Here is a 144,179-nt window from a genome sequence, read left to right on the forward strand (position 1 = left end):
GAAGCTTGGTTCTTCGATTATAGTATCTTTCAATTCGCTGCTTTTGGGCGGCCAATTGGACGAGATCAGCTTCTCGTTTTTCATCTGATAATTCGAGGCTAGTGTTCATAGCCTCGTTATTTGATTCTTCTGATGTATATCGAAACCTAGCACTGGGTTCCCCGACTTCGATTGGAATCAAGGCTTCGGAGCCATATACTAAGGAGAACGGGGTTGCCCCATACTAGATTTTGATGTTGTTCGATATGCCCAAAGGACTTCGAGTAGGATTTCTCTCCATTTTCCTTTAGCGTCGTTCAGCCTCTTCTTTAGGTTTTAAATGATAGTTTTGTTCATTGATTCGGCCTGTCCGTTCCCACTGGGTGATACAATGTTGATAATATCCTTTTTATTTTGTGATCTTCGAAGAATTTCGTCACTTTGCTGCCGACAAACTGTTTCCTATTGTCACACACTATTTCGGTGGGTATCCCGAATCGACATACGATATGATCCCAGATAAAGTCTATAACCTCTTTCTCTCTTACTTTCACGAACTCATATGCTTCAACCCATTTAGAGAAATAGTCAGTCAAAAATAAAATGAACCTAGCTTTACCTGGGGCCGATGGTAGAGGGCCGACGATATCCATTCCCCATTTCATGAATGGCCATGGGGATAGGACTGAGTGAAGTTTCTCCGGGCTGATGGATCATTGGTGCAAACCTTTGACATTTGTTATATTTTCGAACAAACTCCTTTGCATCTTTGACCATATCGATCCAATAATACCTTGCCCTGATTATTTTTCGGACTAATGAATCGGCACCAGAGTGATTTCCACAAGTGCCCTCGTGCACCTCACGTAGGATGTAATCGGTGTCTCCTGGACCTAAGCATATTGCCAATGGTCCATCGAATGTCCTTCGGTATAGCATTCCATCTGCAGTTAATGTGAATCGAGCAGCTTTGGTTTGTAGGGCCCTCGAATTTTTAGGGTCCGATGGGAGCTTTCCATTCTTTAAGTATTCAATATACTTATTCCTCCAATCCCAGGTTAAGCTCATCGAATTTATCTCGGCATGACCTTCTTCGATCACAGATCTCGAGAGTTGAACGACAGTCCCCGAGCTTATCTCGCCTTCCTCGACCGATGATCCTAAATTTGCAAGTGCATCAGCCTCACTGTTTTGCTCTCGTGGAACATACTGTAAAGGCCATTCTTTGAAATGGTGCAAAGTGACCTGCAGTTTGCCCAAATATCTTTGCATTCTATCTTCTCGAACACTTGATTTACCACCAGCAAAGAGTCGCACATGGCCTCAATGACTTCTGCTCTCAAGCTTTTAGCTAGCTCGAGACCTGCAATCATGGTCTCATACTCGGCCTCGTTGTTAGTCAACCTAGTAGTATTGATAGATTGTCTAATAGTGTTACCCGTGGGTGGCTTTAAATGATGCCTAGTCCGGACCCCTTCACGTTCGAAGCCCCATCCGTAAAAAGGGTCCATACCCCCGATGACGTACCCGATTTCAATAAGAGTTCTTTTTCGACTTCGGATACGAGGGTCGGCGTGAAATCGGCCACGAAGTCCGCTAAAATTTGAGACTTGATGGTCGTACGGGGTTCATATTCGATATCGTACCCACTAAGTTTGACGGCCTATTTGGCCAATCGGCCTGATAGTTCGGGCTTGTGCAAAATATTATGAAGCGGGTAAGTGGTTAATACGCATATGGGGTGACATTGAAAGTACGGTCTTAACTTTCTAGAGGCGCTTATCAGTGCAAGTGCCAATTTTTCTAGGTACGGATATCTAGTTTCTGCTTCTCCTAAGGTTCGACTTACATAATAAACAAAAAATTGTGTACCTTGTTCTTCTCGAACTAGGACACCGCTTACCACGATTTCCGATACTTCCAAGTACAAGCAAAAATTTTTGTCTGTTTTTAGAGTATGAAGCAGTGGTGGGATCGATAGATATCGTTTTAATTCCTCTAATGCCTATTGGCATTCCGGGGTCCAAGTGAAATCGTTCTTCTTTTTGAGTAGAGAGAAAAATTTATGACTTCGATCTGACGACCTCGAAATGAATCGGCCTAAGGCTACAATCCGTCCTGTTAGCCTCTGTACGGCTTTCACACTGTCCACGATGGCGATGTCTTCGATGGCCTTAATTTTATTGGGGTTAATCCCGATTTGATACCATAAAGCCGAGGAACTTGCCCGAACCGACCCCGAAAGCACATTTCTCGGAGTTGAGCTTCATGTTGTATTTCCTTAAAATCTCGAATGTTTCCTGCAAATGGGTCAAATGGTCCTCTGCATGCAGGTACTTAACTAGCATGTCATCAATATAAACTTCCATTGATTTACCTATTTGTTCCTCGAACATTTTATTTACTAGGCATTGGTAAGTAGCTCCTGCATTTTTTAGCCCGAAGGGCATCACATTATAACAATATGTTCCATACTTGGTGACAAATGAAGTCTTTTCCTGGTCTTACGGGGGCATCGAGAAAAGTGAGAATCTCGTGGCCGGCTGTGGCATCGATCATGCGATCGATGTTGGGCAGTGAAAAAGAATCTTTGGGGCATGCTTTGTTCAAATCCTTATAGTCCGCACACATTCTAAGTTTGTTTCCTTTTTTAGGCACTACAACTACATTGGCTAACCATTCAGGATATTTCACCTCCCGAATGGACCCTATCTTGAGAAGTTTGGTTACCTCGTCCTTTATGAATGTGTGCTTTACCTCGGACTGGGGTCTTCTCTTTTGCTTCACCGGTCTGAACTTAGGGTCCAAGCTTAGACGATGCGTTGTTATATCCGGTGGGATCCCTGTTATATCTAAATGGGACCAGGCAAAACAATATACGTTATTGATAAGAAATTGAATAAGTTTTTTCCTGAGTTCGGGGGTCAACCCCGTTCCCAGGTATACCTTCCGTTCGGGCCAGTGCTCGATTAGTGTGACTTGATCCAATTCCTCGATCGTTGATTTGGTAGCGTTGGAATCATCGGGAACCACGAAGGATCGAGGGATCCTTTGATCATCATCTTCATCGATCTTCTGATTATCTGGCCGGGTTAAAGCTGATGTTTGTGATTGCTATTAGGTATCTCGTTCCCTTTTTGAGCCCGATCCCTTTATTGGCGAAGGCGAGGATATTGGATTCACTTCCTCGACGGAAAACATTTCTCTTACGGTCAGTTGTTATCTGTACATTGTTTTGACTCTCCTTGATGTTGGGAATTTAAGGACCTGGTGTAGGGTCGAAGGTACAGCTCTCATGTTATGGATCCATGGCCTTCCAAAAAGGGCGTTGTACCTCACGTCGCCTTCGATTACGTGGAACTTCATTTCCTGGATAGTCCCGGCCACGTTTATCGGTATAATTATCTCGCCTTTGGTAGTTTCACATTCCATATTGAATCCGTTTAGAGCCAGGGTTGCAGGTACGACCTGGTCCTGTAGGCTGAGCTGTTCTACGACCTTCAATCTAATGATGTTGGTCGAGCTACCTGGATCAATTGACACACGGATGTCTTAGTGAGTTTAATCACCGGTCCCTGAGGGGTATCGGCGCCGCCGATGATCATGTGAATGACGTGTTGTGGTTCTTCTTGTTTGTTTTGCTTGCCGAAATCCCTGTTTTTAAAATGGTTCTTCGCCCCATAGCTTAAAAATTCTCGAAGGTGCCCTTTGTTGAATAACCGGGCTACCTCCTCTCTTAGTTGCCTGCAATCTTCCGTTCTGTGGTCATGGGTGACATGATATTCGCACATTTGATTGGGATTCCTCTGGGCAGGATCGGACTGCATGGGTCGAGGCCATTTAGAGTCTTTGATGCGTCCGATAGCCGACACGATGGTGGATGCATCGATGCTGAAGTTATACTCCGATAACTGAGGTGCTTCCTTAGATCCGGCAGGCCTGTCGAACTTACTTCTGTTCATCAGCCCCCCAGGACCCTTGACCTCGATCACTTCTTTTGTTATTTTGTCCAGGGTTATGTCTCGATTCACCGATTCTGTGGTTTCCGTTATACGGTCGGTATCGATCCCTGATCGAACCTTGTTCTCGATTAATATCCCTTCGAGCAGCAGGTTCAGACCCCAAATGATCATCTTCGACCCTAATTTTTGATTGGTACTGATTGTGCACGTCGGCCCACGTGATCGTTGGGTATTCGATCAGGTTATGCTTCAACAGCCGTGAAGCCGTCAAACTTCGTTCGTTCAAACCTTGAGTGAAAGCCTGAACAGCCCAATCGTCTGTGACTGGTGGCAGATCCATTCGTTCCATTTGAAAACGAGATACGAACTCCCTTAGCATCTCGTTATCCTTTTGTCTTACCTTGAAAAGATCCGATTTCCTTGTTGCAACTTTTATGGCGCTGGCGTGTGCTTTTAAAAAAGAATCTGCTAACATGGCAAACGAGTCGATGGAATTCGGTGGTAGGTTGTGATACCAAATCATTGCTCCCTTCGAAAGGGTCTCTCTGAATATTTTTAACAACACAGATTCGATTCATCGTCTTCTAAATCATTTCCCTTGATGGCACATGTGTAAGAAGTGACGTGTTCATTGGGGTCGGTCGTTCCGTTATATTTGGGAATTTTGGGCATACGAAATTTTTTGGGAATTGGTTTTGGGGCTGCGCTCGAGGGAAGAGGTTTTTGCACGAACTTTTTGGAACCCAACCCTTTTATCATTGGTGGAGCTCCTGGGATCTGATCGACCCTAGAGTTATATGTTTTTACTTTTTTATCGTTGGCTTCGACTCGCTTGGTGAGCTCCTCGAGTATTTTAGCAATTTCGGGAGTAGTTCCCAATTCTTGCTCATTTGACCTCACTATGGCTGGCTCCGTTCTGTGGGCGATTTCTCGAGGTAGACTGGGCTCCGGCCTATTCGGTAGCTGGGTTTGGCTCTGCAATTGAGCTATTGCTGCCTGTTGAGCTTGCAACATTTCGAAATTCATACGCAAGCTGACGCCGTTTTCCTCGACGTTATGGGTATCTCGAGCTGCAGACCGAGTGCCACCATGAATGTTATTTTCAGGTTCAGAATGTAGGTTCGCCTCAATGGCCACATGCGAATTGATATCTATCGGCACTTCGATTCGAACTCCAACGGTGTTGACAAGTGATCTTTCGGTACTGGGTGACAAGTTGTTGTTCTCATCTTGAAGACCGACTTCGTTGTCGATAGGTGAGGCCATTTGATTGGTAGTTAGTCGTTGCTAATCCGAAATCCAAGACACTTTCGGAAACAAGCGCAAAACGGTGTGTTTTTGGAGATTCGTAGCAAATAACCACTGTTATCCTTAGCCCCACGGTGGGCGCTAAACTGTTTACCCGAAAAATGGATAGAGTTGAACTTGTACGTAGTTCTAAGGATATGTGGTATAGCTTGATACAAATCGTAGGGATAAATAGAAATATCAAATATAGATTGCAAAGAATGCAAAATAAACAAGATTGGAGAAAAGATGATTCTTAGAACTAAGCACAATGAATCAATTAATGAAGCTTAAAAAGAATAATCCTTGAATATAGGAGAATATGGTGTTTGAATTACAATGCAAGCAAAAATAACCCTCTACAGAAATGTAGCCATCTTCTTTATAGTGGAGGATCCTACTTTAGATATAATTAAAAATACATAGTGGAGAACCCATGATAAATCAGTTTTTCCCTATTTTTCGCCGAGATTCTCTCCCCTAGTGTGTTTGCAACGGCTGTTCTATGTGAGCTCGAGCTCGATCGGCCTCGGTGCTGGTCGGTATTGCTTCTAGAACTCGATATGGACTCGGGATCAGGTGATGATTCGGACTCGGTCCCGGTTGGCCTCTGCCCCTTAAGCTCGAAATCATCTCATCATAGTTCGATTAGGACCCGAGCTCGATAATGACTTCGAACTCGGTGTTTGACCTATACCCGAAATCTGAAACTTGTTTATACCATCTTCGGAACCCATCTCGATATTACGAAGTCTTTCTTCGATCCATTATGTTTCGACTTCGATCAATCGTATGAAGACCGAAATCTATTTCGACTGTATACATGATGGCGTAAAACTTATTTCCAATATCAATTTCTCATGGTACGCAGACTAAATTATTCCGGGATTATAGTCCCGGAATTATAATCCTTAGACTAATTGTCCCAATTAAGATGTGGGATAAAATAATACCAAGTTTGATAAAATAAGATGAGATACACAGGATTACAATCAACCAAATATAGTATAAATTTAGTACCATATTTTATCCTACCTTATCTCGCGTACCAAACGATAAGGTCCTTCAGCAATCGTCTTTATATAGGTCAAGGTAATAATTTTCCTCATTTCTCTACACAATAATTGGACACACCTCTACAGTGTTTTTTTACTTTTTACAGTTCTAATAATTAATGTGAAGCTTTTTAGTTTGACTGACCCATATAGCCATATGTATATATATATCCCCTCTAATTAAGTGGTTTACAATAAAATAGGCACGGAGTTAAAAAGGCTGGGAAAATGTTTGAGATACATGCAGATTTCATTGTCAAGAAGAGACAAAAGCAAAACAAAAAGAAGCTGCGACAACGTACTGACTGAAAATAAAACCAATATTATTGATGTCGTTACTCCCTTCCACTTGGAAAATGGCAGGTCCTTCACTTTGCACCTGAGCGACGGAGATAGAAAATAAAACCAATATTATTAAGAAATTCACCATATATATATTAAATTCAGATCTGATTACTAACACCTAATATATATGATTGTTATAATTTAGAATCAATAAAATTTAAAATTCTAACTCCTTCTCTATACACGTCCCAGATCTCTTTACCTTTACCTTTCCGTATAATTGTCCGGCAACTATAATAACAACAGTGCCTGCAGCTCAATCAAGCATTATTCATAGCATCAACAACAACAAGGAAAGTTGAAAAGCGAATGACTGTGAGCTTATCATTGTGCCAAAAGGGGTTTAACTTATGCGTCAATATAATATTAGAGTTCTCAAGGGGCCATACAATTAATTAGCAGCTTAATTAAGAAACTTATGTTCTGTTCTTACGATGAATTTAATATGGAGTAACTACTACTCCATAGTTAGAAAATAAGGCAAAAGAAAAAAGAACGCACTAAAATTACACGTACCTAATATTTGTTTTAAATCGATAGATATAAAATAAGTTTCTTAAATAAATAATTTTATAATTTAACCATGGTTAAGTACATATTCTTACTTTAATTTAGGAGTAGATAGGTAATACTAGTTTGATTGAATGAAAAACTCAAAATGTAAATAAGTGTTTCCCAATTAGTGCATGTCGAAATGGGACTAGGGACATGAAACAACCCATGGATGTTTTGGCTACGTCCATACAATGATTGTGTTCCCATGAAGCTTTTATGTGTCTTTTTCTCCTGCAATTTGCAGCATATAATATATATGTTCACGTTTAAATACAACTTTTCTTCTTATCCAAAACAAATCTGCCCTAAAAGAGATTGCATTTTTTTGGCTTTTGGCCTTCCACCTTGTTCAACTCAATAGGTGACACTTTGTATTGTAGGGGCAGAGAGTTGCACATATAATTGCATTTTCAAGCTGAAGAAAAGTAACGCATAGCTTTAACGTGAAGATGGTCCAAGAAAAAGTAGGTCTACAACTTTAACTTTTCAATTTTCATGCCGTGTTGGAAGAGTGTAACTTCTATAAAGTAACAATGTAAAAGAAGTGTTACATTATCCTAATAAGTAAAATTAATTACCTTAAAATTAAGACAAGTTTACACGAATAACTTGGGTAAAAATTATCTAAACTACGTACTAGCTATGAGTTTACATGAGTTAATTAGAAACCTCTTTAATTTATTGCATCCCAACAAATGGAAAAAACACTCTTGTAGGAGTTGGGCAAGGTATTCATGGTTTTGGTTTTGGTTTTGGTTTTGGTTTTGGATTTATCAGGCAGACTGAAACCAAGGCCAAGTCTTGTAGTCTTATATCCACAACAATTAATTAAAGTCTAGCAAGAATAGGGTTTTTTCATAGACTCTATCTCAATTGGTCTATCCTCATTGCACATGAATCATTACTTACAAATGAAGAATTAAAAGACTTTTTAGCAGCCAATTGGGATCTTCAACGAAGAAATTTTGAGTCCCCAAGCATCATAATAATTGTGGTGATGACTTCAATGTCATGGCCAAAACTTAATGCAACTCCTCTTTCATTTTGTTTTTTTTTTTTTATCTTTTCTCATCATCAAATTTTAGTTTAAATTACAATAATTAAACGTGAATTTTAAAATACACCATGACAACAAGATTCCAATAAATGCGAACCTTTGATTTCTCTGCTACCTAAAAAGGAGACTGAAATTAACTTTTGCCGTTCCTAAAAGTCAAACTCTTGACCAATTAACAATTTCTTCCGGACGGACTACTTGATTGCTGTGATTAAACTGAAAATTGAACTTTCATATTTTTTTAAACTTAGTTAAGGGGTGTTGATTTAGGTTGATTAACCTTCGCTTTGAAGTTCAAGGCGTTGGAAATAGCAAAAGGAGCATCAATTTCTGTGATGTTCATTCCAATTGCAAATTACTCCCTCCTTTCATTTTTACTTGGCATCTGTACTAAAAATAGATTTTTATTTTTACTTGTCACTTTACGCATATCAAAAAAATAATTTTTTTTTTATGTTATAACCACAATATTTATTACTCATTTCAAATCATTTTCTCAAATCCAATAAAATATACATCAATTAATATGGGTATCATGATAAATTATGCACTTCATTTATTATTTCTTAAGGGGCGTAAAAAGTCAAAACGTGCCAAGTAAAAGTGAACGGAAGGAGTAAGTTGAAGCCATAGGCTCGTAGATCCTCACGACTAACAGCATGTTTGGCCAAGCTTCTCAAGAGGCTAGAAGTGCTTTTTTTTCCCAAAAGCACTTTTTTTCCTAACTTGAGTTGTTTGGCCAAGCTTTTTTGGGGGGAAAAAGTATTTTTGGGAAGAAGCAGAAGCGAAAAAAATAGCTTCTTCCCAAAAGCAGAAGCAGTTTTGACTTTTCTTCTTACCAAGAATACCCTTAACAAAATATAGTATATACCAAAATAATCGTTAAACCTAATACTTAAGATATTAATGTATACATATTTCTTATTATTTTTAGGATAGCTTTCTAATATACAGTGACTTTAGGGTTGAATGCTTTTATATTTGTTGAATGATTTTTAATATATTTAACTTATATTAAAAGAATTAAGTACTTTTAAATTTTATTTTCATATTTTACTTAAATAAAATGAAAAGATTTAATTATTGCCTGTAATAACAAATTTTTTGAGTTTATTTATTTACTTATAATATTAACTATTAAGTAAATATATTCATGTCCTTATTCGTAATTTGATACTTAAAAGCACTTTATGAAAAGCATGGCCAAATACAAATTATTGCTCAAAAGTATTTTTCAGAGTAATTAGCCAAACACAAATTGCTTCTGTCCAAAAGAATTTTTTCAAAAGCATTTTTGATAAAAACACTACTCAAAATAATCAAGCTTGGCCAAATAGGCCGAAGAAAGAAGCCGAAAACCCTTTAAATTTATGTAAAGGGCGCACATGCATATTCACACTGTAATGTTCTCAAATGCAATGGAAATCTGCATCTTACAGGAGCATACACGAATATAAACTTACATATATGATAGTTTACAGCTGAACTTTAGTTTCAAATGCTCAACCTTGATCATCTAGAATCTAGTCTAGAATAAAGCCAAATTTCAATTAGATTAAGATATAGGTACTGCATTTTATAACTCTTAGCCCATGAATGGGGCAACTGGATTTCAAATAAGATTACAACCAGGTTTGTTAACAAGCCAAAATTAACAACTCAATTTATTCCATTATACATTTCACAACTAAGAAACTAGCCAACCTTCAAAAGTCACATCATCCTCAACATTTCAGCTCAAATAAAAAAGAATCGAACAGCTCAGTCAAAATGCTCGCTACTTATATTGAGCAGATTGCATCCCCACGTTGAAAGGAATTACCTTAGTCAGGGATAATAACACAAAGTGCAAGAAAACAACTATCATTGAGGCCAACTAACAATTTCTTCCGGATGTGTTGAGAAGAAGAAATCTGTTTAGCAACGAATGCATTCGGGTAGGAAAATGCAGGGACAGACAACTGAGAAGAAGAATGCTAAGCGAAGGCCGAAAAGCAATGTAACTTTTATTTCATAATTTTCTGAACCAACAATATACAAACTATTGCTCTCTTAGGGTGGCTGTTACCATAGATCAAATCTAGACTTGTTTGCAGCCTCTTCAATGGTTATAACTTGAGGGAGAAAAAAAAAGGAAACTGGGACCTTGACAGCTATAACTATCGAAAGAATGATACAGATCAAAACAAAAGCTACATGTTGTAAAGTGTAAACCATCAAAGACTTCCTCCAGAATGCTCGAGGGGCCAGTGCTTCAATAAGCTGCATGTTTGGAGAGAATAAGATGCAAGTCAAAGTCATAAACAAACACAAGGAGACTGAACTACTATAAGAAAAATATCTTTACAATAGCTTATGTAATGATTAAGAGCTTTACTTTTCAGGGAAAAAAGATTTCTTCATGTTGTTCCCTCATTTCCCTCTTCTTTCCCAGGTTTAGCACCTTGCACACAATTTCAGTTTATGCAATTTTTTAGCAATGGGAGGCTCAAGTTTGGACCATCAACCATGACGATAGCTTCACAGGACGTTAAAGAGGCTCGATAACTGACAGGTTAATGGAGGTAAGCGCAAGTTCGTGGAAAGCTTTCAGCCAGAGGAGTTCAGCACACTTACAGCACTCCCCCGTCCCCAATAACGCCTTAAATTTCCTTTTATGATGTCCTATAAACGAATCACTTACAGCCAAAAGGGGAAAAAACTAAAGTACAATCTTCAAAACACTTTCTTTTTACAAGGACAACCTTCAAGATACTTCCAATATCTTTTATTAGAAAAGTTAGATGGGAGCCACTTTTTTGGGGAAGGTAACAGCGATGAGAGCCACTTTTATAGCACAAGTAGTTCAAATTCTCCAAGATAATTGACTATCTCGGTTTAAACGTACCCAATTAGAATAACATGATCTGTCAATCCAAAAGTGAACATCGTTGACTCCACTCATTGATTAGATTTATGCTCTATTTAAACGGAAAAGGGCCAAAAACACCCTTCAACTATTCGAAATATACCAGTTTTACTTTCCGTTAGATTTTGATACCAATTAAGTCTTTGCCGTCTAAATTTTGGACCACATTTGCCCTAAAACTAACAGCTGTCTACATAAGCTGCCTGGGTGGGAAGAAAAAACCACTAACCTATTTAACCCGACCCAACTAACAGATTAACCGACCCAACAAACCGATTAACCCACAGAATTGAGAGTTACACTATACTAATTACACTTAAATAGTTGTATGCCCTTTTATTATCCTTTTCTTTCTTTTTTCTCCATCTCTCTCTTTCTTCGTTCTCCTTCCTCAACCCTCTCTTTCCTGAAAGACCCATTTCAAGACCTTCCTTTTCAGCAAAAGCCAAAATATCATCATACAAAATTGATCCAAAATGCACTGTTATGAATCAAATTCCAAAAACCAAGAAGTGTAAAACACCAATTAAGTTTTTGATTAAGAAAATTGGGCTTAGATAAAAATGAAGGATCTTGACCGAAATCCATGGAGGACACCAGAGAAGTTTTTCGACAAGTTTTCGGAAGCCAATTTCTTGTTTTTCCACAAAACCAGTTTATCGATTAAGAAAATTGGGCTCTGATTCGTTTTTTGGCTTTTTGTTTTGTGAGGTTTGCAGATTCCTAATTTTTTTCCAAATGTTACTCGCTCATGCTTCTGGAAGCTTTTTAATTCTTTCATTTTTGCTTCATGATGTTTGTAGATTTTTTCCAAATTTTTCTTGCTGATACTCGTGGAAGCTTTTTGAGTCTTTCATGGTAGAAGAGTGACAAGGGAAACGTGGGGTGGAGAAGAAAGAAAAGTAGGGTGGGGAGGGAAGAAGGGTGGGGTAGGATTATTATGTTTCCACCTGGTTGTCTAACTCAACAAAAGAAATATTATTTTATGTGGGTTTATGTATAGGACGTGGAATCCGTTAGTTTTAAGGGGTAGAAGTGGTCTAAAATTTAGATGGCAACGACTTGATTGGTACCAAAATGTAACGGAGGGTAAACATGGTCTATATCGAATAGTTGAAGGGTAATTTTGGCCATTTACCGTTATTTAAGTGTGAAAGAAGTTGCAGCATCCAGTAAATGAGACAATAGACAAACTCTGGGAAAGAGTAACATAAAAGTTCATATGCACGACACTAAAATGGAAGCAAATAAGTAATACTACCTTATAAGTGAAAGAGAAAAGATTGCTACAGCTGAAACAAGTGACCGAGTGAAAGATAGATGAAAATAACACCTAGTTGGAATAAATCAAATATGAAAAGCAAAAAAACAATATAGTCAGGTGGAGACCATTTTTTTTCATTGAAAATGAATGGAGAAGATACAAGTATCCAAAATAAGCCTTAATTGTACGGAAGTAGTTTCCAATTATTTGAAGTTACTTATTTTTTGTCACACAAAAGGAATGATGTATGTTAAAATTGAGGCAGAAACCAAACTTCCAATTCAGAAATGGCATTGAGCTTTATTACTTGATAAAACAAAATGGAAGTGAGGTTTAACCCCACTTCATTGAGCCCACACAAGCACCAATAAAAGGAGGTTGTAGAAAAGCAGAAGGGGGATAATGACACACTACTAACATTCTGAACAGATTAAAAGAGCTAGGAACTCAGAAATGGATCTGTACCTAATCAGAGAGAAGAGCCAAGAAACAGTGGCAACATACAGAAGATCGCCATCTAACCCTAAATCAACAGGAAACGTCACGGAATAGCCCTTTCGATTCATCATAAATCCATCTGCATCAATAAATTTTGATTAAATTACTTACCAAAAAAGGGGGGAAATCAGCAACGTAAACTGAAATTTAGAGCTATTAATGTGAAAGCTGGGATCCCCAATTTGTCTCTGCATTTAGCTAATCAATTGTACACAAGTCACAAGAGGATAAAAGTAAGTTCCTTGAACTATTTTGTCTCTGCATTTAGAAGAACATGTCTCTATTTTTGATGTTTTAGATTCCTTGTGAGAAGACCAAGGATTAGGAGTCTTTTTCCTTCCTATATGTAATTAAGGGTGACTCCACAGTTTTTGTGTAGTCTTTATATTAATATTCAATATGTTACCATCTCAACAAAAAAAAAATCATGTTCCAGCATTTTAAGGGGATCTCTTCTGCATCACCATTAATCAGCATTGAATATGAATTTTTACTGAATCATCACCAAGTGAAACCATGAATTAGAGTTAAGTTTGCCCATGCTCCATTTAGAGTTTAGACTAAACAACGTACAGTGACTCCTGCCAGATCAAAGTAAAAGCAAAAAGGAGAATCATCTATATCATGCACTATCCATAATGAATTGTTCCATATCAACCAACAAGAGGTGCAAAAGCAGATCTAATCAACATACTTGCATATGTAGAGAGGCCGTAATCCACCATTAGACCTTGTTTCTAGGCGAGATACCCTCTCTCTTTCTTCATTAAACTTGCTCGAAGGAAGTACTTCGCACGGACCTTCTATCTGGCCAGCCATCACAGTGCTACTACAATTAGACAAATAAACCTGTGGAAGAAAAAGCAATGATGTAAAGGAATCTTATTATCTTATAGCATGCAACTCTATCGGTACATGCTAAAGTAGAAAATAGATAGCTTTTTTCTTTTTGCGGGGTGGGTAAGCAAATATGCGATCCATTTTCCACAAGATCTTATAGCTCTATCAACAAATTAATTGGAGTCTAAAGGAAGATCCTCTGCTACCAATTAAACAGCTGCTTTAAATAGTGTAACATGAAATATAGGACTAACGTTTTTCTTTTATGGAATGACAAACATAAAAGTAATCCACCAGGTGAGATTATAACTTCAAACGAAATAACTTCAATCTAACCCAAATTGCAACTTCACCCATAAGGAAGAACGAAATACTGTCTATATGACGTTTTGGAATGTGCTAAACCTCACAGATACATTACTTGATAAAAAGTTCACAACTTTCAAGATATCAAATTCATTTACGTATTTAAATTTTAAAATTTTGATGGGACTTTTTCCCCCAAACTAACTTTTCAACCAGTACTTCATTATTTTCTTCCACACAATAATAAATATAATTCAAATTAAATTTCAAGCTAAGTATCCAATCAAACACCGTCATATAAAATGTAACGAGGAGAGTACTAAGCTTTATTCTATGAGATTAACTCACTTTCCCAAATAATAGAACCCAAAAGCTCAAGTGTTTTAGCATCTTAGCATTGCCACTTACAACACTAGATTCTTGATAGGAAAAAGTCTAAAGCACAAGGATAGGTTAGAAATATCAATTTGGACCCTAAATGAGACTTTCCTAGATGACAAAACCCAAAAGCGCAATTATTTTAGTAGCTCGGCATCTTAACATTGTCACTTAGGCATGGTTCCTTGATAAAACACAAGATTCTTGAAAGGAAGATATATGTAAAAGCGCAAATAGATTAGAGCTCATTTGAACTCTAAATTTTCAAAGTTACGTTAGGATGATTGAAGTCCCACCTGATCATACAATTGTCTACAAAAGGAATTAAAAAAACAAATAGAAATGTCAAATATATTTGTCACCATTGAAAATTAAAACGTTAACTGAAAAGAGATTAATTTGGATCTGAAGCTCATGCCATAGAAACCCCCAAGTCCTTAATTAACTAATTTAAATAAAATCGAGCATTACTTTGATTCCCTTTCTTTCCTTATCAGAAAAAATACTACCAAGCATTATAAGTTTGTAAAAATTCTCCAAATTGACTGAAACAGTAGGTCCACAATCCAAGTACACAAATCTCATTCTTCTCCATCACTTGGGATCAAAACAGGTAGTGCAAAACTTTTTTATATAAGTTATGGGTAGTACAGAAATGTTCACTGATTTTCACACTCCCCACCTTCCAAAGGTTTTTTATATAAGTTATGGGTAGTACAGAAATGTTCACTGATTTTCACACTCCCCACCTTCCAAAGAAACCTATAGAGAGGCAAAACGCAGCAAAGTGATACCCAAGGAGAAGCGGTGCAGATTTCCCACTGGGAGGGAGATGGAAGATGGGAGGGACCTTTTTGAGACGGAAGAAGGGAGAGACCTTAATAAAACAAAATCAATTCGCCTCCTTGCTAGATAAATTGACCGAGGGTGTGTCTGGTATGTTAGAAAATGTTTTCCTTGGAAATGTTTTGCTGGAAAATGAGTAATTTTATCACTTATTTTCCCATGTTTAGTTGGTGAGTGAAAAAGTGTTCCGGAAAATATTTTTCAGTATTTGGTTAGCGAGTAGTTGTTGTTGTTGGTTAGCGAGTAGAATATATTTGCAAAAAATATATATAATTTAGGCAAACACTATAGGGTAGCGGTGGAGGGGGAGTTGGGGCGGGGCGGGGTGAGGGGCTGGGGTGAACGGGGGAGGGGTGGGGGTGGGGGTGGAACTGGTGAGGACATGGGGAATAGGGTGTGGAAAATTGAAAAAGGATTGGAAAAAGTTCTCCCTCCTTTTGGCGGGGAAAACATTTCTTCCAATTGGAGGAAAATGAGTTCATGAGAAAAATATTTTCCAAAACATTTGATCTAACCAAACATGGGAAAATTGGAAAACATAACATTTTCTGAAAAATGTTTTCCTTCATATCAAACACACCCTGAAACAGCACGTCAAAGATCCAAGTACACAAAACTCATTCTCCTCCATCACTTGGGACCAAAAACAGGTAGAAAATACTTTTATGTAAGCAATGAGTAGTAGGAGACACCTAAATTCCCCACTGGAAGGGAGATGGATGACGGGAGACGCCTAAATTAACACAAAAGCAAATCCGACTCCTTGCTATTGATAATGGAGGTCTACGAAACACAGATATTATATTTTAATTGGTGTTATCATATTTGTTCCATATAAGAAAAAGCAGGAGTCAATACATTCTTGAATCCTGGAAAATATTGGTCCAAGAAATTTGAAATTTGGGGTCCAATTAGAAATTTCTGCTTTTTATCAAGGTAAATGCAAACCTTACTCAAGAGCAACCCCTTTTAAGGGCCAAAATAAAGATACAAAAGAGAAAAGAAAACAAAGCCATGGCAAATATACACACTTCACAAATTGACCCCCAAAAGCAAATAAAGTCCCAACAAATTGGCCTAACTCATCTTCCCTTCTTCTTTTGGATCATAAAAAACGAAGCGGCACTTGGCTTTTTCCTTTCTTCAAAAAAATAAGATCAATGGAAGCTATGAGAGCAGCCCACAGCATAAGTTATTTACCTCATTGCTTTCCAAGCTACATGGGCGGCCAACGCCCTGTGGCAAGTCCCTTGGGAAGTAACACCGATTGACAGTAACCCATTTCTTTCCTGCTTTTATATCCTCCCACATAGCCTGGAAGGAATGGAAAAAGGTTTCTCCATGTGAACATCAAGGATACATATGAAAAGAGAGTGTTTATATGCTAGCAAGAATACCAAAGAAGTGAATTTGTAAGCAAGTACTGCCATAGACATCCATTTTATTGCTAGGAGTAAAACATTCCCTCCATTGCCCACTGGGAAAATAGTATTGCAAGAATCATAGCTGGTCCAAACATTTTAACTTTAGGAAAGAAGATCCCAGATTGACGCCACCACTCACGTGAATATATACATAAGCAAGGTATCTTTTGTGTATGCATGCATGACTGTAAATTTGCATCTATTCAAGGGCACTACGCCAACTTGGAGGCAAAAACAGGAAAACTTGCATTCAATAAATTAACATGCACAAATCAATGACAAAGTTCCATGAGGTGGCTTCAGATGCCACAGGTTACAGTCTCATTGGTGAACCTAGTCCATCCAGAATTTGGAGCAGTGATAACTCCATGCAGAGATAGGAACGATAATAAAGGGTAGCCCGGTGCACTAAGCTCCCGTCATGAGTGGGTTTGGGGGAAGGCCGGACCATATTGGGTCTATTGCACATAACCTTAACTTGCATTTCTGCAAGAGGTTGTTTCCACGGCTTAAACCCGTGACCTCCAAGTCACATGCGGCAGCAACTCTTGACATTGCACCAAGGCTCCCCTTCAAAGATAGTAACAACAATGCTCAGTACATTTTTACTTGAAAAGGACATAATATTGCAAACAATAACTTTTTTATAGGGAGATCGGTTAAAATTTAATGAACTCAAATCCTTACCACAAGCTTTGAAGGAATCAATCTCTCATCCTCAAACCGAATAAGAGCATATTCCTGAACATTGTATATGAACCCATTATGGCGACAAGATTGGTAATAATGTTTCTCATCTGCAACTTGAAGCACATTGCCAATCCAATCAACGGTATGAAAGAGGTCCGATGTAGAGCTAACACATTCAGTATCCCCATTACTGGCAATAGGAGTTTCGTCAGGATTTGTCCGTCCACCACCTTGATCTTCTCGTTTACATTCATCACTTGAACTATTAGCTAAACTTGCTCTAGCACTAGATTCCTTGGAATCACTAACCATGGACTGACTACCAGGAAACTGCTGGGAAGGTATCTCTATAGTATTTGCTAGTCGTGCATGGTCATTGGCCTGTAGGTGATTGAAGGGTTGTGAGAGATCACATGACTTGGAAACTGTTTCGCATTTTGCAGGAGGCAGAGTTTTCACCTCAACCACCTTCTCTTCCAAAGATCTATGAACCAATGGGTGAGCAGGAGGAGAGAGACAGTTATCACTGGAAGATACTGATAAATTATTTAAACAGTTTCCGGAAGTCAAATTAGTTGAATAGGTTGCGGAAGAAACTTTACTCTCCATATTTCCTTTAATGGACATATAATCAGCTCCCCCTATTCTTTTGTCATTTTCCATCTTTGGCCCAGATGGTAGATGGTTAAGATTATTTGTTATACCAATGGTAGTGGAATTCTGCAATGTAACATTTCCATTCCCCATAATGTTCAACTGACTAACCTTCTCTTTCGGACCAAAGCCTTTTCTATCTGGAGATGATTGAACCCCAGCTGCAATTGTAGGCATTTTAGAGGCGTTGATGTTCCGCATCACACGGCCATATTTAGGGGGCAGAGGCTTGCCATTGGTTATCGCCAAGCACTTTCCACAATGCCATTCCCCTCTAGGAATACTTTTTTGATTTGTTGTTTGAAGACATTTTAAGTGATAGCCTTTTTCACAAGCATCACAGACAAGTACATTGTCAACCTCATTTGTTGTTGACCTGCACATTTGGCAAGTCAAAGTCTTATTCATGTAATCACGGGATGGTGCAGTCCATGCAAGCCGCTCGGGAAGCAGGGGTTGTAAAAACTTCTGAACAAGCTTGCCAATCTCAGAATGAGTATTGCTCGGAGGAGGAGCCTGAATAGTGCTTGCGCCTTGTAAATGAGGGTATACGCTTGGTACATTTCCAGTTGTGCTCTGAGTAATAAATCGCCTAGATATTGTTTGTGGTACCATCGTTGACCTAACCTCAGCACCTCCCTCAACTTTAATAGTTGCATGTGGCGTCACCTTGTTATCTGCCCCAAGTTTTACTGAAGAAACTGATGCAGGTTGCACCGACCAAGTTGGAGTTCTGACAGTTGAATGATTGCCAGTAGCTGCTACATACCAATAAGCTTCAGAGGGTTCAGAATGAAAAGCCAATAGAAGGTCAAAATTCAAAGGAAAGCATTCACGAAGACAAAATGCTGGCAAAGCCAACTCCCATGTTGCATGACCAGAAAACTAGGTCTGTATATGTATTATTGAAAAGAAAAGGCGAACAGGTAGATTAGTTAGAGTAGAACGAAGGATGACCTAAGCTTCTAACAGAATGGTACTCAAAGGAGAACTCTGAACCTAGACGATAACCATGCTGATAATTAAGCATGTTCAACCTAATAATTCACCTAGCACTCTTTCTTACTTATTTGAAGCTAGAAGATGTTAAAGTGAAGCAATTGTACAATCTACACAAGCTATCCTCCATTCCTAACCTACACGTCATTTGGACAAGTTCCCCCTTTTTCTCGACAAGTCGGTAAAGCTCCGCATTGAAGGAATCACTTAACAAACTAGGATCCTAAAGAACCTTGAACATTTTAGATGAACACATATACGTTACCTTGAACTTGCAAAGTATGGGAAGATCCACTTGGTCGTCCATCCATTCGGAAATGTGGTCTTCCAACTCCGGGAGGTGCTGGTGAAGAAGAATCCCTTGCAAGATTACCAGAGACCACTCCATCGGAGATTGAAGGCCTGACCTCACTGGTAGGCAGCTGATAGGGTAAAGATGCAGAACTTACAGGAGTTCCATGTCCCAAAGATGAAACAGGTTGGAAGCTTCCTGATGAATTTACCGTTTGACTTGGTTGAGGAAACATTTTAGTTTGTGATGCATTATGGCTTTCAGCTGCTGTACCCACTGCAGTTTGAGACCTTTGAGATGAATAGCTGGCAGAAGGTAGAGAAAATTCCTGTGTCTTTTCCATCTAAAAGCAGAAAGGAAAAAGATAAAAATGGAACTGGGTTAGACATACAAGAGGCAACTCAACAGGCTATCTTGACTTCATTTGGTTGTCTAGAAGCAGTATACTTGCTCCTCGTCAGATCCAATACTCCTAGCTGGCTACATTTTACAGCCGAAGGGCAACAAATTAACCAGAAAAAATCTACATGCACTTGATCTAACAATTATCCTTCAAAACTCAAATGCTAAAGACCTCCAAGCTTCAAATATGATCTTTTCGGGTGACCAAACACGAGCTATAAGTTCTTTTAGAATTTGTCTCATAAGACAATCATCCTCAAACAAGCAAACAATGCAAGCCACACTAAATGGCTAATACAATTTTTCCCATACGACAATCACCCTCAAACAAGCAAACAATGCAAACCAAACTAAAAGGCCAAATCAGTGGACGAACAAAAATTGTAACAAGGTAATTCAGAAAACATAACACTAAAAGTTTTCTTTATATAAAGGGGATTCAACAAGTTATATATACAAAAGAAAAAATGTCTTTTTACCAATATCGCAGTACAATTATCCGGCAAAGGAGATTGAATTGAACCCCTTTTTACCAGAAATAATTCAGCCACTGGCTAAATCCCGCGTATACAATAAATATATCATTCTTTTTTTTAGTGCCATGACTCAAATTGCAAGTGGAAAGCAAACATAACCTTTTATACCTTTCTTTTGGCGAGGAGTAGCTTCTCAGCAATAGATATTTTGGGAGGCCAAATTCCTAAACTCTGTTCCTTCAGCTTATTAAGCCCAAGATCCTCAATAACACCTCCAAAAGCATCACTCGGAAACACATCCTTGGGCCCAAATTTCAAGCACACCTCAGCCAATCTGTCCCTGGCCTCTGCCGCCATCTCCTTCTCAGCAGCAGTGGGACCCCTACTTCCCCTCATCTTCCCTAAAGCAGAGAGTACAAGCACCATCTCAGCCACTTCCTTCACATTCCTAATCATCATCATTCCCCGCCGCGCCTTCTTAGAAACCGGGATTTCGAATCCTCGATCGTCCGCTGGCCTTTTCTGATCAGATTCAATCCCAGCCGTTGAATCCATAGGGAAAGAATTTGAACGTGAGAACTGCGAGAAAGAGAGAAGTAAGAAGCCATGGAAAGGAACGAGGAGAGAATCAGAAACCCTAGAGAGAAGGGGAGAGAAATAGAGACTATATAACGTTAGAGAAATTTGAAAAAAATGGGGGATTAATAAGTAGGAAGAGTTAAAAATATACCTTATTAGCGGGTAATTGAGTCCCACTAACTGTTAGTGTGATGTAATTCGTTGTAAATGTATCAAAAACCCGCAGCTGAAAAACTTGCGTTTTTGCGCTTTAGAGAGAGAAACGTAGAGAGAGGCAAAGGAGAAGCCCGGGTTTTTGTAGTATATTACGAGTGATTGCACCGGTTTGGGCCAATCCTCTGCGAGTTTTTTTGATATTTTCTAAGAAATTTTGGACCTAAAATTAAAAACTCAAATCATAGCCAGGAGAGTGAAATGTAATATCCAGTAATTTATTATGTCAAAAACAATAAATCATTGGATTATTAATTATTACCAGCAAAAATAGGAGTATTAATTATTATAATTGTTACACGTAATGATGTCAAAAATATAGTCATTCAACATTATTATTCGTGAACAACGCATTTGTAGGTGAAATAAATATTTTGTGTTCATGAAAAAAAATTACATAATGTGAAAAAAAATAAGATAATGTTGAATAACCTCAATAGATTTCAATTAAATTACCATAAAAACGAGTGTTTATTGTCTATTAATATTAAGCAAAGTTTACTCGTAATATAAAACTATATGTTTGATGTTTTCGCTGAAATTACAAAATACTCTAAAATGCTAGTACTTGATAAAGGTTTTATTGGATTGTAAGAGTAACTCATTGCATTCACGACTTCATACTGCTAAAGTTTAATATGTACTTTGATTTATCCATTTCCCCTTTCAAATTAAAATAGTTCCATGAGAATGAACATTTATTTAAAACTATACAGCAACAAAACAAAAGTCAAATTGAATTTTGAATATAATGTTACGAAAAAATGCAATAAATATGAGGCCACTTATTTTACTATTCGTGGTAGAACATTTACTTGCACGCATGAAAACGAAAAAGCATTTTCTAAAAGAAATTTCATATCGTTGATTTGCTATAAAATCGGTCTTCATCCCAAAAAAAAAAATCATAGTAGATGTTATTTCTTCATTCTTCCTGTATTTTAAGTTAATGTTATTATTTGAATCAAAAACATTACATGATATCCAAATATTCTCCTGAAAACTTTCACATTCTTCTGGAATACTCATGTTTTCATTCGTTAAAGTAAAAAAACAGCTATACAACCTTAACCAAAAAATTAAAAAAAAAAAAAAAAATCTTGTACAAGCCTGTGTAGGCAATGGTATAAAGAGGATTTATATAGAAAACAAGAGAGAAGGATTTACAATAGCTATATGTGCAACATGCATATAGCAATTACAAACAAGAAACAAAAGAAAACACATCCTACACCTAGTTTACATTTGTCTATCAATGTGCAACTACATTTAATACAAGGTCTGATACAGTGGGAATGAGGGACTCACAACCATAGGAAGTAGGAACTAACTTATACTTAATTGTTTGACTGGTCCAACATCACTGCAAATCTTAATCCATGAATCACTGCACAGGATTTTAGCATTTTGAAGCATGTATCCATGAAACGTAGGCAGTGAATATCCTCTACTAAGTTTTAAATTTATGTATGGCAGTATCACAGTCCTCAGTGCAGTTGACATCAGTACCTACAAGAGTTTTAATGATTCGGGTCAGTTTTATCATATCACCTAAAGAAGGAACTTTAATATGTTATCACGGAATCATAACATGGTAAAACAATCTCCAAAGCTGATATAAATCGTAATGGGATGAAACAAATACTAGGGCCAATGCTTCAGCATTTACAGAGGGGCACTTGCTGGTCTAACTTACAGCACGTAAACATCAAACAAAATCACTTGACTAGCAGAGAGAACGCAAATCATCGGAAAGGGAGACTACAAATCGACTTTGAATCATCCATGACTGGTAAACACACACTATTCACTACTGAATGTATCATGCTAGCGCTGATGACATGTGACGAATACTACAATCTCAAAGTATATTGATAAGAACTAAAGGTCTATTACAATTACTAGTTGCCGAACCAACTCTCAAATTGCAGCTAACAATAGAAATACTGAATATAAGATAGTTGTGGATATAGGAGAAGATACACAAATAGAAGAAGGGAGATGAGAAGCTTAAACTCAGAGCAAGGAGATGGGAGGAACAGACATTTTCTTCTTCAACAATAGGCATATTCCCAAAATCTCAGACCACCGTCCCTTTTAACAAAACCATTACGCCCACTAATCCACCTGGATCCCAAATTAACCTGGCTCAATTATTTGTTCTCAGCCCAATAACTATTTGTATGACATTGGACTGGGGCTGATTCATAACAATATTCCCGTCCCCAATAAGAACCTTGTCCTCAAGGTTCGAGAGAGGAAACTCTGATGTTATAGTCACATGACAAGCCACCAGGTAGATAAAAGTCTCATACAATTGGATGCCAATAGATCCATCAAGAGCACAACTTGGATCACAAGGAAGTTTAACCCCAGCTTGAAGTCAAGTGAGGAACTCTTTCTCTTATATAGGCTATTTTGCCTTGAAATCCCATTCTATCCATCTTATTCTTCTGTGTAAGTAAAGACTAGCAGGGCATTCTCTTGCATCAATTCCTCTCTCACTCACGATGAAAGCTAAGAGCTTGCTCGAAGACAGCCTTTACTTTCTAGTTGTAATCTTTCCTATCCTTTAGGCGGGGATAGGTTCATAGGAGGACTTGGTTACATAGGAAGGAAAGGCTTAAACTAGAAGGGATAAGAAAGGGAATTTGCAAGATCTACACATTCACACCCTTTAGAGTTAAGGAATGATGGGAAGCATTGGAAATATAATACAGCCAACAACATACATCTTTTCTAAAAATCAGCTTGTCATCATCTGAGAGTTTCTCATCGAAAGCTATAGCAAGTTCAAGCTTTCTAACTGTCTCCATTAACGTTGTTATAAATCTGGATTGTTGTAATAAACAATTAAACCATTAAACTTTCTAAAATATATAAACAAAAAAGAAAGTTAGTAATACTTGTTTAACGAAATAAATTCTGGAAAAACAGTATAGGAATAAATCGAGCTCACTGAATACACAGTGTGTCCTTAAGAAAATTATTCCCCTTAAGTACCCGAGGTGCTGGAATATATCCTCCCAGGATAGAACGATTTAACTCACCGGAGTGTTGGTACCAAAAACGCCGGTGAACAGCGAGCCACTCGAAGGCTGTAAAACACACTGGAATTTTTGTGCAGAAGAAGAAGAAGAAGATCAGAAAATTTCGTAAGGAAAGATTCTGGGATTCAAAGTATATTTATAGAGTTGATGGCATTGTTTCCGAAAAGGTTTGCAACTTTTCAGAAACAACCATGGCTGTTGGAACAGGTTGTTTGAAATATTGCGGGAAAACGGATTTAAAATAATCCGAAAAAAAAAAACGGGCCTGACCGGACCGGGTCGCGGGTCATGGGTTATTCCGGATTGAATTTTTCGTTAATTTTTAATTAATTAATTAAATAATTGAAAGAAATTCTGTCCAAAAAGATTAATCAATCAATCGATCTTTGACCAAATCCAAATCCGAAGCTGAAGCCGAAGCCGAAACCGAAGCCGAGCCGAGCGACGACGGCGGCGGCGCGAGGCTTGCCTTCTTCTTAACTCTTTAAGAGATAGAAGAAGAGCAATTATATATATACCCATCAAAAGCCTTCTTTTCCTCCAATATGGGACAATGACCCTTTGCCAAGGAGGGAAACTCAAATATTTCATTTTCCCTCCATTTCTCATTCACCCTCTTTAAGCTACACAAGCTTAAAATCCCAATAATCCCCCACATGAATGGGGAATGGCTATAAAATAAAGGAATGCACGGACGCGTGTGTGTTTTACATGCAAGAATTAATTGCATCTGGATAAGTAGGTTTCCCTTTGAACTTTCCGTAGTGAACTTATATCGGATATACTCGGTCAATCGATAGATTTGATATCTTTGAACCGTCGAGCTTTGTTGTATACCTAGACAACATAAGTCACACAATCAATCCTTAACCATCTATGGTTCTCACGGTTGTGTTCGTTTCAGCCATGAACACCGCCTGATTTCATGAGTGGTTAGAGAATGGGCATTTACTTTCATTCCCCTTGAAGCGGCTTACACTTCACACTCACATAGGTGATTTCTAAACGTGTAATCCTATAGACACACTATCTGGTCATATCCTGCCAGACTTAGCAAATCATTAAAAAACCTTTAAGCTTTGTTGACTCATCAAAAAGCCTTAATGCTTTACCTCGATTTCTGAACATTGTCTTCATCACGAGAATGGGTTGAGTTATTTGACAATGTTGAACCGTCATTCATAACTTTGTTTGATCTCTTTGAACCTAGCTCGTGGGATCTCCAGTCTGCTAGGTAGAGTTACCGCCATGATGACTTGTCCTAGACCTTAACCCCATTCCCTTTGATGATCTTTCAACTGCCTCTCTAGATAGGCCTTTTGTAAGTGAATCTGACACGTTATCTCTTGACTTTACGTAGTCAATTGTGATAACACCACTAGAGAGTAGTTGTCTAACGGTATTGTGTCTCCGTCGTATATGACGAGATTTTCCGTTATACATAACGCTCCCTGCCCTGCATATTGCCGCTTGACTATCACAATATATACAAATAGGTGCCAAAGGTTTGGGCCAAAATGGAATATCTTCCAAGAAATTCCGGAGCCATTCAGCTTCTTCACCGGCCTTATCTAAAGCTATGAATTCAGATTCCATTGTAGAACGGGCGATGCATGTTTGTTTGGATGATTTCCAAGACACTGCTCCACCCCCAATTGTGAAAACATATCCACTCGTGGATTTAACTTCAGATGATCCAGTGATCCAATTTGCATCACTATATCCCTCGATCACGGAGGGATATTTGTTATAATGCAAAGCGTAATTTTGGGTATGTTTGAGATACCCCAAAACTCGTTTCATTGCCATCCAATGTATGTGATTGGGATTACTTGTAAACCGACTCAGTTTACTAATAGCACATGCTATATCTGGTCGCGTACAATTCATGATATACATCAAACTTCCCAATACTCTTGCATAGTCCAGTTGTGAGTCACTTTCACCTTCATTCTTTTGAAGTGCATAACTCGCGTCAATTGGAGTCTTAGCAATTTTGAAATCCAAATACTTGAACTTGTCAAGTACCTTTACAATGTAGTGAGACTGTGATAATGCTAGACCTTGTGGAGTCTTGTGAATTCTGATTCCTAAGATCACATTAGCAACTCCTAAGTCTTTCATATCGAATTTCCTAGCCAACATGCGCTTAGTAGCATTTATATCTGCTCTGCCATGTTTTTGCTCATTATCAACATGTCATCAACATATAAACAAACAATGACTTCATGACCTTGAGTGTTTTTAATGTAAACACATTTGTCGCACTCGTTGATTTTAAACCCACTTGCCAACATTGTTTGGTCAAATTTGGCATGCCATTGTTTGGGTGCTTGTTTAAGTCCATAAAGCGACTTAACAATTTTGCACACTTTCTTTTCTTTACCAGGAACCACAAAACCCTCAGGTTGTTCCATGTAAATCTCTTACTCTAATTCTCCATTTAAGAAAGCTGTTTTAACATCCATTTGATGGATTTCAAGACCATACACGGCCGCTAGTGCCACTAACACCCTAATAGATGTTATCCTCGTTACTGGCGAGTAAGTGTCAAAGTAATCAAGGCCTTCCTTTTGTCTATAACCTTTGACAACAAGTCTTGCCTTATATTTGTCAATAGTGCCATCAGCTTTCACTTTCCGTTTAAAGATCCATTTCGAACCTAAAGGCTTATTTCCCGGAGGAAGATCTACCAATACCTATGTATGGTTATCCAAAATTGATTGAATCTCACTATTGACTGTCTCTTTCCAAAACGCTGAATCAGAAGATGACATAGCTGCTTTAAAAGTTTGAGGCTCATTTTCAAGCAAGAATGCCACAAAATCTGATCCAAAGGAAGTAGATGTTCTTTGACGTTTGCTACGCCTTGGATCTTCTATACTTGGAGTATTTTCCTTTGGTTCTTCCCGAGGTCGTTTAGGTCTTTCACTTAACGACTCACATTCAGTTTTACACGGATAGATGCTTTCAAAAAATTCAGCATTATCTAATTCCATTACCGTATTAACGTGAATTTCGGGATTATTGGATTTATGAACCAAAAACCGACATGCTTTACTGTTTGTAGCATATCCAATGAAAACGCAAACCCTTTTAGGTAAAGGAACTTGTACCTTTGCTAGACACCCCCACACTTTGAAATATTTCAAGTTGGGTTTTCTTCCTTTCCATTTTTCATATGGAATAGATTGCGTTTTGCTGTGGGGTACTCTGTTGAGTATTCGGTTAGCTGTATGGATAGCTTCGCCCCACAAACTCTGCGGTAATCCGGAACTTATTAATAAAGAATTCATCATTTCCTTTAATGTCCGATTTTTCATTTCCGCAATTCCATTGGATTGAGGTGTGTAAGGTGCAGTAGTTTGATGGATAATTCCATATTCCGAACATATTTCTGCAAACGGAGATTCATATTCTCCACCTCTATCACTTCTAATCATTTTGATCTTTTTATTCAATTGATTCTCCACTTCATTCTTGTATTGCTTAAATGCTTCAATTGCTTCATCCTTACTATTAAGCAAATAAACATAACAATATCGAGTGCAATCGTCAATAAAAGTAATAAAATACTTTTTCCCACCTCGAGATGGTGTCGACTTCATATCACAAATATCAGTATGAATTAAGTCTAAAGGATTTGAATTCCTTTCAATAGACTTATAAGGATGTTTTACAAACTTAGACTCAACACATATTTGACATATTGATTTATTACACTCGAATTTAGGCAATACTTCTAAATTAATTAACTTCCACAAGGTTTTGTAATTGACATGTCCTAAACGAATATGCCATAAATCATTTGACTCCAATAAATAAGAAGAAACTGAAATTTTATTCATACTGTCAACAACCATTATATTTAGTTTGAAGAGACCCTCTGTGAAGTAGCCCTTTCCAACTTACAACAACTTTATCAGAAACAAATACACATTTGAATCCATTCTTAACAAGTAAAGAAGTAGAAACTAAATTCTTCCTAATAGTAGAAACATGAAGAACGTTGTTGAGTGTTAACACCTTCCCGGAAGTCATCTTCAGGAATATCTTCCCATAACCTTCAATCTTGGTTGTTGCAGTATTTCTCATGGAAAGCTCTTCTTCGGGACCAGCAGTAGAGTAAGTCGCAAATGCTTCCTTGACAGCACAAACATGTCGAGTGGCTCCAGAGTCAATCCACCACTCCTTCGGATTTCCAACTAGGTTGCATTCCGAAAGCATTGCATACAGATCATCAATTTCATCATTCTTCTCCACTATGTTGGCATGTCCCTTCTTCTTATACTTTTTCGGGAGACGACAATCAGGGGCTTTGTGACCGGTTTTTCCACAATTGTAGCAGCTGCCCTTGAATTTCTTTTTGTTCTGCTCCTTAGTCTGTCCAGAAGACCTCTTTCTCTTCTTACTTTTTGGAGCAGTCTCCTCAACGATATTAGCTTCCATGATCGTTGAATTTCCACGAGACTTCTTCTCGGCTGTTTTGTTGTCTTCCTCAATCTTGAGACGAATCACAAGATCTTCCAACTTCATTTCTTTGCGCTTGTGCTTAAGATAGCTCTTGAAATCTCTCCACGAAGGAGGCAATTTTTCAATCATTGCAGCCACTTGAAATGTTTCATTCACGACCATACCTTCAGCAATAAGGTCATGAAAAATAAGTTGAAGCTCCTGAACTTGGATTCCAACAGTTTTGTTGTCTATCATTTTATAGTCTAGAAACTTGACAACCACGAACTTCTTCAAGCATGCATCTTCAGTCTTGTACTTCTTCTCAAGTGCGTCCCATAATTCTTTCGAAGTATTCATCGCACTGTAGACATTGTACAAGTCATCCTCTAAAGCGCTTAAGATATAGCCTTTGCAAAGAAAATCTGCCTACTTCCACGCCTCAACAATCATGAATTTCTCGTTGTCCGGCATGTCCGCAGCAGGCACTGGAGGTTCTTCACTAGTGAATTTCTGCATACCAAGTGTGGTAAGCCAGAAGAACACCCTTTGCTGCCGTACTTTGAAGTTGGCTCCGGAACATTTCCCCGATTTCTCTGCCGGTGGAACAGCAGTCCGGCTTGACGAGGCTATCGTCGTTGCCGCAACAGTCGCAGAAGAATTTCCGTTATCAATTGCCATTTCTCACTGTAAACAACAGAAGAGTTCAATTAATGGCAAAACCAGAACAGTAAACAATATTGTTATTAACAACAAACAGTATGTATAATAAATAAAACCGAAGTTTTTATATATTGTTTCACAGAAAACGATGAAGTTTTTATGTTCTTCAAATCGTTTTCTGAATTTCAATACTCTGATGAAGTTTTTATATCTTCAAATCAGAATAGTAAAATTCAGAAGGAGTAGAAAACCACCCAGGTTTTAATCTCCACAAACAAAATACAGAATATAATAAAATAATTTCCTTAAGATTGTTATAAATCTGGATTGCTGTAATAAACAATTAAACCATTAAACTTTCTGAAATATATAAACAAAACAGAAAGTTAGTAATACTTGTTTAACGAAATAAATTCTGGAAAAACAGTATAGGAATAAATCGAGTTCACTGAATACACAGTGTGTCCTTAAGGAAATTATTCCCCTCAAGTACCCGAGGTGCTGGAATATATCCTCCCAGGATAGAACGATTTAACTCACCGGAGTGTTGGTACCAAAAACGCCGGTGAACAGCGAGCCACTCGAAGGCTGTAAAACACACTGGAATTTTTGTGCAGAAGAAGAAGAAGAAGATCAGAAAATTTCGTAAGGAAAGATTCTGGGATTCAAAGTATATTTATAGAGTTGTTGGCATTGTTTCTGAAAAGGTTTGCAACCTTTCAGAAACAGCCATGGCTGTTGGAACAGGTTGTTTGAAATATTGCGGGAAAACGAATTTAAAATAATTCGGGAAAGAAAACGTGCCTGACCGGACCGGGTCGCGGGTCATGGGTTATTCCGGATTGAATTTATCGTTAATTATTTAATTAATTAATTAAATAATTGAAAGGAATTTTGTCCAAAAAGATTAATCAATCAATCTTTGACCAAATCCCAATCTCAATCCGAAGCTGAAGCCGAGCCGAGCGACGACGGTGCGAGGCTTGCCTTCTTCTTAACTCTTTAAGAGCTAGAAGAAGAGCAATTATACCCATCAAAAGCCTTTTCTTCCTCCAATATGGGACAATGTCCCTTTGCCAAGAAGGGAAACTCAAATATTTCATTTTCCCTTCATTTCTCATTCACCCTCTTTAACCTACACAAGCTTAAAATCCCAACAGAAATATCAATTGACCCACTTTTAAGCTTTGCTATTACAGCATCCATGATAGAAGTTAAACATTTAAGTATGTCACCAACAAATCCATCTCCAATACGATTTGGATCAATAACTTTTACTTTAATTCCATACGCACTTCCCTTGTATTCTTTGGTAGAAGATATGGGGAGAGACACCATCCCGACAATATAAACAGCACTACCCCTAAAGCTCGTTGCAGTCATGTCGCTCAAAGTGCATTCTACATTCTCACATACAACCTTGGCTTTAGTTGATCTTTGTTCACTTATTGACACATTGGAACCAAGAAGGAGTTGTACCCTGGAGAAGTCATACTGTGCAACATTAGATACAAAGACCTCAGTTTCTTCTACTGTGCAACATTAGATACAAAGACCTCAGTTTTTTCTACTGAAAGATTTTTATAAAGTGTTTCTGCAATTGCTCTGCGTAGGTCAGTCGTAGGTAAGTACATGAAGCTCCCCATGTGCATCTGACCAGTAGCAAACCATTTGCATATATGTAAGCCAAAAGAATTTTCAGGCCAGGGAGTGACTCGAGTAACTCGCTGTATTCTATTGTGCTTCCGCTGCTCTTTAAAAAGTTTATGCCGACCGAAAATCTGAATCTGAAATGCATTTGAACTTGTAGCCAACACAGACATAGAGGATTGTAAATCCTTCTCGGCCACACCAACACACATTGTAAAACATACACCAACTTTACCAACGGTAGCAAATAACACAAAACGAAAGGCAATATTAACGAACAACTCTAATACGGTGTTATTAGATATGACACCTATTCCAACAGTCTCGACCTCATTGCTCCAGTACGAGGGATGCAAACGTGAACCAGGGTCAAATGGAAAGTCAAGTCCGAAGTGAGCAGTTGGAAATAGATGCAAATTGAAGATAAGTGCAAGAACAAAGAAACTTGCCCTCCTACAAGCACTGGAACTGAATAATGCCCACCCAGCAATGGCATATATAGAAACAGGCATGCTCATTACGAGCTCTCCTGCTTCATCTGGTGTAATTCCATAAATGTTTGTCATTATCTCATAGTAATGTAGAGATACCAGTACCACCATCGCATTATTCTTCTCAACCATATTCAAAATTGCTTTCTTAGTATTAGAAGGCAAAGTAGCACAACCATTTAGTATTATGCAACTCAAAACTACAAGCTGAGAATCTCGTAGTAAAGGTTGCTTAATTACCAACACAAACTCTTCATCCCAATTTGGATTTTCAGACTCAACAAATAAAATGTATCTAAGACAAACTTCTCAATAGCTGAAACCCCATTAACTATTGCGAACTTCTTATCATGTTGCTGTACATACTCGTAGCAAGCCAGAAAAGGAATCAACCATGATTTCTTATATGAAACATGACCGAGTAACTCTAAAGCATCTTTTTTGGGACTTTCAGTGAACACCTTGTTCACATGGCTTATTTTTCCTACTTCCAAAGCGAAGCCAGTCGCATGGAAGACGATCTGTGCATTTGGTTTTTCAACACAGGATAAAAGCAAGGGTGAGTAGTCATAAGAAACTGGTAATGAATCATCATGCGCAAATTGATATAGCACAACCGAGTCAGTTCCTTCTGAATTTTTGTCAAGCACTTCGTCTTCATCGTTTGCTAAAGTTGTAGTGTCACAATCTGTATAATCTATAGGTTCAAGTTCAACAGAGTCCGAAGCAACCTGAATTTTAGGAGACGGAACTGAAGATGGCAATTCATGAGAATCACGCTCGTTAGCTCCATTGGAAAATTTATCGAACACATTGGCTGCCTCTGAGTTTCCACCGTTGAAGGCGGCCTCCAAGTCAGACGAGTTTGGGACATGGCTCAGAGTTGCAACTGGAGATACAGAGGTCGCTTGTGGAACCAATGCGACGTAACTCACGTAGTCAACATGGGATCGTGAAGTATCTTCCCTACTCACTGAATCTGTGAACGTCCTTTGTCGAAATCGTATACACAATTTTTCTTTAAAATGCATCCAATCGAAGAATTGTTTGTTTCGATGCAACCAAGTGAACCAAGCAAGAGCTTCACCATCGAGGTAGAAGTAAGGAAGAGGTAGCCAGTCCTTCTCTGAGAAGCCAAGGTATGTGAAGTACAACTCGGCCCGAAAAATCCAGCTATCCGGGTTGCCGTCGCCACAGAATCTAGGTAGAAACATCATTGTTGTCGGAGTCCGATGGATGAAAGCACCAATGTGACGAATACTACAATCTCAAAGTATATTGATAAGAACTAAGGGTCTATTACAATTACTAGTAACCGAACCAACTCTCAAATTGCAGCTATTAATAGAAATACTGAATATAAGATAGTTGTGGATATAGGAGAAGATACACAAATAGAAGAAGGGAGATGAGAAGCTTAGACTCAGAGCAAGGAGATGAGAGGAACATACATTTTCTTCTTCAACAATAGGCATATACCCAAAATCTCATACCACCGTCCCTTTTAACAGAACCATTACGCTCATTAATCCACCTGGATCCCAAATTAACCTGGCCCATTTATTTGTTCTCAGCCCAATAACTATTTGTATGACATTGGACTGGGGCTGATTCATAACATGACACCTACATTCTCATTGTTATTTCCACTAAACAGACAAGCAGCCAGAAACCCTTAGCAGGTTTTTGAGATAAACAAAAAACAACAAAAATGAGGTCAAATTGATGCAATGCCTAAAGCAGCACATATACTGCTTGTGACGTTTAAGGTCAACATATGTCATGAAATATTTGTTAGGAGTGTAGATGAGCAGTCCACAGAGATTGGCTTGTCATGAAGTATTTGTTAGGAGTGTAAATGAGTAGTCCGCTGAGGTCAACATATGTCATGAAGTATTAGTTACATACAAAGATTTACAGCAATAAGCAAGCAAGAGAGTAGTTCACAGAGAAAGCGACACTGATAGTCTGGGTCAAATACTGAGGAGTGTAAACGACCACTTGTTAACTGCTTTTCTATCTTAGTACTATGAGATCAAAATGTTATTCAATGAAACATCATGACCCAAAAAGTTACCATGTAACTCTCTGAAATTAAGAGTCAGTGCATCAAGAGAGGCCTCAATGGAAAACATAATGAACTGGAAAATAGAGCACAGAGAACTGAAGATATACCCGGACTAGATTCACGTGCAAATTGCCAATTCTACTCCATTTTAAAGATAAAAAGAATTCATCTAATCCAATACTTCCGGCAAGATTATTGTTGGTAAACCATGCAGAAGCTGAACCACTGACTGCCTGAAATCGGAGGGTGAACAGTAACATATAAGTATTTGATATAAGCAGGATTTAAAAGAAGGCGAGCAAGGTCAAAATGACTTCACGAAACATGTGAAATACATAACTTGAATTTTATCATGTAACCCACGGAAGCATCTCTCCATGTTGTTTATTCAGGCATTCCAAATTCATGCACATGAATTAGTAGAAACGCCACATAGTGAGGCAATTTATTCGTATCGGTACTCTTGAGGTTAAAAAAATGAAATATTAAAATGCTTCTTTTAAAACAAGAGTAAGAAGTAGCCAAGGGTTACGACCCCCCCCCCCCCCTCTTCGGTTGAAGAATCAGCTTGCAATTGTTCTCTTGGTGAAATTCCTCAACTACTCACTTATACTAGCAGCACTCATAAGGTAAAGAGAAAAGGGAACCAATTCAAAGCTGTTAACAACAAATGTTTTTAGCATCTCCAAGAATCGACGAAATACTAATCCAATTCTTTACGGGTAGCAACAGAATTTTTTACTTTTTGCCACTCCATGACAAGTTTTCTTCTGTTGAATATGCAAAGTTTCATTCTAATTAAGACACCAAACGGGGCGAAAAGTAGATTTCAGTTATGTATTGCACGTCCTCATTACAAGCCAATATCAGAATATCAAACACTGAATAAATTTCACTGCAAGGGTTAATAAGAGTAAAGATAGATCCAATGAATTTGATTTTACTTGATTAAGACACAATAAATAGGGAAATAATTTTGATATAAACACGTCCCTATGATAAATAGAAAGCTAAAAAGCTGCACATATGCATTTCTTCATTAACCAACTTATTCTGTACAAAGCTCATTTGACTTTTAATTTCAACCTTTCAATCTATTCTTCCAATTAAAGGATGTTTCATCAGAGTGAGGTCCACTTCCAAAGAGAGTGATAACTAAGAGTAAACGACTAATAACTGCAAGGAAGTGGGTAATAATATTATTTAGGCTAGAATTGATCCTTGTATGAAGCTTACCGTTGAAAAGCAAGCAACTGGTGTCACTTCACCTGAATTCAAAACATTAATCACGACATCTGCATGAACTGTCACATCAATCTGATGTTCTTTAATTTTCAGATTGGGCGGGGAAAATATGGTAACATTCAGAGTCATGTCAGCATTTGGATATTGCCTGTAAAGTTGCGGGATGATGAACCTCCATTCAGCAGTGTTTAACAAGGACTGTTCAGGTACTTTGTCAACAATCCAGTGCATTTTGTTGGCCTGAACAGATAACAGCTATTAGATACAAATCATGCCATATAATATTATGATATGCAACTTGCACAAGTCAGATTTGAAGAGGGGTTTAACATTGAGTACATCCCTTAACTAATTTTCCAAGAATATATAAGAACAAGGCATGTTAAATGATCAATTTCAGAGCTATAACATGGAAAAATACATGTATCCATATAAAGGTAATGCTATTGGATGACTACCTAGAAAAATAACTACTATTCTTCTAATTCTACACTGATTCACTTGGAAGGAGTAGAAGAAGGACTTACATCATAGTAAACAGATGATGCGGACACTAAAACTTTTTCATGCAAGGAAATAGTAACCATGCTTGCCGGATCCCTCACAGGAACTGACGCTAATAAGTGTTCTAGAGACGCTAATAAGTGTTCCAGATGATGGTAAGAAAATGCCGAATATGCGTCCTTGGCACTAATTAACCCATTAATTGAAAGAGTAAGAGAAGTGTCTCGCAATTGTGGGTTGCCAACAAAGGTGACATTTAAAGCAGCAATATTTCTTATTGGAATTTCCTTTGGTAGGGACTGCAATAAAGAATCAAGCTTTACAATCCCTTCTTTCAATTTCTTTGAAATAGCGTTTTCTACAGCGGAAGTTAATCTAACTTCAAAAGCGTCCAGCAACCTGCAAGTAAAAGAGGGAAATCATAATGATGCTAGTAGAACCTATCAAGGAAGCAAACTCAGGGCACAGATAGAATTCTATATATGAGTAGCAGAATCGGTACAAAGGATGGTGAGGATATGATATATGAAAAAACATTACCTCTTGAAAGCATACTAGACAAAATTAGTTACTGCCACAAACCAGAAGAGTTCGAAAAAAATATACCGAATGAACTAGTTTAAGGAATTTTTCATTTGAACTTGGAGAGATCTGTTCACTAACAACTAACGATTCTGTAGTCAGACGGCGGATATGTATAACTCAGAAAATAGTATTCTTTACAGAAGGAATTTTCAGCGATAGATATGAAGAGTTTCAGACGAGCAATGTTACAATGCAACCTAACGCTTTACAAGAAATACAAATATTTGAAGCATCTCAGTATGTTTGTCGCATGCTTGCAGAAAAGAACTATTACAAATTCCAAGATTCAATAATATCTTTTTTGTTTGTGGACCATGGCACATAATACATCAAAAAATCACATTCATACAAGCATAATCGCGTGTCCACCGTTGCTTTGTGTGTGTGTGTGTGTGTGTGTGTGTGTGTGTGTTTTGTGTGTTGAGAGGGAGTGAGAGATAGCTTCAAATAAAACATATAATATTCAAAAATGGTACCCTTGATATAGCCAGGATGCTCCACCATCCAACTTTATCGATATATCTTTCACCGAACATCCACAGTCCAGGGGAGAAAGCATAAGTGATCCTTGGTTATTCGTCAGATTGAAAGAAATTCCAACATCCATACCTTCAACCTTAAAGATAAGCAACATTTACACATTTTCTGTAGCATTCACAAGCATCAAATAATAAAGAAAGTGCATGACTATAAAGGACAAAGAAAATGTGAACAAATATACCAGACTTTCACAAATTGCTAGCACATTTAACTATGATTAATACAAGGAGAAGAGATGCAAAGGAAAAGTAGACATGGCAGCTTTGAGATTACAACAGGCAGGAAGGTAGCCCCCCCCCCCCTAACTAGTTGAAATTAATGATTGGTCATATTACACTTTCTTACAAGTGGTGTCTGCAAGGCAACCTTTTAGATGTTTAGAGATTTGTATGCTAGTAGAAATAATAGAGAATCCTTAGCTTGCCTTAAAATTAGCTTGCCTTAAAAAGACTAAGTACTGAGTATTCGAACAAAATGGCTCCAACAAGTGAAATGGACATTGAAGATTCATCTAACTAGTTTTGGACTGAGGTATAGTTGTCGTTGTAGTACAATTACAAAGCTTGTACAACAGGCACCAGCTGGGAGCTACAGCCAGCGGAAAATGGTCAATTGAACACCCTTCGATGGAGAACTATACTACGTATATAGATCAATTATTACATTTTATACATGTATATTTAATCTTGAACACCCTTAGCGAAATTTCTGACTTTGCCACTGCTAGGCACCATGTATGGATGTTATCCTCATTTGCCTACTACAATTAAGATAGTATTGCAGACATGATATGGTTCAAGTTTCGGCTTCTGTACAAGTCTCTTTTTTTGAAGCTTGAAAGTAATCAGATACTTAACCGTGCAACATGCGGACACATAAAATATTTTTCTTGAGCTCTTGTGTAGTTCACTAGCTTCTAGAGTTACTGAACCTGTCTTCCACTTATAATAGCTGCTCCCTAAATCTTAACCCAATTAACTTAAAAAGGGAAACAAGAGTAAAAATTAATTACTTTAAAAGAAAGAATCTATGTTCAGATATGACACAAAAAGACAGCATTTTTAATGTCTTTTGAGCTAATTACAGCAAGAATAAAGACAGCATTTTTAATGTCTTTTGAGCTAATTACAGCAAGAATTTCAGATCAGTTTTCAAGATTTATTGGTGCATACCTGAATGGAAGCTTCTCCATTATCAGTAATAGGAATAGGAAGCCACCAGTTGGTATAAGAATATTCCCAATTCATGGTCATATTGGCAGTGGCACCAGAAACACTAATAACTATACCCGTATCACCAGCTTTAACAGTGGACGAAATTACATGGATTTTATCGACAGTGATATTAGAAAGACCCATATGAACTGTACCAATAATAGGAATATGTTTGGATTTCTCAATTTTAGGCAGGTCAAGGGGAACTAATGAAGACTCAGCCATTTGTACTAGAAACTCCTTCGCAAAATCAAGACCCTTATTTGATATGTCCACTGTGATGTAGCCTTCTTCATTGGATTTAACATGGTTAGTTGAAGAAATAAGGATTAAAGATAGAAAAAAGGAGAAGATATAGTCTGCCATTGAAATTTTTGAGGGGCAGACTCAGAAGAGGAACCCCTTTTGGTTGAATTAAATGGATTTTAATGACGAGATTGAGATGGGTAAAGTTCAAGATTAGAAACTGAGCTTTGATTTGAAGAAATGTTTGGCATGTCAACGAGATTACAATTTTACATTTTGGTTGAGGATTATTGAAAGCAACAGGATGGTTGGTAGTGTCTGGTACTCAATAATAATTGTATGTATTTAGTATTTACTGCGAAGTTCTGGAGTCGTCAATTTTGGACTTTTGCTCCCCGCACATGATTTGCCTGTCGCACATTGCACGGAACTCTAGTATAGTATGAAGAGTTTTTATACTATTGAGTATCGATGAGGGAAAAAAATACTATCAATAACTTTTAATCTTTTATAGAGGCTAATTCTTTTATTCCTTTTACTAATCTCAGTTATCTTTTATAATCATATTTTGAGTACTCTAATGGTACAAATATGTTTTATATTATTTGTCTACGGTAAAATTGATTAGTAACAGGTGGATGAATGACGAGAATACATATGGAATTGGAGACATGTAAGAGATGAGTCGGCAAATAATTGACATTGGATACAAAAATATGATCGGTACAGAATAAATTCTGAAAGCATGGGAACCGAGAACGGAGATTTGAAAGGAAGACATCGATTGGAAAGGACATCATTCAATGAGCAATCGTTACAAAGAATTTCTGTATTAATGATCAGACGTTATGCACCCATCAAAAGGTGTCTATTCTCATTAAAGAAGAACTTGATTTTGGGATCTTGTCTCCCTGAATAGAGCTATAAATAGGAGAATTTGTATGCATAGTTGGACACGAAAAATCATTTGTACTCAAAGGCTACAATTTATTCTTACTGTATCAAATTACTTTCTTTCTTTTTATTCTTAACAATGCTCTTGTTACGGGTTCCGGAGAAGCTAAGTCCACAACCAGGCTTATATTTTCTTCAAGTTATTTTAATAATCTTATTTATGTTCTTGTTATTTTTATATTTATGGATCAAATTAATTCATGTGTTTATAAACCACGTTACAAATTCAACTATACCGTTTACGGGTAAATATTATTGTGCAATTTATCTACAAAAGATATGTAGATAATCTCATGATGACTAGACTGATCTGATCGAAAGAAGACACGATCGACAAGGCTATTTTCGTCATTGTACCGTAAGTTGATGTCGAGAAGGCAGGTGATCAGGTGTTTCACGCATTCGCCGCACATTAGGACAGAAGAGAACAAACTCGTTCGTGTATTAATGGCTACGTGTGTGAGAGAGACTTCGAGCACATAATATTTATCATCCTTTTCTTAGGCTAAATGAGATAATTTATGGACCTTTTTTGTTCCACGAATGTCATATTTTTTTCAGGTAGCGTATACTCATTTAAAACTCGAAGAGGACGTATCTATTAAACAACTTTGTCAAGAAATTTAAACATTACCTTTTAACGACCCAGCCAGAAAATGTCGACATCTCATTTGAGATAATCCTATCCACATCATAGAATTACCTTTTTCACTAAAAAAAATTATGAGCTACCTCTTGATTTGTTGTCCATACGCCACCCCTCGAGGAAGTATACTAAATGTACTACCCTTACTGTGCACAAAAATGAAGCCTAAAACGTATCTCAATCAGACTGGACAAAACTTTCCTACACCTAATATCTTGCACCAAATCGAACAATCTAACCTTACAAAATGTGCACAATTTTTGTTAAGACGGCCTGAATTGCATTATATGTAACATGGGAACCAAGAAACATTTTCTGATTGGCAAAGTCCATAAGTAACAAGATGCTCAATTGTGGTCCTCGACTTCAGTCGTACAACTCCTTTACAGGAGAGTGAAGCTGCCTCAATTGCAAATTTCACTTCAGTGTCCCATTCTATTACACACTATCATTACAAGGGGAAAAAATATGGGATTTCGAAAAGGGCAATATGGCAATCGGATCTCAGTAAGATATTAAAAAACCCAAACAATGGTACCATTCTTTCTGTGAACCCAAGAAGCCTCTTCTACCAGATAACTCGTAAGTGATCTAGTGTGAATCATTCGAGAGCATCTCCTGCATGCGCTCTACAACCATCTTGTCAACAGTGTGGGTATATTGATGGCAAAAACTAGATCCTTTGTGGTTTTAAAGGAAGTAATCTGGTGGAGGCCTTTTAGCAGGTGCTCCTCTCGATTCCTGTATTTCACCAAAAACAGAAACAAATGTAAAACTGTGCAGAAGTCTCACAAAGGCATCCTGGTATAAGAGTAAAAGTGACTGTATCCTTGTCTCAGCCCATAATTGCAATAAGCAGGTACCTTTTCTTCCACAGGAATGCATAATTTCATTCTCCATTTATAAATTCACATAACTGGCGCTAATGCTTTGGTTACAAGCTATATGCACAACTATCAATCCTGCCAGATCAATTTACGCAAAGCCAAGATATGTACTTGGTTGAATATTTAGGCACGTTGAAGATGTCAGCAGTTACTGTATCTCTGAGATTTTCTGAGAGGACGGGAAAATTCATGCTTCAAGGAAATTGATTATATCACTAATATATCTAAAGGTGCTTAAGTTTGAGTTTTGGAATACATTCAAAGGTCCTTAGTGAGGGTGCCAGGGTGGGTCAGCACTACGGGAAGTAGGTTATTTCTTAACCAAGGTTTGGATGGTGCAATCCTGGAATCTCACATTAACTAACCTAAATCTCTGTGGGCTCAGTGACATGGGTATTAAATGGGAATGAAGTATTTTCTTCTTCTTTTTTTTTTTTTGATAAGGAAAAATGGTCAAGTAAATGATGTCTTTTCATTTTTGTAGTAGGAAATAAACATTTTCACATTTAAGAGACTAGCTCAAAGTTGATGATTAAGTCAGGTTTCTGATGAATTTGAACTTTCATTAATAACAAGAGTGTGTCTGATGCATTATCAAAAAAGAGGGGGACTGATGTTACATTTTCAGTGACGTGATATTCAGAAGGTATTCCAAGAGGGTAGAAAAAGTACTTTCACGAAAAGGGACACATTTGATGGATAGCCTGGAAAGGACACAGAGACAGGGTGTCATGAGTTTTTCGATTTTCTTTCAACAATCCCAATTTTCAAATAGGCAGTGTCTATTTGCTGAGTTCGTACTTCTTTGCCCCGTACATTTTAACCACATCTTGGTGCATTTGTTATATTTCATAAATGCCTCACTGATCAAAGAAATGTATGGGACGATGGTGTAAGGCCCGTAAAAATTTTCCTAAAAACCCGGGTTCCGTGATGCCAAAGTAGGCATAGAGGTTAATAATAATAGAAATTCTTTGTGGTTCAAACTTTTTGAGTTGAACAATACACTGGAAATTAAAGAAAATTTTTTGGCAGAACAACGCGTTTCTGCGGTCCATTATGCGACCGCAGAATCACTCTGCGGGCCGCATAATGGCCGCAGAGTTAGGCAGTTAATTGGGCCAGTTTGGATGAAATTTTGCGGTCGACTATGCGACCGCATAACTGTTCTGCGGTTCATTATGCGACCACAGAACATGTCTGCGGGCCGCATAGTGATCGCAGACACAGACAAGTTTTTGGCTGTTTTGATCACCGATTATGCGACCGATATACGGTCCGCATATCGATTATACGATCGCAGACCTTGTTCCGGAGCTTCATTTTTGGGGTTTTTAAACCCGGCCCTATTTCGTTAAAACACATACCATGGACCATTTTGATCATATTTTCTTATATTTTTAGAGTGTGAGAGAGGGTCCTAGAAGGAGAAGAAATCTTCATCACATTGTTCTTTAATTCTCATTTAAATCTCAAAGATTATCAAGAAAGGCACCTAGGTCTTCTTATTCCTAAGAGGTAAGATTCTATCACCCAAACTCTTAATTTCAAAATGTAACTAGAATGGGCCATTAGTAAGATAATTCATGGGGATGGGAGTGCTTACCTTGCATGCATGTATCCTTGTAGTATGTGGGAAGATTGTGAGCTAATAATGGTAGAGAGTGGGTTGGGAAGTGATGGAATCTTCCACAAAAGAGCCTTAAAACATTGATGCACACCTAGTGTTTGATAATATGCTCAAATGAGCTAAAACCATGTTCATCTTCCTAATTTTGGTTCAATTTTATTATATTGCTAAAATAGATTGAAGTGTCTAATATTCTGAAACATCTTAGAGTTTTAAAGAGCTCAATTGAGGTATGTTGGCTAAACCCCCTTCTTCTTAGAATCGAACCCCACGGTGATCATGTAATTGGAGTAAGCCCTTGATCATTATAGAATTGACGATTCCTAACGTGTTTGTGTTGAAGGATGTAAGTTCAATATTTATTCTAAATGCTTCATCATGTTATCTTGTCATTGAGGATGTGTTTAAAAATGTGGAATATGTGTTAGAAATGTTAAGACTTCATGTCAAGATCGAAATAAAGGTTGTTATGCCAAATTGTATGAAAAGCCTCTATGTGCCTAAGATTCCCAAATTGATCATATGTGAATTTAATGTCTTGAATGGGAAGCCTTATTGATTTTGATAATGATATTGAATGTGGGAAAGGGGTCTGGAACTATGAAATACGGCCAAGTGCCAAGAATGATTTTGTAATCGTAACCACTAGTGTCAATGAATCGAAAGTATATGAAAGAAGTACGATATGAGATGATTGACTGAAAAAGGTAATGTCTCAAATGAGATGGCCTAGCCGGTCGGGCCGAGATCGGACTCCGTGTAAGAACACGGTGGTATTGTGGACGAAATTGTGAAAAGGGTGGATGTCTCAAATGAGATGGCCTAGCCGATCGGGCCGTGATCGGACGCCATGTCGCACACATGGTGGTTCTGTGCTGGAAAGTTATAATGAAATTGTGGTAATGTCTCAGATGAGGCGGCCTAGCCGGTTGGGCCGAGATCGGACTCCGTGTAAGAATACGGAGGTATTGTGAATTGAGAAATATCGGTACTAAAGACCACCCAACCTAATAATATGGAGATTGACTTGAAAACGTATATGATCCTTAACTTGTTGTTTTACTATTATTTGAAGCCTTATTGAATTCTTGACTGTCCCTCTTGTATTATTACTCATTCTATGGAGCTGGTGTTTAGCTATACATACTAGTGCTATTCGACGATACTAACGTCCCTTTTGCCGAAGGCGCTGCATCTTTAAATGGATGCAGGTGGTTACATAGCAGACAGTGCAGATCTCAGATAGTGCTGCATACTCTTCTCAGCGGACTCGGTGAGCCCCATTTCATTCCGGGGTCATGTATTGTACCTTTTGTTTATATCATGGTCACTTTTTGAGGTATAGCCGGGGCCTTGTTGCCGGCACCATCTTTACTCTCTTTTGTATCTTTAGAGGCTCTGTAGACACTATGTGGGTTGTATATGGGTGTTGGGAATGTTAAACAATTTATGTTGTGTTTGATCACTAGTTCCACTTTAACTATAAGAAATGTGTATTTTGAAACTTAAAGGCACAATGACTAATGAAATGATTTAGTATTGTATGAATGAGATTCCTACTGTATAATTAATGAAATCACGCCTTTTCTTGATCATGGGTTAATTGGGTAGAAAGTATCTAACAGGCTTTACTCGGTCGGGTTCACTCGGTTGAGCGTCGGTCGCGCTTCCCGGGGATGGGGCGTGACAAACTTGGTATGCAGAATTTCTGTTTAACCATTACAAGTGAAAATAACATATTGATAAATTAATGACCTCTTTGCTCATTCACCAACAAGAAAAACAAGAAATAAGAATGATTATAGGCACATACCTGTGGAGCGGCTTCAAACACACGGAACTGCTTATTAAGATTCTCATCTAGCTCAAGAATTGCGGCAACATTCCCACATCTGCAATGTACCAGGACAAATGCAAATTATTCTCGTAAAAAATACATGAAATGAACATACCCTTGTAAAAAAGAACAAAATGCAAACTAACCCTGTGACTTAACTGACCTGTAACAGTAGTTCGGAGCAGACCAGACTGTAACTATCTGATTATTGAACATCCATTTATATCCTTCCATTACTAACTGATGTGCACGGCATATGTAGTCTATGTTATTTGTATGGTTAAATGAAGTAACAACACTGCCACCAAAAAGGAAACCTGCACCACGAGGACTCAATCCCCATCCATCAACAATGTCCTCCGGATCTGACCATAGTAGGTCACACATGGCACCCTCATGTGGAACTTCTTGCTTTCGATCGATAGTTCGAATCTGAGATAGAGGTGATGATGTCAATGTATTTCACCACATGTAAAAGTTCAAGCAAAGGAGTCAGAGATTAGTTCCAGACCTGGTCTAAGGTAGATATTGTAGGAGAAAGACCACCATGAACAGAGAATATCTTATTCTCAATAAGAGCGGACAAGCTGTGTTATGATCAAGACAAGGTAATATAAGTTTAGTATTACCGATAGCTAAATGTACCACGACTTGTACAGACAGCCATTCACACTGCTGGAGCGAGAAAAGAGGACATGCAGGATACCAATGTCCAGAATTTCTCAGGTCAAGTATGGTCAAGCAAATGGACAAACTTGCAAGTCATGTATTAGGTTCAATGGAAACAGAAAAGGTTGGATAAAGCGCATAACAGACAGGAAAGATCCAGTGACAAGCTTGAAAGAAATGGATCTACTGAAAATGCATTGAACAATCAGTTGTTCTCCTATTTTAGACACTAGAATAAAGTAGAAAACCTTAAGTAGTCAAAGATATCTGTGCAATATCTCCAAACATTTACTGAACCATACTTCCGCAGGCACTCATCATAGAATCCATACACCTGGAAATTTTGAAGAAAAAGTAAGATGATAATAATTAAGTTTAAGAAGTTGGGGAGAAAATGAAGGACCAACCTGTGTGATCTGGCGGCTCTCATGGTTACCTCTGATAAGAGTGATCCGATCTGGATATCTCACCTGATTATACATCTCCAATTTATTCTCTTTTTTGGATAATGATGCATCACCAATTAATTGAAAGGGCAAAGGCAACATGCTCACTAAACATGAATATGGAAATAAAGAACCTATTATAAGCAACTCAACAAGGAAAGGCACAAAGAATATTGGCACATTGAAGCAACATGTTTGCTTCTATTTCAGCATGGGTTTTATAAGAGATGAACGCTCAGTTATTTTCCAAAGACGCATCAATCTAGGATGAAGCACAGCCAAATGGAAATCTTCAACAATAAGGCAAAGATGAAGAAGCGGGGGAGGGGGAGAGCATGCACAGAACCAACAAGCTAGGTAAACGAAATAACATGTCACAGATGGTCCTGAACCCAACTTATTTACAACTTCAAGAAGCAAAACCAGATTGTCATGTCAGCCAGAAGAAAAAAAAGGGGAAAAAGCTTCCTCATAGTTAACAATGATCTGAAAAGCACCCAAGGGTGTGGCCTAGTGGTCAATAAAGTGGATCGAGAACCATGATAGTACCTGTACTGGTGGGAGTTAGCAAGTACCCCGGGGAATAAATCGAAGTGCTCGCAAGCTAGTCCGGATACCACGAGAATCCCAAAAAAAATGTTATGACAAATACTGATAAGAAAAATTTCAACGGAGATATCTTTATATAACTTATTTGCCTTTTCTTCAAGCATTCCAGGGGTCTCCAGGTAGCAAAGTAAACAAGCACATGTAAGTTGCCCCGTCACATGGAAGTTTAAATGAGTCTGACCAACTATTTTGCATCCAATCCAACACAATTTCCACTTCACTTCCATTACAATTTACAAAACATCATGAACCAAACAAAGGCAGCAGTAGTTGATGTAGAACATGCAGACTACGGAGGGTAGTTTCCTGAGCTGTCAGCTTGTCTTATAGAAAAAACACAAAAGTGCGAGAAGCAGAGATATCCTTATAACCAACTTACCACAGTGAACACTAAAAAAAAAATCAACAATAATGTAAGTCAGATAAACCTTGCATGAATATGATATCTACCCGGTATCACAGGAAACAGTTAGAAACAGAAAGTACCTTCAGAGCTAGTAGAAGAAGAAATGTCTCAACGGAATAAAATCCTCTATCAACAAAATCTCCGAGAAACAAGTAATTTGTCTTTGGACAATCACCTCCCACTTTGAATAGCTCTTTCATGTCGTAAAATTGCCCATGGATATCACCACATATCTATACACACAAGAAAATAACAGCTGATCCAAATTTGAAGCAATACCAGAACATAGATAAGTGGAACTCACATCAGAAAAAAATAAATTAAGAAACAAACATAGCACGCTCGCATGTCGCTTGTAAATGATAAGGCCAAATAGACAATATATGGTAAGAGTTTAGAAATGATCACATTTGCTCCTGTAACTTTTAGAATTTCACAAGTCCATACCACACATTTCAGTATATTTCCCAAGAGGCTCCACAAGTTCATTTTATGAAGTCATTAAGACAGCAGCACTCAATCAATATCAAGAAACTAAGCATAAGGAGATGGTCTACTTCAGGGAAAAAACAAAGGAATCAGAGCTTTTAGTAGTCAGGTCTCAAAGGTAAGCTTCTTCAAAGGTAGAAGGTGGCTCAGAACTTTGCCTCTTCCGGTCACTAAATTTATCTTATGTTAATCCCAACTGAAACAACTAATTGAAGAAAATTAACATTCAATTTAGGGTAAAACAACTCCAAGGGTAAACCAAACTTTAGAACGGTACTTCAATAATTACCAATGCATGGATAGGTCATTCTTATACCATTTCAGAAAACTTACTTTTCTTTACATTACTCCATATCTTTTGTTCTAAGGTCCATAACTTTTTCCCTTCTTTGTGACCATTCAGTTCACAAATGTTTTACTAATTTTAACTCATCTATTCTCAGAAAACTAAGTAGGCATTTTGTTTTTTTCTCCGTCTCTATTTCATTTGGAAGTAAGTTCATTCTTTATGGCAATTTACTTGAAACTGTCAGGACAAGTCTAATGACTTCTACAAAAAGAGTCTAATGACTTGGTGTTTCCTTTTTTTTCCTTGATAGGTAAAATAAACTAATGACTAGGTTATTCTCACCTATTGTGATGTTCTTGAATTGTGAAATTCAAATTAGCTATCATAACTAGCAATTAAGCATTGTTTGTTTATTGGTGATTGTTTGTCATCCCAAGCAAATCCTCTACAGTCATCTTTCTTTGCTTCTTTTGTTTCTCGACATTTCACCAGACCCAAACCAGATTCTTGAGCCCTCTCCAGATGCTGTAGTATTTTTTTCAGCAAGAACCCCAGGATTAACCCCAGTAAGCAGCAGTACCAACAATAACAACCGAACCTCAATCCCCAGCTAGTTGGTTTCTTTACAAGACAAATGACCAATACTTCTACATAACAAACAGTTGCTAGATGAGTCCTAGGAAGAAATAAGATTTAGGTTGAATAATTTTTTTCTAAAACAAACAGCTGAATAACAGAAAGTGGACTAGCATCACATTAGCGATCTCTGATCAAACATCCTCTCACTCCCATAAGGAAAAAGAAAAACACTAATCATGTTATCATTGCTCCATCCTCAACTAATACTGCATAGTATATAAAGAAGCAATTTCAACAAAAGAGAAGCAATTTCATCAAAAAGAATATAAAGAAGCAATTTCAATACCGTGAAAAGAGAAAGGAGAAAAACCCTTACTGTTAGTATTGCACAATATATGTGAGCTTGTAAATATGGGAGCTTAGGCTATACTCTGTCCAAAAAATGACAAGTTTACGCTAAATGAGATGAAGAAACTTTCTTAATTTTCAGGATTGCTAACTATAATATGCCTCAATCCCAAGCAAGTTGATGTCGCCTATATGAATCCTCACAGACCATGCCGTTCCATTAAAGCTCACCATAATCATTCACAATATTCTATTAACATTCTATATAATTAATCTTTTAATATATTTATGTAAAGCTAATACCATCTTGATATATAGACACATTAAATGACCCTAAACACAGGAAGACGGAGGAGTAGATGCAGGCATGGAAGGTAGCACCTTTAGCACTGATGTGGGTGGTTTGGAAGGAAAGATCTAGGAGAGGTTTTGAGGGAATAGAGTAACTTTGCACAGTTGTGGAACAGCCTCGTATTCCTTATTTATTTTTGGTGCACCCACGAGACTCCTCTTTGTGTAGAAGATTGAGTGACTTTTGTACAAAATCATTATCTTTTTGTCAGTTTTCTTCCTTTTTGGGGTATACCACTTGTATACGGTTTTTTTGCCCAAACATTTCAATAAAATCTTAATGCTTAAAAAAATGACCCTAGACACAGTCTAACCAACAACAACAACAACACAGTCTAACCAGTTCTCTTAATATCAACATCCCCCTTCAAATTCAAGCGATGAACCAATGCATGTGTGCAAATCAATTCAAGACTAGAAAATCAAGTCATTAACACAAAATAAGTAGTTGTTTCCAGAAGCCCAGAACAGGCATCTGAATAGTGTCTTAAACAGTGTAGGTGAAAATAAAATTGGGTTGGCGCTACCGTGAAACAAAATTAACTGGATCGTGAAGCTATTATGAATACAAAGAGTCATGGCTGACTTGAAATATGCATGCAGCCAACTTGATCAAAACGTTGACAAACACAAGCATACTTTCAAGTGTCAATTGGACCATATCATTGCAATTGATGGTGCTGCCTGATGATAACATAGCGCTGATTGGCAATAACATGTAGTACACTAGCTAGGAAAGAATGAAGTACAGGCTTTACAGGTCCACGGATATGGACTAATAACATCACTCCTAAACCCACACAAATGTGACTTGACATTACCTGATATAGACTAATGTCAGTATGTCACCAATCTTAGTAATTTAATGGTGCATGAGACGTGCTCTACACTGGGTATGTTGTTGTTGTTGTTTTGAGACGTGCTCTACAGACGCACCAATGAATTTAAAGCTAAGGTTTCCAATGTTCTTTCATCTTAACGACACTAACTCCAGATGTCGGAATTAGGTAGACTGAGGGAATACACAAAAGATATGCACAGAAATAGATGCGATGTCAGTGAAACAGTAACTTAAATGAAGGTGTGACGCTGTCAAAACGATAACCACTAATAGACAAGAATAGTTACACTTCCAAAAAGAAAGAAAATTTTGGGCAACTGCGCAGCCTAAGGTAGGCAGAAGCTACAATCTCTACTATAGAGATGATAGAAGAGGAGAGGTAAATTCTTATTGAATTGAGTGGTGAACAACAAATAAAGGAGCCCCTTATATAGAGTTCATGCTACAGAAAAATAAGGGAATCTACCTACTTATCGTGATGCCTAATTATGACACTATCACTAAGAATATTAAGGCCTCATTTGTTTGCACTTAATGGAGATCTGAATCTTAATCATTCAGATCTCAAACATTAAGTGCGTTTGTTTTTAAAGCCTGAATCTTAATTATTCAGATCTTAATCGTTAAGTGTGTTTGTTTGTTTTTACTTCACAGCCACTTAATGGGTCTGAATAGGTCTGTATCATTAAGATCTATAACAGAGACTTAATTTCATTAAGATGCTATCATCCATATTCATTCTACCGCCTACCATTATCAACTACCACCATGCCACCCACCACCACCATCATCCTCAATCATAGCCGCCACCATTGTCGACTACCACCACCCACCGTGCCCACCACCATCATTAACGACAACCAACACTCATTCACCTCAACTACCACAACTAACCACCCCATCACCATCAACAACCATAGCTGGCACTGACCATCATTATAAACTACCATCACCCACCACCATCTTCCTCAATCACAACTACCATCACCACCACCACCCGCCATTATTAAATATCACTACCCACCACCACCATCCTCAATCATAATAGCTACCACTAGCTACTACCTTAAACTACCACCAACCACCGTTTTTAGTCGGCATTCAGAAGCACTACCGTTAGCCATCATCACCGGCAACTATCATATTTTAAAAAGCTATATATTTTAGTGATAGAATATTAGATTAATTAGTATTTTATTTGAATTTTATGTTTATTAATTTTCAAATAAACGTAAACTTTATACATTCAGATGTTAAAAATCAAACAGTCAGAATCATTTAGTATTCATATCTTAATGATTCGGATGTCTTAATCTTAATACACATTTTGATATCCAGACGTGTATTAAGATTCAGACGTCTTAATCTTAAAAAAAAAAAAAATGAGGCTTGACAATTAACCTAAACGTTAAAAATTAATATAGACATTCTAATATTCAGTTGCATTAATTCTCTTGAATTTCGACTACTACAAATAACATGTCCATCTCAACAGAATCTCTGACACATTCCATAATACTTCAACTCAAGGCTACCATGTCATGGATAGAAGACTATCTGTTTCATCGTAAGAGCCGAACCTTCAAATAAAATATGAATTTAGACGCATCTAAACAAAGGAAAAATGCAAAAATACTTCTATATTCCTATTGTTCATTTGGATCTTATAATTCTTATTCCAGAATTCTACTATGTGCAACTTCGTACTGCCATTTAGGCTCACGAAACACCATTTATCTTGAGCAACTAGCACTATTGTCTTCGCATTTGCCGGCGTAATTGTCATCATTTAGTTAATTTCAATGAAATTTGATATTTCCTAGGCTTTTGCAGCTAAATTTAAGAAAGTAACAAAATATTACTCAAACTTACATGGCTACAACTTCTCAATCTAAAATAACCTGCAGAACAATAATAGAATATTCTTACATGAATTTCCAACAACTCAACCTATAAAATGAAAAAGGGAGCATCCAAATGACTCTAAAATACAAGTCTTTTGGGAAGTTTGCGCTTTCAAACGGAATTGAAAAGGTTTAAAAACAATAACAGATAAAAACCCTACATCATCAACAATTAACCTAGACTGAATCCCATAGAGCAATTGGGAAAACAAATATATTGATTCATTAACCCACACTTCAGCTCAGTCACAACTTATAGTTCATCTCTCTTATATCGCTCCGACGTAGGGTTTTAATTTCGACTTACAGTGACTGGGGCGTCGACTCTCTGCACATTGCTTTCTTCAACGAGGATTTCCATAGCTTTAAGACAAAGAGCCTTCACTTCCGATTCCTTTAACGGTTCGCATCTTTTGAGCTGTTCTATTTGCCTGTCTAGGTCTGACATCTTCGTGTCTTCTTCTACAAACTTCTTCAAGTCACCGGGGAGCTCTGTAACCAAAATCTACTACTAATATCTTCTCCGATTGAAGCGCATAGGTAGGGCAATAGCAGCTGAAGAGAATGGCTCTCTTCACTCCCCTGCTGCGCCGTCGTGATTCCCGCTGTTGCCGACTTACCGCTTAAAGCTTGCTCTACTTTTTTACTTATTTTTGGTACGGTAGTTTTTACTACTTATTATGTCCCAACTCCTAATTTATGCTCTAGAAACAACAACAAAATAAAATTGACACATATTTATATATATCCAAAATAATTTAATTTTAAAATTAATTTTTATTTAAAATAATATAATTACACAAACATTTATTATTTAATTTTTCTGGTTTTGCTGCTCTACACCATCTTTTCCCCATTTTAAGCGAACGAAATTTAGAAAAAACGAACGCCTTAAGAAAATGATTGGTTTGAAAAAATGGACCATCCCATTGCCTTGAGAAAAGAATGAATGGTTTGAATAAAAGATAATGCAGTGATTTATCAGAAGAAACTAGTGAAAGGAAATAAACAGTGTCTGCCTCTTGCTTTTTGTAGTTTTGCCATTGTATTTTTCAACAACAGGAATAGGATAGATGATTTTGTGTGTATAATTCATGTACCAAATCTAGATAATTTTATAAATAGCAAAGGGAAAAAACCCTAGACTTTAAAGCTTGTTTGGATGGTTGTTACATGTTGTATTGTATTGTTACTTTAAATACAATATTTGTTTTGATTGTTACTTAAATATTATTGTATTGCATCATTAAATACTTCGTTACATAACGACGAAAAGTGTCGCTTTATGGAATGACCAATTTGGTGTGGCCGCGTCGTTGCCGTATTTTTTCTCTCATCTTGCCCTTTCATATTATTAAATAATCATATATCATTTATCTTACGTTTTATATAATATTTCTATCTCGTACCTTAATTTTTCTTTATAATATTGCAAGTTTATTTTTCATATTGTTGGTGCATGACATCATGAAACGACGAAAAATAATTATCATTTATCCAAACATTGTATACATCAAAAAGATACAGTACAATACAATACAATACTATACGATATATTATAAAAGGCAAAATACATATTTTAACCCATCGACATTGTCCCCAAATCCCTCTTACATACCTATTAAATACGGGAATAATATTACACACCAAAACTTTAAAATGTGTGTCAATTACACACCACTTTGGTATTTGACCACATCTGCTTAAAGATTACTATTACACATGCCAATCACTATCTGACACGTGTCATAAATAGAGACCCCCCCCCCCCCCCCCAAAAAAAATCCTTCTCCTCGTCTTCCCAAAGAAAAAGAAAAAGAAAAAACCGCCCCCTCCTCATCTTCCCAACCCCATCATCTTCTCCATCACCATCATACTACCGCCAACCCCTCAACCACAAGCATCTTCTTCTTCCCTAACTATAGATTCAACTCTTTGCCGATTTTTAACAACATCCATTATAAATCCTTCTACAAATTTCAAATTCAAGCTCAAACCCAAAGCTTCAAACTTGTTAATGGTATTTTTTTAATTTTATTAAAATTAATCACCTAAGTAAATTTTTACTCAATAATAATCACGAATTCAAACTAATTTTCTAGGTCATGGAACACCAAAATCAGCAAGACTCGATTAAACTTCAAGACTCGATTAAACTTTCAAGCTTTTTCAAGAAGTCAATAATAATAATTTTTACAAGACCCAATAGCTCCTATTTTCTTCTTCTTTGTCTTTTTCTTCTTAGTCATGGGGGTCGGAGAGACGAAATATGAGGGTGTATACAAAACTAGGATGGGGGTTGGGGAAGAAGATGAAACGGGAGGGGAGGGGAGAGGAAATGCTGGAATTTGGGGGTGGGGAAGAAGACATGGGTTATATTTTTTTTTAATTTGAAAAGGAAATAGTTAAGAAAAGGGGGGAACTTAATTTCAGATGAAATTTTTAGTTTTCACGCGCCTCTTTTATGTGTAATACACGTGTGTGATACATGGCAAAAGAGGTGTGTAATTGACACACTTTTAAAAGTTTTGGTGTGTAATATTTTTCTCATATTTAACAAGTGTGTAAGAGGGATTTAATTAGAAGGTCGATGGGTAAGTATATATTTTGCCCATTATAAAACGTTATATAACAACCATCCAAAGAGCTATTAGTTGACGCTATATTATTATATAATTTTTTTTAGGACTACTTTTATATCGTGCGCCAGTATTGAAGACTAAAGAGAAAATAAAATTTCTGGAACACTAAAGAACTAACTTGTTATCATATTTGAAGATAAATAATCCAAATTTTAATTTTAGGGGGAAGGTCCAAAATTGCCCATCTAGTATACTTTATTATTTATTTCTGTCACCCGTTATATTATTCATTCAATATAGCCCCTACCGTTAATCAACTTTTTAAAATTGTCCCTAACCATAACGAATCTATACCGTGGCAGCTAACCTCTCAATATTTTTTATGTCAGCTGCCAAGTCATTTGACCCCACCAAATTAAAACTCCTCATGCCCCATTACATCACCCGTCTCTCATGCATTACCCCACCAAATTTGCAACTTTGGGGTTTTTTCTTTTAAAAAATTTCAAAAGAACATCTCCGTACATTTCCTTAACGATTTGGTTTCTAAATTTATCACGCAGCAATAATAGATTGAAATCAGCTCTTTAATTGATTTGTAGCTTCACGACTCAACCAACACCAAATCTCCAACAAATAAATTCGATAAAAATTTCAGATTTAATGATTCAATACCCAAAAGATCTTCAATGGTGTTTTTATTTTTTGCTTTTCAAATTTAATAGCGATATTCAATTTTAAGCTCAACAAATATTGCCCCTTCAGATTTGAATCTGTCAACTATCACTTCTTCAAAATCGCAGAGTTAATTTTCATACCCATCTCACATGTACTGATGCTCCCAAAATCGTCCGATACACTCGGTTTCCTCACCAACTTTCCTTGAATCCCTAGTCCTTTAGATGGATTATCCACAATAATAATTGGATGAGATTTGGAACAGCAACCAAAGCAACCTCTGTTCTGTACAAATTCGGGTTTATTTGCATATCCAAATCTTTGAAGTTTGTTCTTTCACGGTGGGCTTCAATCTTTTTTCCTATTTTTTTTATCACCAATAACTTCTTTTGCTCAAATCAGATTTATGCCTCAAGTTTTCCTTTAAAAACACCGTCACAAATTTCTAATTCCAAAGCAAATGGGTTTTCAAATTTGTTTAACAATTATACCCGAAATTTGTGAAGAACCGAGAGTAGTTATGCTTTCTGATCTCTCTTTCTTCTTTTTTATGGCATTTTTCGAAAACCATGATTGAAAAAATGTGGAATCTCACAAACCTAATTTCTAACCATGAGATATTATTTTTTTCATTTTAATTGGAGTGGGAAATAAATTGAAGAAATTTCCTTTTCTTTGAAAAACAAGGAAAATAAAGATGTTATAGAGCACGGAATTACTTCTTTTTCCTGATTGTTGAATCGATCAAGTGGTGAAACATGGAGCTTAATGGTACAAGTTGGTATTTCTTTGTCAATGGAGAATGTAATGGGGTTTGTGGGGTTTAAAATTAGTGGGGTCGAGTGACTTGGATGCTGACATGAAAAATATTGAGGGGTCAGCTGTCATGGTGTAAATCTGTTAGGGTTAGGGGCAATTTTTAAAAATTGATTAATGGTAGGGACTAGATTGGACGAATAGTATAACAGGTGGCAGAAGTAAACAATATAGTATAGTAGAGCGACAATTTTGGACCTTTTCCCTTAATTTTATGAATAATTATTCAACTTTTACTTTAATATACCTAAGCCACTAACCATTTTCATAATGTAAATATCACTCAATTATACCTAAGTATTATGAAAATCACTAAAATATTTTGTTTGCAATCATAAAATCATTTATCTTTTCCTGTCACAAAAAGTCGCTATGAGCAGAGGCGTAGCTAGGATTTGAGCCTTATGGGTTCGAGATTATAATCTTTTTAAGTTACTGGGTTCTAAATTAAAAATTTGTACATATTCATTGAATTTTTTAATACAAATATAAAATTTGAATAAAAGCTACCGAATTCAACCGAACCCACAACCAACATTGTGGCCCCGCCCCTGACTATGAGAAAACAATGAAATACTTCCTAATGATCTTATACAAAGTTGAGACTTTTTTGTTAACAATAAAATAGTTAACAGTTTATGGAAATAAAGTAAAAGTTGAGTGATATATTTATATTTAAAACTTTTAATAAAAAATGTAGAGTTTGCATATATGTATAAGATTGAATGATAATAGAAAATGTTTCCTATAAAAAAATATTTTATATAATAAAAAGTGAGTTTCCTTTAAAATTATCACAAAGTAGAACTCTAATCATATACAGTGAAATTGTCTCTGGAGCCATATTTTCTAAACTAGTTTCTAATTGAGTCTTAATATGTTGGTTGGTTTGTATAATGTTTGTTACGCATGTTAAAATAGTATTAAGTTAATATTTTCATGTTAGTTATTTTATTTTGTAAGTAATGTAGATTTTGATAAGATATGATAAAAATAATTAATGAATCATTTTATCAATCATATCTTTTTAAATTCATTCTCTCTAATGGCAAGATTTATTGAATGGTAACAACTGATGCAAATGACCAAAAGTCAATATAAACTGTTGGGAAAGTGCATATCTAACTGATTTGGAGGCCATTATTGAAGCCATATATGTATTACATAAAAATTTACAATTTTACCTACTAAGTAACACACTTTAAATGTATGTGTCTGAAGCTTTAAAATTTGACGTATAAGTTGTTAAAGTGCAAACTTCAGACAATCGGGTCTTAAATTCTTCTGTCGTAGCACGAATTTTAAATAAATTAGTTCGAAGTTACAAATTTCATTATGGGCCTATCACAGTGTAAACTTAAAAAAAATAGAGTCTAAAGTTAGCCCGTCAAAGTACAAGCTTCAGAAAAACGTTCTGAAGTTCATAGTAGTACAAACTTCAGACAAATTAGTTTGAAATTTGAAAATTACAGATAAACTTTAGACAAATTAGTCTAAAGTGATGCAGTAGATACAAACAGAATACATAACTTGAAATTTAAAAAAGAAAGAGGTATTTTCAATATACTATGACTTTTTTTTTCTCCGGGTGGCTTACACTTACTGGCACGATATTAATCTCTTCTCCAATCCGGTGTTACGTTGCTATCTATTCCAAATATATATTACGAATGTTCAAAGAAAGATATTTGCAATACATGATTGTTGAATAATTCTCATTTATATTTGCGTACTAAGAAGAAGAGAATGATGATGATGATGAGGAGGAGGAGGAGGAGGAGGACGAAGCATATGAAGTTTGCTTAAATTGGATACTAGTTTAAAAAATATACAAAAGCTGATTAAGGCTAAATAGCAAAGTACAAATAGGGCGTGACATGAATTTTTTACCTAAATAATTCTCATTTATATTTGCGCACTATGAAGAAGAAGAAGAAGGAGAAGGAGAAGAAGGAGAAAGAGAAGGAGAAGGAGAAGGAAGAGGAGGAGGAGGAGGAAAAGGAGGAAAAGGAGAAGAATATAAAGTTTGCTTAAATTGGATACTAATTTAAAAAATATACAAAAAGCTGATTAAGGCTAAATAGCAAAGTGCAAGTAGGGTGTGACATGAAATTTTTACCTAACTTTTTTATTACATAAAAGTAATATTCTACTAAAGATAAAGGTATACTAAATTCTCATTTGTTTGCATTTAATGAGGATCTAAATCTTAATAATTTATATCCCAGACATTAACTACATTTATTTTAAAAGTTTAATTTTAATTATTCAAATATGAATCATTAAGTGAATTTATCTTTTAAAATTTATTTTATGAACACGTAATGGTCCTAAATAATTAAGACTTATAATAAAGTCTTAATTTCATTAAGATATTCGTTTTTATCGCTAACCATTGCCGCCATCACCAAGCATAACCAACAATTAGCACCGTCATCGTTGTCAACCAAAATCAACTACTACCACCGACCATCCAAAAATACTATTCTCTTAAGTTGTTTTTTAACCCACATTTTGAAAAGTTCCATTAGGTTCGTAGTAGCAATCGACAACCTTTTCTTCTTTTACTTCACATAGCTTTTCGTCTCCTTGGTAGTTGGAAGTTCTCCAAAAGTATGAAAAGCTTGAGGACTTTATACTATCCATTTCGGTGTGGGTTGGTTGCCATAATCACTACTGCCAATCACCATAGTCAGCCGTCACTAATATTATCCAACAACAATAACAACAACAAACCTAGCAAAATTTCACAAGTGAAATATGAGATGGTAGAATGTACGCAGACCTTACCCCTACCTTGTGAAGATAGAGACGCTGCCTCCGGTATACCCTCAGCTCAAGAACATAAAAGGGAGCAATAAACAAACATTAACATCAACAAATTAATAGGACAACAGGAGCAAATGATGTAATATGTAATAACAAATATCTAGGAATAAAAAAAATATACGAATAATGCCAATACTGTCGGTAAAAAATGACACACTGAGTAATAATGAGGTAATAGGAATAGGAAAATATAAGACTAGTACTAATATTGTTGGTAAGACTAGGAGAAACTCTCAACTACCTATCAACGCACAACTCTAATTCTCGACCTCCAAACCTTCCTATCGAGGGTCATGTCATCGATAAGCTAAAATAGTGTCATGTTCTGCCTAATCACCTCTCCACAATACTTCTTAAGCCTCTATCTATCCCTCATCTGACCGCCATAATCAACCTTTCACACCTCCTAATTATGGCATCATTTTCTCTCTTCTTCACATGCCCGAATCATCTCAGTCTCAATTATCGCAACTTATCTTCCATGGGAGCCACACCCACCTTGTCCCTAACAACTTCATTCTTAATCTTATATTTTCTGGTATGCCCACACATCCATCTCAACATCCTCAATTCTGCTACTTTCATCTTCTTGACTGGCCAACACTGGGCTTCATACAATATAGTCGGTCTAACTACCACATAGTAGAACTTTCTCTTGAGTCTTGGCGGTATATTCTTATCACACAAAATACTATATGCGAGCCTCCATTTTATTTACCCGCTCCAATATGATAAGTAACATGCTCATCAATATTCCCATTATCTTGTATTACAGACCCAATATATTTAAAACTATCTCTCTTGGCGATGACTTGTATATCAAGCTTCACGTTCACTTATGCTTTATGTGTCCCAACACTGAACTTGCACTCAAAGTATTCTATTTTTGTCCTACTCAACTTGAAACCTTTAGCCTCTAGGGTATGTCTCCACACTTCTAGCCTAGTGTTAATCCCATAACGTGTCTCATCAATCAACACTATGTCATTGATAAATAACATACACCATAATACCTCTCATGCGATGTGTTGTGTCAACATATCCATCGCCATAGAAAAAAAAAAAAAAACTAAAAGTTGATCCCTGACGCAACCTCATCACCACTAAGAAATAATTTGAGCCTCCTACCACAGTCATCACCCTAATCTTAGCCCAATCGTATGTATCCTTGATCACCTAATGTACGCTACCAGAATTCTGCTAACCTCTAAATATCTCCATATAACCTCCCTTATGACTTTGTCCTAGGCTTTTCCTAGGTCAATGAATATCACATGCAAGTCATTATTCCACTCCTTATACTATTCTATCAATCTCCTTACAAGATGAATAGCTTTAGTAGTCAATCGCCCGGCATGAATCCGAACTGATTCTCGAAATTAGACACATTCCTCCCCACCCTGCTCTCCACTACCCTCTCCCATACTTTCATATTTTGGCTCAACATCTTGATATTCCTATAGTTATTGTAATTATATACATCACCCTTGTTCTTGTACAATGAAACCATCGAAATCTACCTCAATTCTTCGAGCATTTTCTTTGTACTAAAAATGATATTAAATAGTCTAGTAAGTCACTCTAAATCTGTTCTGCTAGCGTCCTTCCGAAATTTCATCGGAATCTCATCTGGCCCGGTCGCCCTATCCCTACTCATCTTTTGCATCATCTCATCGACCGTAATACACATACAAAACCCAAAATCATGATGGTTTTTCGAGCTCTCCAACTCCCCAAGTACAATGTTCCTATCCCCATTCCCGGTCAAGAGTTTATGAAAGTATGTCTGCCACTTGTGCCTAATACACATCTCTTCCACCAATACCTTGTATTCCTCGTCTTTGATGCACCTCACTTGGACTAGGTCCCAATCCTTCCTCTATCTAACCTTGGCTAGCCTAAACAGTTTCTTGACACCACCTCTGCCCCCAAGTTCCTCATACAAACGTTAAAACGATGCAGTCTTGGCCTCCGTGACCGCTAACTTGGCCTCTTTCTTTGCATTCTTATAATACTCCCTATTCCCCTCTCCTCCTCCTAGTCAACGTTCTCAATTAGCTTGACATATGCCAATTTCTTGGCTTTCACTTTTCCTTGCACCTCACCATTCTACCATGAGTCTCCTTTGTGGCCCCCGAAGTAACCTTTCGTGACCCCTAACACATCTCTAGCAACCTTCCCTAATACACTCCATTGTCATGGTAAACATACTACTCGCGTCCAAGCCAACATCTTCTCCCTCAACTACCATTACCACAACAATCATCAATCACCGTCGATAATCACCACTATCATCTACCATTATGTATCATCAACAACCATTATCAATCACCACCACCGTTAGCTATCATTATCATATACCAAAATTATCTTCCGCCACCATAAATTACAACTATCAAATATTATCTATAGCCACTAGTTTCAGCCACCATCACCAACTAGCACCCCAATCGACACCCACAATCACCACCATTATCGATCACTACCAATATTCGCCATGTAAATTTATAAGAATTCTGTTGATATACTATTAGATTCATTAGTGTTTTATTTGAATATTATATTTATTAATTTCTAAATAAAGATAAGTTTTATATATTCAGATGTTGAGAAATCAAACAGTCTTAATTATTTATTATTCATATATTAATACGATATTTTAATATTCGAATGTGTATCCAGATTTAAATATCTTAATCCTAACGCACATCTTAAAGTTCAGATGTATATTTAGATTCATACGTCTTAATCTCGATAAAAATAAACGAGACATGAACAGTCCTAAAGGTTGCAATAAACCTACAACATGCACATTACTTTTATTACTATTTCTTTTCCATTAGTGATTAAACTGTAATTGACTTATTTGATAGAAATAGCCGACGAATGAAGTGCGGGTACTATTTTTAGTTTTCTAAAGCTTAAAACTAAACAATATTTCAATAGCATCAAATCGAGCCCAAGTACTAGCATAAATGGTGAAATTCAAAAATAGCCAAATTTACAAGTGTTAATTGAAAAATAGCCACGTTTTTAAAAGTAATTGAAATTTAATCATTTTCATGTAAAGATAAATCTGAACGAAAACACTGTTCAAAATCCGGAAAATATTCCAGCATAATATACTGGAGTTCCAATTTTTTACATGTGAACTTTCAGCATAATCTACTGGTCCAGCATAATATGTTGAAAGTTCATACACTTGTGCTCCAATCTCCAGTATATTATGCTGGAATTTTCCGTGCGCTGGAGTTCCAGCATAATATGTTGGAAGTTCATACACACGTACACCAATCTCCAGTATATTATGCTGGAACTTTTCGTGTTGCAGCACAATAATAGCTATTTTTCAATGACTTTGTAAACGCTGACTATTTTTCAATTACCAGTCCGAAAACTGACTAGCAGGTGCTATTTTTACGATATTAAGTTGTTTATAACAATAAATATTGATTTTGAGATTTTAACACCTCTCCCTGAAATGTTACTCCTATTATAAATTAAAAACTCATCGATATCTTAGTAAATTTTGTATGAATAATAAGAGGTTTGGTCAATATTTAAGTTGAAGTTGAAAATAAGATTATGAAGGTTAAAACTGTACTGGAGCATAAATTTCACTTTCAAAAAATTGCAGAATATAAAAAATTATTAGTGAAAATACGTGTGTTCTTGAAATATAAATTCAATTCAGTAATATTCAAGGAGAAAAAAAAAAATGAGGAACGACGTTCATTGTCTGTCGGACTATTGTGAATGTCAAAACGACGACGTGCTCTAACGGAAAAGTTGAAGTATCAGTTAATCTTTTTTATTTTTTACTCTCATTTAATTAAAGTGTAAATGTTATTTTCACGGAAAAAGATAAAAGTCGTTTCAATGGAAATTCGTAGTGTATTAGTGACTCCTTGTCATTGTCTCAACGTGACAATAAAGAAGACGACGACGGAGCTGGACAAAACTTTGCCGGTAAAGTGTGTGGCGCCTTTCCTTTAAAGTTATTAACTTATTACACCCATAGCCACCACGAATTCAGATCAAAAAGAGGTAATAATAAAACTCTTTTTCAATTGACGTATGTACGATCATCTGAATTGCTTGCTTTTTTTTTTTCCCCCCTTCAAGTAATTAACTCGAATGTACATCCAATCACCCGTAATTCGGTATTGTTTCTGGTGTTCAACTAAAATTATCCAGCATATTGATTTTTCTCTTTTTCGCAAGTGAAGAATTAGGGTTCTGGACGGCGCGAAACTTAGATTTTTGGCTGTTTTTGGCTGCTATTCAGCTAATTTTTTGTAGTTGAGTTTCATACTTAAGATAAAATACGGGTTTTTAACTGTTTCATATAATTGTAGCTATGTTTTTCTTTGTAGAATTGCGTCTATATTTGGTTGCAATTGAGCTAAGTTTCTGCAGTTGAGTTTCATAGTTCATATGATATTTGATTACCTTGGAGAAAGGGAAGAAATTTACTGCTTTCTTCAGATTAAGTTGGTTGCTAGTTTAGTAATTCTTTAATTGATTCAAGTACGAAAGTCTTATGACTTAAAATTAGCTATGGTTTAGAATGTATCACACTATACCACTATCCTATAGGCTATAACTGTCTTTACGTCATTATTGAATATTTGTTTATAAAAAAAGAAGTCGTAATTGAAGATTTATTGTTCTTGCCTCTAGTTGTTTGGGAAGGAAACAAAAATGCATTGTAAGCTTCAATATCACATTCCAACTATTTAGTTTTGTTTTTTTCTTATTCTTTGTGGTGCTTTTGATTCTTTTTCCTTTGCTGCCAATGGGGGGAGGAGGTACATTTCTTCTTAGTTGGAAAACCAAGAAAGATCTGATTTCATATCAAACTTAAACTTGATGTTCCTCTAGCTTTCATCATCCTTGGACTAAGTTGTTGGATGTAGATGGTGTTGCACGTCCGCATGAGAAAGTTAGGTTCTGAATTTCGTTGAAAATGGTCTCCCTACCCTTTGTTTTCTGTGGTTTCTTTTGATCCATATTTTTTTTGGTGGATAATCCACAGGTGCAGTTCTGCTTAGTTGGAAAACCATGAAACATTTGATCTCACATCAAACTTAAATCTTGATGATCCTCTAGTTTTTCATCAACTTTGGACTAAGTTGTTGGATGTAGATGGTATTGCACATCACATGAGAGAGTGAACTTACGTTCTGAATTTCGTTTAAAGTATGGTCTCCCTACCCTTTGTTTTCTGTCGTTTCTTTTGATCCATGTTTTTATCTTGGTGGATCTTCCACAAAAGCTCCGAGCACATTGAATGACGGAAAAGAAGCTTAAAGTTGTATTGCTCTTGTTACAGGTGTTTTGATTGATTAAGTTGTAGTCACTGTGCAAATTTATGTATTTTTTTCTGATGTCTCGTCAGGTAATGGCTTCTTCTGGAGACTCATGGATCCGGGAGTATAATGAAGCACTGAAAATTGCGGATGATATCACTAACATGATATCTGAAAAGAGCTCATTGCCCGCTTCAGGCCCAGAAGTGCAACGTCATTCATCCGCTATAAGGAGGAAGATCACAATATTAGGAACTAGACTTGATAACTTACAGTCTCTCCTGTCAAAGCTTCCTGGAAAGCAGCCTTTGTGAGTGTTCTTAGTCTGAGTCTTTCATTGCGTGGCTGTGATGGTTATGTATAAAAGTAGAATTACATGTTAAATTGAGTCTTCTATTGCGTGGGTGCAAATCTATTATATAACAGATAGAGTGCTGATGGGAAAAAACCCGCTCAATTAAAAGAAATGGCCGTTTTTGGTAAATTTTGTATCTGTTTCTAGAACTGCTACTGATTATTGAATGTCATCCGTCTTGCTATGTATTTCTAACATGATTGTGAATGTTTCTTTAGTTGAATGTGTTTCTGATCCTATTTTATTTAGAAATGACATTTCAATTTCAATTCCATTTACCGGGACCTTTGACGCCCATGAATCACATATTTTTCGGCCAAAGTTTCCTAGGGTTTTTGTCTGTATTACTCAATCCGAAGTAAATTCAACTTGGATTTGATACTGCAATTTTGGCCTCACGGCCCTTAAGCGCCAACTGATATATTGTAAAAAGTTAAAATTCTTATTTCTTTTTTTCCTTGAAAATCTTATAAAGTTTTTGAACACATTTAATTTGAAATATTGAGAGTTCCATGGAAATGAACTGCTGAAATAAAGGTTTAGGTTGGTATATACAATAAGTTGTATGTGAATTGTCCTTATGGCAATTCAGAATGCTGAAGAGTCTCTTCTGCAATCTGACTTAACAGTGTGGACAGTTGTGTCTTTCAAAAGTCCCTGTAAATTTTGTGCGCATGCTGCACCATCCATCTCTAGATTTGAATAAACTGACGTATTTCTGTTACTATTGTTATGTTGCCTTCTGGTTCTGGATGTATTTGATGAGCATTCTCTACTGTATGTAGGACTGAGAAAGAGATGAATCGTCGCAAGGATATGCTTGCAAATTTAAAATCGAAAGTAACCCAGATGGCCTCCACATTGAACATGTCAAGCTTCGCCAATAGGGACAGCTTGCTTGGACCAGAAATAAAGCCGGTTGATGCTATGAGCAGAGCAACAGGCCTTGATAATTATGGTGTTGTCGGTCTTCAACGGCAAATTATGAAAGGCAAGTTTTTATCTGCTCCTCCATCCTCAATTTGTATGACACTTTGTTCCTTTGCTTGGCTGCTCAAATTTAAACTTTGATGACATTATATGAAAAATTATTTTAAACAATTTTCACAGGTTTCAAGAATTTTGATTTATGTAGCTAATCAAATTATTACTTTGATAGGACGTTTTTGCTGTCTATCTATTATTACTTAGTAGTTTCTTCATCCTTTACTACTTATACATGGTGTTTATTTAAATTGAGACGCAGGGAGTATTGAGTTTTGTTTATTTGGGAGTATTTAGTTTGAAATGTTTCTAATTTTTTGGCTTTTATTTTCTGTTATTTTGCTTATTTGTTGGCTTTACTCTCAAATCAGAGCAAGATGAGGGCCTTGAGAGTTTGGAGGAGACAGTGATGAGCACCAAACATATAGCACTGGCAGTTAATGAAGAACTTGGCTTGCAAACAAGACTTATTGTATGAGCTCTATTTTCCCGGTTTATATTGAACTACATTTACTCTTTATTTTCTTACGGAAATACAACCTTTCTGCTACTAAAGTGGATACTGTTTCATTGCACTTTCATTGTCTTACCCAATGCAGGATAACCTGGACGAACATGTTGATGTTACAGACTCAAGACTTCAGGTGAGAAGTTGTTACTTGTAGGACCACTTGCTTGAACCTGATTTTGACTCTAGTTCTCGTGAGCATTGGAGTCTGTGTATTCACTTAGAGTCCGCGACATCTTCTAGCTTCCGCAAAAATTGTTCAGAGGCCACTGGCCAGTCAATTTGGATTGACTAATCATATCATGTTTAATTTGAGAAGAAAGTCTAAAACTGTCATGTGTTGAGGTTCAGTATGGGATAAGTTATAATACTTAGAAGTTAAATTGTTACGCACCGAGTGCGTCTTTGTTATTGGGATGGTACCTAAAGACTGGTTGTGTGTTTTCAAAAAAGGTGAGTTGCTAGCACATTAAGGATATAGGTGAAAGGGAAAGCACTTCTGTCCTAATAACACAGGTAATTGACAGCCATGTGTTTGCGTGTCTCCCTTGTGTCATTAATGTTTTTTTCTTTCTTTTTGGGTTGGTTTTTTTTTTGGGGGGGAGGGGAGGGGGGGGGGGAGACTGAATGCGTTGAATCACAAAAAAAGGTTAAGGAGGAGGAGGAACATTCGTGAAATCTTTTGGAGAAGGGACATTGATAAAAAGGCAAACTAACTGTCTTTATTAAACGAAGTGATCTGTCCACAGAGGGGTGGGCCTAACTTGTTGAAAGAACTGGAGTGACAACCTTGTAAAAAATGTTTGATCCAGAGAGGCGAAAGTGCGAAACTAGGTGAAATTCTTACATCTACCTAAGTCGATGCACGTGTAAGTTTGCCCAGACACCACCTTTATCCAAAAAAGAAGGAAAAAGAAAAAATAACCTAAACAAAGCGTCTGCACCAATAGAGCTCTCTATGGAGTATCTACATGAAATCTGAATGCGTTTTTTACCAGACCACACATAGTTTATCGTATTTGGTCATTGGATGAGATATATTAGTTTTCTGCTAATTCCAACACCTATGCTCATTCATCCAGTTAAAAAAAACACCGTGCTCTAATACAGACACTTGCTCTGTTAGTAAGACAGTTCTTGCCCGTCTCCTTTTCTTCAGTTATTTTATTCTTGGTGAGAATTCTTTACTGTCATTTAATTCATTCTTCTTTCCTGATTCTTCAAAATCATTCAACAGCGAGTGCAGAAAAAGCTTGCAATTTTGAACAAACGCACAAAGGGTGGTTGCTCTTGCATGTGCCTGCTTTTATCGGTGCTTGGGATTGTAGTTCTTGTTGTGGCAATATATATGTTGATCAAGTATCTGTAAATGCAAAAGAACCAGTGCCTTGGGAGTGTGTGTATGAGAAGTGTCTGTGAGTACTTGAACATTTCTTTCTGTTTCCTCCTGTGTAATCGATATTTTTGTGATTGTGATCACATCAGTGTGTTGAGACTTGAGACAGCTTTGAACTCGTTTTCCTACTTGATATGCTTTCTTATGTAGAAAAGACATCGAGAGCAGCTTATAAAGTCTATTAATAGTACTAGGTTTGAGTAGTTTTTCTGATAAGCATCAGTACACTGGAGTTCTCCTTGGTTTTGTTTATTTGCTTCTTTAGGTGTGCAATTGTTTTGAAATAAAAAAAGATGAAGGAAAAAGTTCTTTTTACTTTGGAAACTTGCACCTCGGTATGCTTTATTGTGATTTTGGAAGCTATCAATTGTTTTGTTTACCGAACGGAAGCGTCATATTCGTTTTTCGATCTACTCTTAATTTTCTTCATCTTTTTTCCAAATAAGACAAGGGAATATACATTTATCTGCGTGACTCTAATAACTCATCAAGTTATCGTTTTGCAAGAAATTGGATATTGTTATAAAATAAAGACTGTAAAGTAAATAAACTGAAGACAAGTATAGAGGGAGATTGATATTTTATTCAACTTTCAAAGTTATCTTCATAATGAACTGAAATCTCCTCTATTTATAGAAGAGAGGAAGCAGCTGCGAGGTTTTTCAGGAAGCAGTTGTAAGGTTTTTCAGGAAGCAGCTGCAAGGTTTTTCTTTAGCTGCTTGTAAGCTGTCTGCATGAGCTGCTTGCAACCTGCCTGTTTAATAAAAAGTTGTTGCAAATTATTTTATTGAGTTGCTTGCAACTTGCCTGCATCAGCTGCTTGAAGATAAACTTCAACAGAGTACTAAATGGATAATCTTATTTATAGCGGAGTAATGAATGGACTTCCACAATATAATATTTTCATAACACTCCCCCTTGGATGCTCATTAAAAGATAATGTGCCTCGTTAAAACCTTACTAGGAAAAACTCTGTGGGAAAAAATCCTAGTGAAGGAAAAAGAGTGCACATATTTAGTAATACGCATAACTAGTTGTCTCATTAAAAACCTTATAAGGAAAATCCTGTGGGAAAAATCTTAGTAAGGGAAAAAGAGTACAACGCGTATTTCATTCCCCCTGATGAAAACCTTATTCCAAATATTTGAGTCTCCGCATTCCAATCTTGTATACCATCTTCTCAAAAGTTGTAGTTGGCAAAGTGAACAAATCTGCTGGATTGTCACTTAAACGGATTTGTTGCATATCGATGTCACCATTTTTCTGAAGATCGTGTGTGTAGAATAATTTTGGTGAAATGTTCTTCGTTATATCTCCTTTTATAAATCCTCCCTTCAATTGGGTTATGCATGCAACATTGTCTTCGTATAAAATTTTGGGTTTTTTCTCATATTCCAAACCATATTTTTCTCGAATAAAATAAATTATTGATCCCAACCATACATATTCCCTACTTGCTTCATGAATAGCTATTATCTTAGCATGATTTGAAGAAGTAGCAACAATAGATTGCTTTGTGGAGTGCCATGATATGACAGTACCTCCATATGTAAACATGTATCCGGTTTGAGATCGAGCTTTATGTGGATCAGATAAATAATCTACATCTGCATAACCAATATGATCTGCACCACCTTTGTTAGCATTAACAAGATACATAAGTGCACCAATTGCACTGAGATAGAGTATTTCAGGACCAAAGAGTTCTTCATCCTCTTTTGGAGGTCAGAAAGGATCCTTATTCACTTCAAGTGATCGAACACTCATTTGGTGTACTTAATGGGTGCACTTTGTCCATGTAAAAGCGTTTTAAGAACTTTTCTATATAGACAGATTGATGGATAAAGATCTCGTCTGTTAAATATTCAATTTGCAGACTAAGACAAAGTTTTTTCCTTTGGAGCTCTTATCGAGTTCCTATGATATTTATGCCATTAATGTAAACAACAAGTATAACAAACTATGATGTTGTTTTCTTTGTAAAAATGCATGGACAAATGTCATCATTTACATAACCTTCATTCATCAATTCAGTGAGGCAATTATATCACATGCGCCCAGATTGATTTAAACCGTACAAAGATCTTTGTACTCTGATTGAATGCATTTCACGATGCTTTGAACTATATGCTTCAGGCATTTTAAATCCTTCAGGGATCTTCATATAGACTTAATCAAATGAGTCATATAGGCTATGACTTGCATTTAGATGGCATGACATCTTCAAGTGTCTGGACTATAGGTTTGATCCTCACAATCTTTTACAATATTGTGAACTATATTGTATCAAATATATCGTCGACGATCGTTTTGTATCGGTTCGCAAGTGACATACCTTGTTGAGATCTCATCACTTTCTTTATTTTCAGGTACCTGAACTTCTTCTGGAGTTTCATGAAATGTTATGTCGTGGGCTCTTCTAGAGCTCATTTCCTCCTCATTATGATCATTTTGATCATTTGGTCCTATCCTTTTCAAAGATTGTTACCTTTGGAACCGATCGGTTTACTACACTTCATGCGTGTAGTAAACTTTATCCTCCAGGGACTTTAATTTTAATAGGAGCATTTGTAGCTGAAATATGATATTTAATTTTGGATCAGCAAATGCTTCTAGTATTTGACTTGAATTATCTTCTAAGTGAGGATCATATTAATGATAATTCGATTGATATAGCATATTTTTCTGTTGTTTATTCCATCCCCCAAATTTTAGAAAAACCCTAAATTTTAGAAAAACTAACACATATCCCCAATCTTCTCCGGGAAACCTATCTTTGTGCATTGTGGTAGAGAAATTAATCATATACCATACATCAAAAGTTATTAGATAGTAAAAATATTTGGTTTCTGATCCTAAACCAATTGTGAGGGGAGGACTTATTATATTTTGTTGGTCTGACGCATACAGGTGTTGCTGTATGCAATTTAGAAAATCTTAAACCAACACATGAGGCTTTGTTCTCATGAGCAATAGTTTAACCATTAATAGGAGGTATTCAATGCTAAACTAGCTTGTATATAAACTAGCATCATCAAGATGAACTATCTTGATTTCATAATCTGAAAATTATGCTCTTAATTAAGAAAGATAATTTCAAATGTCAAACTGCAGGTTGACAACAAACATACATGTAACCATCTTATATATGCATCTATAAGTGGTTCACATGATAGGTGAATGGGCCCATATTCACCTTTTATATATTTCAGAATTCAAGGATTTTAGTCCCAACTTTAGCTGGTATAATCAAGTTATTATGAGAACAAGCAACACAAGAGAATTCTTGAAGAATCTTCTAGTTCTTCAGTATATGCTTATCTGAATTCTCAAATAGCTCATTTAAAATTGACAAATGAAAACTTCCAGTTTATCATGGCATGTGCTATCTCTAAGTAAACTTCTGATTTACTATGGTATAAACTTTTGCATCAGTAAACTTCTTATTTACTGTGGCTACTTTTGTATCAGTAAATTTCTGATTTACTGTGATACATGATGTAGTACAAATTTGAAGAATAAAGCAGGTAACTTCTCACATACATATTTACCCCATATGATTGTGGAAACATAAAGATTTTCGATCTTTTAATCATTTGCAGTCTCAATGTGATAGTCATATGTATTAGTAAACTTTGGGTTTACTACAACATATATTTTGACCATAATCATATAATCTGAATGACATATTTGTATATAAGCTCTTAGAGAGCCTTCATTTATTATCCACAATCTAATATTTATCGGACACTACTGGTGTCTCGTGTCTTCTAGACAAACAGTTAGCTCTTCAAGAGCTTTTGTTGTACTACCAAATATTGCTTAGACACTTCTGGTGTCATGAGAATTTCATAATCAAATGAACAATATAAAGCTAATTCTAATTTTATAAATGACGAAAATTAAGAATTTTAATATTTCTATCACTAACTTTGTGACAAATATCTCCTTCAAGGAGAAATATCATTAACATTTGAATACTTTGTATCAATACGGCAACCACATAGTCATTGCATCTTTTAAGGAAAGATACACGAGTTGTTATTTACTTCGGAGAACTCAATAACTAACCATAATATATTAATGTGGTTGTAGTAGAAAGCATTCTACAAGAATACTTTTGCCTTAGAATGATACTTAATAAAATTATCCAAGATATTTTACGTACAACAGGTACGTGCGGTAATGATCTTTATGCCACAAAAATAATATTTATATCCTCTGTTATTCTAGCTCTTCCGGAGGTGAGTTATGGTATTTCTTCATTCACTCCTGGGAATAAAAATGTACATCAAAAATAACTTTGAATAGCTCATTATATTATTTACGCACAGAAAGACACAGTTTCATAATATTTTCCTGCATCGAGAGAAAATTTCAATTGTGTTACTTCTTCCGGAGCAAATTACGAAAAATTGAGTATATATTCTCTCAATCATATTACCTCTTCTGGATTTAAATTGTGTTACTTCTTCCGGAGCAAATTACGAAAAATTAAGTATATATTCTCTCAATCATATTACCTCTTCTGGAGGTGAATCGCAATATATTTACATCAATAGCGCGCTCATATTTACGACTTTATTAATATTGTCGTATTCACTTCAGGGAATGAATTAATATTTATAAAAATTTTCATCCTTCGGAAAATCGAACATAATTATCCGAACACGTATTAATCACATCAAATTGTGATGCTTCAACCTCTTTTAAAATATTTACTACCTCAGGAGCAAATCGAGGCGTGCATGTAATATAGAGAATATTTCTCTAGTTTATCTTTAATTGTAACCATAGAAAGTCTAAATTATCACTTCTAGTGGTCATAGGCATACACCACTTCTGGTGGTTAACAAAATTTAGTTACAATGAGATATACGAAACATACCCACTTATGGTGGTTGTATATTTCTTGCAAACTCTGCTGGAGTTTAAGTGGATCTAACAATGTTATACACTTTGTAATCCTTTATTAAGATAATTAGGATGGAAACAAATACCAAAATAGGTACTGTATACGTAACATATAACCAAGCAAGCGATGATAAAGATATTAAAATATAAGCAAAAGGCTCAAATTAAATTACGCAAATTTGGCCACTCCATATGTAAGTGATATCTACATCACTACTGCCAAGAAGAAAAACTCACCACCTCAAGGATATAATCTGCCTTATGATGCTCGGAATGAACAAGATCTGACACTGACATAAGAGTGTCGCCTTACATCGGAGATGAACACTGAAATAGAAATTAAATTCGATGTAAGTGCTCAAAATGACAGAGTCTCGTGCTGATAACATGTTATAAAATAAAAACTGTAAAGTAAATAAACTGAAGACAAGTATAAAGGGAGATTGATATTTTATTCAACTTTCAAAGTTATTTTCATAATAAATTGAAAACTCTTCTATTTATAGAAGAGAAGAAGCAGCTGCGAGACTTTTCAGGAAACAACTGCAAGGTTTTTCTTTAGCTACTTGTAACCTGTTTGCATGAGCTGCTTGCAACCTGCCTGTTTAATAAGAAGTTGTTGCAACCTGCCTGCATGAGCTGCTTGTAAGCTGTCTGCATGAGCTGCTTGCAACCTACCTGTTTAATAAGAAGTTGTTGCAAATCATTTCATTGAGTTGCTTGCAACCTGCCTGTATCAGCTGCTTGAAGATAAATTTTAATAGAGTATTAAATGGATAATAGTGGAGTAATGAATGAACATCCACAATATAATATTTTCATAACAGAGATTTTAATTTTTAAGAGGTATATTGTGAAAGTGAATTTTTGAAATATTGGTTGCAAATTGTTGAAACGAGCATATAGTTGTGCAAATCACAAAGAACAACGAGTCTGATCAAGTCATCAGAAAGATTTATATTTTATAAACTAGAAAGTGGAATCTTATGCGCTACTTCTCGCAGCAAAACAAGTTGAAAGTAATTCAATTGCTTTTAGGCACTATGTAAATGTAGTAGCACCGCTTACACTGTCTAAAAATATGAAAATGATTCAAACTTCAAATATTAAAAAAACAAAATAAATTGAAATTGATAATATTAAGGCGGAATACCTAAAAACAAGCCTAAACTTGACACGCATTATTAGTTACAACCTTAAACTATTCGTGGTCTTAATTACCATAAACTTGGCCTTTTGAGAGCAATTACCTCCTTGAGCGCTGATGTGGCGAAGAGTGTGGGTGCACTCTCTTTTAAGCGCGTATGAGTGAAGAAAAATTAAAAAATCAGCTTCCAAGTAGATTATTTTTTTAACTTTTAATTGTCATATAGTTATATATAATGATTTATTTGTTACAATTATGTATTTCTTCTTGCTTCATCATAACATATAATGTGCACTTTACTCTAACTTTTATTCTTTTTAATTTTTTCTATAAATATAATGTCTATTTGTTCCAATTGCATATTTCTTTTTTTTTGGGGGGGGCTAAATTTGTAGAAGTTTGGTTGGAAATCCATCATTTTAGTCAAATAGAAAACTTTTAGCAAAAATAATGGAGTACTAGTTGTGTATTTTCTGTTATTTTTTGTAGATATAATGTCTATTTATTTTAATTATGTGTTTTTATTTTCGAGTCAAATCAGTAAAAAAGATTGCTACATCTCTATTATTTTTTACCAAATAAAAAGGTATAGCCAAAATAATAAACTTGCAATTGTACACTATTTTTATTTCTTCTTTTGATGCAATGACTATTTATTTCAACTGTATATTTTTACTTTTTCCAGTAATATCTGTAAAAAAATTTATTTTAGAGCTCCATAATTTAGATCTATATAAAAAATCATAGCCCAAATAATAAAAATCAAATTATGTATTTTTTTATATCTTTTTAGATGCCTTGACTATTTATTTCAAATGTATAAATCTTTATTTTTAGGAAACAATAACTAAAACTTTATTATTTTTAGCCAAATAAAAAAATTAGCCTAAATGTAGTTCTAGCCAAGTTTTATTATAAATATTATTCGAAAAAGATTATCTAAAAAAATAACACACTTAAAAAAGTATAAAATATATTTTAGTTTTTAAAAAATATCACATGGACATGAAAATTCACGTGGTAGACGAGTGCATGACACTTTCCTAGGATGTGATCGTCGAGGGGGTAACAATGGAATAACCAAGTAGAGGGGATAATTAAGACCACGGATAGTTTAAGGATGTAACCAATAATACGTGCCAAGTTTAAGGGGTTTTAAGGTATTTTAGCTAATATTAATGATAATAACAAGAACAATAATAATAATAATAATAATAATAATAATAATAATAATAATAATAATAATAATAATAATCGGACGAATAGCTAAAACTCAAAGCTAACTGACTTTATCGAAATTAAATTTGCGAATAATAAATTAACTAAATTTTATTGGGAACACACGGTTTGCTCCGGCATATCCCCTGGACCCTACGTCTGAAATTGTCATTGAAACAGCCTAATCGAAGCAAAAAATTACCAGTGAAACAGCCTTATCGAAGCAAAAAATGAGCATAGTGCCGAAAGAGACAATAGAAGTGATAGCACAGAGCATAGGAATAAGCAATTTATCACCGGATGTCTTGCCTGCTCTCGCCGCCGATGCCGAGTACCGTATTCGTGAAATTATGCAGGTGAAGCTTGCATTAATTAATATTCTAGATTTTGCTGTTCCTGATAAGCTTAAGAACATAAATGCTGTGATTCTTTTTAGTGATTATCGCGCACTTTATGTTAATTTGAATTATTCGATAATGTAGGAGGCTATTAAATGTATGCGCCATTCGAAAAGGACTACTTTATCTACTGATGATGTTGATTCTGCACTCACTTTGAGAAATGTGGAGGTACGTACCTCTTCTCTCCTTTACAACTCTATTGCTCATTGCCTGAGGCATATCCAGGTGTGTAAAGTATGTGGAGTATCACCGAACCCACATATTGTTGAGGTGGATCCAAGATTTGAACTTGATGGTTCTGGATTGTAGGACGGCAGCCTCAATTGCTAGTAACTTGGTGCTGAATTTAATATTTTGTACATATTTAGTGGATTTCTGTTTGGGCCAAAGGCCGCACCCCCATGTTAAAGCCTAATGTACATTTCTGAGCCGCGGCCCCTAATGTACGTCCGGTGTTGCTCATTGGCGTGATTTGGATGTAGTTTATCATTGCCCTTGCCTAGTCCTTTTTGGTTTCTTGAAACTGTCTGTTCTCAATCTCATTGATGTTGTTTCCCTTTATGTCGGTGTGCCTTGAGCAGCCAATATATGGTTTTGCTTCAGGAGATCCCTTGCGGTTCAGGAGAGCTGCTGGGCATAAGGATTTGTTCTATATCGAAGAGAAGGATGTAGAATTCAAAGATGTAAGAAATTTTGGATATCTCAGGTCCCTTACAAACTTTAACTGTTTAGATTACGTTAAGTCATACTTATGGTAAGTTTCTCTTATTGTGTTTTAGGTGATCGAAGCACCTCTGCCGAAAGCACCATTAGATACTGCTCTTTTTGCTCACTGGTTAGCTATAGAAGGGGTTCAGCCTGCTATTCCTGAAAACCCTCCACTTGAAGGTTCGTCTTTTACGATAACTTTAGCAGCAATTAGCTTGTGTAGACATGTCAACGCACATAGATGATGGTTTGTCCAATTATTTGTTGATTGCTACCCGTTGTTTTATCAACATGATATTGATTCTCATTCTCTTTGTTGTCCTGGTTTGGAATTTCTTTCTCTTTCCTGTGGCTGTAAAGAAATGGAAGAGGATAGTGATGAAACAGAACCAATTAAAATATGTATCTACAGATTATTACATGTTGGGACTTACTTTTACTTGCCAAAAAATATTTTATACTTGTGACTGATAGATTAATATCATGGCAGCACTTGCTCCGCCCGCTGATAACCGAAAGGCTGAGTATAAGGAGGATGGAGTTCCTGTTGATCTTAAAATACCTGTTAAGCATGTCTTATCCCGTGAGCTTCAGGTACAACTATTCTAATATGGTTGTGTCATGTTTGCTCATCCTACATGATTCTATCTTTATGCATCTTTGGTTGTTTTGCAGCTTTATTATGACAAGATTACAGAACTTACTGTGAATAAATCTAACTCCCCTCTCTTTAAGGAAGCTCTAGCAAGCTTAGCAACAGACCCTGGGCTCCATCCTTTAGTTCCTTACTTCACTTATTTTGTTGCTGATGAGGTAAGTCGAAGATTCAAGTTCAGCAATGTAATATTTGTAAGTGACAGATAAATGATCTAATGATCTGCTGTTTTATGTCAGGTTGCACGGAATTTGAATAATTTTGATCTCCTTTTTGCTTTGATGAGGCTGGTCTGGAGCCTTCTTCAGAATTCTCATTTACATATTGAACCTTATGTGGGTCTATTGCTGATACCTCAGTACCATTTGCTTCAGTTTATTTATCCTTTTATTTATTCGAGGAATGCACGATAAATTTTACAGACTCTGTCTTTATGAAGCTGGTTATCCTTGATGACCGTGTTTAATTTTTTTAATGATATTTATTCCTTTATTTATTTTTCTAAGGAGATGCCAAATAAAACAATAAGCAGATGTCCATAAAAAAAGAGATGGAGTTAGCTTTCATGGACAATATTAGATTTTCTTTATTCTGAATACAACAACAATAACAAACCCAGTAGTTTCCCACAAGTGGGGTCTGGGGAGGGTAAGATGCACGCAGCCTTACCCCTACCCCTGGAGGGCAGATTTTCCTTATTCTGAATTAGTTCTTAAATTACTTTGTTCATTAAATTGGTGTCTTTTACATAATTCTGCAACTTTTACTTTGGGTCTGAATGATGTTCCCATAGTTGCATCTGATGATTTTCTTGTTTATCTTTCCAGCTGCACCAGTCGATGCCATCTGTAATGACATGCCTTGTTGCAAAAAGGTTGGGGAATAAATTCTCTGATAACCATTGGCAACTTAGGGAGTTCACAGCAAAGTTGGTTGCTTTAATATGCAGGCGGTAGGGATCTCTTTATTCAGTCATTCTCTTGGTTTTGTTTCATTAAAGGCTAAAAAGGCATGCATCTCCTATGCTATCTGAGTTTTTGACCAATATTGTCCCTTATCCGGCAGATCTATTTTGGTCCCTCAAATATAACCCCGAGCATATTTAGTCCCTTAAGTATGCTAAAGTGGAGCACCTTTAGCCTCACTGACACAATATGTTAAAAAACTAACGGTGTTACCCAACTCTGATTCATGAAGCAAATCTTCTGCTCTGAAGCAAAACATTTCCTCTCCTTTTATTGGATAACACAAATTATCACAGTAATTCCTCATTTTTAGATAATGTCTTCAAAAATTTTGACCTTGAAAATATCCCCTTCTGTGCCAGTTTTCAATGAGAAAATGACATTGTATAGCCGCTGTAAAAATAATAGCCGAAAAATGTATAAAATTTGTATATATATACATTTAAAAATTTCGGTTGATTTTTCCAAAAAGAAAAGTTAAAATTTGAAAAAAATAGAGCTGTCAGGATCACTTCTAGGCATATTATTGAAGCAAACGAATAACCAGGTTGTATTATCACTTTTAGCCCGTGCCAAAAACTATTTACATCTGGTAGCGGAAAAAATATATAAAATTTGTATAATTTTTGTATATTAACATACAAAATGTGTATATATATATATATATATATATATATATATATATATATATATACAAAAAATATACAAATTTTATACATTTTTCGGCTATTATTTTTACAGTGTCATTTTCTCATTGAAAACTGGCACAGAAGGGGATATTTTCAAGGTCAAAATTTTAGAAGACATTATCTAAAAATCAGGAATTAAAGTGATAATTTGTGTTATTCAATAAAAGGAGAGGAAAAATTTTGCTTCAGAGCAGAAGATTTGCTTCATGAATCATAGTTGGGTAACACCGTTAGTTTTTGAACACATTGTGCCAGTGAGACTAAAGGTGCTCCACTTTAGCATACTTAAGGAACTAAATATGCTCAGGGCTATATTTGAAATATGCTTGGGGCTATATTTGAAATATACTCAGGGCTATATTTGAGGGACCAAAATAGACCTACCCTCAAAGATAAGGGACAATATTGGCCAAAAACTCTCTGCTATCTACTATTGTTATCGGGTTCCAGGGGAAGGGGGTGGTTGTATATCTGTATAATTGTTGACACATGTAAATCATTTCTTAATCTGCTCGAATGACGGTGCTTAGCAATTGCTGATCTTTTACTCCCATGATATTGGTTAGTCTCCCATATTATCAATTAGGACTGTGTTGCTCACAAGTTAAAGCTGTGCAGCTACGGTCATGTGTATCACAGTCTCCAGCCACGTATTACGAAGACTCTGCTGCATGCTTATCTTGATCCAACTAAGGCACTGCCTCAGCATTATGGAGCAATTCAAGGACTAGCAGCTCTTGGATCGGGCGTGGTATCTCCTTGATATCCCTGTATTTTCTTTTCATCTTTATATTATATTTTAATTTTAAGCTGCAATCTGTGATGTTTATAAATTTTGTGTAGGTTCGCCTACTTGTGCTGCCGAATCTTGAGGCTTATTTGCGATTGCTGGAGCCTGAAATGCAGCTTGAGAAACAAAAAAATGAAATGAAGAGACATGAAGCTTGGCGTGTATATGGAGCCTTGATGGTGACTTGTTTGCAATGCTCTAAGAGTTTTTCGTATCAATTTGTCATCTTAATTCTTTGTAATGTTTTATGTTGCCTAACGTGAATTTTGGTTTTTAGGACTAATGATCTGCTTCACTGATCTCTTCCAACTGTGTTTTTGTTCACAGTCCACTGCAGGTCTTTGCATGTATGAGCATTTCAAGATGCTTCCTGCATCTGTATCTCCATCGAATCGGATATTCCTGAAGAATAAATGTAAAGTTGCAACAACATTGTCAAGTACGTAACCATCTACACTCAATAACTACAACTTTTAATTATTCAGGTTTTTTGAAGTTGTAGTATGAAGTTGTCCGCTAAGCATGTCTTTCTGCTTTGACTGTCCTTAACAATGGTCTTGAGAATGGTATGTTCTGTAAAACAATCTGTGGAGTTATTTTTATCTTGTTTCTGTCTCAGATTGCCATTGTTTTGTGGGATAATGTGGAAATTTTATGCTAAATTTCAGAGCACAAGCATTTTCCTGTCTGAAATACATTTGAATGATTTAGTGTTTTCACGTAGTATATAGATACTCCGTACTAATTAGGAACTCAGTAACCCCTTGTATATCTTAAAGCATTTACTGTGAAGAAATAGAATTTTGTGCAAGTCTGTATCTCCCTATAAGCTTTTGTGTTGTTGGTTCTGCCGTCTGCGTGCTTTCTTGGAAGTCCTCTTCCATGGATGTCTTCTGGCTCCAATTGCTAATCAATGCTAAATGTTATTTTTGTCATCCTTGATTATAGTGCACCTTTTTGAATGCCCCTTTATAATTGTCTAGATAAACGCAAAGCAAGCATGGACAACATGATCTCGCAGCCCCCACCCAAGAAATTAATGACAGATGGTCCCGCATGTGCAATGTTATCAAGTTCTTTGCCAGTAGGCATACAAGGAGCTATTGGTGGAAATGCCACAACCCTAGGTGTTACAGATGCGAGTTTATCATCAGGGCCACAGGGCTTGCAAAATGAGAATGCGAACAATTTGATGAGAGCCAGCAGAAGGGAGATTGCTGGTGGGAAAATCCAAAAAGCACCAGCTGCTCTTGGTCAGGCCTCAAAGAAGGATATGGATGCAGCAAATTTGTTGCCACCTTTATTTGAATATTTTGGTGACAGTATGTTATTCTTTGCACCTTCACCTGAGTTGTCATTCTTTTTGTGATCATCTTGTAGTGGCTGTAATAGGAAGGCGGGTTGCATAAATGAATGGCAACTGTGATTGTTCATGTTTATGAGTAATATACTTAGTGTTCTAATATATAATGCATCTTCCCTTTTGACCCCATATCTTAAATGTGATTCCCGTAGAAGAGGATCAAGATCAATAGCTTTGGCCGGAATAGTGAAATATGAAATGTGCAAGTATAATGCTTTACATCATGCGTCTCTATTCAAAAAAGTGTGCTTATGTGCTGAACTTACTGATTAGTTTGATACTCCTTGGGAGAAGTGTTTTGGTTGACTTGCCGTTATCATTCTCTCTCTGCTGTAGCCTGTATGGCTAGATTGCAATAACTATTTGGATTGTTGAATTAGGCTTGCATAAAAAATAAAAAAGAAACTCGGATGTTCTAGAATTTTGCCTCAAATGGTCAATACCTTGGGGTTTGTTTGGTTTGAGAATGGGATTAGGCTGTTACTTGACCAAGTTATACTGAGGGAAATACAATTATACAAGATCTGTAATACTTGTTGAGTTGTACCATGCGTGGTACATATACGGTATAATAAATGTTTTTAGATATTCAGATGATCTCATACCAACAATTTGACATAAACTCCAGCAGGGTGATTTTTGCCAAACTGTGCAGCGAATAATCATAAACTATGAAGGTGTATGCATAATTAAGAGATACTAAGTATGTAAGAACAAACTTTTCCAACCAAAGTGACTAATTTACGAGTCTCATGTTCATTAGAGAGGAAATCAACAGGTAACGACATTTTACAGGCAAAAACGTGCTGTACAGGCAGATCATAAGAGAGCACAGCAGAGTATGAATGTGATGCATTTGATAAGAATCATCACTATGTCTACAGCCAAATGCAAACACCAATCAGCAAAACATGTAAATACAAAGAAAGTAAAAAAGAAAAAAGTAAGAAAAGAGAAAAATGAAGCCGTAACAAACTATATAAAGGAGCTAAAAGAACAGCCTCCGAGTAGGTGTTCGTGATGTTGTCGAAGGTGAGGTTGATGACCTCAGGGTAACAGGTGATGCCATGCTTTCTTGGATTACTGGGCCTTTATCAGCAAGCTTTGCACCTCGTGGGTCAGAGAGAAGAGTCTTCTGAAAAGACTGGGTAAAACCAGTTGCAATTATGGTCACGTGTATTTCGCCATTGTAGCGCTCATCCACAACAGCACCAAATATGATGTTAGCGGAGGGATCAGCCAGACTGGTAACAACCTGTGAGAAATATTGCCAGCATTTCAGCATTACAAATATCATTCTCATTTTCCAAAAAGAGCTGAAGGTTTCTTTAATACACCTGGGGAAGAAAGAAAGAAAGAAAGAAAGAAAGAAAGGAAAGAACACTCATCATCACCTGAGACACCCTATTCACTTCCTGCAAAGTTATGTCTTTTCCTCCTGTAATGTTGTATACTACCCCAGTTGCAGATTGAATAGACGATCCAATTAAAGGGGCAAGAGTTGCTTGTTCGGCTGCTTCTTCAGCACGGTTCTTGCTTGATGAAACCCCAACTCCAAGCATAGCAGTTCCAGAATCTTTCATCACTGCCTTTACATCGGCAAAATCCACATTTACAAGCCCAGGTATCTGCAAATAGAAGGACCGCTTCATAATTTATCCAGATTTATAGCACATAATACAATAATGTCTATAACATACTAAGTTGCAAATACGTAGATTACCAGTCCTGTTTTAATCGGGAAAGTTCTTTTCTGAAGCCCTTCATGAGATATTAAAAGAACATAACCTCTGCAATATTATATTTAATACAGAAAAAGTCCATCATAAAAGATTCGTTAAGACAGTGAAGCAACTGGATGGTATGCCACAGTTCATTACTCTTGAACCTTTTTGCATTTGGCGTTCAGTCGCAGAAAATGCTATGTTGATTAGAAAAACAAGTAGGCCTCTTTTTTATGCCAGCGTGTGTTCGCAAGTGTGTTTTTGAGAATTTAGTAAAGTAACTAAAACCAGTATGATGACATTATACATTTGTATAACACAACAAAGAATTTCAGTATAATCATTAAAAGAGAGAGATACTGGATTTCGACAAAGGAACTCACAGTAATTATATCGGAAATTCCTTGGACACCTTGGCGTAATACATCATCAGCAAGAAGAAAAGCATCTTGAAGTGGTGTCTGCTCATCAGCAATATCTAGCAGACGGTCATTGGGAATTACTATAAGGGTATCTACATTTTTCTGAAGTTTTTCAATTGCTTCCAGAGCCTGTCGGTCAATAAGTGAAAATTAGAAACATGAAAGGATATGGATGATAGGAGCATAAAACATAGCCATGGAAACAATCTTTTTTTTAATGACAAGGAACATAGGACATTGGCGCAAAAAAGAAAATCAGCCAGTTAGAAAAGTCAGAATCATGTTCCGATTTAGGCATATGAACACCTTTGCATTAAGAAGCAATTCATTTCCTTTAGATCCATCAAGGGCAAAATGTTTGTAAGCGCTTCCAGTTATTTATATACCCAGGTTAAGCGCATAATGGGATTAAAACGAGGCAAAGAGAAAAGGTTTAGTTTTGTTGGTACAATTACATTAGCTATGGTGTTTGCCAAGAGTCTTATAATTTGTTTAGAAATTGGTATGTTGGTAGAAAGGAAGACAATCTACAACATAATATGATTCTCTACAAACGATACCTAATCTAGAGAAAGTTCCTATGGTCATCCTTCTACGAGTGAGATACTGAAGACTAATCATCCTGAGGCTGTGAGAGCAGAGGTGTATTCGAAGGACCATATTTTGGGAGTCACTTAATAGTGAAGGAAATATTCACATACCACCTAAGCATGACAGCTATCTAACATAAGTTTGAAGCTTTACTATGTTCCCTCTAGATGTCTAGAGTTCATCAATGTTAGCTTAAGTTTGAAGCTTGATACAATATGAGTTTCCTTGCGCATCTCAATATTTCATCCCTAAACTTGCAACTGTACAACTCAATACTATGTTCATTTCCTTTCTTCATACTTACCTCACTCCCTTTCACATCAAGCATGTTTCACTAATTGATGGAAATTGAAAATGCATCTTCCTATACGATTTGCACCTCTTAGTGGAAATGTCCCGTTTTGGACAGTGATGCGCCAGTTAAACCAGAACCAGAAAAAAAAAAACAGCCTTTCCAATTGCTTATTCTTTATTTTCTAGCAATTTCTTCCGTTGTGAAATGAATATTCCTCCCTTTTTATGCTGGGACATCCTAACATGCTTTAACATTTTCTAGTTGTTGTGAAATGAAAAATCCCCAAAAAGTCTAGGAAAAAGAAGCAAAATTCTATTCTCCAAGGAGCTGAAAATGGCACCTGCCTGCACGGATCTTTTACGTCCTTCAAAGCTGAATGGGTATGTGACAACACCAACAGTCAAATAGCCTGCTTCTTTTGCTATTTGAGCCACAACAGGAGCAGCACCAGATCCTGTACCTCCACCCATTCCTGCTGTTATGAACACCATATCTGAACCTTTTAGAGAATTTGCAATGGCTTCCTTCGACTCCTCCGCTGCCTGTTCCCCTAAAAGAGGATTACCACCAGTACCTGCATTTCAAGAAGCAACTTACGTAACAAATCATTACATCAAATCAAGAAGCATAAAAGTGTTTAACAAGTTAGACTGTTAAACACAAGCCTCAAAATCTATAGCAAAACAACTCGTAGGGATGGTAATTGGATCCGGGCAGGGCAGGGCAAGATTTAAATGGGACGGGGCAGGGCAGTATAGGCCAAGTTTTGGGTTAATAGCTGGGTTGGGTTATTTTTGCTCTGTTTTCCCAATTCCCACTTTAAATATACACATTGTAATGATAACTACATTGTGAAATTTTATCTATTTGTTACAATTGGATAATTTTTTAAATTAGATTATTTTTTCTCCATATTAATGTACTTTCTTCCTTATATAGAAGGCATGAGGAAATAAAGAATCGACTTTCCAGTTGTTATAGAGTGAAAAATGTTGTTCTGTGAATTGTTGTTATATGTAATTAAATTTGTGTTTCCTACTTCATAGGAGTATTAGAAAGAAAAAAAAGGTGAGGATTTTACTATTACCACCCAACTGTCACTTCTGATTGCATTGCGGCTTTGGCTCCATTGAAGTGCATGATTCTAATAGTTCTTACTGCTATTTATGTGCATGCTTATATTTTAGACTAAATAACATTGATATAAAATATATTTTATCAATATACATAAACAACTCTTATTCACATGTCAATTTTAAATATTTCATTAAAAAGGTAAAAAAAAATGTTGCAAAAAATTGAACGGAATGTTGCAAAATGAAAAAAAATAGAAAAATATGAAGGATAGTCTAAATGGGGCAGGGCAGGGCGGGTCAAAAGCTTAGCAGGTCAAAGCTTGCCCTCCCCTCCCCTGCCCTGCCCTACTCTATCCCACCCCAATTGTCATCCCTAAAAACAAGAAGCATCCACATCCAGAACAACATGTGACTCCAGATGATGCCATATAGGCAAAATAATACTATGTAATTTCATAAAGTCAGGATAGAGTATAACTGTCTTGATGTTAGCTTCCGCCGAAGTTATTTTAACATGGTTGAGATTGAAAATACAAAAGAGCTAGTACAATGTTTGATTAATGAAAAACTGCCAGAATAGAGAGTGTGAAAGAAAGATTTCTTCATAGAGAGAGAAGAATGCTAACCAAGCCCACGAGTCAGAAGTTCTCCAATTTGAAGCGGGTTTTCAGCAGCAGACTGTAGCAGTGCTTGAGCATCCGTGTTTATAGCATAGAAGTCAACACCCTAGTTTTGGACATGCAACAATGAGATCCATCATGTGAAATGAAGGGATGGGATCATGACATAGGCGTCTCAACTAATTCTCACTAATAGAAAGCAAACTGGAGGATGATAAAGACCAGGTCAAACAAACAAGTAAAGAGATTTCTAGCTTTTCTTCGTGACATGGATTTGTTAACCAAGCCAATGATAATTCATATACAACTTTGTGAATAAGATAGCAATGACAAGACAATAAGGGAGCCAATAAAATGTCCAAATTTTTTCACATGAGGGTTACAGAGAATCCAAGTGTAACTACTTGGTTGCTAAGAGAGAAAAGGAAATCTCAAGTCAAAAGAATGAAGAGGATTGATTTTGAGTTCCTGTGTTCTAAAGTAACCACAAAAACAAAGCGTAGAACATGATCCCAAGTCTTGTTTTCACCACTCTTGGATAATAATCCCAATAGAACATAGAGCTGTTATCATTTCTTCATTTTTTTTATAACCGAGAAATTCCGAGGACCAACGGCTGCGTATGGTTCAAACCTCGGTGCATAATGTGCCCTCCCCTCGACTTCTCCACTTAAATACCAGGCTCTTTTCTGCAGCTATTATCATTTCTTCATTATAAATTGAGATACTCAATTTGATGGAGAAATACATAGAATAGTAGCAAGTTGTGTACAAAAACAAGTTAACGCCTTACTTGAAGGGAGAATGGTTCCAAAAACAAATTAAAGAAGATGGAAATGCAATTTGTTGTATTCTGGAGCATGTAACAGTCATATTCTGAAGGTTGATATCTTAAAATTCTTCTTCATATAAAGTACTCCATCAAAAATAAAAATAAAAACTAAAAAATGACTAGAAATTCAGAATTAGAATTATCAAAATTCATAACTTGTATAACAGTTAAAATAAGACCAAAATGATAAGGAAGAAAATGCTCGCTACTACATTGGTTACTCAGTCCATACAATGATACAACAATGCATAGCAAATATTTTGGTGAAACATAGTCCAAATTTTCTTTTTATTTTCATTCCTGTCCTAAAAAATATTTCTGGGGTCTAATTGCTAGCTAATTTGAAAAGAGTTGCTTAAATTAGGTACATACAAGCAGGGGCGGAGCTAGCCCATCGAGTATGGGTAACCCAGTCACTTTGGTCCAATCCATGTATTTCTCTTAAAAAATCTATTGAATATGTATAGATTATTAATTTAGAACCCAGTAACTTAAAAGTATTAGAACCCCGAACCCTTAAGCTTCAAATCCTGGCTCCGACTCTGCATACAAGATGAACAAATAATAACAAAAAAAGCATTCCAAGTCCCTTTTTTATATACTGGAAATAGCACACAAGGACATGAGAAAGGAACAAAATTTGAAATTACATAAAAAGGGGGAGTGCAAGACTCAAAATTTATATAAACGGGTAGCACAGAAGACACAAAAAAGAAACAATATTGAAAAACACAAAAAGGGACAAAAAGAAAAGAAAAAGGGATAAAGAACCTGTAAGCCACTGCCAATCATACGGTTAACGGCATTGTTACCACCGCCACCGACGCCGATAACCTTAATCTTAGCAGAATCAAAAGGAGTAAATGAACTTGAAATGCTGAAGCGTTGAGGTTTACATAAGCTTTTTCGGCGAGCTTTGGTGAAGCAGCATTGTTTAGGAATAAAGGAAGAGTGGTAAAAAGCAAAGGAAGTAGAAGAAGGAGAAGAAGCTGCTATCTCTGCTGGGTTTGAGAGTCCTAACATGGTGGCCATTGCTGTTGCTGCTCCCTCTGTTTGTTTGGTTTATACCAAAAACAAATATCTGGCAAACAAAACAAATTCAAGAGGGTTGGGGGTATTGTTGTTTTTAGGGTTTTTTAGAACAAATAAATATTTTGTTTTACTCCTCTCACTTTCCTCTCTATCTAGGGTACCCTTTTTTATTTTTCTCTTTTGTTGACTAACTCGTAATATTTTACTGGATTGTTGATCTTGTCTTTGATAAAGGTGGTGAGGGTAATTTGTAGGACTATTTTATCAAGTACACTATATGTTACTATTTGTATCCATGCTGAAATTTGTAAACTCAAATATCCTAATAGTTTTTATTCTTCTCTTTATTAATTAGGTCAAATGCTTTTATGAAAGCTTTTTTGCAATTACTTTAGTACTTAGCTAACTCCTCAACCCTTTTCACTTAAATATTAATTACTAAATTTCTGTCGACATTAATATCATCATATGTTGCGCTCTTATCTATAAAAACAAGCTCTTTAACTCCCTTGAATGACCGTTATATTTGTTGTTGTTATTTTTTTTGTTTTTTTCTTTTATGTATATGAGTTTGGTACAGAATCTTCTTCCTAGAACCCATTTGTACATAGTGGTGTGGGTCTCATTTGTTAAGATTCACCATTGAAGAGTGAAAGAAGCTCAAATGAGGAATTGCAGAAGAAGAAGCAGTAGAGGGAAATTCAGTTATAACTAATTTTCTGAATGAATAGTAATAACTCAACCTATTGTACATATATAAAGAACTAGCTTCCTCTAACTAACTTCTAACAAATTAACTAATCAATGCATACAGTTGTACACTAACAAATAATCACGCGATCATTTCAACACCCCCCTTCAAGCTAGGTATGGTGAAGATATTTAGAACACTTAGCTTGGACATTAAATGATAATGTTAGTCCCAGGTCCCTTAGTTAGCAAGTCTGCTTCCTGTTTTTCAGTTGGAACATATGTAGGATGTATCGGTCCTTATTGCACCTTCTCCCTTATGAAATGGCACCCGATTTTTATAGGTATGGTTCTCTCATGAAACACATGATTGTTAACAATCTGCATCACTGCTTTAATGTCTGTATATAACTGAATTGGAGTCGAGATTTCTACTCCCAATTCCCTGAACATTCCTATCAACCAAATTAGTTCAGACACAGTCATGGCCATACTTCTATATTCTGATTCTGCTGAATTTCTTACCAATGTGGACTGCTTCTTAGACTTCCAAGATATCAATGATCTACCAAACTTCACTAGGTATCCAGTCACTGACCTTCTTGAATTTGGACAACTTGCCTAGTCTGCATCACAATATGCATTGAGTGTCATGTTGCCAACTGCATTCATAAGGATTCCAAGTCTTGGCTCATTCTTAACATATTTCCCTACTCTATATGCTACTTCCAGATGAGATCTTTTAGGAGCTTGCATTAATTGACTTAAGGTTTGTACATGTTACACCATGTACGTCCAAGGTGACGTATAATGAATATGAGACTTTTTAATCATGATTTAAATGAGTTTAAAATCATAATATGACTATATATGATATTTGGATAAAACACATAAAGTTTGGGAAAAATCGGATTAAAGTTGCAAAAAACTCGACTAAGAATTTGCCCTATAACATAACTTTTTGAGAAATAAATTTTATGTGCTATATGAGGTCTTTTTAGGACATATTATATACCAAATTGAAGGTCTTAGAATATAGTTTCCAACGCTCTTAACCGTTTATTCACACGACATCCGGATAAAAAGATATAAATGCCGAAAGATGGGAGAATAAGCGGGTGCCAAGCTAGCACCTTTTGACTTTTCAAAAGATTGATAAATATGTTTTAACTCGTCTCTCTCTCTCTCTCTTCATTTTACTTAGAATCTGACCAGAGGTACATAAACGGTCCTTGAGCTCTCTAATATTGCTTCAAACAAGACTATCATCTCGGACACGAAATCAAGAAGCGATAACATTAAAACGATCCCTACGACATAAGTATCGCTATATCGCCTCTCTTTTTCTTTATAGTTTGAGTTTTGGAATATATTTAATAGTTAATAAAAATTCCTAATTTCTGTATTTAAGCTTTAAAATATCAAAAAAAGTTGACAAATTTGTTTCCTAATAGTTAAACCTCACGGGACGATGATCGAAAGTCGTGAGTTCGAGTTATTTGACTTATAGTGGACTATTTTGTGGGTTGTTTCGTGTTGCTTTTGGGTTGTCTATTGTGCTGCTGATTTATGGAGTTTGGAAGGATAAAAGGTCGTGGAGAAACACCACATGTGGTAGGGTAGTAGGTTGGTCGCTCGTCATTGTAGTTACATGCTAATTGATAACTTGTTGGTTGGGTGTATTATGGTATATTTGGGGATTTTGTTGTATTGAAGGTCCCGGATTGTAATTATGTTGATTTTGAGTTGCTGATTATATTATGTTTGTATCTCGCCTATAGTAGGCTTGAGGGAGCAGTAAAATAAGGGAAAATGCTGCCCGTTTTATTTTAGAATCGAGTTATCGTTTGAGATACGTAATAAACTACCGCCATCTAAATTGTACACGTATTTATTTGTTATAGGGTTGGCGCGCTAGTTGTTATAAGCTTGTTGTTGAGTTGCATTGACGACTTGAGGTATGTTAAGGTCATCCCTTCTTTCCTTTTGGCATGATCCAAATGATACAAACGACACAAGCAAAATACGCAACTTTCATAAATGACTCTATTCATAGAAATATTATGGGTGTCTATATTGTTGATTCCCCATGTGAATTATTATTATATCCTCTATTCATGGGTCCCAAAAAAATACGTATTTGATAAAGTTTGTCCGAAAGGAATATTAATTTTATGATATTCGAGAAATCTTATTAACGTATTTCTTATGCATTTATACATATATATTGACCCATTACCAGAAGGCGTTATATACACGTATATTATATGTATATGGGATATGAAAAAATGTTAAGGCATTATATACGCACCACCAACTGATCAGCTGGTATATGTTAATGATTTTGCCTACAGTAGCCGAGATGATATGATGAGATGCCCTCAGAGGTTTGATGATGTTATGTACACCTATACCTATGCATGATACGACATTTACACGCACGTGCATGACATTATAAATGTTCCAGGATTCACAAAGTTATTTAGACTCACAGGTGAAATTCTTTACCCCATGTTTCATCTATGTCTTTAATGTACTGATTTTCATGCTTTATATAATCAGTACATTATTCGTATTGACGTCCCTTTTTGCCTGGGGATGCTGCGTTTCATGCCCGCAGGTGCCTTTCAAATGGTGTGCTCCATTTGATCCGGAGCTGCTTTGAGTTTTGGTACGATGTGTTTACATACATATATGGGTAAGGCGGGGCCCAGTTCCGTTCTTTATACAGTTGTACACTCTAATAGAGGTCTGTAGACAGTCATGTATAGTTAGATAGTATGTGGCCTTGTCGGCTAGCCCTACCGTATTCCATATATATATGTATGTATATATGTCTTTTGGGCATGTTTTCTCACGTAGGTTGTTCATGTGAATTAGTAGTTTATTTCCAGACTTTATGCATGACCTACACTTATTTCATGTTTATATCTTAGACGAATGCTTAGGGGTGTTCGATAGGTAGAACTCGGGCACTCGTCACGGCCCATCAGTTTGGGTCGTGACAGTACACTATAAGCAATGTCATGCCTAGTCAAGGTTAAGTACAAAAGCTTTCTAACTAATCTCTAGTATCCTCTGATATCTGTCAATGTTGGATTATCATCCAAATTACAACGCTCATCATATTCGATAGTTTTCAGCCTTCTATTTTGCTCAATGGGTGTGATAACATATTGGCACCTACCAGTCCCAACTCTGCTATGAGCTCTAGAGCATACTTCCTCTGACATAGAAGTATTACCTTTTGAGATATACACACTTTAATGCCTAAGCAACACTATTAAGGTTCCCAGATCTTTGATTTTAAACACTTTGTGCAGTGTAACCTTGGCATGTTGAATCAGTTTTGTGTCACTTCCTGTGATGAGAAGATCATCAGCATACACAAGTATGATAATCTGTCTTCCGTCTTCTCCTTTGGTGAATAAGTAATGGTCATGTTTACTTTGTACAAAAGCATGCTTGCAAAAGAGCTTATGTAAGATTCAAGTTCCATAGTTTTGAAGCTTGCTTCAACCCATAGAGAGATTTAAGAAGTATGCAACCCTTAGTACTCCCCATTGGCTGCTAAAACCAGGTGGCAATTGCATATAAACCTCTTCGTCAAGGTCATCTTGAAGAAAGGCATTATAAACATCCATTTGAAAAAATGGCCACTGATGCATAGCAGCTAATGCAATTACAGCTCAAACTGTGACCATTTTAACAACTGGAGAGAATATTTTTTGGTAGTCTAGACCTTCTTGTTGGATGTACCCCTTTGCAACAAGTCTGGCTTTGAATCTCTCAACCTCGCAAATCGATTTGTACTTGATTTTATACACCCATATGTATCCAATATACACCTTCCCTTTAGGAATATCAACTACTTCCCAAGTGTTATTCAAAACTAATGCCTCCACCTCTGCCTCCATGGCTTCATTCCATCTTGGATCCTTCATGGCTTCTTCATATGATGTAGGTTCTATTTCCTGTGATACTGCAGCTAGGTAGGACTTGAGGGTAGTTGAAATAGTGCTATAATTTAGATAATTGGATATTGGATATGTGCAATTGGATGAAGAGGCTCCATTAATTGGGCATGTAGTCTTTCATCCAAATAGGTAGCATGAAACCCCTAGCAAATCTTCTTAGCTGTTCAGATGGGATCTCCTCAGCAACTTCAACAGCTGGCACCTTAACATTGTGGTTTGGATCAGCTGCTATGAGGTTGTTTTCCTCCTGCATCAACTCCTGATTATCCATTATATCCTGGTGGATAACAGGTTCTCCTTGTTCAGGTGTGTGAGTTTGTTGCTGCTGATTCAGTGCTGACTTCCTTCTTGTCCATTCTTCAACTCTAAGAATACTGGAGAATTTGTCCCATTCCTTGCAAGTTAAAAAGGAAAAATGTCCTCTTTAAAGGTTACATCCCTACTGACAAAGAACTTTTTGTTTCTCAGAACGTATAGCTTATATCCTTTCTGAGATACTGAGTATCCCATGTGCACTGCAGTGATGGTCCTGGGAGAGAACTTGTCCATCTTTTCTGTAACTGTGGCAAAAACATAAACACCTAACAGTTCTTAGGTGAACCAAGCTAGGTGGTTTTTTATGAAAGGCTTCATATGGAAAGATTTTCCTGCTAGGATTGAGGAAGGCAGTCTATTGGAATCTCAATGCCCTTGCCACTTCCAAGACATATATGTGCCTTCTTTCCACCACTCCATTTTGTTGTGAAATGTGTGGGCAACTGCTTTGGTGGAGAATGTCATTATCTATCAAATAATCCCTGCATTCATGGCTAAAAAATTCTGCACCATTATGAGTTCTTAGCATCTTAACATTCTTCCCCAAACTGTGTATTGACCATTTTAAGAAACGATTTCAATACAACAACAATATCACTTTTTAATTTCATTAAGAAGATCCAAATTATTTTGGAATGATCATCCACAAGTATCAGAAAGTATCTATTTTTATTTTATGTAGGAACTCTATATAGACCCCAAATGTCTATATAAATCAAATGAAATGTGTCTCCAGCTCTACTGTTACTCAGAGGAAATGATTTTCTTGCTTGTCTATCTATAGGACATACAGTACAATTATTGAGTTCATAATTCAGAAACTTCTTATTTTTTATGAAATCTAACTGCTTCATGACTTTAACTAGTACATGTCCAAGTCTTCTATGCCAAGTGGTGAAGTCTGCTTTCATTCCTTTTACAAGACAACTATTGATCTTTTCTACTAACAGAATGTGATGGGGATTGAAGTAAGATCTGATTCCTAATGGCATTATAGGACTCATTTAAACCCATTAAAAACTGAAAAAGTTTTTTCTGCTCTAAGAGTTCGATGAAATCTTTGTTCCCAGCCGTATCAGGAAGTGAAGGTATCATGGAATTATACTCATCCCACAGTAATTTCAGTCTAGAATGATACACTAAGATACTAGACGTACCTTGAGAAACCGTAGCTATTTCTCGTTGAAGGTTATAAAACCTAGAGCCATTGACCTTGTAAATCCAACCAAACTTCATAAGCATCACTTGGATACACAATTTCATTTACCAATTCTAGTGATACTGTGTTCATAACCCATGTTATAACAATAGCATTTACTCTCCATTCTTCCCCCAAATCGGCAATGAATTGTACCTTGATACAACTCTCATCGATAAACCCTAGTTTGTGCTTTGCTCGCAATGCAATCACCATCGCCTTGCTCCAAACTGAAAAATTCTCATATCCTTCCAACTGAATCGATATGATGACATTGCCAGGATTATTTGATGGTTGCAGATACAAAGGATGACGAGGATTATCAATCTCTAGATTCGCCAGGGATAATCTACAAGAAACAAAGCCAAATTTGTATTAATTGGTCCAGAATGCGAATTAACTGATTAATACCTAGCTTCGATCGATCTGCTCGAGCTCTGATACCATGTTAAGATTTACCATTAAAGAGTGAAAGTAGCTCAAATGAGGAATCGAAGAAGAAGAAGAAGTAGAGGGAAATTTAGTTATAACTAATTTTTTGAATGAATAGTAATAATTCAACCTAATGTACATATATATAGAACTAGCTTACTCTAACTAACTTCTAATAAATTAACTAACCAATGCATACAGATGTACACTAACAAATAATCACGTGATCATTTGAGCATCATTCTTCCTTTCTATTAGCATTTTCTTCTTTAGCAAAACTTGAAGTTATTTCAGCAAAATTTCTCTATTTGAGGCATTGATTTATGTATTATAATCCCATGGTTTTGATTGAATTTTATTTTTTAAATTTAATTTATATATTGTACTAGCAATACTATCAGATTAAAAGAATTATTAAAATGTTTAAATGATTCCGAACATTCCAAAATGGAAAGAGTTTCGAAAATAGAAACTACAAGAGTGTTCGAATAGATAGATGGTGAAATTGTTATATATTCAAATTTACTTAGATTATATTTTCTCGTTTTATTGGATCATTTTTTTTTGCGTTAAACATTATTTATTTTTTCAAATTAATTGGAGTGACCTTACAATAATAGATAGATAGAAAAAAGAAAAAGAAAAAAGAACAAGACTTGAAAACAAACAACAAAAGAAAACTAAAAATAGACAAGAGATGGTGGGTTGAAAAACAAGGGATTGGAGTGAGCTGCTGGCCGCAAGGCTCTTTTAGCAAGGGGAATATTCGAATTCCATATAAAAAAGAAAATAATATTATTATTAAAATTAAACAAGATCCATATATAGCATGGATTACCACACCCGTACAAGGAAGAAATTAAACATTAACTTGTTTTATAATTGTTAATTGAAAATTAATCATAGTTTAAAAATTTATTGAAATTTAGCTACTTGTTCATGGCAAAAAAAATCTAGACAAATATATCCTTAGTTAAAATTCGAAATAAATACAACATAATATGTTAAAGTTTGAATTTTTAACATATAAAATTCCAATATAATATGCTGGAGTTTTATACGCAAAAGCTCCATAATCTAACATATATTTTTTTGGGTATTTTTGTTCAGGTTTTATCTCCTCATTAAATAGTTTATTTTTGAAAAATTACCAGTTATGTCAGCCCATAAGCTAGTACAAAAATTAGACAATTTATAAAATATTATCAGTATTAGACAATTAGCTATTTGTAGCAAAAAAAATTAAATTTTTGCTTTCTTTTGAGTGTGTGTTGTTGGAATAGATGAATACATCTTACAGAGTTTAAATCTCAGTTTTGGAATGATTTGGTAGAGTTTTGAGGTAGTTTGAATTGAGAATTTGAAGTAGAAGATGAACATGAAAAAGATGATATGTGTATCACACTATGTATCATTTGTGTATCACATATGTATTATATTTGTATCAAGTGTGTATCACATGTATATCCATGTTTACATCTATGTGAGATACATGTATCGCATAAGAATTTTTTGAACTTGAATTTAACTATGAATTTTGATACCAAATCTATCTAAATCACTTCCAAGCTTTCTCAAAATTTGTATATTGACTAATTTATATGTTTTCAATAGATTTCAAACATACCCATTGAAAAAGGTCTCATTTTGCTTAGATTTTTGGAATATATATATATATATATATATATATATATATATATATATATATATATATATATATATACATATATATATATATATATACATTCCATCACCTTGTTTGCTATCTAATCCATGAAATTTTCTTTCCGTCTTGCATCCAATATTGATGATCATGCTTAAAATTATGAAAGAAGATCTTTGCATGGGATTGTTAGAGAGAAAATATCCTTATTTTTTTAGTTTTTCAACTTTTGTACGTGCTTAGCTAGTTTTGGTAAGTTTATGATTAATGACGAGAGCTTGGTAAGTTAGGACTTATTTGGAACATTTCCGTAAGATTTCCTGTATTTTTCAATTACTTTACAAATACCGGCTATTTTTAATTACCACTCCAAAAAACTGGCCAACACACGCAATTTTGACTATAGCTTCAGTCTATAAATGGGCCTAATTATAGGCCCAATCAAGAATTACTGGACTTGGGCTGCAATGGACAGACCCAATAAAGGTTTTTCTTTCGGTTGATTTACCAAATAGCCACTTTTGTGGCATTGTATTTTTGCTTGAGCCATATGATATTCAAGCATCACTAAAACAAACTAGAAGAGGTGCAACATAAGTTTCTCATAAAAGATATATATTCAAATGATGTAACAAAAGAAAATTCATTAAACTATAAAGTTTGTTCGCAGAAGGACTAGAAACCAAAATAGATGCATTATAAATTTTTGATTGCAAATAAAGTAAATCAATTTATCTAAAATGACCCACAAAATTCGGCAATTGAAGCATTTTCGTTTTGATGAAATCATAGCAAGTCCCAACTTCTTCAAGTACCCTTTCATCTGCACCATTCCTAATTATCGGTGGGAAGAAAAGCCCAAAAGCAGTGGCCACCACAAACCCAACCGTTAACGGCCCGGAAACGAACCACGGCAACCGCCACGTGTCCTTCACAGCTCTCTTCACACCAATTTCCACCATTACACACAGCCCGTGAAGCACAAAGAACAACGTCATTTCCCACGAGGGGCTCACACCGTTAACGTAATAAAATATCAGTTCATGCATCAAACCGGAAACGACAAACGTTGCAAGCACGGCAACCCGTAGGGCCCAGTTTTTACCGATCACCTCCGACAATGCTGACCTCACGGGGTTGTATACGGTGAGACGCAGCGTATTTGTTACCGTGAGGTTCCATCTCTTCCCCCAAAAATCTTGAAGGGAAGTTGACAAATAAGGTTCATTTGAAGGTGGCTCTAGCTCTAGCCCAACCAAGATTTTAGCAATAGAGCTAGATAATGCAACAAGAATATCGATCATAAGAAACACCATAAAACAATAGCAAATCAAGACTAAATTTGGATGGATTTGACTTTTGTGGTGAAAAGTCAACTCCAAGAATATTGCAAGGAGGACAAATTCTGCAGCTAAATTTAAAGGGATTTTCTTGGTGGGGTTTGGCTCATTGGATTTAAGATTATGTTGTTTGGATCTGAGGGGAAGGGCAGCCATAGAAATGAAAATGGGAAGAGATAATTTTTTTGTTGCATTTTTTGTGGAGAGAGAAAGAGGGCCTTGATTAAAGGCAAAGAGGAGGAGCTTGAAATTGGCAAGCCAAGTTATGAAGAAAGTGGTGAGTGCTATAAGAAATGCAGATGAAAAGTAAAGTGGAAGAATGGTGAAGAGGTAAAAAATGGGTAGAAGAGAAATGAGCCTTGGAATACCTTTTGGAATTTTGGCAGATAGGAAATAGCAGTAATAAAGAGAGATAATTACCGAGAGACAAACATGAGTTGATGACATCTCTTGGTTGTTCTTAGATTTCCCTTCTCCTTTGCTTTTTTGATCTATGACACTTGCAAAAGGACCGTGTGTGATGCCTTCTTTTGTCTTTTCTTGACTTTAAATTGATCTATTTAGCTTACCGCGAGCCAAACTTTGGGAAATAGTACTACTGTATCTTATTTTGGCGACATCTTGTACAATAAATCTTTCCTAGAAACATAAGTTTTAAAAAATTGGCGACATCTTGTACCAAAATGAATACTCCCTTAATATTAATTTATATTAACCTATCTGACCAAATATAAAGTTTAAAAACAAAGAAGGATCTTTAAAACTTGTGATGTTTAATATGCTAATATTTGTGTGATTATAAGACTTCTAAAACTTGTAATCTTTATATATTATAATATTTGCATGTAGCTATAAAAGCTTATCATTAAGAGTAAAAAAATATTCTAAGTCAAATTATTCTCAAATATAGAAAGTATCACAAGGTCAAATTGGGCCAATTTTTCGCGCCTAATTGACACTGCGCGGCAGCAACCTGACACTCAAGTTACTCAGCCTTTTCCAACACTTAGCTAACTTTTCAACAAGTTCGGCCTTAAGCAAAATTCGGTAGCAACATAAAGAGAACACAATCAAGTACGAAAAAATCCCAACCTTTGTATTAATATGAAAATATACAAAGGACCCCTCACTTTGCTATGAACACAAGTCGTTCATAGCCCACTTCGACCATCCAAGATCACAAGTCGATCTTGTCACACTAAGACCTGCCCAAATGCCTAGCCTTAGCCCACTTCTGAAACACTCAGAAACCCTCACGTTTCTTTCTTGTTTCCCACTTTACTATGAACACAATTCGTTCACAGTCCACTTCGTCTAGCAAAGATCACAAGTCGATCTTGCACACTAAGACCTGCCCAATGCCCAGCCTTAGCCCCTGTTTGAAACACTTAGAAACCCTCACGTTTCTCTCTTGTTTCCCACTTGGAAGTCTCACAACAGAACTTCCTTTCGAAGACACTCTTCTTCTTTTGAAGACCCTCTTCTACTTCTTCTCTTCCTGAATTCCACACGAAATTCCTACCTATTTATAAGTATAGGTGCTGTCACTGGCAGATCTGAAGGGACAATATTACAAAGGGGCAATCTATTCTAGTGCTTGTTCCACTTCAAGCACTAAATCAGCACTTTGATCACTTAATGGGGCATTATTCACGAAATGGCTTTCATCAGCATGCATTGTGGATCACTTGGCCCTGTTTTGTGGAGCACTCACCTCTTTGGTGGAGTACTGGTCCCACCTTCCACTGAAACCTGTCTTGTACACAGCTTTGCTAAATCTGCCCTAACTTGTAGTTGACATATAAATCTAGCACGACACTTGCACCCAAGCTGGGCCATAACTCTTGCGAACTGACCAAACCTCAAAATTGAAAAAGTCCTCAACATTCAAAAAATACACTTTTAATGTGCGTTTACATCAAATTATTAAATCATTAAATGCACAATGATTATATAAAACACGAATAACTCTTCCACCCCCAAATCCTGCTACCTCAAAAAACAGTCTATCCAAACTTCAGGATACTAGCGGTATACATCGCGTCTGCGTATTCATGAGCATGAATCATTGGGAATATTTTCACAATCTAAGCCATACATCAAATGGACCAAACGCTACTTACATTCAAAAGGAAATATCTATATAAAACTAACAGGAAACAAAATTGGAAAAAGTACAGTTGTTCTCCAAAGGTGTGTACTATCTTCCTGAGCTGATAACATTGTGTACTTAAATCTATATTCGTATCTAATCACATTTCGCACTTTACTATCATTCATCTAAAAACACATTCTCTTTGTTTATTTTCGTTGGTCATGCTTTCTCCCCTTGCTTATTCTCTGTCCCTTGAGCTTGTAAAAAAGACAACTTCCAACTATTGTTCATTATCTGGTTTTGTACCCTCATTTTCAACTTCATGTGAGAGGCCACTCTGTTGCTCTGTATCCTCAAGTTGCGGGGATGAGGGCATATCTGATGGTATCTCCGCATTTTCAGCATCCGCGCAAACATCTGTTGGTATCTCTGCATTTTCAGCATCCCTGTGCACATCTGATGGTATCTCTGCATTTTCAGCCTGCTCTGGGGATGCTAACACATCAGACGATGCGTCATCATCTGCCAACTTTGACACTTCAGCAATTAGTTGGCTTTCTTCATCTCCATTAACAGACGGTGCTGGAGATGCATCCACCACAGGAGAGGATGCTCCACTAATTGACGGTGCAGGGGATGCATCAGGCGAAGCAGCAATCAAGGGGGACATTGAACCATTTGTAGATCGTACTGGTGATGCATCAGTTATAGTACTCGCAGGAGATGCAGACTCCGCCTCTTCCGCTGTCTGCTGGAGGCTCCAGTACATTATGCTCGCAGTGAGAGTAAGGATCATCTTTTGGTTAACCTGTCCACCACGTGACCCCAAGAAGGATAGTGTTACAATCAGATCTCATGATGACATCTTTGTCCAGGAAAGATCATAGGAAAAGCTATAGTGTGCATACTTCTCACTGTATTGTTAAAAGGATATAGAATTGAGTTGTTTTGTTACAAACATGTTTTGAATTCCCAGAATGGTTTTATTTTTTCAACCCTGTAAAGATTGTACTGCATTTGTCTGGTCTTTGTTAAGACCCTTATACCCCACTCCACCCCCCACCCCCAGCCCAAGAGAGAAGTTAGCAAGATATTCCAGGGTATGGTTCTTTAGCAGTAGCAAAGAAGTTTGCCTACTTTAATTGATTCCCATGGACACAAACGACTAGCTGCAATTCGCCATGATAGAAAGTACATAACAAGCAACATTATAGCATTCTCACCTCCATGATATCCTCAGGCAACAGAAAGATAGAGCACCCAAGTTTCCGTGCAACGCTAATGATATAAGTAGCATTCAGTTTCTTTGCCTCATCTGTTAGGGAGCAACAATAGAAAGTTCAGTTCAGAGCACAGCACCCACTAGATGAGAAGTACAGATTAAATTTCTAAAAGAAGTAGATCGAATAAAGAGCCAAGATGTGTGAGACCCTCTTGTGCTACAACTCCTTTTGAAAGTTGCTGTATTCTTTCCGGTGTTGTTAGAAAGAAGACCACAAGCATTAAAAGCCAAGGAAGGGGTAGTTGTTCAGCTAGAAAGCCAAATTCCAATCCTTATTTAACACTAAGGAAGCATGTGGAGCTAGTTGCTCCGCTAGAAAGTCAATTCTTCAATCCTTATTTGACACTAAGTGTATGAAGCTAGTTGCTCATGCTAGAAAGTCGAATTCATTATTGCAAATGCAAGTCCTCAGTCCTAACATGGAAGTGGAAGTGAAGCCTGTGGCAGATAACTACACAAAGAATGTATTGAAAGACGACCTCCCTCCATGCCCATTTCCCAAAAGCCAAGAAGAGAAAAAGAAAGATAAATATTGCAAGAATCCATTCCATACCACTTTCACCCTTGGTAACAAGATTCCAATTAACAACCCTTGGCTCCACAGCACTGAGAAGCTCGAGAAAGAATAATCCACTTGAAAGATTCTTATCCTAAACAAAATCCACGAATTGTAAGTCAGAATCAGACAGTCAAGGTTGAAATTACGCCAATTGAACAGGAACTGGTGATACTACACCTTAAAACTCTCCATTTTAGATGTTCTTCCAGTGCTTTTCACTTTTTTGTTTGCCCAAACTAGAATATCAGCATCAGTAATCTCCTTCCCTCGGAAACGCGATCTCAAGTTCTTCAAAAGCTGAAGCATATTAAACCTCATCAACTGCCACAGGAAAGCTGGAAAAGGACGTATAAGTGGAAACATAAGTCATGTGCTAAGAGGCACTAGTTACAAGGCTTGTACATGTCGTAATAGCAGATAATTCATAGAACCAAAACTAAGATATTTAGTTGCATGAGCAACATAATCACATTGAAACACACACACAAGATGAGAAAGTTCGCACAGCGGAGCTCACATAATATGTAGACTGCTAAACCAAGAATTATGGTGATTCAGTATTTGCAACCACTATTTAAAAGCTTTAAGAGTAATACAACTAAACTTCTTCATCCATTAAGATTAAAATGCTTTTTCTTTGACAGTCCAGTTATACAGACTACTCATTTACAGGGTCTTAGAAGATTTCTGCACTTTTAGCACCATAATAATAACTGATCACTTCCAACTATATATGACCAAAGATATGTAACAAATAGTTGAAATCTAACATCCTTAGTTTGCCAGCATATTAAAATTAAATCATTATACAAACCGTATAGAGAAAAATCAATTACAGTAGGATGATGAACTAAACGTTACCTGATGCTATACTTTATGATAACAATAAAGTAATAATACAAACAAATTAATCTTTTCTATCTTTTGACAGGAGTTATTAGATAATATCCTCAACCACAATCCCACATCAGCAAGAAATCTACACAATCATGCAAAAGCCATTTCATGAAAGGATTGGTGATTCCAGGTCCATAGAGTTTTATCAACTACCTTGAAAAGGAACCAATGCATTCTTCAGACAACATAGTAACTAGGGTAGGGATGGGAAACTTTTGGTGTTGGATGCAGTCAAGAATGATAACAGGAAGATAACCAAATAATGTATTCCAGCTTTCCAGCTACGCACAAATAATTATGATAATACAAGTACAGACGAGACAGAATCTTGGAAGCTCAAGAAGATTAAAAAGCAATTAGGTTCCCAGAGAGCCATGAAGAGAAATAAGCCTCACTATGAAACATATAAATTTTGTTTTGCAACATTACCAAGTATAAGCTTCTTATTCCCTTGGACAAAGTCATTTCCACCCACATTTACAAGGGAAAGTTTCAACTGCTTCCCAATCCTGACAACTTGGTTGCAGTTTTCAACTTTCCGAAATGGCATTTTAATTGGAGGTTTTGTTGCGTGCTTCCAATTAACAGATCCTGGAGAAACCTTGTCCAATACCTCCAAAAGTACCCATCTGCGAAAATGGATGGAAAAGTTGATGCGTCAAAGATAATAGCAGCTGAAGCAGAGCTATTTTCTACCTATAAATTCCAATTACTACTTTTTTACTAGCACATGTCCTTTTTTGGTGTCTGGGGTGAGCCATGTTTATGCAGACCTATCACTTACCCATTTCTGACATCTTCAAACAAATTATTGACGTAAGAGTTTATCCCGAGACTATTAATCCATAGTCGAAAGCATCTCTCTTCCCTGGAAATTAACTCGTCATCTGTCATCATCTCTGCAAAGGAGACCTTCTTGCTGTCAGTAGACAATCCACTCCTGAAAAAGAACAGCATTGCTCATAAAGGGCCTTCCTCTTCAATTAAAAACAACTAGCTACCCTCTCATCTAGCAACTAAGAGACAAAATCCAAACACTACATTCAAAGCAACTAAAACGCAAAGATTAGCCTCATTCAAATATAGAATAGCAACAAGAGGCTTCAAAACATCATTCAAAGGTTAAATGCAGATGGCAACTTTTGTAGGTACATGCTTCTAGCTAATCAAGCTAAATGGAGCATCAAATAGGAATAACTTCCAAATAGATATTTCAAGCAACAAAAAGGAGAGGAAAATGAAGTCATACATGCACAAAATATACATGATTAGCTCATATAGCGGTTAAATTGTTCCTTGCGACTAATGTGATCTAAATCCTCTTGTGGTTCTATGATTTGTCCCCCCAAGTATCACAGTGAGCGCAACTACAGAAGGAGCCACAAAAGACAAAAAGTGTAGCCACGTTAAGTTCCTACCTCTGGTGGAATATCTGTATAAGAAAAAGCAAGACCTAATTGGCTGAGCCGTCAACTATGTGCTTTATATCATGCTGAGCACAACAACAAAAGCCATAAAAGATAAAAAGAGTGTAGCCACGTTAGCTTCCTACCTCTGATGGAATATCTGTGCAACAAAAGCAAGATTTAAATTGGAAGAGCCTTCAACGATGTCCTTCGGATCTAGATATCTTTTGCAATCCATTTTCTCTGCATGCTCAAGAACTAAGTTAGCTCTCTCAGTGGGATCCTTGACATCCAAAGTCGCTGGGCTGCAATGCTCTGGTGCAAGTACATTAAGAAGGTAAGCATAGGCTTCCCCGTCCTGCAGAGAAAGCGTAAATATGTAATTGCCAAGAGGCCATATGCAGCTATGAATGTAGATCTTTGAATTAAAACGGGTCAAGACTAGTCAAGGTGTAGCTTAGATATTACACTACACTGTTTTGCCATATTATACCATGAACTAGACTGGAATGTGCATTTGCATCTTCATTTCTACAATTAACTTTATAAGAAACTTAATACAAACTTTCAGAATCCAGCTAGGATTTCATAATTTTAAACACAAAATCGAAGTCTTGACTGCAATGACATGCCTCCTACCAGACCTCAAATGAACTTTTGGGATCTGTCCTCTCCAATATTAAGGATAGAGCAGCAAATATGATTATCATTTAAATAAGTTCCACATTACTTCTGATAAGTCGAAGTTATATATTCCACATATATTTCTTCCTCCCAAATTAGATAATCCATTTGACTAGCAAGGAAATTGAGAAAAGGAGTTTAAATGGTAACCATATTATAGCTTACTACATATATTTGAACTAATATTAGAAGTGAGTGTGGAGATAGGGTAATTTGTTGCAAAGATCCGACATCAAAGGCAAATCGGAATCACTTCGAATTTTTTCAGATGCAGAACTGTCATTTGAAGAATTAAAAGTTGATCAAACCAATTAGATGAAATGAGTACTAAACCTTTATGTTATTTCTAATTTTTGGAGAAGGAAAAATCCACTACTTACAGGGTTCAGGTAATCTGAGAACATATAAATGGGAAATTAGGTCAGTCAAAATTCAAAGGAGGGAGTATTACAATTTGGCATGCACCTTGTGATCTGGAATTAATTGAAGTATCATCTTACTCTGTAGAAACAAGAATACCTTTACAGAAAACTTCTTTACTTGTTGATATTGGGAGGAGAGGGGGGAAAAAGATAGTACATGCATACCTTCAGGTCAGAAGAAAAATTTGCTACTGTTTTCTTGTAACCAGCTTTCTTTAGATGAAAATTCATCCATTTTAGTAAGAGCTTTTCTGGTGCTAACCCCATGAGCTCCTCAACATCCTGAACAAGTTAAGAATAAAGGGATATTTGTTTGTATAGTTCGTAAACATGGGAAATAAAAGTACAGTCACGTTGGACAAGAGGAATTAAATTACATTGCTGTCCTCCACCAGTTCGACGAGCTGAGGGGTCTTCCGGAGGTTGAGATCTGCCAATAATTGGATCTAAGATGCCACAATTGTCAAAAACCGGGAGAGAAGAGAGAGAGAGAGAGAGAGAGAGAGAGAGAGAGAGAGAGACAGAGACAGAGAAAGAGTTAGTAAAATCAACCCAAAGATATGAAGATGAAGAGCAATGCTATTAAACCAAACATAATCTGCCATAACTATCATGCCCTTTTCCCCCAAAGGCTAGGCAGAGAACACAAAGGAACAGAAATCAGGAACTAACCTTGATAATTTGAGAAATCAGCCCAAGTACTAGATGAGGCTGCAAAGATGTAGAAAAATAATTGAACACACAACTCAGAGGTATATTGAGGTAATGCAAGTGAAGAGGGCAAGATTCAACTCACTCGTCCTTCAACCAGGTCTTGAGTGCCAATATTAACAACAGTGCAGCCAATAGCCTTTGCAGAATTGAGGCAAAGGGTGTGATTCTCATTTCTCTCCCACGGGTTGATTACTCGTTTCATGTTAATAGCTCGCTCGTCTATTGTGCCAGGTACAGCGACATTGATCAGCTTACTAAAGAACCACAGAAAGAAAACTATAATGAGCCAACAGAAACTCTTATCATAAATTTGCACATACTTCGGAGTATCACAAAGCAGGTTAAGTTTAAATACCATAAAAGAACTCCATCCTTTGCCAGATCAAACAAAGCATTCGAAGCTGGATCGATTGGAAGAAATTGCTTTAAGAATGGATCGTCTCTTAGATAGCTGTTTATATGAGCTACATATGATGCTTTCTCTGATTCACTGATCGTGTGAAGAAGTGTAGTTGTGGAGGCCTTCAGGAAGGAAGACGAATTTTTAGAACTGCCTAATTTAGAGGCAGCTCGAGCTTGTAGATTCAAGTATGTCTGTTCATTACAAGCAACAATTCAAAATGTCACTAAACCAAAAATCCAGAATAATGAGGTCAAAGTACTGTAAATTCCACTTACTAGGTAATCAGCTAGAACCCCCAATAACTAATTTACCTATGGATTTAAGTTATATACACTGATCAGTGTAGTAATTATTTTGCTCTACCAGTGAATTTTAACGTGTGATAGCAAGTTAATTACAAAAAAATACTAGATCAAGTAATTTAAATATAATTACCTAATTGTGTAAATAATCCGTCAGTCTACACAATTTAAATTTGCTATGGATTTAAGTTATATACACTGATAATATAGTTAGTTTTTTTTTTACAATATTAGTGAATTTTAACTTGTGATAGTTGGTTAGTTACCATTTTTACTAGATAACCAAATAATGCCTATCAAGTAATTTATGTGTAATTACATAACAAGTGACCTGAAACTCAGTAAATAATAGGTCATTTCTATTCCATCAATGGCACAAGAGTAAACAAACCAAATGTCACTAATGGAAATAAATATAAAAATTTAATTAGATACTCACTTTAAGGAAGCTTTCAAAATCAATCTCATCATTCAAGTCGGAAACTGATTCAGCCAAGATATTCCGGATCTCTTCCTCATTAAACATCTCATTGAAAGCCTTTAATTTCGCCATCAAAGGCGGCAAGTCTCCAATTGTTACTTTTCCATTCTGATTCTTAACTGAAATGAACTAACGAGCCCCAAAAAACAAATAAAACAGTAAAAATCATTAACTCTTAACAACAGATTAATCAACATGGACAATCGGAAAACAACACATTAAGGAGATGGAAGAGTCGAGTCTTACTTTGGATTTAAGGCTGCGAAGTTCGACTTGAGTGAATTGACTTTGAAGCCATTGATCAGAAACAAAAACACCAACGAAAGACATCACCAATTACTATTACTAGTAATAAAATAGCTGTAGCAACTTGTTTTCTTGTATTTTCAAGCTTTGACTGTTTTTGTCAATAATAGAAAGGAGTCTGTAACAAAGAGAGAGATGTGGTGTTTGCTTGGATATGGAGCAAAAACAGAGAGGAAGAGAGAGAGAGAGAGAGAGAGAGAGAGAGGAGAAGTTTTGGGCAGAGGACACGCAAAGACTATGAGGCGGAGAAGGGCAGTTAAGGAAGGGAGGCTACTGTGATGGAGGCCCACTTTGATAAGGTGGGTACCATATAAATGTTATGAGCTTGTTCTTTTGAACAACTCATCCTTCTATTTTACACCTCAGCATTTACTACGTCATTTTTTGTTTTATGCCTACCTCTCTACATGCCCGACTGTATTTATCTAGGAGATTTTTGCACTTTTCTTTTTTCTTCTTGGTTTACGACGTTAATTAAAGCATTTCTTTTAACTCTTTAAAGGCAGGGAGATCTACCATATTGGATTTGTTGTTGTCGTTGTAATGAAGGGTGGGTGTTAGATTTCGAGAAAAAATTTCTTTTGTATCAAATTAATAAAATTATTGAGACGCTTGTGTCAAATTGAAGTCACAATTTAAATTTATAATTATATGCAAGTCATTTGTGTCATATTCATTATTTTGATATCAATTTATGCTAGAAATAAGTATTTCTAATCTAAAGCACATAGAGAAAGGGATTGAGGCTCTATGTCACAACTCGCACTTTGGAGTTATGATTTCAGCCAAGAACTGATGAGAAAAGGCTCTTCTGATTGTCTGACGTAGGTCTGTCTACTCAGGCAATTTGGGCTTTTTAATTTTAAGCATATATAAGGGGTATAGGTGATGAAAGCTCCGACCTGCCTCCCCCATACGTGCTGCCACCAAGCCGTATAGAACGAGCTACCTTGGGGGCAACCTCAAGGGCCTGCCTAGATGACTCAAAGGAGTGTCAAAGGTATCCACACGAGTTTGGGAACTCTATGGACGGCTATCACGACCCAAAACTAACCCCTGTCGTAATGGCGCCTATCAAGGAACTAGGCAAGCCGACTCATTTCCAAAATAAACCGATATTTTTATTTTAAAGAAAATTTCAAGGTTATTTAACATAAACCTTCATTTAAAGAGTTCAAATCAAAGAAAAACAGAAGTGCGAAAAAGAAAAGCCCGACATCGGGGTGTCACTAGTCATGAGCATATACTACAATCTGTCTAACAATATCAAGGCTAACTCATTCTGAAAAATAGCTAAATACAACTAGAGGAAGATAAGAGGGAGAAGAGCAAGGGCTGCGATCGCCAAACAGTTACCTTGCTATCTCCAAGAAAATCTGCAACCAGAACACTCAATAATCGCTACCGTGTCCAGCTACACCTGAATCTGCACACAAGGTGCAGGGAGTAACGTGAGTACGCCAACTCAGTAAGTAACAACAATAAATAAAGACTGAGCAGTAGTGACGAGCAATAAAACATATAACGTTCATGTCAAGAAATCTCAGTAAAATACCACATGCTCTTAAAAATCAGGATTTGAATCAAACATCTCGTTTAAACCCAGTTCCAGCAAAAAAAAATTATTTAAAGACATTTTTCCAACAGTTTTTCAAACAAAGGCTTAATGCAAAGGTGAGCAAAAATGATGAAATCATAAACAGCCCCTCGGGGAAACCTCACAGTCACTCGTGCCACTCGGGCATACCTCACAATCACTCTTGCCACTCGGGCATACCTCACAATCACTCTTACCTCCCATTCACTTAGCACTCAGCACTCGACACTCACACTCAGTAGGTACCTGCGCTCACTGGGGGTGTGTACAGACTCCGGAGGGGCTCCTTCAGCCCAAACGCTATAATCTGCACGGACAACTCACGTGCCATAATAATAAAGTATGCTGCAGGCGGGTAGCCCCGATCCACACTCATCCTCACAAATCAGGCCCTTGGCCTCACTCAGTCATAAAGTATGCTGCAGGCGGGCAGCCCCGATCCACACTCATCCTCACAAATCAAGCCACTCGGGCATTTTAGTAAAACAGGGCATTCGGCCCAAAACATTTATGTGCATCAAAATAGAGTCATAAAACTGAGTTATGCGGTAAACAAGTATAAACATGATTGAGTATAGATTTTCAATCGAAAATAGTGAGAGGATGATAAGAAACAACCCCTAAGGGTCCAAACATGGCATTCAACCCAATTTACAGAAAATCTTTCTAAAACATATAAGTATCAATGGTTTCAACAAAGTATGCAACTTTACAGTTGCTACGGGACGGACCAAGTCACAAATCCTCAACAGTGCATGCCCACACACCCGTCACCTAGCATGTGTGTCACTTCAAAATAGTAGAATGATACTAAATCCGGGGTTTTATACCCTCAGGACTAGATTTACAATCGTTACTTACCTCAAACCGCGAAATTCTTATTCTGCAATATCCTTTCCTCGTGAATTGGTCTCCAAACACCTCGAATTTGGTCATAAATAATTCGTTTCAGTCAATAAAATTTATTGGAATTAATTTCACAAGATAATAATGATTTTCCATAAAAATCCAAAAATTAGCTCAAAAATTACCCGTGGGGACCACGTCTCGGAATTCGACAAAAGTTACAAAATTAGCCATTCATTTATGAGTCTAACCATGCCAATTTTACCAAAATCCGACCCCAACTCGACCCTCAAATCTTCAATTTAAACCAAGAGGATTTTCAAAATTTCCAACTCAATTCACCAATTAAATGATAAAAACAACCATGAATTCAGGTAATTTAACCAATATTGAGTTAAGAACACTTACCCCATTGTTTCCTCTGAAAATCACCCAAAATCGCCTCACTTCCGAGCTCCAAATCGCCAAAACCTTCGTCCCATTTTCAGAACTTAAACTCACTGCCCAAACTTTTCTTCTTCGCGAACGCGGTCAGTGCCTCACGTTCACGAAGCACAAAATAGCTCCCGTCCAAATTCCTCCTTCGCGAACGCGACATCACCCTCGTGTTCGCGAAGCACAAAAATGCCTCTGCCTCAATGCCTTCTACGCAAATGCGTTCAACCCATCGTGAACGCGATGCTTCGTTCCCTCTCACTACGCGAACGCGACACCCCCCTACGCGAACGCGTAGACCAATTGCCTGGGGTCTTTGGCTGCTTCCTCTCTTCTTCGTGAATGCGTAACACCTCTCGCGTTCGCGATGCACACCCAGTCCACCCTTCGCGTTCACCCTTCGCGAACGCGAAGAGCAAATATGCCAGCCTCTCAGTTCCTCCTCACGAACGCGAGGCTCCACTCGCGAACACGATGAAGGAAACCAGATGGTGCATCAGAAAAATTCCAGCAGAGTTCCAAGTCCAAAATCTAACCCGTTAACCATCCGAAACTTACCCAAGCCCCTAGGAACCTCAACCAAATATACCAACAAGTCCTAAAACATCATACGGACTTAGTCAAACCCTCAAATCACCTCAAACAATACTAAAACCATGAATTACACCCCAATTCAAGCCTAATGAACTTGAAAGTTCTAATTTCTACAAACAACTCCGGAACCTATCAAATCACGTCCGATTGACCTCAAATTTTGCACACAAGTCCTAAATGACATAAAAGAGGTATTCCCATTTTCAGAATCGGATTCCGACCCCGATATCCCCTGGTCAAACTTCTCAAAAATAAAACTTTCGGCATTTCAAGCCTAATTCCTATACGAACTTCCAAATAATATTCCGAACACGCTCCTAAGCCCAAAATCACCATACGGAGCTATTGGAATCATCAAAATTCAAATCCGAGATCGTTTACATATAGGTCAATATCCGGTTGACTTTTCCAACTTAAGTATCTACTTAAGAGACTAAGTGTCTCAATTCACTCTGAAACCACTCCGGTCCCGAACCAACTAACCCGATATCACATAATATAGCTGAATAACACAAAAAGAAGTAGAAATGGAGAAAACAGGGTTATAACTCTCGAAACGACCGACCGGGTCGTTACATCCTCCCCCTCTTAAATATCCGTTCGTCCTCGAACGAGTCTAGAAACATACCTGGAGTCTCGAATAGGCGTGGATATCTGCTCCGCATCTCCCGCTCGGTCTCCCAGGTGGCCTCCTCCACAGGCTGGCCTCTCCACTGCACCCTCACTGAAGCTATATCCTTTGACCTCAACCTTCGAACCTGCCGATCCAAAATAGCCACCGGCTCCACATCATAAGTCATACCACCCTCCAACTTAACCGTGATGAAATCCAAAACATGAGACGGATCTCCAATATACTTCTAGAGCATGGAAACATGAAACACTGGATGCACACTCGACAAGCTGGGTGGCAAGGCAAGCTTATAAGCCACCTCTCTTATTCTCTGAAGCACCTCAAAAGGCCCAATGAATCGGGGGCTCAACTTACCCCTCTTCCCAAACCTCATAACACCCTTCACAGGTGATACCTTCAGCAAAACCTTCTCCCCAACCATAAAAGACACATCACGGACCTTCCTATCTGCGTAGCTCTTCTGCCTAGACTGCGTCGTGCGAAGCCGCTCCTGAATCAATTTCACCTTATCTAATGCATCCTGGACCAAGTATGTACCTAAGAGCCTAGCCTCACCCGGCTCAAACCATCCAACCGGAGATCTACACCTTCTCCCATACAAAGCCTCGTACGGAGCCATCTGAATGCTCGACTGATAACTGTTGTTATATGCAAACTCCGCGAGTGGCAGAAACTGGTCCCATGAACTCCCAAAGTCAATGACACAAGCACGCAACATGTCCTCCAATATCTGAATAGTGCGCTCGGACTGCCCATCAGTCTGAGGGTGAAAAGTTGTGCTTAGCTCAACCTGAGTACCCAACTCTCGCTGCACGGCCCTCCAAAACTGCGATGTGAAATGAGTACCCCTATTTGAAATGATGGAAACTAGGACACCATGCATGCGAACCATCTCTCGGATGTAAATTTCATCCAACCGCTCTGAAGAGTAAGTAGTACCAAATGGAATGAAGTGCGCGGACTTGGTCAGCCAATCCACAATAACCCAAATAGCGTCGAACTTCCTCGAAGTCCGTAGGAGCCCAACTACAAAGTCCATGGTGATCCGCTCCCACTTCCACTCTGGGATCTCTAACCTCTGAAGCAAGCCACCCGGTCTCTGATGCTCATACTTAACCTGCTGACAATTTAGACACCGAGCCACAAACCCAACTATATCCTTCTTCGTCCGCCTCCACCAATAGTGCTGCCTCAAATCCTGGTACATCATTGCGGCACCCGGATGGATGGAATACCGCGAGCTGTGGGCCTCCTCAAGAATCAACTCTCGAAGCCCATCTACATTAGGCACACATATCCGGCCCTACATTCTCAGCACGCCATCATCACCAATAGTCACATCCCTAGTATCACCTCTCTGAACCCTGTCCTAAAGAACGAGCAAGTGGGGGTCATCATACTGACGCTCTCTGATACGGTCATAAAGAGAAGACCTGGAGACCACACATGCCAATACCCGACTAGGCTCCGAAATATCCAATCTGATAAGCTGGCCTGCTAAGGTCTGAACATCTAATGCCAAAGGTCTCTCTGCTGCTGGAAGATATGCTAAACTCCCCAAGCTCTCTGCCCGGTGACTCAAAGCATCGGCCACCACATTGGCCTTCCCCGGATGGTACAAAATAGTGATATCATAGTCCTTAAGAAGCTCCAACCATCTCCGCTGACGCAAATTATGATCCTTCTGCTTTAACAGATACTGCAGACTCCGGTGATCAGTATATATCTCACAATGAACCCCATACAAATAATGACGCCAAATCTTCAAGGCGTGAACAATGGCTGCTAACTAAAGATCATGGATATGATAGTTCTTCTCATGGGTCTTCAATTGGTGCGAGGCATAGGCAATCACCCTTCCCTCATGCATCAAAACATAACCAATGCCTATCCTCGAGGCATCACAATACACGGTGTAAGAACCTGAAGCTGATGGCAAAACTAACACTGGAGCTGTGGTCAAAGCAGTCTTGAGCTTCTGAAAGCTTTCCTCACACTCATCCGACCACCTGAATGGAGCACCCTTTTGGGTCAATTTGGTCAAGGGCGATACAATAGATGAAAATCCCTCCACAAAGCGATGGTAGTAACCGCCAAACCAAGAAAGCTCCTAATCTCCGTGGCTGAGGATGGTCTGGGCCAACTCTGCACCGCCTCTATCTTCTTCGGATCCACCTGAATACCCTCACTGGACACCACGTGCCCCAAGAATGCTACTAAACTAAGCTAAAACTCACATTTGGAGAACTTTGCATAAAGCTTCTCCTTCCTCAATCTCTGCAATACAACCCTCAAATGCTGAGCGTGCTCTTCCTGGCTATGAGAGTACACCAGGATGTCGTCAATGAATATAACGATGAATGAGTCCAAATAGGGCTGGAATACACTGTTCATCAAATGCATGAACGCTGCTGGGGCATTGGTCAGCCCAAAAGACATCACCAAGAACTCATAATGGCCATATCGGGTCCTGAAAGCTGTCTTGAGAATATCTGAATCTCGAATCTTCAACTGGTGATAACTAGACCTCAAATCAATCTTGGAGAACATCCTCGCTCCCTGAAGCTGGTCGAATAAATCATCAATACGAGGCAAAGGATATTTGTTCTTAACTGTGACCTTGTTCAACTGCCTGTAATCAATACACATTCTCATGGAACCATCCTTCTTTTTCACAAATAGAACCAGTGCTCCCCAAGGTGACACACTAGGCCGAATAAACCCCTTATCAAGGAGTTCCTGAAGATGTTCTTTCAATTCCTTCAACTCCGCCGGTGCCATATGATACGGTGGAATAGAAATGGGCTGAGTGCCCAACACCAGATCAATACCAAAGTCAATATCCCTGTCAGGCGGCATGCCCGACACGTCTGCAGGAAACACATCCGAAAAATCACGTACCACCGGAACAGAATCAATGACAGGAGTCTCTGCACTAACATCCCTCACAAAATCCAAATAAGATAGGCAACCCTTCTCAACCATGCGCTGGGCCTTCAAATATGAAATTACCCTACTTGGTACATAATCTATAGAACCGCTCCACTCAACCCTCGGAATTCCCGGCATAGCCAACGTCACCGTCTTAGCGTGACAATCTAGAACAACATGACATGGAGATAACCAATCCATACCCAATATCATATCAAAGTCAACCATACTGAGCAACAATAGATCTACTCGGGTCTCCAGACCCCCAATAGTCACCGCACATGATCGATATACACGGTCTACAATAATAGTATCACCCACAGTAGTAGATACATATACAGATGAAACTAAGGACTCACGGGGCGTATCCAGAAAATGGACGAAATACGAGGAAACATATGAATACGTGGAACTAGGGTAAAATAATACTGAGGCATCTCTGTGGCAAACCAAGACAATACCTGTAATCACAACATTTGAAGCAATAGCATCTGGTATGGCAGGGAGAGCATAAAAATAGGCCTGACCACCCCCTGATCTGCCTCCCCTTCTAGGGCGACCCCTAGCTGACTGACCTCCACCCCGAGCTGACTGGGCGGATGGTGAGGTAACTGGTGCTGTAGTCGGAGGCTGACTTCTCTGCTGAGATAGACGTCCATGATGATGAGGATACTGCTTCCACATGTGCCCCAGCTCCCCACACTCAAAATAACTCCCTGGTGCTGGTGGCGGAAACTGAAGGGAGCCCCTAGCACCGGGATGACTGGTAGAAGAACCTGGCATGGAAGATCCCTGAACAGGTGGAGCACGAGACGAACTCTGAACTGGAAGGGCACTAAGTGATGAGTGGCCCTAATGAGAACTGTGAGAACCATGGCCAGATGATGCACCCCGATGAAATGGCCGAGCTGACTGAGCCTGTCTGAAATGACGACCTCTACCGTGCTGGAACTAACCCCCAAAAGGAGCACCGCTGAATCCACCTCAACCACGAGGCCTCTTGGCCTCCCGCTCAACCCTCTCTTGACCGCGAACCATCTCAATCTGCCGAGCAATGTCGACAACCTCATCAAAGGTAGCACCCGAAACCCGCTCCCTAGTTATGAGCAACTATAGCTGATAAGTGAGGCCATCAATAAACCTCATGATCCTCTCTCTGTCCGTGGGAACCAAACAGATAGCATGACGGGCCAACTCGGAGAACCGCATCTCATACTGCGTCACAGACATATCACCCTGGCGAAGCCACTCAAACTGTCTACGCAGCTCCTCTCTGCGGAATCGAGGCACGAACTTCTCCAAAAAGACCACGGAGAACTGCTGCCAACTAAGGGGTGTTGCGCCATCAGGCCTACGCCTCTCGTAAGTCTCCCACCATCTGAGTGCAGCCCCAGAAAACTGAAAGGTAGTGAATGAGACCCCACAAGTCTCCAAAATACCAGCAGTATGGAGTATCCTCTGACACCTGTCCAAAAAGTCCTGAGCATCCTCTCTCTCTGTGCCACTGAAAGGTGGTGGCTGAAGTCTCCCAAACCTCTCCAACCTACGCTGATCATCCTCAGGCATAGCAGGAACCACATAATCCTGAGCAATAGCAACCGGCTGGGCTAGTGGTAGCTCTGGTGTCTGAAGTCCCTGAATAACCTGCTCGGGTGTGCGAGCGACGGGAGTCGGAGTGCCTACCCTGGCCTGAGAAGTGGCTGCGGCCGTCGAAATAGAGACCGCCTAAGCAAGGCTAGTACACGTTGTCAGAATCTGAGCTAGGGCCTCCTGAAGGCCTGGAATCACAATAGGCACAGGTGGTGCCTGAGCTGGTGCATCAACAACTGGAACTTGGTCCTGATCTAGGACAACCGGTGGATCTGTAGGTACTGCCCCAACTGTTGTATGGGCTGTACCTCTGCCCCTACCACGGCCTCTGCCGCGGCCCTGGCTGGTGGTACTGGTGGCTGGCCCTCATGACCGGTAGTACGAGTCCTCACCATCTGTGAGAGAATGAAACAACAAATGTTTAGTTACTAGAATCAACTGATTCGCACGACAAGAATTCAAGAATATGGAGTTTCCTAATGGTTCTGCAGCCTCCCGAAGATAAGTACAGACGTCTCCGTACCGATCCGCAAGACTCTACTAAACCCGCTCATGACTCCTGAGACCTATGTAACCTAGACTCTAATACCAATCTGTCACGACCCAAAACTAACCCCTATCGTGATGGCGCGTATCGTGGAACTAGGCAAGCCGACTCATTTCCAAAACAAACCAATATTTTTATTTTAAAGAAAATTTCAAGGTTATTTAACATAAACCTTCATTTAAAGAGTTCAAATCAAAGAAAAACAGAAGTGCGGAAAAGAAAAGCCCGACATCGAGGTGTCACTAGTCATGAGCATATACTATAATCTGTCTAACAATATCAAGGCTAACTCAGCCCGAAAAATAGCTAAATACAACTAGAGGAAGATAAGAGGGAGAAGAGCAGGGGCTGCGATCGCCAAACAACTACCTTGCTATCTCCAAGAAAATCTGCAACTAGAACACTCAATAACCGCTACCGTGTCCAGCTACACCTGAATCTGCACACAAGGTGTAGGGAGTAACGTGAGTACGCCAACTCCATAAGTAACAATAATAAATAAAGACTGAGCAGTAATGACGAGCAATAAAGCATATAACGTTCATGTCAGGAAATCTCAGTAAAATACCACATGCTCTTAAAAATCAGGATTTGAATCAAACATCTCGTTTAAATCCAGTTCCAGTAAAAAAAAAAATCATTTAAAGACATTTTTCCAACAGTTTTTCAAACAAAGGCTCAATGCAAAGGTGAGCAAAAATGATGAAATCATAAACAGCCCCTCGGGCAAACCTCACAGTCACTCGTGCCACTCGGGCATACCTCACAATCACTCTTGCCACTCGGGTATACCTCAAAATGATTCTTGCCACTCGGGCATACCTCACAATCACTCTTGCCTCCCAGTCACTCAGAACTCGCCACTCGGCACTCGTACTCAGTATGTACCTGCGCTCACTGAAGGTGTGTACAGACTCCGGAGGGGGTCCTTCAGCCCAAGCGCTATAATCTGCATGGACAACTGACGTGCCATAATAATAAAGTATGCTGCAGACGGGCAGCCCCGATCCACACTCATCCTCACAAATCAGGCCCTTGGCCTCACTCAGTCATAAAGTATGCTGCAGGCGGGCAGCCCCGATCCACACTCATCCTCACAAATCAAGCCACTCGGGCATTTCAGTAAAATAAGGCATTCGGCCCAAAACATTTATGTGCATCAAAATAAAGTCATAAAACTGAGTTATGCGGTAAACAAGTATAAACATGATTGAGTATAGATTTTCAATCGAAAACAGTGAGAGGATGATAAGAAACAACCCTTAAGGGTCCAAACATGGCATTCGACCCAATTTACAGAAAATCTTTCTAAAACATATAAGTATCAATGGTTTCAACAAATTATGCAACTTTACAGTTGCTACGGGACGGACCAATTCACAAATCCTCAACAGTGCATGCCCACACGCCCGTCACCTAGCATGTGCGTCACTTCAAAATAGTAGAATGATACGAAATCCGGGGTTTCATACCTTCAGGACTAGATTTACAATCGTTACTTACCTCAAACCGCGAAATTCTTATTCTGCAATGTCCTTTCCTCGTGAATTGGTCTCCAAATGCCTCGAATATGGTCACAAATAATTTGTTTCAGTCAATAAAATTCATTGGAATTAATTCCACAAGATAATAATGATTTTCCATAAAAATTCGAAAATTAGCTCAAAAATTACCCGTGGGGCCCATGTCTCAGAACTCGACAAAAGTTACAAAATCCGGAAGCCCATTCAACCACGAGTCTAACCATACTAATTTTACCAAAATCCGACCCCAACTCGACCCTCAAATCTTCATTTAAACCAAGAGGGTTTTCAAACTTTTCCAACTCAATTCACCAATTAAATGATAAAAACAACAATGAATTCGGGTAATTTAACCAATATTGAGTTAAGAACACTTCCTCTGAAAATCACCCAAAATCGCCTCACTTCTGAGCTCCAAATCGCCAAAAACTAAAGTCCCATTTTCAGAACTTAAACTCACTGCCCAGACTTTTCTTCTTCGCGAACGCGGTCAGTGCCTCGCGTTCGCGAAGCACAAAATAGCTCCCGTCCAAATTCATCCTTCGCGAACGCGACATCACCCTCGCGTTCGCCAAACACAAAAATGCCTCTGCCTCAATTCCTTCTATGTGAATGCGTTCAACCCATCGCGAACGCGATGCTTCGTTCCCTCTCACTACGCGAACGCGACACCCCCTACGCGAACGCGTAGACCAATTGCCTGGGGTCTTCGGCTGCTTCCTCTCTTCTTCGAGAACGCGTAACACTTCTCGCGTTCGCGATGCACAACCAGTCCACCCTTCGCGAACGCGTGCTTCTCTTCACGAACGCGAAGAGCAAATATGCCAGCCTCTCAATTCCTCCTCGCGAATGTGAGGCTCCACTCGCGAACGCGATGAAGGAAACCAGATGGTGCATCAGAAAAATTCCAGTAGAGTTCCAAGTCCAAAATCCAACTCGTTAACCATCCGAAACTCACCCGAGCCCTTCGGGACCTCAACCAAATATACCACCAATTCCTAAAATATCATACGGACTTAGTCGAACCCTCAAATCACCTCAAACAATACTAAAACCATGAATTATACCCCAATTCAAGCCTAATGAACTTGAAATTTCTAATTTCTACAAATAACTCCGAAACCTATCAAATCACGTCCGATTGACCTCAAATTTTGCACACAAGTCCTAAATGACATAACAGAGGTATTCTAATTTTTAGAATCGGATTCCGACCCTGATATCAAAAAGTCAACCCCCCGGTCAAACTTCTCAAAAATAAAACTTTCGGCATTTCAAGCTTAATTCCTCTACGGACTTCCAAATAATATTCCGGACACGCTCCTAAGCCCAAAATTACGATACAGAGCTATTGGAATCATCAAAATTCAAATCTGAGATCGTTTACACATAGGTCAATATCCGATTGACTTTTCCAACTTAAGTTTCTACTTAAGAAACTAAGTGTCTCAATTCACTCTGAAACCACTCCGGTCCCGAACCAACTAACCCGATATAACATAATATAGCTGAATAACACAAAAAGAAGTAGAAATGGGTAAAACAGGGTTATAACTCTCGAAACGACTGACCGGGTCGTTATAACGGCGCAATGCCTTCGGGCTAGCGTTGGGCATCAAAATGGTGCTGGAGGCTCGATGTGTGGGACGGCCAGCCCCGCGGGCTGCCGAATGTTAAAATGAGACCTCCGTGCCGATTGGATACTTGATGCACCTGTCATAGGGGCATCATGTGTTGACTTGTGAGCATGGCTTGGGTTCAACCATGCAAGCAAGGGTCTGTTGGCCTAAAGGTGCATTTGTGGGGCGACGCTGCACTATTCGAGATGGAAACGTGTCGCGAGGGCAATGTATGGGCATGGTACGAAAGACGCGCATGACAATGACCAAGGGATAAAGGTTGGCTTACTCGGACGAGGCACGAGCCAGTCGCAGATGCACTAGGCGAGTGTCAAGCTTGAGGATTGGGCTGTGCACGCGGGAGCGATGCTAAGTCTTGGGCGAGGGATAAGATATGTCCTAAACCAATCCCCCAGGGCGCGCATGGATTATGATCCTAAGATAAAGCGCCACGACATGTCTAGGGCCAAGGGCCTAGACATCTTATGGGCGGCACAAGTTGGGGCGAGCCTATGGGTGAGTCCCACCAACAGGCACAGGATCGTGCTTGGGAATCCTGGGAAAGGAAATAGGCTGGCCTGCAGCGAGGGGAACTGTAGGCGCCGCACGGGCGAGCAGGTGCCGCTACCCAATGTAAGGATTTGGGCCCGTGATACTTCGTATCAGAGCTGATTAAGGCCATACTATGCCATGGCACAATGTCAAGGCAAAGGGTGGATATGGCGAGCGCATTTTGGATGTCAGTGTACAGATCACGTCAAAGCAGAGATTGGTGTTCATATGCCACCAGAGATCGAGAACCCGATACTGATAGTCGAAGAAAGAAATGGGTGATTCCATTGTCTTTCGAAAGTCTAAGGTAATACTGAATGCGGTGATATGCCGATGAGTCGGATGGTCAAGAGAAGGCCATGTTTGCCAGGTCGTGCAACCATATTGCGAAGAGTGGGAGCCATGGACTATAAACATTCGGCATGATCACAGCGGAGATCTTGCCAAGGATGAGTGTGACGCATCAAGTTGAGTGTCTTTCCTACGAGAGAAGACCTTTGAGCTGCTTGAGGGCATTGCCAAGGTGAGGAAACGGATTCGAGGGTATATCAAAGCTTCGTAATTGGGCGAATTTCCAAGTTAGAAGGTGTCATTCTGGAAAGGAGTATGTCGAATAATCGGGGACCGTTGAGAGTCCAGGTGCGAGGCACACCGAACCGGGAAGCCGTGCTAGCAGGACCAAGAGGGTACCTGTCTATAGGGCGAGTATTGAAGTACTACCGGGAGCATTGGTTACTTGCTGAGGAAGTGACAGTTGGAAAACAAAGAGCTTTGTTCGGGAATGCGGCGACGCTATGACTTTGGGAATGTAGTACTCACCAAAGGTCGTCCCAAGAGCTGACCGAATGGCGAGTGGGACGACAGAGCTAAGATGTATCCTCCACATTGAGTGTGGGAGGATCCCGCCTATGCAAGAGGCATATGGGCGAAGTCGTGGGTCTGGAAGCGAACACATCTTCAAGGTAGTGAGGGCAAGTAAAATCTATGGGAGCGGAATGCTACGGGAGCTATGCCAAGAGGGCGTCTTAATGCTACGGGAGCGAAAGGCTACGGGAGCCATGCCAAGGGCATCTTAAGGATACGGGAGAAAAAGGCTACGGGAGCGGTGCCAAAAGAGCAAATTGATGTGCTAACCTGTGAAGGAAAGCTTCAGACGGACATGAAGGCCGTGAGGGTCATGGTGTGATTAACTAGTGTGGGTCAATCACAAAGTGAGACACTAGAGGGTGCAAGTGCGGAGGCACTTTCCAAGTGAACACCGGAATGAGGTGAAGTGCAGAGGCACGCTTGAAAGATACTTGGGGGAGAAGTGCATGGGGCACGACTCCTTTTGAGAAAGGACTTCGAGGAAGTCCAACCCACAGGACTAAGGGAGCTGAAATGGGCATACCTGAGGGGGCAGACTCCAGGATGTCTTAGGCCATGATGTGTCATCGGGGACGATGACATTATGAGTGTGGGAGGATGTCACAACTCGCACTTTGGAGTTGTGATTTTGGCCAAGAACTGGTGAGAAAATGCTCTTCTGATTGTCTGACGTAGGTCTGTCTACTCGGGCAACTTGGGCTTTTTAATTTTAATCATATATAAGGGGGGTATAGGTGATGAAAGCTCCGACCTGCTTCCCTCATACGTGCTGCCACCAAGCCGTATAGAACGAGCTACCTTGGGGGCAACCTCAAGGGCCTGCCTAGATGACTCAAATGAGTGTCAAAGGTATCCATACGAGTTTGGGAACTCTATGGACGACGCAACGCCTTCGGGCTAGCGTTGGGCATCAAAGTGGTGCTGGAGGCTCGATGTGTGGGACTGCCAGTCCCGCGGGCTGCCGAATGTTGGAACGAGACCTCCGTGCCGATTGGATACTTGATGCACCTGTCATAGGGGCATCATGTGTCGACTTGTGAGCATGGCTTGAGTTCAACCATGCAAGCAAGGGTCTGTTGGCCTAAAGGTGCAGTTGTGGGGCGACACTGCACTATTCGGGATGGAAGCGTGTCGCGAGGGCAATGTATGAGCATGGCACTATAGACGCGCATGACAATGGCCAGGGCTAAAGGTTGCCTTACTCGGGCGAGGCACGAGCTAGTCGCGGATGCATTAGGCGAGTGTCAAGCTTGAGGATTGGGCTGTGCACGCGGGAGCGATGCTCAGTCTTGGACGAGGGACAAGACATGTCCTAAGCCAATCCCCCAGGGCGCGCATGGATTGTGATCCTAAGATGAAGCGCCACGACATGTCTAGGACCAAGAGCCTAGACATCTTACGGGCGGCACAAGTTGGGACGAGCTTACGGATGAGTCCTACCAATAGGCACAGGATCGTGCTTGGGAATCCTGGGAAAGGAAACAGGCTGGCCTGCAGTGAGGGGAACTGCAGACGCCGCACGAGCGAGCAGGTGCCACTACCCAATGTAAGGATTTGGGCCCGTGACACTCTATCTACATAGTAGGCTAAGTAGCAACTGTGAGGTACATTGCAAAAGTAATCCCTTATGTTTTAGGTCGGCCTAACATTAATCGTTGACATGTACATTTTTTGTGTTATGTATTTATTAAAAAAATTGAACACTTTTACGTTATATCTAAAATATTATGTGATAGTTATATTTTGAGGAATTGGCTCGAAAGTGTTTAGACTAAAGAAAAATGGGGACAAACTTCTCCCAATTTAGTTCTCGCAATTCGTACCTGAAAAGGTTCGAGAGTAATCCAAATACTGAAATTGATATTAATAATTATTAAATAATTAGTAAAATTGATTAAAAAAAATGCCCTTTTTATATTACGATTCATCAAAATTCAAAAAATAAGTAAAAAAATTCAAAAAAGACTTTTTGATAGGTAGGAATGAATGAAAAAAATATTAAATCGTGCCCTATTGAATCTGGAATTTTGATTCTTCCCAGAATTTGTACCACTTTATAGTGTATATAAAATAAAATTATAGATTATACCAAGCAAATTACTTCTTTTAAATTTGAATCCAGGTGCAAATATTAATAAATAATAAAAAAAATCTACAATCAAATAAAAAAGAAAAGAATCGAATTCAAGAAGCCTTTCCTCCCTTTGCTTTGGCGCGGTTAAACACAAAGAAAGGGTTCTTTAGCTACTAGTAATAATTCGAGCGAATAACAATCTGAAAGCGCTAGCTAATATATAAGTATGTAGAGTTGAGCGTGTTAGGATCGGAAACTCGGATAGTACGGAATTTAGCCAAACAACGGTATAATGACAATAACAAAGACAATGGAAGTTGATAACAACGACAATTAAAGCATATAAAGAAGACACAAATTTAATGTGGTTCAGTTAAAGTGACCTACGTCCACAAGCGGAGAGGAATAATTTCACTATACCAATAAGAGTATAAAAAAGAGTACAAAATTAGAGTAAATACTCTAATTAATCCCAAATACCCTAAGAGAATAACCTCACAAGATCACTCCAAAAAAAGGGTTCACACAAGTGCTTCCCAACACTAACTCTCGTACAAAACACTCTTAATAAATGAGGAAAGGAAGAAATAAGAAATGAAGACTCAAATCTTGTTGGTGTGTCTAAAATGAACTAATGACCTTCCCTTTTATAGGCAAAAAAGTCTTGGGCTCTTAGGTGTAAAAGAAGAAATACAACTTGTGCAAATGATGACCACCACACAATGCAATATTTTTGGGTCCCAAAGAATATTGCCAACAAAGTCTACACTTTGCAAAGATGATTATGCTTATGTGAGATTGACTTCATTAGCCAAAATATTGACCATAATTACAGAGCGAGTAAGCAAGAAAAATATATTGATCGTACAAACATTTTCCCTTCTTTCATCACCGTTAATAGCTTGTTTGGCCAAACAACCTATAAATTAGCATAAGAAAATCCAACAATAAAACCAGATAATAAAAATAAAATCCAGATAATTAGAGGAACATGAATCGAAGAAATTGCTCTTGATGGTTTCTATGATTTAAACGATGGATTTTTGCACGAGCCATTTCTTAAAATAATTATTTTGTCAACATAATGTTAATGTAAATATTAAAAAAGACTATTTTACAAACATATTTTATGCCAGTATTCAAACATTCAGGATTTTCTTTGTTATTTTCTCGCAACTACGCTAAGGCCTTTAAATAGTTTACAAATTTATTTTACGGGAAAAGGCAAATATATCTGTATACTACGAGAAAAGGTTTAAATATGCCTCTAGTTATACTTTGGGTCCAAATATATCTTTAACGTAATACTATTGGTTCAAATATACTTCTCTCCGTTAAATTTGTCCAAGGTGGACATCTAATACTACGCGACACTGATATTTGACGAGGTGGATGCCACATGGCATGCCGCCTCAGCGCCTCTAACCCATCTTCAGTGGCGAAACTATAATTTTCTTAAGGGTGTTCAAATTTAAAATAATAAAAAAAATCTTCCGCAAAGGGTGTTCAATATAATTTAATATGCTATATACCTCTAAAATCTACGCAATATATCAATTGACCACCCTAGGGTAATGTAGCTTCGCCCCCGCCGATCTTACCCCTCCCCTCTATTTGTTTTTTTCCTACTAAATTTTTTTTCCTCTCCACCATCATTTCCCATCTGCCACCATAACCATCAACATGAACAATTGCGTCTTTTACCTTATTTTTGCAGATTATGACAATTTCTAATATATTAGACATAGTGTGTTAACGTATACGTAAATTTTGGAAAAGTCATATTCCTTTAACCTTTTAAATTATGTTAGGAAAATGGTCACGTCCAAAGCATATTTGCTTATTTTACTCTTTTGAAATACCGATGCCTGTTCTTAGCAAGTACCGAAACCTTCTTTTTTTTCGGTATTTCAACAACTTGGAAGTTTTTATGGACCGAAGCTTTTCGGCCGACAAATCATGTCAACTTTTTTCCTTCATTTTTCCCCAATAAAATTTGAATTTTATCTCATTTTCCGTAATAAAATACAAAATAGAACCTGTATTTACAGTTACACATAGTTAAAATGGAAAAAGAATAATTTCATTACTATATTAAAAACGATTGAAAATATGAAGGTATATTCGAGATGGATTGAATTCTTTTTCCATCTAAAAAACATGTGATTTACACATGCGATTTACCACTTAAGAAGACAAAAGTAGGGGTCATTTTCCTACCTGTAGTTTCTTTTTGAACTTAAAACTAAAGCTAAAAGAGGTTACACTCTCAGACATTGCGTTCCAAGTTACGATGTATTTATTACATGACCTCCTAAAAAAGATTAGTGTAAAAGATGCATATTTCCTATATATATATATAGAAAGGGAAATTTATGAAACTGTTATAAAATATAACTCAAAGTAACAATATGGAACAAGGAAAAACAAGCTAAGAGATATATGAAGAAAGAGAGAAGATATTCATATTTTTTCTTCAATTGTGTGTATTTTCCTATTTATTACAAGGCCTTTATATAGGCACGAAAAGTGAAGAAAATATGTCATTGAATATGTCATTAAACATAGAAAATATGTCATTGAATATGTCATTAAGCATTTGAGATGAAGATCATGGAGGAAGAGTAGACATCCACCATAATTTGATATTTCTTATAACACTCCCCCTGGATGTCCATAGATAATGTGTCGTTAAAACCTTATTAGAAAAAAAAAATCCTAGTGAAGGAAAAAGAGTACACACGTTTATGAATACGCTTTTTGGTTGCCTCATTAAAAACCTTGCAAGAAAAACCCAGTGGGACAAAACCTTGCAAGGGAAAAAGAGTACACCGCGTATTAACTCCACCTGATAAGAGCATCAATTCACATCCTTGAACCTTCACATCCCAATCTTGTATACTAGTTTCTTGAAGGTTGACGTCGATAGAGATTTGGTGAACAAATCAGCCATATTATCACTTGAACGGATCTGTTGCACACTGATATCACCATTCTATTGAAGATCATGTGTGAAAAATAACTCTGGTGAAATATGTTTTGTTCTATCTCCTTTTATGAATCCTCCCTTTAATTGAGCTATACATGCTGCATTGTCTTCATACAAAATTATGGGTAGTTTGTCACACTTCAAACCACATTTATCTCGAATTAGGTATATTACAGACCTCAACCATATACATTCTCGACTTGCTTCATGAATAGCAATTATCTCAGCATGATTAGATGAAGTAGCCACGATTGGTTGCTTAATCGATCGCCAAGATATTGCAGTGCCTCCACATGTAAACACATAACCAGTTTGAGATCGAGCCTTGTGTGGGTCAGATAAATACCCAGCATCGGCATAACTAATAAGATCGGGACTGCAATCATTGCCATAAAATAAGCCCATATCGGTAGTCCCTTTTAGATACCGCAATATGTGTTTGATTCCATTCCAATGTCTCCTTGTAGGAGCAGAGCTATATCTTCCTAAGACATTAACTGAAAAAGTTATGTCAGGCCTTGTAGTGTTAGAAAGATACATTAGTGCACCAATTGTACTAAGATATGGTACTTTAGGACCAAGAAGCTCTTCATTCTTTTCTTGAGGTCGGAACGGATCTTTATTCACATCAAGTGATCGAACAACCATCGGAGTACTTAATGGATGTACTCCATTCATGTAAAACCGTTTTAATACCTTTTCTATGTAGGCAGATTGATGAACAAAAATTTCGTTTGCCAAATGTTCAATTTGCAAACCGAGACGTAATTTTGTCTTTCCGAGATCTTTCATCTCGAATTCCTTCTTTAAATAATCAATTGCCTTTTGGAGTTCTGTAGGAGTTCCAATAAGGTATATGTCATCAACATATACGGAAAGTATAACAAACTCCGATGTTATTTTCTTTATAAAAACACATGGACAAATAAAATCATTTATATAACCTTCCTTTAATAAATATTCACTAAGGCGGTTATACCATATTCTTCCTGGTTGCTTTAGACCATACAAAGATCTTTGCAATTTGATTGAAAATATTTCCCTGGACTTTGAATTATGTGCGTCAGGCATTTTAAATTCATCAGGAATTTTTATGTATATCTCATTATCAAGTGAGCCGTAAAGGTAGGTTGTAACCACATCCATTAAATGCATGTCAAGCTTTTCATGGACAGCAAGACTAATGAGATAACGGAATGTTATAACATCCATAACAGGAGAATAAGTCTCTTCATAATCGACACCAGGCCTTTATGAAAATCCTTGTGCAACAAGGCGTGCCTTATATCTGTGTACTTCATTTTGCTCATTCATTTTACGTACAAAGACCCATTTATAGCCAACAGGTTTAACACCATTAGGTGTTTGGACTACAGACCCAAAAATTTTACATTTCGCAAGTGAATCCAACTCAGTTTGGATTGCTTATTGCCATTTTGGCCAATCACGTCTTTGTCGATATTCTCCAATGGATTGAGGTTCAAGATCCTCATTATCTTGCAACATTATATGAAAATACATAATCCACAACTATATTCAATCGATTTAAATCTGTCTCAATATCAATTGGATTTATTGATAGTTCCTTATTTTCTTGAGTCTCAGGCTCATCGATATCCTCATGAATTTCAGGATTGGTTAAATCATGGGTTTTTTTATGAGACTCTTTCGTAGTGTCATCTTGATCATTTATTTTCCTTTTTCTAGGATTTCGATCCTTAGAACCTAATGGTCTGTCACGATTTAGGCATGCTTTTGACTCATTGGCTATGACACTAGAAGATTTTTCAACAGGGACATCAATACGGATTGGAACATTCTCTGCAGGGATATGTGATTTCGTTATCCTTTTTTGATCCGTAAATGCATCTGGCATTTGATTTGCTATTTTCTGCAAATGGATAATCTTTTGCACCTCTTTTTCACAAATAGAGGCATATGGATCAAGATGAGATAATGATGAATTTTTCCACAAAATTTCCCATTTGATTTCACCAATTTCTCCCCCAAATTTTGGGGAAAATGCCTCATCGAATCGACAATCTGCAAATCGAACAGTGAACAAATCTCCCGTTAATGTTTCAAGGTAGCGAATAATGGAGGGCGATTCAAACCCAACATATATTCCTAACCTTCTTTGGGGACCCATCTTGGTGCGATATGGCGATGCTACAGGCACATATACAGCGCATTCAAAAATTCTTAGATGGGATATATTAGGTTCATGACCCAAAACTAATTGCAACGGGAAATATTCATGATAATTTGTCGGCCTAAGACTTGCTGCATGCAAAATGGCATGACCCCAAACAGAAGTAGGTAATTTCGTTTTCACGAGTAACAATCTTGCTATCAATTGCAGACGTTTAATCAAAGACTCTGCAAGGACATTTTGAGTGTGAACATGAGCTATAGGATATTCCACGTTTATCCCAATTGATAAGCAATAATCATTAAATGCTTGGGATGAAAACTCAGTAGCATTATCAAGTCGAATAGACTTAATTAGATTATCGAAAAACTGTGCCCGTAATCGAATTATTTGTGCCATTAATTTTGCAAACGTCAGGTTGCGAGATGACAATAGGCACACATGAGACCATAAAATATCTAAACGACCCACTAGGTGGGTGAATAGATTCACAAATATCCCCTTGTATACGTTCCAAAAACGCAGGGGACTCAATCCCAACCTTTGTTGGTGATGGTCTAATAATCAATTTGCCTTGATAACAAGAAGTGCAAGAAAATTCATTATTTAAAAGAATCTTTAAATTCTTTAATGGATGCCCATTTAAGTTTTCTATAATTCGTTTCATCATAATTGATCCAAGATGTCCCAATCGATCATGCCAAAGTACAAAAATATTGAAATTAGAAAACTTTTGGTTTACGATAGAATGTGCCTTAATTGCATTAATTCTTGTCCCATACAGAACATAAGGTAAAGACATTCTTGGTAACGATGAGATATTCGAGATTATTCGCATCTATTATCTCAATATGAAATTCATTTCGACGGATATCTTTAAAACTCAACAAGTTCCTCTTGGACTTGGAGGAGAATATTGCATTCTCTATGATAAGTATTGTTTCCTTAGGCAGAGTTATAGTACCTCTTCCAGAGTCTTCAATTAAATTTTGCACTACCATATATTCATCAATATCTATATGGTGAATATCTCTTTTAAAGATAAAATTATACCATTATGGTCATGGTCAAAATTAGATGCAAGATCTGTTTCTTGCATTATTGTTGTCCTTTAATAATTATTGCCAAAATATTTTGGCGTACAATAGGTACGTGAACAATGACAATTCATGCCATAATAATGACATTATTTTCTTATTTCATCTCAAACCTCCCTTCTCAAGGTGAGTATGGTATATTTACTACCACTAGCACGTTCATATTCTTGCAAGAATGAATATGTATTCATAATGATTATCATATTATTTTCACATTTACTTCAGGAATGGAACATAATAATCCATGCGTGCTTTATAAAATCTCATGTCATATCAATGACAAACATCACTTTCACAAAGTGAATGATTATTTTGAGAGCCATTATTGTTCTCATTACCATAATGATGATGATTATAATTTTGTCTACTACCACGTCCATATCCATTCATACCTCCATGGTAACATCATGTCTTATTTTAGACTTATGGAATGGGTTTCCACTATTGGTGACAATTGAATTTAATTTGCATATGCGAACTTTCATTAACTGAACTCAATCAAATAAAAAGTATCAAGCAAATATAGAAAAACACATAATCAATTAAAATATACGTGTCCTTTGTGATAATTATCCCACTTTAAGATGGAAGAGATATGTGATAAAATAGAAAGGAAAAATATGTGCTCTCTCAAAAGTATTCACTTCGTGTTTCTTAATATTAACACATAGGAACATAATACTTGTTATAGGAAAATTATTTATCGTTCTTTACACAAAAAATCCTTACATGATTTGATAAACTTTCAAGAAAAACTTTTTCGTAAAGCAAGTTTGTTCATGTTTGGAAACATAAATAGCAAAGTATAAAGAAACTTGAAAATTAATAAGAAAAGGCTAATCGTGATGGCCGAATATATGATGGCGTTGTACACCTTATACCGTCATCGTTCTTACCATATTATTAACATTAAATGACGCTACCGGTACTTGCCATATCATAACAACTCAGTTGGCTAGAATTTCGTGCTGATAACGTGTTATAAAATATAATTCAAAGTAACAATATGGAACAAGAAAAAACAAGCTAAGAGATATATGGAGAAAGAGAGAAGAGATTCTTATTTCTTCTTTAATTGTGTGTATTTTCCTATCTATTACAAGGCCTTTATATAGGCATAAAAAGTGCAGAAAATATGTCATTGAATATGTCATTAAACATATAAAATATGTCATTGAATATGTCATTAAGCATTTGAGATGAAAATCATGGAGGAAGAGTAGACATCCACCATAATTTGATATTTCTTATAACAGAGAGGAAGAAACACAGATATAGTTGATCATATAATTACATCTCGTCTTCTATTTCTTCTGCTATAAAAAAAGCCCATAAAATGATTAAGTTTGTAGCTGATTCACAGATATTTTAGGGAAAATCCCAAATTTATATTGATGACATTTTCTATCGTACTTCGCCTTGGGTTTTTTCAATATATTTGGCTGAGGAGGAAGAGGATGGTTCAAAATGAGAGCTAGGGATTATAAGAAATGCTTTTATATTATTTTTTTTACATGATGCCCGATATTCATATTAAGACCGATTAAATTCGTCTTAGCACTAGAAAGTTTTAGATTGAAAAATAAATTACTCCTTGGTTGACCAAAAAGTATAACTTCCGGTTAAACTATATAATTTATGTAATAATAGGTTAAATATAGTTAAGGATAATAACTCTAGATGCTAATCTCGAAAGCGTGCGAGAGATGGGGACAGACCCCGTAAATGATGGATGGCAATAAGTTCAAAATACTCTTTAAGCATGAACATTAATGAAGATATAACTAGCAATAAATGACAATAAATGATATTTAAATAAATAAGGAGAATAATGCACCCAATAATGGATGAATTGGACGAATATTTCTCCTGATAATGTTGAGTGACAGAAAGGTCCAAGATTCGTATGAACAATCCTCGGATCTGGTGGAAACGTGGAAAATAATGTGAACAAGAATCTTTATCAAAAAGTAATCTTTATATCTTTATAAGAGAGAGAATCTTCTTCTCAAAAGTGCTCTTATCCAAAAGAATCTTACATCCCATTCTTCTTTTTTCTTTTCCTTTATATATTCAACACATATCTCTACTAAACCCTAACAGTACAAAATATAGGGAATATTCACTAGAATATTTTCTCTAATACCATATTCTGAAAACTAGCCGTTATTGTCCTTTACGCGGTGCTTGGCCTCGACCATGGTTGACACATCGGCCACGAATTGTGCTTTGGTCGACCTCGACCGACTCTTTTCTTAATGTCGTATTATACCAAATACCCTTAGGAAAGATTTTGGCCCATACAGTTAGTCCCTCTGCTTATCGAGGCCGAGGCCAGACAGCCTTGATGAGCGGACTCTGTTAATAGTGGTTGACAAAATTAGGCCAGCAAGTCGGATAGTGGCATTTCAGACGAGGTGGCGACATGACCTTTCGTGAGCCACAACCCTTGGGCCCGCACGGTTTCAGGATGATGTCATGACATCATGCGTCACTGTGATGCAGTTTTTCGATGCTTTGCGTCATTTTTCGCGCCTTTGCCATTTCGATACCTGTGCTGGGTAATGATGACCTGATTTCTCGATCCTGATGCTTGAACTCTTATAAATAAGGACCTGAGGCCATTCGTGTTTGTTTTTCATTCTCTTGATATCGAATCCTTGTGTCTCCTTCTTCATTCTCCATATTGAATCCTTGTCTCCTTTTCAATGTGTCATTGCATATCCACTCTCCTCATTCCAGTGATTTCAATTGCTTTCAACCCTTCTGTGCTTAAAATACCTTCTCTCAAGAATATGGCTAACACAACTTCTGGTTCCGGCATGGCAATTAACCCTACCCCTTTGGCGGTGCGCATGCCTCCTCACGGCGACGGTATTTTTATTGCTCTTGAAGACGAGAAATTTCCTACGACGGAGGAAATAATCCCTCGTAATGAAAAGGCTAGATCCGACTTTTCGAAGTTACCCGAAGACGATCCTGAGGCCTCGGAGTCAGTGATAAACAACGTCGATCTTGCTGAGCTTAGGGCAAGGTTCAAAATTCCTGCTCATATCGATCTGATTCCAGCAGGGCGTGATGTGGTACAGATACAACATCGCGGATATTGCGCGTTCTATGCATATCCGTTCTATTTCGGCTATTCCTTTCCTCTCCTTCCATTCACGGAGGAATTTTGTCGTTACTACGGCATTTGCCAGACCCAACTCTCCCCTTATATCTATAAGTTTATCCGTATGTTGACGAAATATGCGGAGTTGGTTGGCCGTGGGGTCTCACTTCGCCACCTGATGCATCTCTTCACCCCTAGTTTCTATAGGGGCGATGTTGTACCTCCACCACCGAGGAAGTAAAAGTCCAGTGGTGAAGATGGACGATAAGGAAAATCGCCAGTTCTCACTCAACTACTTCTTCGTCAAGACCAATGACGTGGTGGTCAACGCGAGCGGATTCCTTCAGGCTTGGAATTACGCCCGTAAGTATCTTTATACCAAACATTTGTTTTGCCCGTTTTAGTCGAATCTGACATTCCGTCCCTTCTTCGTGTAGCCGAGACTATGCCCCCCTCCCTTGGTCGAGGACATTCATGACTAGGTCAGCCAGGTCTTGCCTCACACAATAGGGATTCGTGAATGGCTGGCCTTTATCAAGAAATTCGGGCATGCACTTTTCGTAACTGGTGAGTTCGCCTATATGTATTTATTTCTATATATATAATTATTATCTTTTGTCTATACCGTCTTGACCTCTTGGTCGCCTGCTCGTTCTGGTTTTGTACAATAAGTGACAGTCTTCTAATTTTTCTTTTTCAGCCAGAGGGTCCTCAAGAAGGCCGAGGGCTCATGCTCCAGCATTTCGTAAGAGGAAGGCCGTTTCTGTTCCTTCCATCGCGGTGAGGTCTGGTCGGTCATCGAATACACCTACAGTAGGACTCTCGACTTCCCATTTGCATTATCTGGTAGATGCAGACGATGAGGAGGAATCATCACCAAATGGTGATAACTTGCTTCCCCGTAAGAGGCGATCTATGGATGTCGGCGAAGGAGCTGTCCGAGCGGCGAGTTCGACGATGGGGTATTTTGTCATCCGAGAAACGGCAACCATAGAAATTGAAGATGACGCTGAATTACCACCCACGATTCCGCCATCATTGGGAACCGAGGAGGGTACGCCTCTCCCTGAGACCATGATGGATTTTGAAAAGTTGTTGGTGAGAGTCCCTGACGACTTACAGCGGGATGAACCATCGGCCTCGCTACCAGCCGAGGATCTTTCTTCCAGGGTTGACACAAAAGGAAAAAGCATAGCCGAAGAAGGTTACGAGATGGGCTCCGATATGGATGTCGAGGAAGTGAGGATGATGGGGGAAGGACTTACCCGACTTGAAGTGAGTCTGGAGCGGACCACGCGGACTATTGCGATCCCTTTGGACAAGGATTTGTTGGTTGACACGGAGGACGTGGTCCCTTCTCTTGGTCCCCTCTATTCCGATTTGGAGGGTAAAACCGTTGAAAAGCTTAAGGACGACACTTTATCGAGGAGCATAGTCGGCCACGCTCTTAGGGTAAGCTTTTCGATCTCTCTCCATTTTTATGTTGAGTTTAGTTTCGTTATTACTCCTTGTTTTCTGTCTTTCTTTCAGACCATGATTTTGTAGATCGAGAGCGTCCGACTAGAGGAGAGGCGTAAGGCTATTTTCTAGAAGATGGAGCGGAAATATCGCGAATACCATGATATTCACTGCAAGATCTGCAAGCGGTTCGTGGGAGCGGCACTTTCCAGACTCTACGAGGTGAACTGGAGGAAAAAGATGACGAGTTGATGAGGGTCATCAAAAAATATAGCGTTCTCAAGGGGGCGTTGAGGGACAAAGAAGAGGAACTTGAGGTGAGCAGGGAGGTCGAGGCCCAATGTGCTGACCTTCAAGCCCAAGTAGTCTCATTGCGCGCCGAGCTCAAGGAGTGTCAACTCAAAGCGGACGCTCTGAGTGGCGAGGTCATGGAGAAGGCAGTAGGTTTAGAGAAGGCGGAGTTGTCTTAGTTATCAGCTACGAGGAAGGCAGAGGTTTTATAGATCGTGATCCTCATTCTCCGTTCTGAGTGGGAGGGTGCTCTGGAGACAGCCAGGCTCATAGAGGAGCGGCTTGATGAGTGGATATGGGAGCTGAAAAAAGAGGCTTCAGGACTTTGTGATCGAGTTGCTGCTCTCGAGGCTGAGAAGGTGGAGTTATTAGCTCAATCGTCCTCTTCCCACGCTTCTATTTTTCCTAATATTCCGCAGGATTTGTACGATTAATAGATTCACACCGAGGCTCAGCTGGATATATTCAGGTATCTAATAGGGTCGGGGGCTGTTTCAGAAGCCAACTTCGAGGATGCTCATGCTAAGGCGCGTAAAACTCAATTTTCTTGTGGCTATGAACCCGCTACACTGGAAGTCGGTGATGATGAGGGAGCATGCGTGGATCGTATTGAATAGGACGCCTGGTACGAGGATGAGTATCCCGCTGGCGATGGCGATGGCGATGGCGATGAGGTAGGTGGAGATGGCCTGGGCGATCAAGATGGTGGTGCTTCTGGGTCGGGCGGTGATTATTTGTTTTTCCTTCTTTTTTGTTTAGGCGCGCGCAGGCTTGTGTGTATTTTTTGTAGGCGTGTATTCGAGCCTTTGTAAAAAAATATATTCTAAGTATGAAATGTCAGCTCTAATATTCGTACCTGATTCTTTTTCCTTGTTCTGGCTTGTACGTTTTTTTGATTTTGTTGCTTGGTTGCCTTCATCATAATAGATTTGTTCGAGTAGGTTGAACGAGGTTGAAACGAAGTCTAGGTTTGATTATGGCCGAGGGCCAGTAGTTATTGGTTCGAATGAGGTCGAACACGTCGCATGTTTATCTATGGCCGAGGGCTGATTGGGTGTTCATCCGAACATGATCGAATATAACATTTATTTTGCTAAGGCTGTGGGCCGAGTAGGTGTTAATCCAAACAAGGTCGAATGTAACCTTTATTTAGGTAAGGTCGTGGGCCGAGTAGGTGTTAATACGAACGAGGTCGAATGTAACCTTTGTTTAGTTATGGTTGTGGGCCGAGTAGGCGTTAATTCAAACGAGGTCGAATGTAACCTTTGTTTAGTTAGGGCTGAGTATGCGTTAATTCGAATGAGGTCGAATGTAACCTTTGTTTGGGGAGAGCTGAATTAAATTTCATGTACTTGTGCTTTGTTCATATTCTTGGAGAGATTTATATATTTTCCGGGCGTTGGCTGGTAGTTCAGTCCCAGTCCTAGTCTATCTAGTCCCTTCAATGGTCGAATTGGAAAAATAGTGAGAGATCGAGTAATGAACTAGCCGTCCAGTACCTTCATTTGTGCGCACTTTAATCCTAACGTATCCCCGTCATCGTCTCGTTAAAAACCTCCTCGAGAAAATCCAATTGGGACAAAACTCGAGTGAGGGAAAAAGAGTGCGACTTTGGGGACCCCATCCTTTAAAAGTTGAAATACTTGAGGTGTGTAATATTCCAATTGTTTGGTAGTCTCTTTCCTTCCATTGTTTCTAGTGTGAATGACCCTCTGTTTGCTGTTGCCATGATTTTGCAGGGTCCGTCCCAGTTTGTTCCTAGCTTGCCTTCCCGTGGGTCTTTGCTTGCTTGTGTTTTATATTTAAGCACGTAGTCCCCGACTTTGAGTGGCATGACCTTTGCCCTTTTGTTATAGTAGCATTCTTCTTGTTGCTTTTGGGCGACCATTCTCACGTAGGCCATATCTCTTCGTTCCCCGACTTCGTCGAGTTCCTGCCTTCTACTGTCATCGTTCTAGGGTCTGCTTTCACAGAAGTATCTTAGGTTGGGCTCTCCGGCCTTGACTGGTATTACTGCATCAGTCACATAGACTAATGAGTATGTCATTTCCCTTATGCTCATTTTTGGCGTTGTTCGGTAGTCCTTAAGTACTTCTAGTAATATTTTCGGCCATAGTCCTTTGGCGTCTTCGAGTTTCGTCTTCATGATGTTTAGTATTGACTCGTTGGAGGATTCTTCTTTCCCGTTGGCCGCGGGGTGGTAAGGCATTGAGAGTATTCTTTTGATGTGACATTTTTCAAAAAAGTGGGTGACCTTCTTTCTTGCAAATTGGGGTCCGTTGTCGTAGCTGATTTCCTTAGGGAGATCAAAACGGCATATGATGTTTTTTCATATGAAGTTGATCACTTCTTGTTCGCGTATTTGGGCGAATGCTCCTGCTTCCACCCATTTAGAGAAATAGTCAGTTAAAACCAAGAGGAATCGTACGTTCTCGTCCTGTCGGGAGAGGGCCCACGATGTCCATTCCCTATTTGATGAACGACCAAGGGGAAATTACCGAGTGTAGGTATTCGCCTGCCTGGTGTATCATTGGGGCGTACTTCTGGCGTTGCTCGCATTTTTCATGAAATCTACGGCCTCATTTTTTATGGTGGGCTAGTAATACCTTGCCAGTATGAGGCATATGACTAGAGCTCGATTGCCGGAGTGAGCTCCACAGTGGCCTTCGTGTGCTTCTTCAAGGATGAACCACATCTGATTTGGGCCTAAGCATTTCGCTAGAGGGCCGCCACATGTCCTTTTGTACAGGTCATTGTGAATTGTGTTGTATCTCGTTGCTTGCATTCGCAGCTTCTTCGCCTCTTTTTTGTTATTGGGGAGTACGCCGTCCTGCAAATATGTTATAATACGGTTGTTCTAGTCCTAATTCAGCTTTACGGTTCTTACCTCGATTTGGTCTATCGAGAGTTTAGGAGGTGGATCACATTTTGTTCTCCGGTTGTAATGTTTTTGGTAGCTGCAACTAATTTGGCGAGGCCGTCCTCCTCGGTGTTCTTTGCTCGGTGGATCTGTTCGAGTTGTCATTCTTCAAACTCGAGTAGTAGCTTGTAGATTTCGGTCTGGTATTTTTGCAACCTTTGCTCCTTTATTTGGTAAGTCCTTGTGACTTGATTGACCACGAGTTGAGAATCACAGCACAATCTTACCCGCTTCGCCCCGTATATGAGTGCCAGTCTCAGTCCTGTAATTACGGCCTCATACTTGGACTCGTTGTTAGTCATATCCGGGCACCTTATGGATTGGCAAATCACTTCACATGTTGGAACTTCTAGTACGAGTCCCAGCCTAGACCCTGACGCGTTAGACGCGCCATCAGTGTATAGGAACCAGAGGTCTAGTGTTTGGTAGGAAGCGTAGACAACTTCTTTTTTTGCCTTCAGGCATTATTTACACACTGAATTCGACAACGAAGTCGACAAAGACCTGCGATTTTATCGCCATTCGCGGCCGGTATGTAATATCGTGCTCGCTTAGTTCGATGGCCCATTTGGCCAACCTGTCCGATAGTTCGGGTTTATGTAAAATATTTCTTAAGGGGAAAGTCGTGATGACCGATATGGGGTGGCAGTGGAAATTTGGTCTAAGATTTCGTGAAGCTACGACTAAGGCCAGGGCTAGTTTTTCAAGATGAGGGTATCTTTTCTCATCATCGACTAGTGTTTTGCTAATGTAATTGATGTGAGACTGTGTACCTTTCTTTTCTTGGACCAAGACTGCGCTCATAGCTACTTCGGACTCAGCGAGGTAGAGAAGGAGGGGCTATCCCGGTTCTGGTTTTGAGAGCAACACTGGCTAGGAAAAGTACACTTTTAGCTCCTTTAGGGCTTGGATGCACTCAGGGATTCATTGGAGGTCGTTCTCCTTTTTGAGTACGCTGAAGAACTTATGGCACCTATCGGAGATCGTGAGATGAACCTCGAAAGGGCAGCGATACGGCCGGTCAGCCTCTAGACCTGCTTCTTAGTGGTCAAGTGTTCTGGTATGCCTTCGATGGCCTTGATTTGGTCGGGATTGACCTCGATACCCCTCTGCGATATAAGAAAACCTAATACTTTCCCTGAGGCCACGCCGAATGCACAATTTTCAGGGTTCAACTTCATGCCGTATTGCCTGACTATGTCAAATGTTTCTCTTAAGTGGTCGATGTGATCTTCTTTTCTTTTGGAATTGACCAGCATGTCGTCGATGTATACTTCCATCATTTTTTCGAGTTGTTCTTTGAAAATCTTCGTCACCAACCTTTGGTAAGTTGCCCCCGCATTTTTCAATCCGAAAGGCATGACCCTGTAGAAGTACGTCCCCTGGTGGGTGATGAAGGTGGTCTTTTTCTGGTCCTCGTCCTCCATGAGGATTTGGTTATAGCCCGAGTAGGCATCCAAGAAACTTAGCAACTCGTGCCCGGCTGCCGCGTCGATGAGTTGGTCGATATGAGGTAATGGAAATGAATCCTTGGGGCATGCTTTGTTCAGGTCGGTGAAATCTGCGCACATCCGCCACTTGCCGTTCTTCTTTTTCACCATGACTACGTTGGCGACCCATTGGGGGTACTTCGACTATCTGACAGAGCCATTTTTGGGGTCTCTGATGGCGTCCTCACTGTCGTCGCACATTGACCTCGACCCTGTTGATTGCTATGCTCTTTCTCTCTATCCCTTGTTTGTTGGGTGGTCGTGCAGTCTAGGGCGATGCAGTAACACTCTTGGGATATGCGTTGCTTCTCGTGTATGCTAAATATCCCCCATGGAGTTGGGAACTTGATGATTTACTACAAGCTGGAGGGGATAACTCACATGGTGTGTATCCATGGTCGCCCCATGATGGCATTTTATGTTGTGTCCTGGTCCATGATGTGGAATGTGGTCTCCAGAGTGACGCCACCCGCTAGGATTAGGAGTGTGATCTCGGCAGATGTTCGCTCAACTGCATTGTTAAAGCCTGTTAGTGTGATGCAGCGTGACACTATATTGCCCTCGAGTTTCATTTGTACGAGTACTCGAGGATGGATAATACACGCGACGCTTCCGTCATCTATCATGATCCATCTTACGCCGGTATCTAAAATTCGTACAGTAATAACGAGGGCATCATAGTGAGGGAAAGCCAAACCGTTGGTATCCGAATTATCGAAGATGATGCTTTCTTCAAGTTCATCATACCGTTCGTGGATGATCGACCGTTTGAGTTTGTGAGTTGTGGTGAACTTCACGTTGTTGATGGAAGCGTCATCCCCGCCACTGATGATCATGTAATGGTGCGAGCTAGCGAGGGTGGTTTCGGTGGCCCTTGATGTTGTTCGCGTCCCCTAGAAAAATTGATCCTTACCCGATCGCTCAACAGTTCTTTAATGTGTCCCTACCGCAGCATGTTTAAAACCTCCTGTCTTAGGGCGATGCAATCTTCAGTTTTGTGTCCTCGCTCTTGGTGGAGCTCGCAGAGGGCGTCTGATTTTCTGGTATTCGGGTCTGACCTCATGTATTGTGGCCACTTTACCTTTGGTCCAAGCTTCTCCAAGGCGTAGATGATCTCTGTAGGCGACATACAAAAATTGTGAGCAGATAGTAAATAGGGCATACCTCTCTCGTTCCGGTGAATCCCTGTCCTTGATCGGGGTGGGCCATTTTCATGGAGAGATGAGGATGCAACGGTAGTTTTGACATATGGGAGATGACATTCCCGGTTCGGTCTTGAGGCCATGGGATCTCTTCTAATATCATTTCTCCGATCTTTTCTAGATTCTGCTTGTACCGAGGTCAGTCGATGAGTTGGCCCATTGAGGTCGTCTTGGTCTGCTCGGACTTCGGCACAATATGCATTATGTATTTCATCCCAATTTATTGGGGGATATTTCAAAAGTCGACTTAATAATTTTCTTGTTTCCCTTGAACCATTTCTGCTCAGCCCGTTTTAAAAAGCAACTACCGCCATTTCTTCTGATACATTGGGCAAAGTCATTCTTACACGGTTAAAGCGGGCGAGGAAGTCCCTCATCCCCTCTCCTGGAGATTGTTTGATAGCAAATATGTCGTTCACTCTTGCCTCAGCTTTCTTGGCCTCGGCATGGCCGTCACAAACTTATCGTCCATTTCCTCAAAGGTTTCGATGGAATGTGCAGGCAGTTACGAATACCAGGTTAATGCAGCTCCCGTGAGGGTTTCGCCGAATTTCTTTAGCAGAATGGAGGATACTTGTTCTTTGGCGAGGTCATTGCATTTCACGGCGATGAAGTAATAGGTCACATGATCCTCTAGGTCAGTTGTGCCATCGTATATTTCCAGATAAGGCGGTATTTTATGGGTCTTTGGTACGACATGTGGGGCAGTGCTATCACTGTACGTCTGCTCGACGAACCGACCGACATCTCTTTTCGGCAGTAACTTAGGAGCGCCTGATATTTTATCGACCCTTTCTTGGTGTTCTCTCATTTGGTCCCGAAGTGCCTTGTTCTCGTTTTCCATTTCCTCCATCCTTTTCAAAATGGTTGTGAGAGCGTCGTCGCCTGCATTGTCAACAGCATTGTGAGTAATACATATCGTAGTGGGTGGAGAAGGAGGTTGATCATGTTGCTCGTCCATTGGTGGTGTAGCACAAGTTCTCGCATTTACTACGGCCGCATCCTGATCGGGCTTGTGGAGAACACTGGTCAGTGTATTAGTTAGCCAGGCCTCGAGGAACTTCTTTATCGCTAGTGGTGCCTCCTCTCCAACCTATGTGGATGTTGTCTTACCAAGAGATTTTCTGACGCTGCAGTGGGGAGGGGGTAATCCACCTCGCCTATGAGAGGCATTGGGCATTGTGTTCTCGTCCACTGCTTCAGAGCTTTCGTGGACGATGTTCACGAGGTTGGTTGGGAGGTCACACATTATTCTCTTTCTTTCTCCTTTGTTACCTGCCATATTAGATCTATGCATGCAGGAAGAAAGAGGTTCTTGTATTATTTTTTTCTTTTGTTAGTACCAGTGTCGATTGCAGATCTAGGAGAAACTAAAAGACTTAACAAGAAGATCCCCGCAGATGGCGCCAAATTGTTTGACCAAAAAGTATAATTTACGGTTAAACTATTTAATTTATGTAATAATGAGTTAAATCTAGTTAGTGGTAATAACTCTAGATGCTAATCTCGAAAACGTGCGAGAGATGGGAACAGACCCCGTAAATGATGGATGGCAATAAGTGCAAAATACTCTTTAAGCATGAACATTAATGGAGACAGGAGATATAACTAACAATAAATTGCAATAAATGACATTTAAGTAAATAAGGAGAATGATTCACCTAATAATTGATAGATTAGATGAATATGTCTCTTGACAATTATGAGTGACAGAAAGGTCCAAGATTCGTATGAACAATCCTCGGATCTGGTGAAAACGTGGGGAATAATATGAACAAGAATCTTTATCAAAATGTAATCTTTGTATCTTTACAAGAGAGAAAGAATCTTCTTCTCAAAAGTGCTCTTATCCAAAAGAATCTTACATCCCCTTCTTCCTTTTTCTTTTCCTTTATATATTAACACATATCCCTACTAAACCCTAACAGTACAAAATGTAGGGAATATTCACTTGAATATTCTCTCTAATACCCTATTCTGAAAACTAATCGTTATTGTCCTTTACACGGTGCTTGACCTCGACCATGCTTGACACCTTGGCCACGAATTTTGCTGCCTTCTGGTCGACCTCGATCGACTCTTTCCTTAATGTCGTATTAGACCTGTGAGCACCTAATTTTTTTACTATATTTAAATTTTTATCACCTTATATTATGTAAATATTTTCAGAAATTTAATATATATATATATATATATATATATATATATATATATATATAAATTAATAATAATTTAAAACGTTAATTATTACTATTAGTATTATTTTTATTTTTATTGTATCTTTATTTTAAAATAAAATAAATTAAAAAACCAAAAAAAATTTAAATATTTTTTTTTAAAAATCGGATGGGAATTTAAAAAAATAGAAAAGTAGAAATATATAATTAAAAAAAAGTAAAAGTAGGTGCAAATTGTTTAAAAAAAATAAAAGAAAGAGGAAAATTAAAAAAATAAAAGTAAAAGAATGTGGAAATTTTTAAAAATGAAAAGTAAAAGAAAGTTGGAATTATAAAATAAAAGTAAAGGTAGCTGAAAATTTAAAAAAAAGAAGAAGTAAAAGTAAGTGAAAATTAAAAAAAGAAAAGTAACAAAAGTGGAAAAAAAGAAGTAAAAAGTGAGAATTTAAATATAATAAAAGTAAAAAAGCGAGAAATTAAAAAATAAAAGGAAAGGAAAGTGGGGAATTATTTTTTTTTAAAAAGAAGAAAAATGGGAAGTTGGAATTTGTTTTAATTAAAACAAAATAAAAAAATATCTGAAAATTCCGAAATTTTTTCTATAAATAGAAGAGAAATGTGAGGAGAAAAAAAAAGAAAAGAAAAAAAAGAGAGAGGTGGGAAATGAGAGAAATTTATTTTCTTCTTCTAGGATAAGAGAATTTCTACTCGTGTCAATCTTTCTTCGTCTTTCTTTCGAAAAATCCAGCAATCCATCACCAAACTCCAACCCCTAAACCAACTGGAAACCAAGCTAAAATGCATGACAAAAACGAGCCGAAAACCCAGCAAAACAATCCCATTTTGTTCAGAAAACAACAACTCCAAAGTTGAGTCGTCGAGTTTGAGCTCCGTTTGTTGATTTTGGTCGAGGCTCTATTTGCATCCTTGTCCATTATCCGAGCTTCAAAAGAGCGAGGGTGGTTTCGGTGGCCCTTGATGTTGTTCGCATCCCCTAGCAAAGTTGATCCTTCCCCGATCGCTCAACAATTCTTTGAGGTGTCCCTACCGCAGCATGTTTACAACCTACTGTCTTAGGGCGATGCAATCTTTGGTTTTGTATCCCCGCTATTGGTGGAGTTCGCAGAGGGCGTCTGATTTTCTGGTATTCAGGTCTGACCTCATGTTTTGTGGATACTTTACCTTTGGTCCGAGCTTCTCCAAGGCGTAGACGATCTCTGTAGGTGACACACAAAAATTGTGAGCGGATAGTAAAAGGGGCATACCTCTCTCAATCCGGTGAGTCTCTGCCCTTGATCGGGGTGGGCCATCTTCATGGCGAGATGAGGATGCAGCGGTAGTTCTGACATATGGGAGAAGACATTCCCGGTTCGGTCGTGAGGCCATGGGATCTCTTCTAATATCATTTATCCGATCTTTTCTAGATTCTGCTTGTACCGAGGTCAGTCGATGAGTTGCCCATTGAGGTTGTCTTGGTCTGCTCGGACTTCGACACAATATGCATTATGTATTTCATCCCAAGTTATTGGGGGATATTTCATAAGTCGACTTAATAATTTTCCTGTTTCCCTTGAACCATTTCTGCTCAGCCCGTTTTGAAAAGCAACTACCGTCATTCCTTCCGATACAATGGGCAAAGTCATTCTTACACGGTTAAAGCGGGCGAGAAAGTCCCTCATCCCCTCTCCCGGAGATTGTTTGATAGCAAATATGTCGTTCACCCTTGCCTCAGCTTTCTTGGACTTGGCATGAGCCATCACAAACTTATCGGCCATTTCCTCAAAGGTTTCGATAGAATGTGCAGGCAGTTGCGAGTACTAGGTTAATGCACCTCCCTTGAGGGTTTCGCCGAATTTCTTTAGCATAATGGAAGATACTTATTCTTTTGCGAGGTCATTGCCTTTCACGGTGATGATGTAATGGGTCACATGATCCTCTGGGTCAGTTGTGCCATCGTATATTTTCCGATAAGGCAGTATTTTAAAGGTCTTTGGTATGGCATGTGGGGCAGCGCTATCATTATACGACTGCTCGACGAACCGACCGACATCTCTCTTCGGTAATAACTTAGGAGTTCCCGGTATTTTATCGACCCTTTCTTGGTGTTCTCTCATTTGTTCCCGAAGTGCCTTGTTCTCATTTTCCATTTCCTCCATCCTTTTTAAAATGGTTGTGAGAGTGTCGTCGCCTCTATTGTCAACAAAATTGTGAGTAATACCTGTCGTCATGGGCGGAGGAGGAGGTTGATCATGTTGCTCGTCCACTGGTGGTGTAGCACAAGTTCTCGCATTTACTGCGGCCGCGTCCTGATCGGGCTTATGGAGGACGCTGGTCAGTGTATCAGTTAGCCAGGCCTCGAGAAGCTTCTTTATCGCTGGTGGTGCCTCCTCTCCAACCGATGTGGATTTTGTCTTAACAAGAGATTTTGTGACGCTGTAGTGGGGAGGGGGTGGTCCACCTCGCCTATGAAAGGCATTGGACGTTGTGTTCTCGTCCACTGCTTCGGAGCTTTCGTGAATGATGTTCATGAGGTTGGTTGGGAGGTCACTCATTATTCTCGTTCTTTTTCCTCTGTTACCTGCCATATTAGATCTATGCATGCAGGAAGAAAGAGGTTCTGGTATTATTTTTTTCTTTTGTTAGTACCAGTGTCGATTGCAGATCTAGGAAAAACTAAAAGACTTAACAAGAAGATCCCCGCAGACGGCGCCAAATTGTTTGACCAAAAAGTATAACTTTCGGTTAAACTATTTAATTTATGTAATAATGGGTTAAATCTAGTTAATGGTAATAACTCTAGATGCTAATCTCAAAAACGTACGAGAGATGGGGACAGACCCCGTAAATGATGGATGGAAATAAGTGCAAAATACTCTTTAAGCATGAACATTAATGGAGACAGGAGATATAACTAACAATAAAATGCAATAAATGGCATTTAAGTAAATAAGGAGAATGATTCACCTAATAATTGATAGATTATATGAATATTTCTCTTGACAATTATGAGTGATAGAAAGGTCCAAGATTCGTATGAACAATCCTCGAATCTGGAGGAAACGTGGGGAATAATATGAACAAGAATCTTTATCAAAATGTAATCTTTGTATCTTTATAAGAGAGAAAGAATCTTCTTCTCAAATGTGCTCTTATCCAAAAGAATCTTACATCCCTTCTTCCTTTTTCTTTTCCTTTATATATTAACACATATCCCTACTAAACCCTAACAGTACAAAATATATAGAATATTCACTTGAATATTCTCTCTAATACCATATTCTGAAAACTAGTCGTTATTGTCCTTTACACGGTGCTTGACCTCGACCATGGTTGATACCTCGGCCACGAATTTTGCTGCCTTCTGGTCGACCTCGATCGACTCTTTTCTTAATGTCGTATTAGACGCGTGAGCACCTAATATTTTACTATATTTGAATTTTTATCACCTTATATTATGTAAATATTTTCAAAAATTTAATATATATATGGTAAAAATTAATAATAATTTAAAACGTCAATTATTACTATTAGTATTATTTTTATCTTTATTTTAAAATAAAATAAATTTAAAACCCGAAAAAAAATAAAATATTTTTTTAAAAAAATTTCGGATGGGTATTAAAAAAAACTAGGAAAAGTAGAAATATAGAATTAAAAAATAAAAGTAAAAGTAGGTGGAAATTGTTTAATAAAAAGTAAAAGAAAGTGATTTTTAAAAAAAATAAAAGTAAAAGAATGTGGAAATTTAAAACAATGAAAAGTAAAAGAAAGTTGAAATTATTAAATAAAAGTAAACGTAACTGGAAAAAAAAAAGAATTAAAAGTATGTGGAAATTAAAAAAAGAAAAGTAAAAAAGTGGAAAATAAAAAAAAAGAAAAGTAAAAAGTGAGAATTTAAATATAATAAAAGTAAAAAAGTGAGAAATTAAAAAATAAATGTAAAGAAAAGTTGGGAATTATTTTTTTTTTTAAAAGAAGAAAAATGGGAAGTTGGAATTCTTTTTAATTACAAAAATAAAAAAGAAATTAAATTAAATAAATCATAAAATTCCGAAATTTTTTCTATAAATAGAAGAGAAATGCGAGGAGAAAAAAAGGAAAGAAAAATAAAAATAAAAAGAGGGAGGAGGGAATTGAGAGAAATTTATTTTTCTTCTTCTAGGATAAGAAAATTTCTACTCGTGTCATTCTTTCTTCGTCTTTCTTTCGAAAAATTCAGCAATCCATCACCAAACTCCAACCCCTAAACCAACTGGAAACCAAGCTAAAAAGCACGACAAAAATAAGCCGAAAACCCAGCGAAACTGTCCCATTTTGTTCAAAAAACAATAACTCCAAAGTTGAGTCGTCGAGTTCGAGCTCCGTTTGTCGATTTTAGTCGAGGCTCCATTTGCATCCTTATCCATTATCCGTGCTTCAAAACAGTCTTGTAAAGGTCCATTTCTCCCATCATTGTTTTGTTAAGATATTAAGCTTGAATATATAATTTGATCTTATTTCGCTTCATGAAGATTGAAATGTTTTTTTTCTGTATTAATTGTTAGGGCTCATTAGCTTTGTTAAATTTTGTTACTTTCTTGTTTGATTAACACGAAGATTGATGAAAACATGAGTTTTGGGCACGTAGTGAATGCTTGAATTTTGGGGATAAAATCCATGTCTGCTAGTTAAAATTGAAAAATGAGATTTAGACTTTAAAAAAAAAAGATGATTGGATCCGGTGGTTGGGCTTTGCTTAATGAAGCATGTACTACTGCAATTGACTAATGGATAGTGGAGTAGCTTGATGAACTAGTAACTAGGCATACTTAT

The 144,179-nt window shown here is 37.8% G+C and overlaps 8 protein-coding genes across 14 annotated transcripts; 2 read left to right on the top strand and 6 right to left on the bottom strand.

The window, feature by feature from the left end:
- Positions 1–10,217: 10,217 nt before the first annotated feature.
- On the bottom strand, positions 10,218–21,105 carry LOC104088393 (uncharacterized). 2 transcript variants are annotated; one of them, XM_070181522.1, is made up of 8 exons: positions 20,948–21,105; positions 20,386–20,796; positions 19,313–19,682; positions 17,392–18,806; positions 16,481–16,594; positions 13,605–13,759; positions 12,878–12,989; positions 10,218–10,502 (listed from the first exon to the last, which is right to left on the bottom strand). In XM_070181522.1, exons 2-7 carry the CDS (start codon positions 20,770–20,772, stop codon positions 12,941–12,943), a joined length of 2,490 nt encoding a protein of 829 aa, XP_070037623.1. In that variant the 5' UTR covers positions 20,773–20,796; positions 20,948–21,105; the 3' UTR covers positions 10,218–10,502; positions 12,878–12,940. The 2 variants fall into 2 exon arrangements, with proteins under 2 accessions (XP_070037623.1, XP_018623640.1); XM_018768124.3 differs by having other exon boundaries at positions 17,392–18,824.
- Positions 21,106–22,124: 1,019 nt separating this feature from the next.
- Positions 22,125–38,044, bottom strand: LOC104088397 (putative BPI/LBP family protein At1g04970). Of its 2 annotated transcripts, none has more exons than XM_009593058.3 (6): positions 37,430–38,044; positions 36,194–36,333; positions 35,156–35,531; positions 34,620–34,868; positions 33,491–33,616; positions 22,125–22,518 (listed from the first exon to the last, which is right to left on the bottom strand). In XM_009593058.3, exons 1-6 carry the CDS (start codon positions 37,835–37,837, stop codon positions 22,336–22,338), a joined length of 1,482 nt encoding a protein of 493 aa, XP_009591353.1. In that variant the 5' UTR covers positions 37,838–38,044; the 3' UTR covers positions 22,125–22,335. The 2 variants fall into 2 exon arrangements, with proteins under 2 accessions (XP_009591353.1, XP_070037624.1); XM_070181523.1 differs by lacking the exon at positions 22,125–22,518 and adding an exon at positions 29,094–29,198 and having other exon boundaries at positions 37,430–37,980.
- A 1,568-nt stretch (positions 38,045–39,612) lies between these two features.
- Positions 39,613–51,314, bottom strand: LOC104088408 (serine/threonine-protein phosphatase PP-X isozyme 2). The gene is made up of 8 exons (XM_009593067.4): positions 50,910–51,314; positions 45,882–46,034; positions 44,748–44,810; positions 44,589–44,674; positions 44,183–44,258; positions 43,835–44,103; positions 43,648–43,726; positions 39,613–40,058 (listed from the first exon to the last, which is right to left on the bottom strand). Exons 1-8 carry the CDS (start codon positions 51,048–51,050, stop codon positions 40,008–40,010), a joined length of 918 nt encoding a protein of 305 aa, XP_009591362.1. The 5' UTR covers positions 51,051–51,314; the 3' UTR covers positions 39,613–40,007.
- A 10,086-nt stretch (positions 51,315–61,400) lies between these two features.
- On the top strand, positions 61,401–66,278 carry LOC104088416 (syntaxin-51-like). Of its 4 annotated transcripts, XM_009593095.4 has the most exons (7): positions 61,401–61,554; positions 62,546–62,709; positions 62,909–63,129; positions 63,960–64,165; positions 64,530–64,630; positions 64,758–64,802; positions 65,904–66,278. In XM_009593095.4, the coding sequence occupies exons 3-7, from the start codon at positions 62,912–62,914 to the stop codon at positions 66,033–66,035; spliced, it is 702 nt and encodes a 233-aa protein (XP_009591390.1). In that variant the 5' UTR covers positions 61,401–61,554; positions 62,546–62,709; positions 62,909–62,911; the 3' UTR covers positions 66,036–66,278. The 4 variants fall into 4 exon arrangements, with proteins under 4 accessions (XP_009591390.1, XP_009591379.1, XP_009591398.1 ...); XM_009593084.4 differs by lacking the exon at positions 62,546–62,709; XM_009593103.4 differs by lacking the exon at positions 62,546–62,709 and having other exon boundaries at positions 61,402–61,670.
- Positions 66,279–73,453: 7,175 nt separating this feature from the next.
- On the top strand, positions 73,454–79,041 carry LOC104088438 (transcription initiation factor TFIID subunit 6-like). 2 transcript variants are annotated; one of them, XM_009593116.3, is made up of 12 exons: positions 73,454–73,697; positions 73,824–73,910; positions 74,324–74,425; positions 74,522–74,630; positions 74,941–75,044; positions 75,126–75,263; positions 75,345–75,440; positions 75,933–76,057; positions 77,378–77,510; positions 77,603–77,728; positions 77,877–77,988; positions 78,533–79,041. In XM_009593116.3, the coding sequence occupies exons 1-12, from the start codon at positions 73,572–73,574 to the stop codon at positions 78,916–78,918; spliced, it is 1,644 nt and encodes a 547-aa protein (XP_009591411.1). In that variant the 5' UTR covers positions 73,454–73,571; the 3' UTR covers positions 78,919–79,041. The 2 variants fall into 2 exon arrangements, with proteins under 2 accessions (XP_009591411.1, XP_009591415.1); XM_009593120.2 differs by having other exon boundaries at positions 75,345–75,395.
- Positions 79,042–79,631: 590 nt separating this feature from the next.
- Positions 79,632–85,745, bottom strand: LOC104088450 (cell division protein FtsZ homolog 1, chloroplastic-like). Its single transcript, XM_009593127.4, has 6 exons — positions 85,244–85,745; positions 83,647–83,746; positions 82,289–82,518; positions 81,020–81,187; positions 80,307–80,540; positions 79,632–80,167 (listed from the first exon to the last, which is right to left on the bottom strand). Exons 1-6 carry the CDS (start codon positions 85,502–85,504, stop codon positions 79,901–79,903), a joined length of 1,260 nt encoding a protein of 419 aa, XP_009591422.1. The 5' UTR covers positions 85,505–85,745; the 3' UTR covers positions 79,632–79,900.
- Positions 85,746–94,377: 8,632 nt separating this feature from the next.
- LOC104088461 (probable long-chain-alcohol O-fatty-acyltransferase 5) lies at positions 94,378–95,807 on the bottom strand. Its single transcript, XM_070181524.1, has one exon. The coding sequence runs from the start codon at positions 95,564–95,566 to the stop codon at positions 94,511–94,513; it is 1,056 nt and encodes a 351-aa protein (XP_070037625.1). The 5' UTR covers positions 95,567–95,807; the 3' UTR covers positions 94,378–94,510.
- Positions 95,808–97,223: 1,416 nt separating this feature from the next.
- Positions 97,224–104,947, bottom strand: LOC104088469 (fimbrin-1-like). Its single transcript, XM_009593140.4, has 14 exons — positions 104,611–104,947; positions 104,323–104,493; positions 103,534–103,772; positions 103,261–103,432; positions 103,137–103,175; positions 102,842–102,910; positions 102,630–102,746; positions 101,505–101,716; positions 100,737–100,892; positions 100,382–100,581; positions 99,233–99,390; positions 99,050–99,146; positions 98,438–98,529; positions 97,224–98,022 (listed from the first exon to the last, which is right to left on the bottom strand). The coding sequence occupies exons 1-14, from the start codon at positions 104,692–104,694 to the stop codon at positions 97,495–97,497; spliced, it is 2,334 nt and encodes a 777-aa protein (XP_009591435.1). The 5' UTR covers positions 104,695–104,947; the 3' UTR covers positions 97,224–97,494.
- Positions 104,948–144,179: the final 39,232 nt, after the last annotated feature.

This window comes from Nicotiana tomentosiformis, chromosome 7 (genome assembly GCF_000390325.3).
Source record: "Nicotiana tomentosiformis chromosome 7, ASM39032v3, whole genome shotgun sequence".
Lineage (NCBI taxonomy): Eukaryota > Viridiplantae > Streptophyta > Magnoliopsida > Solanales > Solanaceae > Nicotiana > Nicotiana tomentosiformis.

Bases quoted from the DNA above. Each gene is read 5' to 3' on its own strand.
- LOC104088461 (XM_070181524.1), bottom strand. From the start codon at position 95,566: ATGTCATCAACTCATGTTTGTCTCTCGGTAATTATCTCTCTTTATTAC.
- LOC104088469 (XM_009593140.4), bottom strand. From the start codon at position 104,694: ATGTCTTTCGTTGGTGTTTTTGTTTCTGATCAATGGCTTCAAAGTCAA. The intron at 103,176-103,260 runs GTGAGTTGAATC...ACATCTTTGCAG, and splicing joins AAGACCTGGTTGAAGGACGA to CCTCATCTAGTACTTGGGCT. The intron at 99,147-99,232 runs GTGTAGTATCAC...GATTTTGTTTAG, and splicing joins CTAAAATGGAGAGTTTTAAG to GATAAGAATCTTTCAAGTGG.
- LOC104088438 (XM_009593116.3), top strand. From the start codon at position 73,572: ATGAGCATAGTGCCGAAAGAGACAATAGAAGTGATAGCACAGAGCATA. The intron at 73,698-73,823 runs GTGAAGCTTGCA...TCGATAATGTAG, and splicing joins GTATTCGTGAAATTATGCAG to GAGGCTATTAAATGTATGCG. The intron at 77,511-77,602 runs GTATCTCCTTGA...AATTTTGTGTAG, and splicing joins CAGCTCTTGGATCGGGCGTG to GTTCGCCTACTTGTGCTGCC.
- LOC104088397 (XM_009593058.3), bottom strand. From the start codon at position 37,837: ATGGCAGACTATATCTTCTCCTTTTTTCTATCTTTAATCCTTATTTCT. The intron at 33,617-34,619 runs GTAAGCTTCATA...CTCCGATTTCAG, and splicing joins CAGTTGCTTGCTTTTCAACG to GCAGTCAGTGGTTCAGCTTC. The intron at 22,519-33,490 runs GTATATCTTCAG...AAACTCTTGTAG, and splicing joins TGCACGTGAATCTAGTCCGG to GTACTGATGTCAACTGCACT.
- LOC104088416 (XM_009593095.4), top strand. From the start codon at position 62,912: ATGGCTTCTTCTGGAGACTCATGGATCCGGGAGTATAATGAAGCACTG. The intron at 64,166-64,529 runs GCAAGTTTTTAT...CTCTCAAATCAG, and splicing joins TCAACGGCAAATTATGAAAG to AGCAAGATGAGGGCCTTGAG. The intron at 64,803-65,903 runs GTGAGAAGTTGT...ATCATTCAACAG, and splicing joins TTACAGACTCAAGACTTCAG to CGAGTGCAGAAAAAGCTTGC.
- LOC104088408 (XM_009593067.4), bottom strand. From the start codon at position 51,050: ATGTCAGACCTAGACAGGCAAATAGAACAGCTCAAAAGATGCGAACCG. The intron at 44,675-44,747 runs GTTGGTCCTTCA...CAAAATTTCCAG, and splicing joins AGAGCCGCCAGATCACACAG to GTGTATGGATTCTATGATGA. The intron at 44,104-44,182 runs GTCTGGAACTAA...CCTCTATCTCAG, and splicing joins CAATATCTACCTTAGACCAG to ATTCGAACTATCGATCGAAA.
- LOC104088450 (XM_009593127.4), bottom strand. From the start codon at position 85,504: ATGGCCACCATGTTAGGACTCTCAAACCCAGCAGAGATAGCAGCTTCT. The intron at 83,747-85,243 runs GTTCTTTATCCC...GTCCAAAACTAG, and splicing joins TGATTGGCAGTGGCTTACAG to GGTGTTGACTTCTATGCTAT. The intron at 80,541-81,019 runs GTGAGTTCCTTT...TTCTATTTGCAG, and splicing joins GAATTTCCGATATAATTACT to ATACCTGGGCTTGTAAATGT.
- LOC104088393 (XM_018768124.3), bottom strand. From the start codon at position 20,772: ATGGATTCAACGGCTGGGATTGAATCTGATCAGAAAAGGCCAGCGGAC. The intron at 19,683-20,385 runs GTATAAAAGGTT...TTCTGCTTTTAG, and splicing joins TACTCCTCGCCAAAAGAAAG to ATGGAAAAGACACAGGAATT. The intron at 13,760-16,480 runs GTAAATAACTTA...TTTCTTCCACAG, and splicing joins GTAGCTTGGAAAGCAATGAG to GTTTATTTGTCTAATTGTAG.